This window comes from Takifugu flavidus, chromosome 10 (genome assembly GCF_003711565.1).
Source record: "Takifugu flavidus isolate HTHZ2018 chromosome 10, ASM371156v2, whole genome shotgun sequence".
In the NCBI taxonomy this organism is placed as follows: Eukaryota; Metazoa; Chordata; class Actinopteri; order Tetraodontiformes; family Tetraodontidae; genus Takifugu; species Takifugu flavidus.
Window position 1 is genome coordinate 15,141,440 of NC_079529.1, and position 138,910 is coordinate 15,280,349.

General features: G+C 40.1%; 12 protein-coding genes across 34 annotated transcripts; 4 read left to right on the forward strand and 8 right to left on the reverse strand.

Moving 5' to 3' along the window:
• Positions 1–2,125: 2,125 nt before the first annotated feature.
• Positions 2,126–6,073, forward strand: ethe1 (ETHE1 persulfide dioxygenase). 2 transcript variants are annotated; one of them, XM_057044835.1, is made up of 8 exons: positions 2,126–2,144; positions 2,298–2,518; positions 3,777–3,921; positions 4,443–4,591; positions 4,686–4,815; positions 4,944–5,033; positions 5,307–5,423; positions 5,543–6,073. In XM_057044835.1, the coding sequence occupies exons 2-8, from the start codon at positions 2,309–2,311 to the stop codon at positions 5,587–5,589; spliced, it is 888 nt and encodes a 295-aa protein (XP_056900815.1). In that variant the 5' UTR covers positions 2,126–2,144; positions 2,298–2,308; the 3' UTR covers positions 5,590–6,073. The 2 variants fall into 2 exon arrangements, with proteins under 2 accessions (XP_056900815.1, XP_056900814.1); XM_057044834.1 differs by lacking the exon at positions 2,126–2,144 and having other exon boundaries at positions 2,193–2,518.
• A 1,586-nt stretch (positions 6,074–7,659) lies between these two features.
• Positions 7,660–24,986, forward strand: phldb3 (pleckstrin homology-like domain, family B, member 3). Of its 3 annotated transcripts, none has more exons than XM_057044822.1 (16): positions 7,660–7,735; positions 7,808–7,871; positions 13,872–14,024; positions 14,143–14,253; positions 14,462–14,599; positions 15,732–15,860; positions 16,868–17,044; positions 18,266–18,376; positions 19,864–19,956; positions 20,104–20,185; positions 20,530–20,695; positions 21,885–21,966; positions 22,301–22,447; positions 22,814–23,024; positions 23,283–23,368; positions 24,364–24,986. In XM_057044822.1, exons 3-16 carry the CDS (start codon positions 13,881–13,883, stop codon positions 24,496–24,498), a joined length of 1,812 nt encoding a protein of 603 aa, XP_056900802.1. In that variant the 5' UTR covers positions 7,660–7,735; positions 7,808–7,871; positions 13,872–13,880; the 3' UTR covers positions 24,499–24,986. The 3 variants fall into 3 exon arrangements, with proteins under 3 accessions (XP_056900802.1, XP_056900800.1, XP_056900803.1); XM_057044820.1 differs by having other exon boundaries at positions 7,680–7,735; positions 7,811–7,871; XM_057044823.1 differs by lacking the exon at positions 7,660–7,735 and having other exon boundaries at positions 7,809–7,991.
• Positions 24,987–26,094: 1,108 nt separating this feature from the next.
• Positions 26,095–33,517, reverse strand: si:dkey-24p1.1 (uncharacterized protein LOC556718 homolog). Of its 4 annotated transcripts, none has more exons than XM_057044798.1 (17): positions 32,986–33,517; positions 32,553–32,624; positions 32,060–32,464; positions 31,168–31,437; positions 30,773–31,024; positions 30,334–30,597; positions 29,957–30,244; positions 29,000–29,281; positions 28,495–28,764; positions 28,090–28,359; positions 27,917–27,989; positions 27,785–27,830; positions 27,568–27,692; positions 27,386–27,443; positions 27,017–27,099; positions 26,876–26,960; positions 26,095–26,734 (listed from the first exon to the last, which is right to left on the reverse strand). In XM_057044798.1, the coding sequence occupies exons 2-17, from the start codon at positions 32,602–32,604 to the stop codon at positions 26,522–26,524; spliced, it is 3,036 nt and encodes a 1,011-aa protein (XP_056900778.1). In that variant the 5' UTR covers positions 32,605–32,624; positions 32,986–33,517; the 3' UTR covers positions 26,095–26,521. The 4 variants fall into 4 exon arrangements, with proteins under 4 accessions (XP_056900778.1, XP_056900779.1, XP_056900780.1 ...); XM_057044799.1 differs by having other exon boundaries at positions 32,553–32,648; XM_057044800.1 differs by lacking the exon at positions 32,986–33,517 and having other exon boundaries at positions 26,876–26,945; positions 32,553–32,862.
• Positions 33,518–34,506: 989 nt separating this feature from the next.
• On the reverse strand, positions 34,507–48,626 carry LOC130532475 (hemicentin-1-like). Its single transcript, XM_057045141.1, has 16 exons — positions 48,519–48,626; positions 47,680–47,779; positions 47,219–47,578; positions 46,534–46,854; positions 46,117–46,398; positions 44,248–44,350; positions 44,068–44,163; positions 41,957–41,970; positions 39,895–40,308; positions 39,185–39,496; positions 38,770–39,090; positions 37,906–37,931; positions 37,524–37,863; positions 37,325–37,433; positions 37,161–37,227; positions 34,507–36,559 (listed from the first exon to the last, which is right to left on the reverse strand). Exons 2-16 carry the CDS (start codon positions 47,720–47,722, stop codon positions 36,179–36,181), a joined length of 3,189 nt encoding a protein of 1,062 aa, XP_056901121.1. The 5' UTR covers positions 47,723–47,779; positions 48,519–48,626; the 3' UTR covers positions 34,507–36,178.
• Positions 48,627–49,257: 631 nt separating this feature from the next.
• Positions 49,258–71,613, reverse strand: LOC130532277 (myelin-associated glycoprotein-like). Of its 11 annotated transcripts, none has more exons than XM_057044804.1 (13): positions 71,414–71,613; positions 62,303–62,400; positions 59,952–60,051; positions 59,326–59,401; positions 58,307–58,675; positions 57,492–57,788; positions 56,223–56,480; positions 55,344–55,604; positions 52,728–53,033; positions 52,371–52,470; positions 51,704–51,800; positions 51,432–51,485; positions 49,258–51,155 (listed from the first exon to the last, which is right to left on the reverse strand). In XM_057044804.1, the coding sequence occupies exons 4-13, from the start codon at positions 59,369–59,371 to the stop codon at positions 50,997–50,999; spliced, it is 1,947 nt and encodes a 648-aa protein (XP_056900784.1). In that variant the 5' UTR covers positions 59,372–59,401; positions 59,952–60,051; positions 62,303–62,400; positions 71,414–71,613; the 3' UTR covers positions 49,258–50,996. The 11 variants fall into 11 exon arrangements, with proteins under 11 accessions (XP_056900784.1, XP_056900787.1, XP_056900790.1 ...); XM_057044807.1 differs by having other exon boundaries at positions 62,303–62,387; positions 71,414–71,540; XM_057044810.1 differs by lacking the exon at positions 71,414–71,613 and adding an exon at positions 66,020–66,178 and having other exon boundaries at positions 59,326–59,424; positions 62,303–62,387.
• A 175-nt stretch (positions 71,614–71,788) lies between these two features.
• Positions 71,789–79,687, reverse strand: lsr (lipolysis stimulated lipoprotein receptor). Of its 2 annotated transcripts, XM_057044818.1 has the most exons (11): positions 79,466–79,687; positions 78,534–78,863; positions 77,500–77,619; positions 77,163–77,219; positions 75,298–75,444; positions 74,903–75,100; positions 74,676–74,732; positions 74,051–74,167; positions 73,641–73,932; positions 72,706–73,162; positions 71,789–72,475 (listed from the first exon to the last, which is right to left on the reverse strand). In XM_057044818.1, exons 1-11 carry the CDS (start codon positions 79,503–79,505, stop codon positions 72,440–72,442), a joined length of 1,851 nt encoding a protein of 616 aa, XP_056900798.1. In that variant the 5' UTR covers positions 79,506–79,687; the 3' UTR covers positions 71,789–72,439. The 2 variants fall into 2 exon arrangements, with proteins under 2 accessions (XP_056900798.1, XP_056900799.1); XM_057044819.1 differs by lacking the exon at positions 77,163–77,219 and having other exon boundaries at positions 79,466–79,686.
• A 5,229-nt stretch (positions 79,688–84,916) lies between these two features.
• Positions 84,917–90,043, reverse strand: zmp:0000000881 (uncharacterized). The gene is made up of 5 exons (XM_057046228.1): positions 89,889–90,043; positions 88,537–88,701; positions 88,092–88,230; positions 87,507–87,614; positions 84,917–87,041 (listed from the first exon to the last, which is right to left on the reverse strand). The coding sequence occupies exons 2-5, from the start codon at positions 88,680–88,682 to the stop codon at positions 86,097–86,099; spliced, it is 1,338 nt and encodes a 445-aa protein (XP_056902208.1). The 5' UTR covers positions 88,683–88,701; positions 89,889–90,043; the 3' UTR covers positions 84,917–86,096.
• A 2,624-nt stretch (positions 90,044–92,667) lies between these two features.
• Positions 92,668–95,850, forward strand: dnajc28 (DnaJ (Hsp40) homolog, subfamily C, member 28). The gene is made up of 2 exons (XM_057045708.1): positions 92,668–92,804; positions 93,501–95,850. Exon 2 carries the CDS (start codon positions 93,512–93,514, stop codon positions 94,670–94,672), a length of 1,161 nt encoding a protein of 386 aa, XP_056901688.1. The 5' UTR covers positions 92,668–92,804; positions 93,501–93,511; the 3' UTR covers positions 94,673–95,850.
• Positions 95,705–100,024, reverse strand: si:ch211-225p5.8 (uncharacterized protein LOC555567 homolog). Its single transcript, XM_057045709.1, has 5 exons — positions 99,693–100,024; positions 97,280–97,452; positions 96,911–97,145; positions 96,663–96,822; positions 95,705–96,502 (listed from the first exon to the last, which is right to left on the reverse strand). The coding sequence occupies exons 1-5, from the start codon at positions 99,733–99,735 to the stop codon at positions 96,484–96,486; spliced, it is 630 nt and encodes a 209-aa protein (XP_056901689.1). The 5' UTR covers positions 99,736–100,024; the 3' UTR covers positions 95,705–96,483.
• Positions 100,025–102,183: 2,159 nt separating this feature from the next.
• gramd1a (GRAM domain containing 1A) lies at positions 102,184–123,656 on the forward strand. Of its 5 annotated transcripts, XR_008952300.1 has the most exons (21): positions 102,184–102,600; positions 104,205–105,104; positions 108,450–108,663; positions 110,031–110,051; positions 110,719–110,803; positions 110,908–111,011; positions 111,310–111,405; positions 111,699–111,779; positions 112,105–112,223; positions 113,039–113,345; positions 113,945–114,101; positions 114,446–114,592; positions 114,904–115,025; positions 115,592–115,734; positions 116,691–116,794; positions 117,059–117,268; positions 117,473–117,557; positions 118,721–118,828; positions 119,307–119,427; positions 119,532–123,144; positions 123,185–123,656. XR_008952300.1 is itself a non-coding variant. In XM_057044848.1 (20 exons), exons 2-20 carry the CDS (start codon positions 104,683–104,685, stop codon positions 119,631–119,633), a joined length of 2,748 nt encoding a protein of 915 aa, XP_056900828.1. In that variant the 5' UTR covers positions 102,184–102,600; positions 104,205–104,682; the 3' UTR covers positions 119,634–123,656. The 5 variants fall into 5 exon arrangements, 1 of the variants encoding a protein (XP_056900828.1); XM_057044848.1 differs by having other exon boundaries at positions 119,532–123,656; XR_008952301.1 differs by lacking the exon at positions 104,205–105,104 and having other exon boundaries at positions 102,192–102,600.
• On the reverse strand, positions 121,942–132,868 carry scn1ba (sodium channel, voltage-gated, type I, beta a). Its single transcript, XM_057044851.1, has 5 exons — positions 132,299–132,868; positions 128,261–128,427; positions 125,112–125,349; positions 124,882–125,023; positions 121,942–122,869 (listed from the first exon to the last, which is right to left on the reverse strand). The coding sequence occupies exons 1-5, from the start codon at positions 132,378–132,380 to the stop codon at positions 122,839–122,841; spliced, it is 660 nt and encodes a 219-aa protein (XP_056900831.1). The 5' UTR covers positions 132,381–132,868; the 3' UTR covers positions 121,942–122,838.
• A 712-nt stretch (positions 132,869–133,580) lies between these two features.
• LOC130532298 (uncharacterized) lies at positions 133,581–137,545 on the reverse strand. Of its 2 annotated transcripts, XM_057044849.1 has the most exons (4): positions 137,059–137,531; positions 136,312–136,653; positions 134,371–134,649; positions 133,581–134,024 (listed from the first exon to the last, which is right to left on the reverse strand). In XM_057044849.1, the coding sequence occupies exons 1-4, from the start codon at positions 137,105–137,107 to the stop codon at positions 133,876–133,878; spliced, it is 819 nt and encodes a 272-aa protein (XP_056900829.1). In that variant the 5' UTR covers positions 137,108–137,531; the 3' UTR covers positions 133,581–133,875. The 2 variants fall into 2 exon arrangements, with proteins under 2 accessions (XP_056900829.1, XP_056900830.1); XM_057044850.1 differs by lacking the exon at positions 136,312–136,653 and having other exon boundaries at positions 137,059–137,545.
• Positions 137,546–138,910: the final 1,365 nt, after the last annotated feature.

Genomic DNA, 138,910 nt, shown 5'->3' on the forward strand with positions numbered 1-138,910 from the left:
CTACAATGCTGCAGCACTGTCTACCAGGTGGAAGCAGCTGGATCTGTCTGTTAATGTGCTGCTGAGGGTCTCCTAGAGTATGCTTGTCTTTCTTCCTGCAGTGCTGGAAGTAGAGCTCCACTATGGATGTCGAGGTGGTAACCAGGTGGTGATGCAGCCAGTCAGAACACGTTTGACGAAGCATCTGTGGAAGCAGCAGAGTCTCTTGGAGTCCATGTTGACTCTCCATTTGTGGAAGAAAAAGATCCACAGTCTGGCTGTTTTATTGACTTCGGTGTAATTCCAGGTCAGGCCCTCAGCGATGTGGGCATTCAGGCACCTACAACTGCTAACTCTCTCCACTACTGTTGATTTCCATGGGGCCTCATCCTGCAGATTCTTCTGATGCTCACTTTTGGAGGAGCAGGCTGAGCACAGAGCTCTGAGGGACAGCAGTGTTGATAGCTAAACTGTGGAATGTGGTGTCTATCAGCACCACCTGGTGCCTTCCTCGCATATCAAAATATTTTTCACCTGCAGACCCAACTCTTGACAAGATGATTGACAAGATGAAGTCTAGCACCGCATTCTTACCAACAGCCAGAAGAGGGAACGCGTTCTCAAAAAGGTTGTTGACAAAGATGCACACTATACCTGAAAGGGGAAATGTTGAACTTCACTGCAAATGATGGGCAGCATGACATTATGCCTAAAATCTCCATACAGTCAACAGGTCACATTGAATTTAATGGCAAGTACAAAGAAAAGGCATATGTTCTCTTGTCTAGGCTCCAAAACATTGACTTCCTCACTGTATGTCAAGTTCTATCCAACCTTACAGGTATCACAGTGCAGCCACATGTTCCAGTCTTTGTGTACAAGGAGCTATGTGAGACAATCAAGGATGAATTCAATCGGTTGATCACAGCATCCTGTTATGGAGACTGGAACATGTGATTGGGATTACAGGGAGAGCATTAGACTGGTTTAGATTATATTTATCATATAGATGCCAGTTTCCTCACGTACATGATGTTTCCTCTTCATACAATAGGGTTAGTCATGAAGTTCCACAAGGTTCTGTACTTGTACCAATTGTTTTCACTTTGTAGTTGTATTAAAGAACTGTATTAAAACTCAGGACTTGTATTATTGTATTGTACTTGTAAAGTTTCAATGTCCTCAAATTTCCATCTCCTTAACCCAGACAAAACTAAGGTCATGGTGTTTGGTACCAAACTTGACAAAGTGACAAACTAATCTGTTCTCAGAATGCTGGTAAAATTGTGGTCCCCAGAATCTCTGAGTAGATTGGGTGGCCCAGCATTCATTGTAACCTTTCTGATTTGTTGGTTTGGTAACCTCCACACTTTAAACAAAAGCTGAGGGATGTGGTTAAACTTTGGCAAAAAAAAAACAATTTACGTTAACCAAAATGGTCTTGACTCCGTCTACAAGGCTAGAGCCACCCAGAGGGGAAGTGTCATTCTGGTAATCCCTCTCCAGCCTCTTCATGCAAAGTTTCAGATAATCCCTTCCTATAGAATCCAATGCTTGTCAACAGTGTCAAAATGCAGCCCCACCTGCTGACCCTGAAGGTTCCGTGAGTGTGTGTGCATGTATCTGTCTGTGCCTCCAGCTTTATGTGTAAAGCTGATTCGACTTCCAGTACAAATCAAACAATAAAGGCTTTTGCTTCCAGCTGTCAGATTCTCATTGATCTCCTTGATGTCATGTCTTTATTACTTCTAATGCTGTTTTATTTTTAATTTTACTTCTTTTTTTTTTACAGATTCTGTTAAGAAGATTTTCAATGTTATATGGCCCCAACAATATAATTATCAGTGATCAAAAATGCTTATTATCGCAATTGTCAAAAATCAAAATCAATTCTACACATTTAAGTTGCATGTAAGGGAACATTGACTAATACTTTTGATATTTCCATGACATGATGACCTCTACATGTCACCAGTCACGTAGTCCACTGCGCTGAGGACAACTCTTAAACGCTAAAAGGACAATAAACTGTTATTAAATTTGATGCCACTTCAGTGTGTGGCTGGTTCTGCAGGTCTTTATTGGCCTAATCTTTTTTGTTAGGAGATAACACAGATCATTGTAGGTAAATTCAAGCAGGTGTAAATCATAGGGAGCAATCTCAGGTAAATGATTCCATTATGTCGTTATACTGCATGAATTTTAACTTCAGGGAACAGCAACGTCAAGAAGCCAGTTGGGCGCAGGACTTCCGGGAACCTTCTTGACATTTCTCCCGTTTTTCGTTGATAATATCAGATCCCGCCTTTTGTCCTCAGAACGAGCTGCGATGTGCTCCCTGATGAGCAGAGTGAGACCGGTCCAACGGGCTCTGGCTGTCTCGCTTCAGCTCAGAAGAAACACCGAGAGCTCGAAATGCGCTCCAGCCGAGAACAGGTGGTCCTCTCCCGGTGTAAACGCTGGCGCTGACCCGCTTCGTACTACCCGCAGATTCTATTGTTCGAGAATGGCGTCCTCGAAAGGACTGTTCTTTAGACAAGTAGGTTTATGCATTTCTACAATGTTGTGGGTGTGTTTTTGTTATACGGTGAAAGAAAAGCAGCAACTTTTAGCCAGTTAGCTGGCAACGTTAGCAGGAAGTGTTACCCAGCGGCTGTTAGCTAAAGTGTTTTGGTCCCTCCATAGATATATACGTGCTGGTTCTGTTCCCCTGCAGGCTACTGTTGTCACTACTGTGTTACAATCTACATTCTCCTATTACACCTTACATATAACATTCTGCAGATAATGCTAACGTTTACCGAAGAGATGGATTTACTAAATGTGTGTTACACTAGCCGTCTCATTGACACTGTCCGCATTCCTCTCAGACTGTATAAAGTATGAACTTCGGATGTTTTTTTCCTTGATGCTGACTAAGTCCCTCCTAACATATATACCGGGTATACATATATACATTTCACATCCCCTTATTACTCACATTTGATTAATGAAAGGTGATATAGTGGGATATTTCCTTTTCCATGCTTAACTACAGAATCACCAGATTATTTAAGTGTGTCATTAAGTTCACTGACTGACCTCCGTAGTTGTCATGTTTACTTCACAATCCCATGAATGTAGCAAAAAAAGTCTGCCCGTGTGTGTTTCCTATAAATGTCAGCAACTTTGAAGGCTGGTACTCACCAACCTGATGGTGTGTGAGTTTACAACAATGTTGTGTGAATGCGCTATTTCAGTTTTATTCCACCCTGAACAGTTATTTGTCACACAGCACGACAGCAACATGGCCCTGTGGAGTGATGCTGTTTAAATTCCCAAAAATTGCCCGACACTTTTGCAGGTTACTTTTACATAAATATACAGTATAAGATATTGGTTTTTAGCTTCTGCAGTACTTCCCCATGTTCAGTTTGATATAGCCAGGAGAGCCAGCCCATTACGTAGTCTTTGTCAATGTTTGTTGTGCGATGTCGTACAACTGGCCTGAAATGATCCCGTTTTTTAGTTGAAGAGTAAACATTTACAACTCTCCCAGATTTGCCCTGCTCACCCGACACAGCAAAGGTAATATTTGTGGAGTTGATTAAATTAAGGAATGCTAGAATTATAAAAAAAAATAGTTCTACCAGAACAAAACAGTAGAACAACCAATTAAAAGAACACTGGACTGAAATTTGTTGTGCCAATTACAATAGTCTTTAGTAAAGGCTGTGTCATATCCTTATTCATAGTCAACATATTGACTCAGTAAATTATCTGGTGGTTCACCAATATTTACTATTGCCTGTGTTCAGTTGTTTGAGTCTGAAAGCAGCACCTACACCTACCTGCTGGCAGATGTAGAGACCAGAGAAGCTGTCCTGATCGATCCTGTGCTGGAGACCATTGACAGGGACCTGAAGCTCATACATGAACTGGGGCTCCATCTTAATGTTGCAGGTATTAAATGTTCCATATATGAATTAAAGTTTAGGTAGGGAACACGACAGAAACTAGCAAAATCTAGCTCGAGTACACATTCATTGCACATGATTCTGTGTGAGTATTAAATGTTTTCACAGCATAATAATTACAGCAGCAATTAAGTCTGAAACTCCATCCTAATTATAATAAACAGGAGCATAAAAATAACATGCCAAATAGAAGCAGTGCTAAACATTTGAAATAGTGAAGTTAAAAAGGAAAAAATAATCAACCCGGAACTTAAGATCCAGCAGCGAGCTACACAAGCATGCACACACAGTGTGTGTAGGTCCTAAAAACACACTGTCCGTTATTGTAAACATTAGTGATATATAACCGTGGTAATAAGGTGAGATGATTCTCTGATGACTTGTGTCCCACTTACCATTACTCTAGTAAAGATTCATAGCAAAAGCTGCTTTTTGCTTTTATGGCTATACTGATGAATTTTGGACAACATTATTTCAACCAGGCCTTTTTTGTTCTCCTTGTGACAGTCAACACCCACTGCCATGCTGACCACATCACCAGCACAGGGTTGATGAAGACAAAGCTGGTGGGGCTGAAGAGCGCCATCTCCAAATTCAGCGGGGCGACGGCAGATATCCTCCTGTCAGAGAATGACAAGATCACCTTTGGGAAACACGTAAGATGAACAGGTTCCTCATTTCATGTATACTGTTAGTCACAGTATACCACACATTTACAAAGTGAACAACTTAAAACGTTTCCCTCTGTAGTTTCTGACAGTGTTGGAAACACCGGGACACACTGATGGTTGTGTGTCGCTGGTGGTAGACGATCGGAGCATGGTTTTTACTGGGGATGCTTTGCTTATCAGAGGCTGTGGCCGGACGGATTTCCAGCAAGGTACATGGATGTCTTGTCACAGCTTCTTGCACACTGCCTGAAAAATATTGCAATGTTGCTGGATGACCACAAGGAGGCAGTACAGCATCTGAAGAGTCTAATGTCTGCTTAATGTTTCCATAATTCAGGTAGTCCGGAGAAGCTGTATGAGTCAATTCATCAGAAGATCTTCACTTTGCCTGACGAATGCCTCGTCTACCCAGCACATGACTACATAGGTCAAATTAAAATGCATACATTCTTGTGTTATTTCCCTAAAGTGGCACCAGCCTTTGAGTTGCGTCAGTCTTGTCTAGTATTTGCGAAAACACGTTGTATTTTTTTGAAGTTTCCCATTTTAGCAGACCACGACAAGATGTTGTTCCACATTTGCAATTGCATTTTAAGTAATTTCTTTATATTTTCCAAGTGTTTCTGCCAAGTAGTGTTATTTTCAGGGAGAACCTTGACACCACAGGTGACTTCTGGTGCTCTGTCTTTTTGTGCCTCAGGCCAGCTGATGTCAACAGTAGGTGAGGAGCGCAAGTTTAACCCCCGTCTGACCAAGAGCTTAGATGAGTTTGTGAACATCATGAACAACCTGAATCTTCCCAAGCCTAAAAAAATTGGTATTTAAAACATACATTTACACATGTACACAAGCACTTACGCTTTCAGTCTTCTAAGCAGTTACTCGCTGTTTCACATGGATCTTCTAAACCGGTTTTTCTTCTGTCCTTTTTTGTAGATATTTCAGTGCCTGCAAATTTGGTTTGTGGAGTCTACCACGTGTGACGGTCCTGAAGATGGAAGGACTTCAATGACAGACTGGCTGAATTGTTGCATTCTTCTTCTTTTGTGCTGTTAATCAATCACCGAAGGCCTTCATTGCATGTGGCAGTGATGTAAATAGATGCAATGAAAATTTGGGTGATTCAAAGCTAAATAAGCTCATTTAAATCCCAATTTATGGGCATAGTTATTAGCTTTAACAACAATCAGATACTGATTTATTGATGTTAATAGACAAATTGGGTTCTATTGTGTTGGAAAAACATTTTACATAATAATATATGGCTTTCTTTTGTATAATGAAACAAATGCTTTGAAAACAAACTTTTAAAAAGGATAATGCTTTTGTTGCACAAGTGAATTACTTAGAAATAAGCGCCTGCTTTTTATTTTTGATTGTGCAGTCCTACTGCTGCCATCGGAAGCTGTGCTTAAATACAGTAGGCCGGGAGTTACTTAATCTGATTAAAGTTCCAAAAGACCCTTATGTGTGTGTGTTGTGATTGTTTATGTGCTGCAGAGTCTTTCAACTGGGTGCAAAACATTGGATCAGAGTGTTCCATTCAAGGTTTGGTTTGTATTCATGAATGCTCGACTGAGAGTTCTATTCCAATGTCCTGACTTCTTTTGTTGAGGTTCCTCTCTTCGAAAAACACACTTTTCAAGCAGGAAGTTGAAACTCTGCAATTTGCATGATTGTCCACTGACCACATATTCATTTAAATCACTGTAAGATGCTAAAATAAACTCCCACAAATGTCCCTGTCTGGATTTCCATGCGTTGCATGTGCACTCTTTTTATAAGGTTTAACAGGTGGTTTGGTGGGGAGCATTTTAAATTTTCCTAAATTTTTATTGGGTCAATATGAGAATATTTTCATCTGCAGGTGTTAAAGAGGCAGATTTAGATCTGACCTGATGCCAGTTAACTGGTGATATGTCTGTGCCATCCCTACCTCTCGTCTGAAGGCAGCTGGGAAAGCCCCCTGACCTCAGAAAGTCTGGTTTGGTGTGGAATTGCCACAATAAATATATGAAAAAGGGCTTTTTTATGGTTGTAACATATGCATATTCATCAGCTGTATACTAGCTCAGCCTCACATATTCATGTGCATTTTTTAGAAGGAGGTGAGGTGTCTTTGCTGAGAGGCAAATGTGCCAGTTGTCCTTTCACCCAGTGTGTTCCATCCATCCATCTGCCTCACCACAACACTCATCACTGTAGCCCCATGAACATTTGTTCCACTGGCCACACATCAGTGGAAACACTCTACAACACTATCAGCTCTTCCATGGAGAGGTCAGCCGGGGTGAGAAAGTCCTTAGAGTGAATTCCTTAGATAAAGCCTATAGGGAATAAAACGTTGATCTGCGGTGCTTGGATTTAAAAGAAACTTTTTTGTCTGTCATTTTGCTTCATAAATGTCATCAATACTGTTCTACAGTTGTAGCAACTGCTAACACAACAGACAATGAGGTCTATAACAAATAGTTATCATTTGGGCCATTTTAAATGTTAAAGGCACAATACCTTGTCAATAATATAATAACATCCCCTTTGGAGAGAGGTGGGGTACTGGAGGGGGGGGTAATGTACAGACCGAGTGGACAAGTCACCAGCTTGAACTTGTAATACATTATGGAATTTTAATCACGGATATAAGTTTTCTGTATAGCCTTTGTTAATGATTTTAACTTGTTCTATAGCAGGCATGAAGAATGTAAGTCATGGGATCACAACAATTCACTGAGCCACCACTCTATCTCATATATACAGTAAAGTTTAACAGAGCAGCTTCGTTCTCACCTTTTTCATTTTTTTAAGTCAGCAACCCTGAACATTATAAAGTTTCTTTTTACTTTTAACGTTTCTTCTTTTCACCCTCACAATGAGCGCTGCACGAGCATGAAAACGTGCTGAATGTAAACAGATTGTGATGAACGATATGGTGCATGATATGGATGATGCTATGCTGCACCCGACAGGTCCAATCTAGTCTCCAGTTGCCACATGAACCTGGAGCTTTCGCGTTTTTCTACAGCGCAACACTTTGTAGACGCCCCCCATCCCTCGTGACGTCACTCTGCGGTCCCACCTGTTGACGCTGAGCGCGAGCTGTCAGCCTTCCTGCGCAGTACGCACGTGAAGGTAAATAACGTTCGGATATAGAAAGAAAGTTGCTTTTAAACGCTCGTATAAACATTCATTCTTTTCTTTTAGTAGAGTTTGTTGGTGCGCGGGTTTGACTGGGGTTTGAACGAGAGGACGTCGCCACGCTTTTCAGGTAAAACTTGCTCACCGCTTTAACGCGCTTCTCATTTATTGGCTCATTAGGTCGGAAGTTTACATTCAAAAAGCTCGATTTCCCAGGTCAGTGGGTAGATTCCTTCGATTAGACGCAAACGTAAGCATAACCTTTCAAAATTCATGTATTGTAAATTGTGGTTTAATCCTTTAACCTTTTTGTAACCCCTATTGCTCCCAGAAGAACAGGTAAAATCGCCCTGTCCCTTGACAACTATCCCAGTTTACGAAATGAGCCTTGTGTTTACTGTGACAAAGCTGTTACTTTTATCTGTCCATCAACAGGACAACCGGAGGACAGGACAGTACAGAGGAGACTGTCCTGGTTTGGGACGACTTCCTGTCTGACACAGTCAGATAGTTGCCTACTCTACAAGAACTGAGACATTATTGTCACATTATTGTTATAACCTTTGGACTCCCTTTGGGACTGCACATCTGTACCCAAACTCTCGTTATCCTATATTTTCATGAATGAATCACTATTTTTCTGTGTCCCAGTGCTTAAACAATTTACTCAGACCAAAGGAATTCCTGTCAGTGATGCCAGGAATTGAGACAGATTATTGAGAAAAGGGATTTTCACAGAGGGGGGAGTTGGGATGTTCTGACAACAGGCACCTTAAATGCTACTACTTGTTTTCTTTTTGTATTAATAAGTGACTCACTCAGGATGCAGCTATTTTTCCACACCCTGTCATTTCATAGTTAGAGCATTCGTTAAATGAATAAAATCGGATTGTTAACTTCATCTGAACCGACGACACTGTTTGGTCATCAACCTATATGTTAAGAAAGTAATGTATTTATGATTATTTTTACTTTAGTTTCCAATTATTGATAAATGTTTAAATTAGTTTAGCTGTTCTAGCATAGATTTAAACACAGGCTGCTATTGATCGCTGGGATGGTTGGACTTGACATTAATTATTGCAATGTTTGTTTTTTTAAAATGCTACTAGCTGATGGAGCCTATTTAAAAGAAAATTAGATTTTACAAAACTTCATAGTGGATTTCTTAGTGGTGCTAGCAGAGTCTATTTGAGTTGCTGGTTTAGGTTGCTGCAGTTGTGTCAGTGCCATTTTGTCTGGCAGGGTCGGTCACATTTCCGGACCAGCGACAGCCACAACTCCTGCCTCTTGCCTGTTCTTCAGGTTCTTTCTTCATACCTGGCAGCAAGCCAGCAGGAGTTCCAAACCGTTGTTCCATATTTGAGGCTTGTCATCCACCTAGGAGCTCAAATCACTCAATTAATGCCACTCCGCTCACGCTATTGGTCTAATTTACTGTACCCACATCAGTTTAAAGCAGGAATTTATAATGACATTTTATTTGTCATTGCTGTATTTATGGGAGTATGTCATTTGAAAATCTTGATAATGTCTTTTTGACCTCTGGAAAGTGTTCACATCCATGTTTGTGGCTAATCTGTGGTCTCTATGATTATTGTAATTTATTTCCTAGTAAACATTTCCATCAAGTGGGTTATTAATGTACAAAATCAGCCAAGGGTTTTCCAAAAAAATGAATCATTAATCATAAGTGACATATGGAGAAAGTATCAAAAATAGCCTACTGCAAGTTATTCTGCAAAAAGCGAACATATACAGCAAGTTCAACACAGAGCATGAGTAAGTTGTATATCAGTCAATACTCCTATCAGCTCTCACACTGGCCAGTGCTTGAATATAAACATCTGTAAGATAGGTGGATTTTGCAGTTTTGTGCATTCATACAGCAGTTATCATAAACTACCTAAAATTTAAAGCTCTTCAGGTAACTAAGGAGTCACCTACACAATTAGAAGTACACATGAACAAGCACTGTAACATTGTTGTTCAAATTAAAATGAAAATCACCCAGAGATAACTAAAAAAACCTTTCATTTATAGAAACAGACAGCAGATTTCATGTGAGGGTAATATTTTCAGGACACAGACATGAAACAATCAATTGGTGAACATAGACAGAGAAATGCAGAATATCAGAAAAACAGAATATCATAAGAAGGCTTACCAGTGCTGTGCAGATGTGTCTGACTTAGATGCTAATGTGGTGATGTCAGGCGTGAACACTGTTGACGCTGGGAAACACTGTTGTAAAGATGGGTCAATAACCTGAATGTGTACCGGTACATGTTCACACAAGACCAGGGATGAGGAAATGGTTTCATTAATTCTGGATTTTAGCTACTTTTATAGCAGTCTTCTTTCAGTACAACACGGTGCCTTTAACTGACTTCACAACTTTTTCGGCCACCAGAAATATTCATATATTTTATGAACTCACATGACTGTCAGGGAAATTTAAATAGTTATATTGTGTAGTTATGGATTTTGGACTGTCTGTACTATCGTTATTTCTATTTATGTACTTTTTTATCAGCTGAAATTTAATTTTTAAAAAAAGGTGAACTTCAATGGTTTATGTTTGTAGATTAGCATTTTGCTGCTTTCAGGGCTAACTTCACTTTTCTACATATCAACTGACAGTAACCCAGAAGGCAGTCATCTCATTATGTCACATTATTTTAAGACTCTGTGCGTACTAATTCAGATTTTAATTCATTTCTCACAGAGTGTGTTGTGTTTTCTTGTTTTGACAGGTATTTGCATTTATATCTAAGCTACATTTGTTTTCAAAATAGTACAGCAGGTTTTATTGATTAGCATTTCTGTCACCTGTGTTTTTAGATCAGGTCTGTTTGGATTGTTGTTAAAATTAGTGGTATAGTTGTTTGGACCAAGGTGGTTTACAGTACTACTTTGAATGTGGCTTCGTTCCAGTGTTCATGCGCAGCAGGTTTTACAGTAACCATTTGCAAGGGCAGATACTGACAAGCTGCAATCAGCACTCACACCCACGCAGAGAATAACGCTGTCAGGGCCCTTTTATTCTCTTGATTCCTGTTGGAATATTGCTGTTGTCAGTGAGTTGACTTTCTTTGTGGACAGACGATGCTCTGTCCGGCTCTTCTTTGTAGCCCCTCACCAATGAAGGGTCGAGGTCATCACAGAGTTATTGTGGTAACTGGACTTTCTGGGTTTGATACGCATTTATCAAACGTTGATTGGGCATTATTCACACCGAAGAAAGTCGTGTTTTCTGTGGCCCTTGGGAAGCAGCTCATGTTTAAAGAATGCTATTTACAGTGTATTACCCCTCAGTTGTTTACAGATCTAGTCAATACTTGAGTCTCCAGAGCTTATTCATTGTGTGCCTTTAGTAAGCAGTGTTGGGTTTGAGGCTTTATGCATTTTATTTATAAACCAATTTTAATGACTTTCCTTAAAGTGCTATCCTCAGCAACATTTATTATATTGTTATGCTCATATCCTTTGGCTTCAAAATCGACTCCATTTTAGAATGGGGTTTTGGCATTGGTTCTTCTGGAATGGGTATTACCATACAGCTCTTGTATGGTGTTGCCCCCCGGAGAGGATTAAGTACATTTTTAGACCTAGCTAAGGTTATCCTTTCCCACTGTTGAGATAAAATTAGATGTTTATGGCCATATAGGTGGCACGGTGGTGGTTAGCAAGAAGCTTCCCGGTTGGAATCCCTTTTGTTGCTGATTGGGAATGTTCTCCCCGTGGTTTCTCTCAGTGCTCTGACTTCCTCCTGCAGTCCAAGAACATGCATATGCATGAATGGTTCCACGTCTTTCTGGATTGACTCTGTGATCAATCAATCAATCAATCAATCAATCAATCAATCACCTGACACCGGCCCACCAGCGTCAGATCATTTCCTAGAGGAGAGGAGAGGAGAGGAGAGGAGAGGAGAGGAGAGGAGAGGAGAGGAGAGGAGAGGAAACGAAACCATGACCCAGTGGGGTGACAGAGGCCTGTCAGGTGATTATGTTTCTGGACCTCGGCAGCCTTGGCCTATAGCAGCATAACTAAGATGTTAACCTAATGATTAGACGTATGATAATTTGTCTGTCTAGGATAATAACTGCAACTACAGAATTAGTGATAATAACGATGAAGTCTGGGTGTACCCGGGGCCAGCTGGGATAGGCTCCAGCCACACCCAAGGACCCCACAGGCGTAAGCTGGTTAAACATGGATGGATGTATACAAATATTTACTGAATCCTGCAACTTGTCCATTTTCTAAGTCTTTAAAAAAGAATAATGTGCGTCTAAGGCTTGCGGGTAAACATGACCTCTACTAGCACAACACAGAATCAGTGATTTGACCGTCAGTGGTCAGGTCATAACCGGCTTCTGGAAGAGAAAATGTAAAGTATTCTTGAGATGTTAGTTTTGCCTTTACGACATGCTAACTGATGCATTGTGTCCATAATGCATGTCTGTTATAAGTTATGTTCATAAGTTTTACTGAACCTTCAACTTTCAAAGAGTAAATATCTAGATGTCTGCTTCATATAATTATCTATTGCACAAACCTGCCTTCCTGATGCTGAATTGTGTCTCTATCCAGAGGATTATCTCACTCTCCAGGGTCGCTGTCCTCCCTTAAATCAAGTCTCATTATTATTCTTTGATCTGGATGCCAAACTGAACCTTTCATTTTCCTACTCATAATATCTTGCTGTCTTATACTTTATTTATATAATTCTAATATGTTTTCATGATCTTTGAAAAACACACTTGTGGTTGTGGACCTTACTCTTAGGTATGCATTTCTGCGTGGGTGGGAGTGTTTTGGGGGAGTTCTGGTGGTGATAGCCTATCTGAATGGACTTTAGCTGCAGCTTAGATTGCAAATACTTGTTTGGATATTGCTAAGCCTAAGGGGTTGTCTATTTACATATAAGTTAACAGATTTTAGTGGAAATGATAGAAAATGATTCAGTTTTATGCATCTGATAAAAGCTATAGATGTAGCCATAAACCTTCTAATAGACCTTTTGGTTTTTGTTATTTAGAAAGATTCACCCAAATGTCAGCATGCAGTAAATTTGTATTTGTTGACTTGGAATCGTGTTGTTTTGTCCTTTATGTGATGCTACTGGTGTCAAACGTCACAGGCATTAATAACTGACTACTGTAAAATGCAGTAAGTTGTTTTGCTTCAAGGAAAAAAAGCTTCATCATTAAGAAAAAAACTGTTAACGTGTGGCAGAATTCCTGAAAGTTATTAATATTTCTTATCAGTCACATGTTACCATATCAAATAGCTGCCTGATTTGGTCATACATTTCAATTAGATAACTGATGACGAATAAATCACCAGAATAAGGACATTCTACAATCTACTGATGACTGGTTCAACCCCCACTTTCATCTCTGCCATCCTTACATTTATCTTTTTTACGCTGCCTTCACGGCGTCCCTACAGTCTAATGAGGTCTGAATAGAAGAAGAGAGGGCGGGTGTCTAGAGAAGGGAAGATTGGGGGGGAAAGCTTGAACAATGGGAATGAGAAACGCTTCCCATAGATTGGGTTTTGGTTTTGTCTGCATCTTTGTATATGCCTGTATTCCACAAAGTCGAGATCTTAGGAGTAAAGAGAATGAGATCTTATGGGCCTTTATAGCAGCATATTTGTTGGAGTGCAGTCTAAACACAAGCATATGTAAATATAGATTGTAACAGAGAACAAAAAAGACAGAATACAGTAGAAAGGCTTCAAAGCCCGTACCAACTCCTTTCAACCTCCATTTTTGTTGTCACTTCTGTATTTCATTAATTGTTCAATCAATTCTGCTTCACTTGAAAACCTTAAAAAAGAAAGGCTGTATGAACTTCTCACACGCGAGCAAGAGACCCTGAAACACAACCACAAACCATCAGCCACATCCTCAATTTGCCTTTTCTTTCACTATTATTCTCCTTCCCTTTCACTATTGTTTTTGAAAATCTTGCTTTCTGTTCTCTAGAAATCTGTGGGAACTTCTGTGGTGTGAAGTTGAGCACTGTTCAGCCACGTCACCTGATCCCAGATGAGATTTTTAATGACACAGCTGATTTCGTAACCTCAATGTTGGGAACTCTCTCCTCCGTCTCAGCTTTCATAAATGCCCCAACACAACATGGAAGGCGGTGGGAGCCATTGGCAGGAGATCATGCGATTCCCATGGATCCCCAGAGTGGCAGAAGGCCAAAGTCCCTCCTCCTCAGGGGCAGAGTCAGACACAGAGGGCAGCACAGAGAGTGAAAAAGTGAGCAGTGTTATCCCATGTGATTGTGACTCATGTAGCATTATATTAGAGTAGAGTTTTAAGTAAAAACATTTGACATTTGTGTGACCTGACTTGTTTGTGGTTCTCCCCCCATCAGTCTTGCATTAATAAGCATGTTCCAAGTGCAACGAGGAATATGACATCACCATCAATGCTCCAACAGAGAATCGCAGAGATTGACCAAAAGAAGGAAGAGCTCAAGATTGAGGTGAAAATTAGAAAAGCAAAAGTGAAAAAGAAACACGTGTTCGATCCGACCTTCATATAGCTTAGATGTCAGTGCCTTTATTTGCGGCCTCTAAAGTCTGCACGGTTTCTTTCTGAATACCACCAGTTATAGTGAAAGAATCCAAATTTGCCACTTGCTCACTGTCTGGTCAGTATGATTCAACTCAGCAGTGTCTTGGGTCTCTCAGCTGCAGCTGGAGATCGCTCTGCTGCAGGGTGAGTTGCAGACGGAGAAGAAGCAGCTGCTCAGACACACACAGAAGCTTCAGGCTTTACAGCAGGAGCCCAGAAAAACTGAGGAAAACAGACACAGCTCCAGACAAAAGGTAGCGTTTCCATTTTTTTATTGTTACATTCTACTTTTCATTTTTCTTAATTCTGTAAACTGCATTTTAAAACAAGTTTTAAATCAAAACCTGGACAAAGCTACAGTGGTCAGTGATTTTTGTGAAGTAGGATGTGCTCAGTATTTATTGAGATGCTATCAACAGCAGCATATTTCATGCTATCATAATGGTGAAAACGTAGACTTACATAGCTGCTTTAACATGCTTTGAGAATTAGCTCAAGTCTTCTGACACCAACAAACAACTCATACCATCAAAGACTGCTCTAGCTACCTTTTAACACTTGTAATGTACCGTACCCTTTGGAAATGGTCCATACTATGGTAAATGACTGGACATTGGTATGCTGAGCATGGAGCTGATAATTTGTTTCCTCTATGACCAGTCAACTTGTTAAAAGTTCCTTAATTACTTAGTTCATTTAGTTCATGGCCACTACAATGGCTATTCAAAATAATTGTTTTCCTGTTGAATGAAAGAATGGCCTCATTTTTAATTTTGAAAATCAACTGGGTTCACGTGGTTTCAGTTAAAAACAGAGTTGCCTATTCATTGAACCTAGAACTGCTTCTGGGACATGCTCAACATTCGTCAGCATGCTTCTCACGGAAATGCAAGGATTGTTATATTTGCAGTGAATAAACTCTGGCTATCATGGTGCAGCCGTGACGTATCCTGAGTTCCCCAGTACCCAAAAGTAATAAGCTTTGCTTGTCACCTCTAAAAGGAAACTACATATAATCCAACTGGTGTCCACTTGCTCTGTGTCTGTAATCATAACATCTAAGTTATTTTGCTTCTGTGGAGGCTAGAATCAGGCCTGACTAGCATATATCCTGCAATTGTAAGGCATGGTCTCTGCGGTACCCAGATCAGCCCAAAATAACAACATATGTTTTTAGTTAAAAAAAAGAATTGTATCTCTGTACATCCAGAATTCTGTGGTCTTTTAATGCAAACAAACATTTGACAAGTAACTTAACTCTTAAAAATATATTTTACAGATATTTAGCACTTTATCTTGTTTTCTTCATTTAAATTCAGTGGAGTTTGGATTTTCTCAGTACAGAGGTGACACCGATTTTGCTGCATTTAATGTCTCCTGTGGAAGGAAAGAGACAGTCTAGAGGAGGAAAGACGCAGGATGGAAATGTTGAAGTGGAGGTGCGAGGAGCAAGAAAAACTGATCCCCACTCAGCCAGAGAATCAGCGAGAACAGCTTAAGCAGCAGCTGCAAAAGGTGACAAAGAAATGTGCACACGACACCTTTTCATTTAAAAAATACAATCTATTCATTTTCAGACCACCCCTATTTATTTTTTATTTCCTTTTAGGTTGAGCAAATGAAAGTATTTATTGGTTAACAGACAGAAACAAATAGCTTTTGATAAGAACACTTATATACAAAACTGTTTAATCAGCAGAGAAACACTGTAAAGGAAGTCCTTATGAGCCAAATATATTGACCCAAACACGTGCATATTTTGGGCTGTCATCCAAGATTTAAGATTTTTGAACATTTGATTGTTCAACACCTGTTGAACACAACCTAGTGTGTCTGTGTCCCAGTGAGGAGATGTTTTTCTCTTGGGAATGCGAAAAAAACAAGTTTGAAAACAGAATTAAGTGAACCCTTTTTCGCATCAGGACAATGGTGCGTTGTTACCTTTGCTTTGGCCTGTCAGCTAAAGTTTGAATTATCCATTAGTAACAAGTCTGGCAGGAAATCCACCACAAAGGAAACGCCCCAAAACACTAAGGCAAGCTGAGGAATGCACAAGTTGAAAAAAAGCTGGGTATTTAAAAAATGAGACCAGTTTTACTTGCACTGTACCTGCTTATTACCTGAGCTTTATTTGGTTCATTTGTTTAAAGTTATAATTTTCGTATGTTAAAAGTGATTGATTCAAATGTTAAAAGATCTTATGTCATAATGAGACAGAATTTGTATGTTACAAATGAAAATAAAGACCTATTTTTTATGAGCAACATTGTATTCATGAAAAACACAACATACTTTACAGCCTACTGAAAGTCCTTATGATGCAGTATATCCTCATTAAACATATGGAGATAGATACTCTTTATTTTACCCCGTGCTGACAAGGAAAAAATACACCAGAAAACAAAGTACACCCGCATGATTCATTATTATTATTAATACTATGAATTATTATTTCAGAATTTTGAGCACAAAGTGAAACAGACAGTTTCTTATTGTAGGTAAGAGTTTTGTTACTATTGCAGGACAAGGAGGCAATGGAAACAGCGGTTCGGGCCTTCGAGGACTGGGAGTTCCGTGTTCTGGAGAAAGAGAGTGGCGTTGATGATGAAGAACAAAGCCCTCCTGACATGGAGCATAGCTCTGACGCGGAGACTGAGAAGGAACTCATATCTCAGCAGCTATTAGTTGCTGCTTCTCAGGTGAACAATAAACCTTACACACCTCAGTCTGTGTTGAAAGCTTTGTAAATGTGCATGGAGTCGGTGGGCACATATAAATATCAGCTGCTAAGGGCTGGAGTGGTAGAAGATGGCTAAATCAAGTTTATTTAGAGTCCAAGCCCCCACAGTCTGCCTGGGGGGGGGGGGCTTTAAAAGCCGCAGAGTTTTGACTCCCTCTGTTCTTAGACTCAAATATCAGTATATATTTTAAAATATAAAATGTCATTTCATTTGAAGGCACAGAACTGTTTCTTTTTCAGACCAAACTCTCTTGGTGTGAAAAATCTGTATTATTGTTGCCCTAATGCTGAAAAGCAATAACATAAACTGTAAATTATATCGTTAAAAGCTTCTCCTGGTTGCTTTTTACTCCAACCATTCTGCAATCTTCTTTTTTTTATTCCTTCTGTTAAAATGATGCCAATAATCACAGGCTGAGACATACACTCATGTCTGATTGTTATCACTAGTTGAAATCTGCCCCCCCCATAAAGCTGTAACTTTCAAAATCTTTTCCAGAATTCACATGACCATACAGTAAACTGCAGACAGATCAGAGGCCACTGAGAGAGAGAGAAAGAGGCTGAGAACAACATCAGACCTGTGATGAAAAGATAAACCACATGAATGCCTTTGAAATATATTAGAATATGAGTTTCAAAATAGCAATGTGCTCAGACCCCCCACTGAGTGCTTGCTTTCATTTCCTGCCTGAAATGTCTCAAAAATATCATGTAAATTGCTTAAATACCTTTTGAATTGCATTTAGGTTTTAATAATGATTGTGGTACGTTTTCAGTGATTTATTCCCCCTGAAGCTCTTGACGTTTATTACACCAGATGATGTAACAGCAAACTTTTGCAGCTGGAAATATTTAAACTTGTTTACACTCATGCACATAAATTTCCTGACAGAGAGACCATCTGGTCATTGTAATTCCACTACAACCTCGGAATATAGACAGCAGATAAATGGTGAAGACACTGAATTGTTAGTATTGGTACCAATGAAAAGCGCGTGACAGATTTGACCCAACTGCAGTGATGGTTTAAATGTTACTTAACGTTGACCACAACACTGTCACACAACAGTACTCATATATTTGTACTGGTTGAAGATTACGTTAACACAGATAAACTATAATGGCTGCGTCTGGTCTTCTGTGCACAATAAAGCCACATACTTGTCTGCATCTTCAGGAACGAGCTCGGCAGTTGGAGAATCAGCTAATGGAGATGGAGAGAGAGAAGGAAAGGGAGCTAAATTCTTTGAGGATAGAAAAGAGAAAGCTCATCCACACGAGCAAAATGGTAAGAGGGTTTTGCTGTTACTGTTGTCTTCTACTCTTCAGGGTGATCCCGTGCTGATAATACAGTTTTATTTTTTTTACTCTAACCATGTTGAATTTATTTATAATTCAAATTTATTGCCATATTGCCATTGTTCTGTGGTGTTATTTAATAACTGGCTATATCACATCTTTATATACGGCTAGTACATAGCTAACGACTATAGTGTGCTCTGTTTTTGTTATGTTATTCCCCAGAAAAGGTGTTTTAACACTCAGCGTCATGCACTTATATAGACACTGATTTGAAAGGACTTAAAGAATTTTCAGTAGTAACCCCCCTGTTATGGTTATTTTGGTTATTTTGGCCTGAACGTGAGACAGTGCTGAATCATTGACATCTTGTCACAGCGCCTCCAAGTGGCCGTGAAGGCTTTGTGCAGTCCAGAGGGTTTTAAAAAGAGAAATGCAGGACTCAATCATTGTACAGACGCAACGCATATTTATTTTGTGGAACACTATTTTATTATTATTATTAGTGTTTTGTTCCTAATAGGGCTGATGTCATCAGATATATCTGCTGCTTGCCAGAGGAATGTGCTAATATTTTGTTTGTTGTGAGTACATGTTGCGTGATTGGGTCACTCAATAATTACCCTACACGGTTGCTTCACAGCCAGTGGTTTGAGCTTTAATCATAGTTCTGGCAGCTCCAGCTGAAATGAGCTGAAAGAGTGAGAAATATTGGCTGAAGCTGGAGGGAGGAGAGGAGCAGATGGAGGGGAGGAGTAAACAATGCGAGGGAGGGTGCTGCGGTTGTGAATGTGTGTACATGTGAGTTAGATGGGGTTGAGGCAAGCCGGGAGAAGTTTCACATCTTTCTTTGCACCGATTGGTAAGATGAAAAAAATAAAATAAACCGTTTATTTGATATTGTACTGAAGGAGTGAATTTAGTGTTTTAATGTAAATCACTTGATTTTTTTGAAGTTTATCTGCTCTTGGATCAAGAGGGCTGAGCAAATTGAATGAGGGCACCAGGGAGTGGCACAGCAGTAACCAGACAACATGCCCAATTGTAAACTGATACCATATGACTGCAGGAAATGTTTATTTCTGCTTCTAAAGCCTCTCGGGAATAACTATTTATCTGAAGGGTTACCACCAGAATCTGTACCCAACTTGAGTACACATTGTCTTCACTGTGACAGGCATTCTTAATTGGTCACGTGGAAACACAGCCCAAAGGAAAAGTTGTCGTTTCTTTCTTTTTAATCCTCCCCACCATGTGGGTGACTGACTCGCTTGAGTTTAGGAAGGAGGGTGTGAAGGGCTGAGGAAGAGATAATAAGAAAATGCTAATTCTTTAAATCGCTATGAAGAAATAGTCTGGCAGAATGTGACATATCAAAGGAGGTCATTTTGGCTAGTGTTCGTTAATCACCCATTTACCAACGCAGAAGCTGTACAGCTTCTTCAAATGCGAGTGTGATATCCTGTCCTCCTGCAGGTACCTAAAGCCAAGAACCCATTCACTGCCATAACCGGGTCCACCCCCTGCATGATGTCACTGCCTCCCCCGTCTGTGCACAAGCCATCTGAGGTATGTTACCACGGAAACTTTTTGACTCATGTTTGTTGATGGTTAAGAAATTAAAGTCCAGTTACAGGCAAATACAGATTTTTAATCAAATTAGCCTGTAGGAATGGTTCAGAGCTAGATTTCTATTTCAACCATTTTCTTTGATAGGAACAATGCAAAAATGCTGTGAGCTTGCCCAGAAGACGGAGCTTGCATTCCAAGCTGAACGACAGGCCTCTGTCAGCACAGGGTGAGCCTTGAGGTGCCCTCTTCTTGCCTGCTTTCTATCACCCATCTGATTAAAGCTTGACATCAACAGTAAACAACACCTGAGTGCTCATGTTGTGTGTTTACTCAGTTCACTCCCTTCTAGTCAAATCAGAGGTGTGTCAGTGGGGCTGGCAGCTTGTGGTTTGTGACGGTACAACGCAGGGCCTACCTGAACAGACCGGATTAGCCAGACACGCACATAAACGCACACCTTTATGTGTGGCTGTCTACCCAGCAATGTCTTGTCTTGATCTGCACTCTTCCCTCACTTTTGTAGACTGTTTATTTTATTATGCTTGCTACAATGTCAGTGTCCTTTCTTAGGTTTAGTGAGGATACTTCCAGACAAACAGACACAAGAGGCCTTCACTTCCCCACGTCCGTCACACAGGCTCACAAACGGGCACAGAGGTGACCACGGGGCCCCCATCAGCAATGGCAGTAGCTCCTTTACGTCCTGTAATAGTGCGTCAAGCTCTCGTGCTCCCAGGTCAGTTAATTTACAGTTGAAGCTGATCACTTTTTGAACTTGCATTGATGATCATTACATGGTGGTTCAGAAGAGTCGAGGGAATTAGGGCAGATAAGATAGTTATTTTTATTATGATTCAAGTCTTGCCAAATTTATCTTGATACTATGGATCAAGATAAATCTGAACATACATTTCAAAATTATTTTTATTAAATTATTTCAAAAATTATCAGTAGGTGAACAACATCTAATGAAAGATTAAGACCTGGTATTCTCTTTCATCACTATTTTACAATAAATGCAGAACATTCCTTACAGCAATTGTTGGGAAGTGCAACACGTATGTGTAGGATAAGTAAAAAAAATCACAATCATTTCCCTTAAAAACAGAACTGAGCTGTTCCATCAATAAACTAAAGATTTCTCCAAACCACAAAATGCACTTCCTTCTTACTGAAATTAGCTTACTCACGGGTTCTAGCTGAGCATTAGACAAAGATTTGACAGAAACAAGCCAGGTTTTTACAAAGGGAGGCCGTCAGGAAGGTAACCCCATGTGAGCCCAGTCCTGCTCAAAAGTTAGTTTTTCTGTGAATCGCCAATGTGCATTTGGGATTCTAACAGATGCTGTATGAATAAAGTTGAATTAAATTAAAAATGTAATTATTTGAGAACTTTTTTCAAGATGTAAATGTCAAGGGGCAGCTCCAGATGCAACAAATGCATATCATCTTCTTACATTTGACACAAAGTGGCACCATCACAGGATAGATGATGTTAAGGGCTTCAATCCATAACGGAGCACGTCCTGGCTCTCCGTTAGGCACAGAAACACCCAGTCTTTGTTTCCACCATTCCTCTTCACTTAGCTCAGTCCCTAAATCTTTGTTCCAGAAACATGGTCACGTTCATCGTGCTAGCCTCCATCATCCTAGCTTCAGGTGGAGATGGACATAATCATAATTTGGACTCTGTTTGTAGTATAGTAGTGTTTAGTAGTCTCTGAGTGTGTCCACCGCCCTGATCAGTGCACTAACCATACCTCCCTCTGCTCTGTTCACTTTCTTTATATAACATCTGTTACAATTTTAAAAAAATGTCCCGAGGCACTTAGCAGTAAAAGCTACTATACATATATATTTACTAAGCTTGTCCAAGTTCAAGTGAATAATTCCGCCTCATTAAAGTTTTTAATTTCTCATAACAGTCCAAACTTGCTTGACCTAAAAGAGATCGAGAAGAAATTAAAGGAAGCCAAAGCAGAAAGAGAGAAGCTGCTAAAGGAGAGGGTGAGTCGGCTGCCTACTATGGGAAACTGAAGCTGGTTTCTCTATTCCATCAGGACACACTGCTTTAGACATGGCTGCCTCATCACTGACACCCACTCAGCTCCCACACGACGGTGTGAGAGTCCACGCGTGGAATGTGTCTTTGCAAAGTTGTTAAGTGCCAACATTAAGTGCAGCCAAATGATTCGGTTAACATTGACTACAAAACTCTTGTTCATTTGAAACGATTCTGCTCTCCAAATCTTTATTTTATTCATATAGAAATGCAACTGAAATGCATACAGATTCATCTGGTCATGATTCACCGTCCTCTGGTCTACATTTCTACACCCAGGAGGAGCAACGGTGCTTGATGCTGGAGGAGAAAAGGCAAAGGGAGCTGGAGTTCCACAGACCAGAACCAGTGGAGCCAGACTTGCGACAAAGACTAGAATGCAATTCAAATGAGCAGCCACAGACAGTTTTTCCTCCGAACTCATTGGTATGTGTGCAATAAAATGCAACATCAGACAGGGACCAAATCAAACAATGCCGCAGACATGTGAATATAGTTTAGTTGAAGCCTTGGGGTGAGAACCTCCATAAGAGCTGTAGCTCTTCATCTCTGGCAGGAGTGTGAAAACCTCCAAGCATCCACATCAGTTTTTCATTCATCGTCCTAATTTATCTGCTGAGGTAGCTGCAGTTAGCTGCTACATACGACTCAGCACCTGTAAAACAATGCTTGGTTTAAACACACGTGTTCCAGACGTTTTAAAGTTTGCAATACTTGATTTTCCTCAAGTACATCTAAAACCATATTAAATATGTTGACTCATGTACCATAACTAATTTCTAATGTCTTCAGCACCACAGTCTACCTCTCTTCCTCTCCCCTGCCTTTGACCTTCGGGCACACTTGGAGTCTCTGGGTCACGGAGTGTCCAACTGCACAGACTTGCGGCTGACCCCCCGGCGCTGCGCAGGATTCCTGACCAAACGGGGCGGCAGGGTGAAGACCTGGAAGAAGAGATGGTTCCTGTTTGACATGGACCATAGACGCCTGGCGTACTACACAGGTTAGAACACTGCGCAGATGTTTTCCAAAGAATCAAAACAGCTGCATTATATAATGTGGTATCAGTAACGCTTACAGCTGCTCTCTGCCAAGTCCCCAAAATTGGATTCAGAACTGTAACTAAACTGTAAAATCTAATTACAACAAGCTGATATTTAAATCACACTTCCATTAAAACTAAGCACATGTTGCGTATAAAATGAGTTGGGAGATAAAAAGATATATTTTGTTGCTTTATTTGATTCTCGCTTTCTTGTAGACTGTGATGAGAGGAAGCTCAAGGGAGTCATCTACTTCCAGGCCATAGAAGAAGTTTACTACGATCATCTACGAACAGCCACTTCTGTGAGTTGATCTCTGGTGCAGCATTTTCAAACAAACACGATACATTTAAAACTCCATTTTATGAGCGGACTTTGTCCTTGAAGAGCATAAGAGTATGTCATATGGGCTTGGAGTCCCTTTTATGAAACAAGGATAGCAACATTCCAAATGTTGGCACTTAACTGTGGACTAGAGTGAAAAAACAAAGTCTGATCATTTCAAGTTGAATCAAAGTGGAATCTTTCAGTTTTAAACGTTGCACAGAAAGTCATTTTAACCCTGATCCACCGGGAGTTGGATCATCACCCATTGTTCATGTTCCACACATTTGCAAACTGTTTGCAGCACTTGATGATGGAATCCGGAGTTAATTGTGTGATTTCTCACTCATGATTACCAACAGTGACTCAGCATGTCAATGAAAACCTGCTAATGATGAATGTTGACTAACTGATGAGCTGACATAACAGGCCAGTGTACAAAAGGTGTGTTATGAGATTGTAATTAAGCAAATATCATTAATGTCTTAACCTTAAAAGGTTAGGCTAAATTCCCCTATAGTTTACAGATTTACTCCTTCTTAACATGAAATAAAGTTAAAGTTGCTGATTCAAAAGTTAAACTACTGTATGTTGCTTAGATCTTTGTGTGTCATGTGACATTTGTGGCTTACAATTTATCCAGGATTGTAAATCCACTGCAGTTTATCAAAAAAAAGGCTGATGTACTTGTTGGTTTTCATGATCATTTTTAATGTCTTCTTTTTGTTCGTGTTAATGCTGTTCCCAGCCATTCTCCAGTTTCACGCTTGTGGGACGCTGGGCTGTCCACAGAGCTGCATCTGTTTTTATTAACTCAGCAACGCAACAATATCCTGCTCTTCTGCTTTTCATGACATGAATAATAAAAAACTGAAAGTTTTGGGTGCAGCTAAATCTGGCTTGTCCCAAGGTTTGACACACATTGTGTACTTGCATACGTGTCTTCACATCTCATTTTCATCTGTCTCCGCTCAGTCTCCACGACCCAGCTTGACGTTCTGTGTAAAGACCTATGACCGTCTCTTCTTTTTGGTGGCTTCCAATGCGGTGTCCATGCGGATTTGGATGGACGTCATCGTCACCGCAACGGACGAGCTCAGTCGTTATTGAGCTCCTTTTGGAACCTGGAGTGAGAGACTAGGTGGGTCCTGTGGACACAGACATACAGAGCTCCAACATCAGGAGGAAACTGTTACTGGATGGTGATGATCCAGTGGTGACAAAGTCACAGCAGCGCGCACACTGAGCGTCTGTTACTGGGATCTATTATTCACTGTCTCTGAGCACCTCCTCCTGGCCATAGTGTCGCATTACAAGCCTGGTTTACATCCCACTACATGACACTACAACACAACACAACACAATAGAGGAAGTGGATGCACCTGTTGTACAATCCAAGCCTGCAGTGAACATTTAACTGTTGAGGTCGCATTTATTTACAATGTCAAGTGATTCCATATCCTATGTGTGTCTTAATATATGTATAAATGATTTTTTTTCACAAATTAAGTTATTTGGAGCTCAATATGGGTTTATTTTGCAGATAAATGAAGACATATACTGTTATGAATGCACTATTAAATGTTTATTCATAAGAAGTTGTTTTAGTTGTTTTTTATTGAAAGGTGTATTTTACAAACACATATTGTATTTATTTGAATTGAAATGTGAATGAGGACAAACTCATCGGAGTGGGTTCAGGTAGTTTAACGCTCAGTAATTTAATTTGTGGTTTTTTTACTGGCTGATTTGGTTGGAGGACATGCCTGAATCATACCAAATCAGGGTCATTATGAATATTCTCCAATCACCCCATGAGTTGGTATTAACTCCATGTATTTAGAAATGTGGACATGCTAATGATTAGAAGAGACTGACTGATCTCACAAATGACCCGACTTTGATGTGAAAGGGCATTCACTGAGCTTGTGCCTACCTGAGAACATTTACCGGCCATAATCATCATATTTTCTCTGACATTATCTTATGTTTACTTCCATGAGGGCAACACCTCATGCTGTCCTGATCTCACACTGGTCTTGAGGTCACCTGAAGTCTAGATTCCACAGATACCAGTCTCATAGATCTCATGATGTGCTGTTGAACTATAAATCTCAGATTGGCAGATCCAAAGCCCATGTTCTCTAGAGCACAGTCAGAGCGGCTGTTGGGTCTTTGGTCACTTATTTTTCCAAAGAAGTGGTCTGTTCTAAAGCATTTAGCAGACTAACTCTGCACCATGCACAAAGGCAATAGAGATGTTCATTTATACAGCACAGAAAATGAATGCTGCACCTCTGAACTCCTTGAAGTGAATTGTTAAAACCAGATTTACCACAAAATGCAAGAGAATCTCACAAGACTCTTCTGTTCAAGGCAAATCCAAGAGCTGTGAAGTAGTTCCTGTACTGTAAAACTTCAGACCTTAACAAATGTAAGTCTATAATCAAAAGACAGCGCATCTTAGTTATTAGCTGTTAGAATTGCAAGCCAAATAAAAGCACTGATGAATACGTAGATTATACAGCCACAAATTGCCGCTGTAATGAATGTCAGCCCCCAAATGTGCCCTTTGAACAAGCTCGTTGTTCATGCGGTTGGTCAAATGATTCTACTATAGTCTCCTCATTTCTCTTACCACTATTTTAACTTTGATTTTTATTCAAGCTTTTTATGCCAGAGACAAAAAAAACAGATATACACAGCTACAATATAATAGTTTTTATAAAGGGAGAGATACACAACAAGAATTGCCATTTTTCTCACAGTTTTAAAATCCATAGATTGTTAACTATATGAACAAACACACTGATAAGTAGTTTAAACCTATTGCACCCTAAAACACACGTCTATGTAATACATTCAATTGAGGACAGTAAAATGTTAAAATTGTATAAGCGGGAATATTTAATTGCTTTAAATAGGGGTACAAGTGGAACCTTTTTGTTTAGCGATACCTGTGAATATAGGCCCACATATTTTTGGAAAAGAAAAAGTGACTGAAAGTCCTACCATCCTTCACTTAGCGACTAACAAATGTTACAATATTGTTTTTGATCTCTTTACACATGTTAATGAAAGTGTATATACAACAGAGCACTAAAGCCACCTTAAAAACACATCCATGGCTGACTCAGAATTGGACATCAGAATACTCGGTCTCCTCTCCGTCACATGTCCTGGACTTTACCAGAAGACCAGACTTTGGCAAAAAGTTCACCGTAGTGTAGGAGAGTTCCGTTTCATCTTCACTGGTTTCTGCTGAGTCATCATTCAGTTGGTTGGAAGGTTGGACAGCTTGTGCTACACTGAAGTTCTCATAGTCCTCCAGCTCTGATCCCACCGTCTAAAGTCAATGCAGAGAGTGCAGTTTTAGTTTAGGGTGTTATTCCTGTTCACCTATAGGAGTGTTTTTCCATCATAAGTACAAGCATGGTAGGTAAACGTCATATAGCTGAAATAAAAGAAACCTGACAAAGTGTCTTACCGTTTCAGGGGAATGTTTTTGAGACACTATTGCGTTTGCAACCACCCTCATCTCTTCTTTTGCCTTCGGCCTACAAGAAAATGGTCTGTGAATTTGTTAGTTAAAACCAGACCAGACACCTTAAATAAAAGAGAATCTCACTTGTTTCCATTTCCAAACTGCAAAGCTGCATAGTTTAAAGAGTCATCTTCCATCTGAGTGACCGGATTTTCTTCAGAGGACGTCTAAGAAGGGGCACAGAGGAGACAATTGTGGATTTGGAATCATGTCTTTCATTGGTATCAAATGCTCAGATCTGATGAGCCGGTGACCCATCCAGGGCTGAACCCTGCCTTATATGCAGCTAGGCTAGGCTCCCAGTAATCCCACAAGGGAAATGACAAAAAAAATCTAATCTGTACTCTTCTATATTTGAGCGGACGTGAGTGTTTCAAAGACAGCAAGGCTTCTGGTTTTTCTCAGTCCTGCTGTATTTTAATGATGAATTAATGAAGTTGCGGGGAAACTCACCATTGCTGCAGGATGTAGCTGCAGATGATAGTAAATGTTGTCAAAACTGGACATGGGCCTGTTCAACAGCAAAAGTTAACAGTAACAGTCATTCTGCTTCCCAATGAGGACACGTTGCAATATGAGCAGGAGCATAAACGTCTTGTGCTGAGCAGAGGCGATGCATGTATTTGTTGTCTTACGTGCTGTCTGCATGAGGCCGCCATCGCTGAGCCTCTGTTGTGCACGGCTGGTCTGGCAAAAGGTCATCTCTGCTCCTGGAGGGTGTTGCACTCACCGACTGGTTGTTCCTCCCTCTGCCATCGCTCTAAATTAATGTACACGTGCACATAGATAAAATATACAATTTGGCTCAGATCTGTTCAAGAAAAACAAACTCTTGCATTAACAGTTCATCACCGGACAAGCAAAACAGCTTTTATTCCATTGGAAATGATTCTTGTGCCTAAAAAAATGGGAAAAAAAGACAAAACCGATTACAGACGGAAGAAGTTTCAGCAGAATATTTTCAGAAAATATCTTATACCCTACCTGTGGGCAAAGAAAATGATAGCAAAAACAAGAAGAATGGCCAAAAAAATAATGAAGAACTTTATAAAGCCTCCTGTGTTGTAAAGAAAGAGAGAGTTTTAGTGTGGAAGAAAAGCTGGTGAACGGGCGTCATTGTTGCTCAGTGCAGGGCTGAAAAGGACCAAAAAACTCACCACCAGCAAACAGTGTGACAGGCTCCGACTCTCTTTCATTGATTTCATTCTTTGCAATGCAGTAATAGATGCCAGGTTGGTCTGAATAGACTGTGAACATCTCACGCTCAGACATTTTGGCATCCCTTCCTGGGTCCTTTCCTTTTTTGTACCATGAGAAGTGGTTAGCTGGAGGATAACACTGAGCACTGCAGATCAGGGTCACAAAGCTCTTCCCATCTTCATGCTCCATTTCTGGCAAGATCCTGATCTTTGTCTGCTTTGGAGCGTCTAAATAGGGGAGAGTTATTGTTATTGTCTTCTAGAGCAATTAAACCGTTTCCTTCATAAGGAGTTAAGACTTCATGAGGACTATTTAAGGATTTTTTTTGTAATACCATTTCTTGATTGTATCAGCCTACTCACACAGTACATGAACCACAGCTTGCTGAGAGTTTCCAGTTCCAATTGCATTTGTGGCTCTGCAGCTGTATTGTCCACTGTCAGAAGGACTGACTGACTCCAGGGTGAAGGTCTGGGTGTTCTGGAGGATTACAGGCTTTCCGTCAATCCACTTCATCCAGGTAAATGACGTCACTTCTGGGTAGGACTTAGCATTGCATTGCAAAGTCAGTGATGTGTTTTCCTTGATGTTGAGGCCGGATTCAGGTTGGACCATCACATTTTTGGGTGCATCTGTATTTTTCCACAAATGTGACAAAAACTGTCAATGATTCACCTCGGGTCATTTCATAGGCACAGTGAGCAGATGTCTGGGTAAATTAGCAGTCCTGTTCAGTACTGAAGTCTGAAAATCACCAGTAAATATACAAACAGATTGTAGAATGAAAAGAGAAAGATCTTGTTTTTGTTTTCTTTTCATGCTGTGGTGCTTATTTTTGAAAAATTATGATGTAACTGAATCACTTACATCTCACCAATAACTTGTTTTTCTTTGTCTGTGAACCTTCTGCGTTAGTTGCAGTGCAGTTGTAGAAACCCGCATGGGCTGCAGTTGCATTAACTGTATAGCTGAGTTGGTTGACGTGCTGCTGGCTTGGTAGCTGAATATACTCTGGTGAGGAGTTTGTTGCCAGCATCTTTGTCAGTGTGAGCTGTGCCAGGGGAAAGCTTTCTACAGTACAGTTAATGGTGACGAGCTCCCCCTCGGTGGCCACAGAGTTCATAACCAGCAGGAGGTTGGTGGGAGCATCTGCGAAGAAACAAGATTAAACAGGAAGAAACCTTGACTTCTGTTCATGACTGGCAGCCTACACTAATGGCTTATGGTAGCATTGCTAAGATAAGGCTAAGACAACGGTTGGATTGCTGTAGCCATCGAGTAAAGGACTACAACGGTTTTTCTAACAGGAGAGATAAGCTTAATCTGAAAAATCAAGAAGGATTTAGCCTTCTCTTAGCCTCTTCCAATCTCACTTAATACATGTGGTGCTCCCTGCCGCTGCCTCGACCAGGGTCGAGGTGTTGTGTGGTGTGGTGGTGGTGTTTACCTCTATTGTAATAAATGACGTTGACTGGATGAACAAATAATCGGAAAATAATAATAAATATGAAAGTAAATGCAATACAGTATATGTAAAGTATTATAATAAGGGGCGGTGAATGTTTGTGTTTCTATAAATTAGCCCATCTAGCACCAAAGACCATATTCTAAGTCATTTAAATCACATTTCTTGTTTATTCCCATGAGTGATTTGAATTTCAGCAGGTCAAGTCTTCATAGCTGATGCATAAAGTTGCAGCATTGTCATTGGTTAATCAGATTAGCTGCTCCAGATTAAATTATACCTAAATTGATGTTTCTGATGGAGACATGCATGAGTTATACATATCATGAAGCATTGTCCCCGATAGCTAAAGTACTTACAGTGAACAACAATGCACTTGGGCTTGCTCTTCTCCCCTGTACCGATGGCATTGGTTGCATTACATATATAACAGGCTTCATCAGATCTTTGGACTTCTTTCAAGGTTATGGTGCTCTTATGTGTTGACATCCATAATTGTGAGTCAACCTGGGTCTTGTTTTTGTAGCGGTACCAAGAGAATCTTTGTGGAAATGGTTCGGCAGCCGTTACACAAGATATATCTAAATCCTGGCCGACTTTCACATTATTATCTTTACTGAGGGAAATGTTCGTTCTCCTCGGGCTGTCTGAAAAATAATTAGATTGAATGATTACTATAGCCATAACAGCAGAGGCACATAAGCCTTATAATAGACAGGAGTTACATAAAACTTACATTGAACTTTAATTTGAACTGGGTTTGATGTTCCAGTCCCTATGCTGTTAGTAGCTGCACATGTGTAGGATCCACTGTCATCTGGCTCTAATGGTTTCACATAGTGTTTGGAGGGACCATCAGAAACTAATTTCTGATTTTTATACCAGGTGTAGCGCCCAGGCTCTGGGTTACTCTTCAGTAAAATGCAGGATAAAGACAAGGTCTTGCCCTCGTTAAGGACGATTTCACCCGAACTCTCCTTCAGTTCAACATATGGCTTATCTGAAAGAAAAATGTTTGATATTTAAGCTCATCAGTGTTATAATTTATCAAAAAAATCTCTGTGATGGATGTATTTCTTGCAAATTCATCTTCATTGTTGGTAACTTAAAAAGATATTTAATGTGACAAACTATTAAAAAAAGATTCCAAATTGTGAAATACTGAACGGACTTACATTGAACAGTTAAATCCATTTCATTGGATTTTTGTTCTCCGTGTGTGTTATTAGCTACACAATAGTAGTTTCCATTTTGTGAAGGTGCAACTGATGTGATGTTCCACTGTGCCAGCTTGGACACTTGAGATCCATTTTGAAACCACGTAAAGTTGGGGTAGGGTTGACCTCTGGCAGAGCAGGAAAAGGTCACAGGCTGGCCTTGCTTGACGAGCAAAGGGGTTACTTCAGCAATTACGTTTTTAGGCTCATCTGTCCAATAAAAAGAAAAAAAACCATCTGTCTTTGATTTTTTTTTTTAAAGTTCTTTGCACAGTCACCATCACCAAGAGGTACAAAAAGAACCATTAAGTGAAACCAGTACATCAATATCCGCTCTGTGTTTCTGAACTCACATTCAACCCGTAACGTCATATTTTGAATCAGATAAGGGTCTGTGATGAGTCGAACTTGACATGAAATCTCCATCCCATCATCCTCCCAGCTGGCTGTAAAATTGGCACCAACAAATGTTTTGTTGCATTCCTGATATTTGAAAGTCTTTTGTGGTACAGATGTAAGCATTAGCTCATGAGGACAGGAAGCCACGGTAGAGCATCTTAAGACCACATTATCAGAGTCTTTGACGACAGGGTGGTTCTCCAAAGTGACTGGACACCGATTCTCTGAAAATATAAAAAACCCCAGACAATTTAAAAAATAATAATAGAATATAATTAATTTTTACTGTAATACAATACTGCATTAATTAAATTAGCATTTAAAGTAATTTCCTTTTTAGCAATTATCAGACAGTTTTTACTCTTTTTTAAATAGTTTTTAAAAAACAAAAAGTATCAACATTATTCATAAATGCAATAACCAATTGAAATCAATTTGTTTAAGCAAACTACATCAAAATATAGAGGAACTACTTGACAAATCAGCCTAACCAGCATGTTTTTAGCAGGGAGACACGGCCCAGTGTTTGATTGTAAAGTTTTATTTTTATTTGTATACTTTATTATCTACGAGCTGGAATCTATCGCCATGAAGAAGGTTAGAATTTTATTTGGTTGCAAATCTGCTTTAAAGTGGAGACGACATGAATCATTTTTCACAACTTGCTTTTCACACGATATCTATTTAAGGATTGCCTCTAATCTCATCAATTTGTCAATCAAAAGCCATTCAAATGGAAATGTAAAGATTCCAAACGATAAATTAGTTGGTCAATTGGGAATTAGAGAACGACATTAAATCACTTCCTGTGTGTTGAGAACTTTAAGGTTTCTAATCATCACTGACCGATAATGGAGAGCCTCGCTGTTTTAGTAGTCCAGACAATATTGCCTTTACTTCTGAAACGGTATTCTCCATTGTCTCCTTTCTCCAGGTTGCAGATTAAAATGCTGCATCGTGGTGACGAGCTTGGCTTCGTCCAGGTGGTGGATGCAGAGCCAACGTATTTCACTCTTGTTGCAAAGGCTGGACTGACAGGATATAGTGAATTGTTGGAACTATAAATTATAGTGGAATTAAAATCCTTTTTTTCATCATCCCATATTGCGTCTTTCATCCAAAACCAGTTTGAATCTCTAATATCAACATATTCTGATACATGGCATTTGATTTCAGCACATGACCCCTCTGTAGCAGTCAAGGGATGGTCCTCTAGTTTGAAGTACTGGGGTGTGTAATAAGGAGAAACATCTGTTGGAGTAGAAAAGTCAGACTGCATATAAAATGTGTATAAATACAATTGAAAAAAATGTAGTGGTGTGATGGAAGACAATCCTACTTTTGGCCAGGCTTAGAAAGAGAAACCAAAACGTCTGAGCCTTCATCTTCATGCAGAATTAACGATAGACATCTAAAAGTATAAGAGAAGAAAGCACTGTACAAATTTTACAGGATTATAGGAGGTTTTTGTTTTGACATACTTTGCTATATTTTCATTTAAAGGCCAAATCAGTTTTCTTTCTAACGCTTTGTTTTCTGGTCTGAGAAATCTCTTTCTAATTTTTCTCTAATTTTACAAACAAATTTAGGATTTTAGGACCCCAATAAAAGAACACAAACAAAAGCCTTGATGAATCTGTGCAACTATAATTATTGCTTTAAAAAACACTTTAAACATTTTAAAGCTTGGGTTAATAGTTCTCTTTCTGATATATTTTTTCTTCTTTTTGTTCCCCCCAAAATATTTTACGCAAATAAATGCTTGTTCTCACCTCAGAGGAGCCACCCGTTAAAGTTTGGAGTACTTCTCGGAAAAAGGAAGTGTCCACAGTTAAATGATTTCAAACCATAAAGGTTTTGCATACCATCTCTAAAACTGCTCACCAACTGCTTTTTGCGGGTAAGCACCTTCCTTCTTCCTCTTTTTGATGCTTTGAGAAGTTAATGTCAATTCTCGGCCATTAGAAAAAGTGACTCTTGGTGCAGGTTTAAAGTGCATAGCAAATAAAAGTTTTTGAAGAACCCAAATAAATTGAACCAAAAGCAAAAAAATGAAGCATCAAATATTAAAGCTGAGTAAAATATACGATACACTTCTCAAGACCCACTATTTTCTCGGCATCTGTCAGCATTTCATCTGTAGTACTGTTAAAAGCACAGAACACAGCAGTGACGGGACGGGTGACCTGTCAGAACATTGCTGCCATTTTGATTAAATCGAAGTCCTTTTTCCTGTCACTAGACATGCATTACCAGCCCAATAGACCACTCCACTCTCAGAATGCTGGTCTCCTTGTGGTCCCCAGAGTCTCTAGAGGTAAACCTCTCCTCTCCTCTCCTCTCCTCTCCTCTCCTCTCTCTCCTCTCCTCTCCTCTCCTCTCCTCTCCTTTCCTCTCCTCTCCTCTCCTCTCCTCTCCTCTCCTCTCCTCTCCTCTCCTCTCCTCTCCTCTCCTCTCCTCTCCTCTCATAGGAAATGATCTGACGCTGGTGGGCCGGTGTCAGCGGCTCAAAAGGGCCGCCACTCATTCAGATCAGCTGGAGGTGTGGCAGGTGCCATGATGTCACCTCAAGAACTGAAAGAGAGGCTAACAGCATGTTATGTCCCCCTGATTTCATCTGACTAACACTTCATCACTCTCTTTATATATAGATAGTTACATGTAGACACCCACTGAGAGAGAGAACAAGTCACTGGAATGTTTTCAGGCTCCAGTCAACAGGTCCAAAAAAATTCCAGTCCTAATAGTTCTATAAATATTTTTTGATAATCAATTTGACTTCATTTACTCTTTGCCAGCTCATTCTGTTGCCTTCAGTACAACTCTGCTGTAATGTGACTGAGCACTCTAATCCTGCCTTTTCTTCACTGTAAAATTATATAGTGTTTACTCAATATTTATTCTTATTATTTTACTATTTATTATTTAAGTTTCAGGCAAGTTACAGCTGATTGAAGTTGTAAAGGAAATGGCAAACATTTCCTGACATCATGTTCAAAATTTCATATTCAAATTTACTGTACATTTTTTTTCGTTAAAAATGTGACTAAAACCTGATGAAGTTTGAAAATGGGGAACTAATGTCGGCTACTGTATGTTTAAGGTTTCAACATAGATTACTTTTAAAGAAAACTTTAAAAGAAAGCCGCTTTTAAATATCAGCAAAGGAAATTGACATCTTTTTCCATATTTATGTCTTTTTCATCTTTCAGAAGAATGAATGAACAAAATTGTTTGCAAATGACTTAAAATGATCTAAATAACCATGAAAGAAAAAGGTGATGCTCTCCGTCTTCCGGTAAAGTTATGTAAAGTGAATTTATTAGCGCACTCCATGTTCATCCAAGCAGCATTTTCATCCTTCTATCTTTTATACAACTATTTGCTTTACAAACAAAATGTGTTCAGAAATCTAACTTTACCTATATTTACAAGATTAAGAGTCACCCAAAAAAGATTTGCCTTCTTTCAAAGAAAGATATCAAGGGTATCATTTTTAATGTCACAATTTAGGAGTAGCCCGAAGGGGTAATGGCGAAACTTCCCTACATGAATAGAAGTCCAAAGTTAATGTGTATGGAAGCGTGAATTCAAAAGATATAAAGAATATATTATCATATATTTTCTACAGTCAGAGAAGGAATTATTAGTAGAAAAACAACTATATAATCAAGCACCTCCAGGTTAATTGCCATATTTTTGAACCAGTCCAATAAGACATCTCAAGAGTGCTTCTTATGCCTTCCAGTTGCATTTGGAAATGAAGAGTCATCTAGAGGTCATAACAACAGTAGGCCTCTTGTAGGGTGCTTAGCATGAGATAGATATTCACGTATCTGCACATAGCACTGCTATTCTGCTATTCTCATCCATAAGGTCCAAAACTCTACCATATCATTTCCAGAAATCCTTCCATTCACCATCCCACTCCGGTCCTCCAACAACTCCATTGGCTCCCTAATTAAATAACATATAAGATAAAAATCATGTTCCCCAACTCAGCATGTTTCCACTGCAGAAACTTGAGATTAATTTTACAGGGCCAGATCTTTGGTGTGTCTCCAACATTTACAGGAATTCTTGCAGAGTTTAATCAGGTCCCTGCTACAGGGTAGGTACTTAAACCATCCCTGACAAATTCCTGAGGGGGAATGAAGTTAAACCTAGAGCAGGATGTGACAAGGAACCTGGCAGAAGAGGAGTTTTAGCCTAGCAGACACAGCTACTCCTCCAGTATCACAACACCACATGTGCAGTTTTCTTAATGTTCATTAACACACTGCTGTGTACACAGGAACAAGAGATCAGAGTTTAAAAAAATATCGCTTGGGAAACACTGTAACCTCACACTTCACGGACTCAGCTACTTCCTCCCTGATGTTTTCTTTAGGTCGCTGAGGGCCAAGTGACAGGAACTGCTGCTGTGGAGGTCCTGCCGCCAGTATTTATCAGGAACCCCTGCAGTGGAAGCCTCCTCCAGGCCCTTCACTATCCCTCTGAACTACTGCTCTTCCTCTGCCTTCCAACTCACTCAACCCTCTGTCTACCTGCCCGTCATGGGGTCCATACCCTTCTGGCACACTCTGGAACTCCCTTCCACATATTCCTTTTGATCAACCAATTATTCCTTTTACCCAAGTGTTGTTTTTAAGCTATGCTGTTTTAAGTTGTGTTTTTTCTTCCTTCCTTTCTCATCCTTTTTTCTTTCTCTATTTTTACTGCCTGTTTTAACTATGTAGGTTTTTATCTGTGGTCTGTCTGAGAGCCAAACCAGGGAAGCAGCGGTAGAAAACCTATTTTCCTTAAAGGATGGTAGGAATCCATGCAAGGGTGCTAAGAGGCCAGTGTGGTCATAGATGGGGTTTTTTTGTACAAACAAGACACAACAATGAAGCTCAACAGAACCTGAAGGTCCATCAAATACATCAGTCCATCATCAGTTAATAGGAGGCGTCTTTGACGTCTTCATATGTCATTCATTATATCTTTTACATTTGAATACACCTCTGTGTTGTCACCTCTCTCTTCTTCTGAGAATGCTTGCTTTTTATTCTCTACCATCTCTTCCTTGTTGCCCTCTGTCATTTTACCTTCCACTTTGGCATTTTCTTTTCTTCCTTTTTCTTTTTTCATGATTTCTGAGTATTCTGTTTCCATGGACTGTTGTGTCTTGCTTCCATTCCTGGGAGTATTTCTTTTCAACACTGAGAAGTCAATGTTGGCGTACTCCACATCTGTTAGACCGGCATCAAGATCAACTTCATTTGCTTCTAGACCACCTCCTCCCTCTCCATCTGCCTTTTGGTAGCATGTGTGATTCTTTTCCTCTGGCAGACCAGCATATATCTGTTGAAAACAATGTTGGTGTCAATCATAAAACAGCTGCAATAAGGGACAAGAATATTTATGCTGACCAAATGTTTCTCAGTTTCATACATTTTTATATCTTAAATGGGGAAGAGAGAAATAGTTCCAATGAAACTGCATAAATTTAAAAGTGAAAACATCTACAAAAAACAGCCCATTTAGCAACTAAATGTAGTAGAAACCAAGTGACTATGTGATTATTTTTTAAACTCCTTTAAATTACAAAAAATAATAAATATCCTTTAAATAATATTTGTGTCAAGAATTTTGTCTGCTGCACAGCTCTGGCAGTCTCCTCTACCGGCCATCCGAAACATTGATTCTTTCACTGTCTTTAAATCCACCATCTGTTTCAATTGCCTCCTCTCTGTTACCACGCTTTCCCGGCACTTTGGTCACTTCTTACGCATCTTTCAGGGTTATGACTGCTGTTTGTTTTCACTTTGACATTACACATTTTTCTCCTTTTTCCACCCACACAGACAGACAGACAGACAGACAGACAGACAGACAGACAGACAGACAGACAGACAGACAGACACAGACAGACAGACAGACAGACAGACAGACAGACAGATACCAATGGATCCCCTTGACTGGCAACCATCTCCAGAGGTTCATTACGGTTGCCATAGTGTTTCAGATTCCTGAAGAAAATAAATACAGTTTACTGATAGACCTATTGCTTAAATTATCCATGAACAGATTTTCAGTGATCATTAAACTACATTATACGTACAGCACCTTGAGAATAAATAGCAAATGGCTGCTGAAAGAATCACTCCAATCAAAAAGGCAATGGTGACTTCTGGCCAGGAAATTCCTTTAGAAATTGGATCAATAATCACTGGGACTAAAGAAGAAATATATACATACGTATAGTTATGTTGCATATGAGTGTTTTGCAGCAGGTTTTGTTCTTCTTATATTCAGAAATATCCACCTTCCGGTGTTGTAATCTCTGTGGTTATGAGGGTTTCTTTAATTTCCCCATTGCTGTTGCTGCTGACGCACTCCACTGCAGGGTTGCTTTTGTCATTTGCAGATAGACTGAATGTGCTGTTGATGGTGTTTTTTGAGACTGTGGTGATCACAGTGTACTCAGTGTGGTTCCCTAAACGCCGCCATTTAATGGATGGTAAAGGGATCCCCTGACTGACGCACACACATGTCAAGACCTTTGAGCCCAGCTTGCACCCAGATGATTTTAAAATCCTCGGAAAGACTGGAACAATATAAAAGAAAGAGCAAAATTGTGAAGGAAATATGTTTTGATAGATGATCTATTGGAATGACTTGGAAAATCTACTTCATCAAAATCTATCATCAGACATTACAAGACTCCTCATATCTGTAAAGCAAGACGAAGATTCTATTAAGAATAGTGGAACATAATACACCACATAAATGCATATATTATAGCCTACGAATATAAAGGCAATTCCTACTGAAATGCAGCCGGCTCAGCTGAAACCACATATCATGACAAATTATTCATTTGATTGATATTGTTGTGGGTGCTGCTGACAGCATAAAGGGAGGAGTGATGGAAGAGGGGAGGGCAGAAAAAGGAGAGGAAAGAAAACATACATGTCATTGCCATTCAGCTTGAAAGTTCATGAATGAAAATGTACTGAAGCGTATAGTAAAATGTACTGTAAAATTTTCAAAACTAGGCAAAAAGCACTTTACCAAGCAGCTGAGTCCCTTAAGAATCCACAATATCCCCCAAATTTAAATATTTGTTCCTCAGCCCATTTTCAACATTTGCTGAAAGTCTCGCTAAAATGACTTTGTAACCATTGAGGTGGGCTGTCACCTAACCGTTTTGGTGGTGGTTACAATAGCACTATAAACACCAAACCACTGAAATTCAAGTAAAGATAAAAGTCCCCACATAGACTGTCTATGGTGTTATTAGCTCCTCAAAGGAGGTTATGTGACACCTGCTGTTTCTTTGGTTTTTAGTAACTCCAAAACAGATTTTGATTAAATGTCCCTCAAAGAAAGAGCCATAGAAGAGCCCATTAAAGTATTTGAGTAATGCTGTACTTGGGTGGTCTAGAAGGAGAATATTGTGAAAAGATATGCCTTCGTAAGTATTTCATTAACCACCACAATCATGTCTGAATCAAATACATGTGGAAGACCTAGGCTTAATTTTTTTTAAATAATTTAGATTTACTTACAAATCACTTTTATGTCAACTTTTTCCATCAGGGTCGTATTGAGATGCTTTGCTGTACAAATGTATTGGCCGGAATCTTCGGCTGTTACATTTGAAAGAGAAAAACTTGCCATCCCATCCCTTTGTTCCTGCTGGAAGCTCCTGCTGTTATTATCACTTCCATAGAAATCGCTGGAATTGATTTGCAAAAATGTCTCTGTTGTTTCTGGAGATTTTGTCCATGTGAGGACAGAGGGAGGGAAACTATCAAGACTACAAGTTAGATTCAGAGTCTCACCCTCCCTTATAATTAAAGCCCCCAATACTTCGATTTCTTTAACATCTGAAAAGTAGAATCACAGCATTACTCTCACTCGAGTTATAGAAATTAATTTACTTTTTGGCAGAAACCAAAAGCAAAGAGGAAAACTACTCACATGTCACATTCAGAGTAACAGTCTCAAGTGTTGTAATGTTGTTCCTGTAGCGAACTGCACAGGTGACATTGGCGTCATGAGATTCAGCCAATGAGTTGAAGGTCAAAGTTGAGCTCATTTTCCATGTGACCTCAGTCATCTTCTCAACAGATATGTTTCCTGTGAAGCGAAACTCCTCCTTTCCTCCTTCTGTCCACGTCCAGGTGATTTTAGGATCAGATCCGGAGCAGAGACCAGGAGCCGTGCAGGTCAGCGAGCCCTGTTGGCCCTCGGTCAGAGGAGGAACCATCACTGTGGGCTTCTGGCTCAGAGCTGATCAGAGAGAAAAACATGTGGAATCCAGAGTTTTAAGATAATGTTGGCATAATTTTAGATTACTTGGAAACATTTCCCAGAAGTGTTTTTAATTCTTAGTCGTTTCAGAAAGGACTGCAGCTCCTACTCGCAGCCCCTAGGGGTCAGCAACGCTCAAGCGGTTTTATGCAGGTAAGTTTTGAACATTTTAAATCTATTGCATCTGGATGAAGCCATATAGGATATGTTGCAATATATTAGGCACTTTAATACTTATTCTGTGAGAACTACAGACTTGGTGATGGTAAATCAACTTGACAGATTATGTAATTCTTGGAAAGAATAAAGAAAGATACAAACTAATGTGCCATTTAAATGTGAGAAGTGTTTTTGTGCTGCAGACATCAGACTCCTACCTTTAGCAGAAACAAATACCCTTACTGGAAACGTAAATCCTTCTTGATTCCCATAATAATTCACACCATTGAGTCTGAGCTGATAGGATCCAGAGTCTGACTCTGTCAAGTCATTGACAATGATGCTGCAGTTTTCGAGACGCAAATCAGGCTCAAGCAGCGACACTCGTTCTTTGAACCCATCTTGAACTTTTCGTCTGTTCAGATGGAATATGATATCTGATTCAGCACACTTTGATTTGGAGGCATCGCATTTGAACCAAACCATATTCTGGGGTGTGAAAGAAAACGGTGTGCTGAAAGAACATGGTATCACAACGCATAGTCCAGCCTCGGCTTTTATCTCCTCTTCAGGGAAAGAGACACAGAATCCAGACATACCGATACATCTTTCCCTCAACATCACTGATGAACCTGTCAAATTGAGACACCAGTGCAGAAGATACTTAAATTCTCATAAAATTTTTACATTTAAAATTCCCAAAAGTTACTTTAAATAAATGAAACACATTTAGGGTGGTTTATTACAAACATACAAAATAAAATGATTTCGACCTAAAACTTAGTATATGAGTACTTTATGTATGTGAGTACTTTAAACCATCTCAAAATTTTAAATGCGTTTTAAATGTCCTCAACAGCAATGCTTACCTTTGTCTGTGTTCACAAGGACAAGCAGAATGATCCAGGTGAGAACTGCCATTCTTTGACTTTATTTTTTCTCTTGTGTGGTTGCATTAAAATGTTCCAGTAGTTTAAGCATAAGAAACCCACAAAGCAAACCCAGAAACTAATAGTGCTCCAAAGAGGATGTTGCAGTCTCAGCTAAAGTTGCATAATCCGCAGTTCACTGCTGTGCTAACCATGCATGAGTACATTGTGCATGTGTGTGAGCGTGTGTGTGTGTGTGTCTACCTATGCCACAAGTCTCTGAAAATTCAGTGATATTTTATTTTGTTATGTTGTTACATTATATTATATAACATGTTGTTATATAACATACCATGTTATATTATGTTTTAGGGGGACCCTCCTGCCATCAGCATTGATGATGTTATTTCTTGTATGGTTTCTCTGCTCCCCCCAACCCCTCTGTATCCATCAACAGGTCTAGCAGTATGCTGGCCTGCCGACCTCCGACCCTGCTGACGCACTCTTATACCAGCAGCTTCTACTATTAATGTATCTCTATGATCTCTGCCTATTCTCTCCTCTACCTATCCTCCCCCCTCTCCTCTCTCTCTACCCAGCCAGCCATCAGCAGGAGGGTCCCCCTACATGAGCCTGGTCCTGCTCAAGATATCTTCCTGTTAAAGGGGAGTTTTTCCTTGCCACTGTTGTTTGTTGGGGGTCAGGCCCTGGGATTCTGGAAAGTGCCTAGAAACAATTTTGATTGTAACAGATGCTATATAAATAAAAATGTATTGATTGATTGTTATATTGTTATGTTAAGTTCTATAACTTTTTTACAGTCTAAAAGAATACACTGGAGTTATTCCTCTCACCAACTGTCTTCTAATGTTTCTGCTGAACATTTTGGTTTTGTGAAATAACAAAGTTTGAGGAAGTGCAACCGTTCTATCTTAAAATGGCCTCAAAGCCTTCAACAAAAAAAAAATCCCCATAGAAACTCACTTCCATAGGTAAAGAACAAGTAATTTTTATATATTGTTTTAAAGTGATACAATTTAGTTTAGGCACTTAAACAGGTAATAATAAGTGTGACATTTTCAGTTAGAATTTAATAACAGACATGAAAACGTTATTAGAAAGTAATACTTGATTTAATAAAGTTGACACACTCAAGGTGTGTTCCCTGAGTCAGCCATCTGTTTCACTTAGACTACCAGTTTGAGACTTTTGATTTTATTTTGAACAGAATAGTTAACATTAACTAGCCTTAACCTGCCCAATAATCATCGAAAATGACTTGTTTTTCGAGAGAGTTATAGCATTTATTATATAATCCTAGAATTAATAAGAAAATAAATAAATAAATGTGCAATTTACCAAGAGACCTGTATATAGATTCATCTAAACTAGACAGAGGACACACACTGACATTGCACAAAGCAGCTGAAATAGAACAAATGACGTGAGTTGTTTGATTATCTGATGATTATGTGTAGAAAGGTCACTGTGCTTAACACACATCAAAACTGTCACTCAACATTCTCAAATATACAACAAACATGATAATTCTAATTATCCACCTGAATAATAGCTGAAGGCTTGGTCTCCCATTCTACCATTAAAGAGTCTGGAACCTCCAGTAAACAGCTGTGGATGATACACCGTTATCAGCTCCTACAGATATGGAGTTTGGCCTGAGGACCTTGTGGGTCTGAAGAAGAATTTCAAAGTCTGGATTTTATAGACAATGAAGAGAAGACAGAGTCAGAACTCCTGTCAGAACTGGAGCTCATCATTTTCACACCATTTTCCCTTTTCACAGAATTGTCATAAAGCAAATAACAATAAATATATAACAAATTACAATAGCCCAACCTAGAAATAAATGTTTAAATTCATTTTTCAGCATTACTCATTGTAAATATGGTCCTAGGAACCTGTTGTATCTTTTCCTCTGGAGCTGTGCGGTAACGTATTGCATCACTTCCTGTCTTCCTGTCTGTCAAGAGTTCGTTGCTTGCACTGTGCACGAGGTGTTGTATTCACTTTACCTAAAATTGAACACTTGGGACATTCTAGTCACCTGATAACAGTGTGAAATCACCCATATTAAACAGACACAGGGCTCCGCCGATTATCATCGTTAGCATGGCCTCAGCATCTGTTTCACCCGGTGTCTTTGTCTGTTCAGCGTGTTAAATGTTTAGTTACTCCTCTGCCTCCTTTAGAGAAGGGACTAGGTGCAGAAAGTGTAGTTTATTTACGGCTATGGAGGCGAGACTAGGTGAGCTTGAGACGTGGTCCCGCAGCTTGGAGTTAGCTGGAGTTGCATCAGGTAGTCAGGAGAAGCTAGCTGCTGCGGAGCCGCCTAGCGTAGCTTCAGCTAGCTGTCCCCCGGCAGCAGCCGGCTAGCCAGAGCGAACCAAAGGCCCACGGTGCACCACCACCCGCTTCCCGTGGCTAACCGTTTTTCCCCACTCGGCGACACACCCGCTGAGAAACCGACCCGAAAGACTGGTTTAGATCATATTTATCTGATAGATACCAGTTTGCTCATGTCCATGGTGTTCCCTCCTCATACAGTAGGGTTAGCCACGGAGTTCCTCAAAGTTCTGTACTTGGACCAATCCTTTTCACCTTGTACATGCTTCCCTTAGGGAACATTATTCGGCAGCATGGGATAAATGTTCATTGTTATGCTGATGACACCCAGCTTTATTTATCCATGAAACCAGAGGAGACAGAGAAGTTAGTGAAGCTTCAGATCTGTCTTAAAGACCTAAAGTCCTGGATGTCTTAAAATTTTGTCCTCCTTAACTCAGGAAAAACTGAGGTCATGGTCCTGAACCTCTCAGGGATAGATTAGATCACATGATCACTCTAGATGGTATCTCATTAACATCTAGTCTCTCTGTGAGGAATCTAGGAGTAACTTTTGACCAAAATCTCTCCTTCAACTCACACATTAAATTAGTCTCTAGAAGTGCCTTTTTTCACTTGAGAAACATCACAAAGATCAGGAAGCTGCTGACGCGGCATGATGCTGAAAAGTTAGTCCATGCATTTGTTACTTCCAGGCTGGACTATTGTAATTCTTTATTATCAGGGTGTCCAAACAACTCTTTAAGCCTCCAGTTGATCCAAAATGCTGCAGCCAGAGTTCTGACAGGTATTGACAAAAGAGATCACATTACTCCTGTAATGGCGTCTCTTCATTGGCTGCCCGTTAAATTTAGAATAATTTTTAAAACCCTTCTTTTGACCTACAAGGTCCTCAGAGGCCTAGCTCCTAACTATATACAGTATATTTCCCAGCATCATCATTTCAGGGCTCTTCTTTACCCCTCCATTTTGGTTATATAAATAGTTGAAAAGAACTGATCCTAGAGTGACACATTTTTAAATTCAAGTTATTTGAAAGAAAACATCTTGTCAAGAAAAACGATATTTTATATATGGAAAATAATTCCCAAAATATGAACTCTTATATGTTCTCATCATTTAGACACTGAATTAAGGATTCAACAGATTAATCAGAGCTGGTGAATAACATCATATTCTGATGTTGGGTGTGTCTTCTGCAGAGACATGTATGTGCTGTTCTCATTCTTTGCTCTTGTCTTTTGTCCTGCTTTCCTGTAGGACAGCAGAGGGATGGTGAACTTCCAGCATTTACAGATTTCAAAAGCAAAAAAGAAACCCCCAAAGGTGCAAACTCACCACAGTCTCAGGATACAGATGACAGAGACAACACCGATGATAAGAGCCACAGCAGCGACAGACCAGGGGAGCACACTGTCAGAGTCACTACACTGCACAGCACCTGTCAAAGACGGCAACTAATTCACTATGTAATTCCTTTATCACATATAAATTCTAAATTCTTTATTTAGAGTTTGACATAGTGATTAATGATAATGTGTCTGCAGTGCCTGAGATACCGTATTTTCACGACTATAAGGCGCACTGTATTAAAAGGCGCAGTCTCAGTTATGGGTGTTATATCTGTATTTAAAACATACATAAGGCACACTGTATTTTTAGGCGCATGTTAAAACATACAGTAAAAATAACAACGGAAGTAAAACAGTGAATTTCGACACATTTATTGAACAAAATATTTATTCTTCCGCCACAAAACCATCAAAGTTTTCATCTTCTGTATATGAATTAAACAGCTGCGCTATTTTAATATCCAACATCCTGAATTCCTCTTCTTCATCATCTGAATCAGACTCATCGTCTGGTTCCGCTTCAGCGTTGATGCCAGCTTTTGTGAAAGCTCTTACAATACATGAAGACGGTATCATAGCCCATGCGTCTACAATCCACCCGCATATGGTGGCATAACTTGCCCGCCACTGCCTCATAGTCTTTGTGAAGGAGTGTTCACCTTCCGTCATCCAGCGCTCTGTCCGTCTCCATGGCAGCCGAGAACCACGGTGAACGACGACTTCTCGTGCCCTGTTGTGCGTATCACCACCATACCGGTCCCTTTTTCTCCACTTTTTGGGTCAAAGGGATGTCAAAAGTCAGAGGGATCTCATCCATGTAGGTGCGGAAGATGGCCACCCTTTCGTGGTAATCCGCCTCATAAAGCGAAAACACTAAGATTGCTCGATTGCCATTTTCAGCCGCATATTCAATGGCCTGCAGTTTAGAGTAAGCCTCATTCATACACGTTACGCTTGACCGGCGCCATTTTAGGGGATCCTTACACGTAGGTGTGCCGCTAATCGATTGGCGGAGCGTTTACCGTAGTGCACCCACCAAAGGCGCACAGCAGATTTTGGAACTCAGGCCACACACAAGGCGCACCATATTATAAGGCGCACCGTCGATTTTTGAGAAAATCTCAGTGTTTTAGGTGCGCCTTATTGTCGTGAAAATACGGTAATCAGAATGAGAATTATGATACAGTGGGACCTCTACTTACGAACGTCTCTACATGCGGAATTTTGAGGTTACGAAACGTCTTAACGGGAAAATATTTCCTCTTGTTACGAAAGAAATTTCAGGATATGAAAGGCAAAAATACGCTACCGCTGCTACTCGCAGCTCGCGGAGTTTAGCGAATGCAAACATGCTTGTAGCTGCTCTGCCATTGGCTATCGCCTAGCATTTTCCTGTCATCCCGTTGGCTAGGAGGGACGTCAATATGTAAAAGTTTGTGTGTATCCCAGCGTCACCTTCGTTTAACTTTTATTTGTTGTGGGTGTTCGTATGTTTGTGCATAAGATGGCGGTGTTATCACAAGTGTTAAGGTTTGTTGCTAGTCATGACGGCTAATGTAAGATTAGCCTGTAATGAAGTTCATTTTGTTCCTGGAGAAGCCTTGCATTGAATTCCTACATTTATTGTGCGGTAATCTAATTGTAACATGTATTTGTTACATTTTTATGATTTATAAAAAAAAATTATGTCCGAATTTTTGGGGGCGTGGAATGGATTAGGGCATTTACATGGAAAATGCGTCTCTACTTACATAATTTTCAGGTTACAAAACAACTTCCGGAACCAATTAATTTTGTAAGTAGAGGTCCCACTGTATATCAGCGAATACTGGTCATGTAGTTGTGTGTGATTCACCATTTTCCCTAGTAGACGTCCTAAGAACTTTGAGGTTGTGCTGCACCCTCCCAACACCATTGTTGCTGACACAGTGGACAGTGTGGTTGTAGTCTGTCACACTTAAACTGATGGTGCTGTTTACTGTGGAGTCTGATACAGTAGTAATTATAAAGTACTCAGTGTGATTTTTCAGTAAAGGCCATGAGATGGTGGGTAATGGGACCCCCTGACTTATGCATATGCAGGTCAAGATGTCTGACTGAATGCCGCATCCAGACGTATTGAGGATCTTTGGAGAAGCTTAAACAACAACAGAGCAACAATCTGACCATCATATGAATGCAACTCTTCTGAAAAGAAAGATAATTTCATACGCAATCTCGTTGACAGAGAACCTGAGAAAAGTGCCACTACTACAAGAGAGAATGTACTCACCATTGATGGTTAGAGTCACAGTCTCCTCTGTACTGATGTTGTTCTTGAAGCTGACCTTACATGTGACATTTGAAAGGTGTTGAGAGGCTGTAGCCTCAAACATCAAAGTTGAGGCGTGTGTGAATGTTCCACCAGTCATCTCGTCAGTAGTCACACCAGTGATATTTCCTATAAGGTGAGAATCCTCATTTCTTCTTCCTGTCCACTTCCAGGTGATTTCCGGATCAGATCCAGAGCAGCGACCAGGAGCCCTGCAGGTCAGTGTGGCCCTCTGTCCCTCCGTCAAAGGAGGAACCATCACCGTGGGCTTCTGGCTCAGGGCTGATCAGACAGCAGTACATTGCTGGGGTCAGTTAAACAATCCTTTTTCATGTGGTCTAAAATAATCTGCTCTTTCAAATAACCCATTCTGCCACCATGAATCTACAGTAAAAGAGAAATATTTCAATGATCAAAGTGAGCAGATGGAATGCTGCATCGGGTGAATGTCACAGTCAAATGTGTGCTGCTCAGGTTTGTATTTACTACTGCGTAGACACCGGCTGACACCAGAACAATGTAGCAGACACGGTGTTACGATCAGTTTTATTTTTGTAAGACATTAAAATGCAGATGTGTTGCCCTTGTTTATGTTTTTTTTGTATCACAACATCTGCTGTGCTGATTTTGCTGTTACTCTACGTACCTTTTACAGAAATAACCATTCTTAGAAGAGGTGAATTTGGTTTTCCTCCAAAGAATGAGAAATAGGATCCAGAGTCTGATTCAGTCAGGTCATTCATGATTATACTGCAGTTCCTCGAAATCGGATCATAGTCCATCAGTGCCTGTCGTTCATTAAACCCATGAATGAACGGCATGACTGCATTGTCACATTCTTGAGTCGATCCACATTTGAACCAAGATATTTTTTGTGGAAGACCAAAAGGAAAGCCTGAGAAAGAGCATGGAATCACAACACAGAGTCCCGCCTCCGCCGAGACCTCTTCTTCCACAGTGATACAAAGACTCTTTGCACACTGTGTTCTTATGCTAGCAGATGGATCTGTAAACAGGGGTAACATGTACACACTTCACCACAAAAAATAGCTAATCCTGACAAACGTGCTTGTGTTTACATCAAAAACCTGGCACAAATGTACATACCTCCCACAAGAACCATCAGCATTACCCAGAAAAGAACAAACATCCTGACTCTGTAATGATGATGACGAAACTCAGTTTCTTCACCAAGAAGTTAGTACTTCTGTGGATGTAAAACACACAACAAAAAATAGGTGCAAGATCTAACCACATTAGTACAGAGAATGCAGATTACAAGGATTTAAGATACATTTTCCTGTCCAGACAAAGTAAATATATATATTTAAAAAATAACACAAGAACTTCAAATTCAGCTGTTATACTTCAGATGTGGTCAAAGCTGGTGGGTAATGAGAATAATACTTATTTAGGTCATCATTAATGGTAAACACATGCTAGGTTGAGCAGCTAATTGGCAGCAGTAACTAATCTTTTTCATTAGCACAGTAAAAGTGTCTACAACATCACTGGTCTGAGGGTCAGAGGAAGGTGGTGAAGACAGAGGTGGGTCTGTGGTCTATGGGTGAATCAGGATGAATTGTAAGAATTAAAAAACATTTTGTCTGCATTTCACCCATTGTGCCTCAACAGCATGTGGTCATGGGGTGAAAGGGTTCAACTGTGCTCTAATCATGACTGTGTAAAATAGTTTTAAAATAGCTCATCTGGCGCTAGTAAACTGGTAACGTGTTTATTTTTCATATGGTTCCATTCTGGGGTTTTTTTTCTCACACAATGACTTTATATTGCAATTTCAAAGACTTCCTCATTGCTGATATTTCTCTAAGATTGCTGAGCAAATAAGCAATGAGACAGTTGGTTAGCAAAGCAAATAAAGGATTGAAAGTATAATCTTATAACAAAATGGCAAATGAAAAACCAAGAAGAGATGGATACTTTACCGTTTTTTCTGCCCAGTTCTTCTCTCTTGTGTCTTTGTGGCTCTGCCCTCACAGCTGATTTTTCTTCCCTCTCCTTTATGCCTGCTTCTGTTTTTGTTGTCAGCGTCCAAATTAACCCAGAAAGATCAATTTTGCTTTTAAAATCATCCACCCATTAACACTATTTACTAAATACCAGATAAATAAACAGCAAAACAGTACAATTTATAGACACCCTTTATAAGCACCCTGCTAATTAGCATTAGCATCATAGTGTGGAGTGTTTATGAAGCTATTGAAGGTTTACCTTGAAGACAGGAAAAACTTAATTGATTAATCAACATTTTGAAGCCTGTTTTTTGCTTTTCATTATTAATTTGTAGGTTGACCTTAGAACAGATAAAGTGGCATACAGGTTTGTGGTTTTAAAAACAAGTACACTAAGAGAAGCCAACAATGATGCAGAAATCTGCTGTCCTTGGTAATAATGCTAAACTACAGAGCTAAATAAATAAGAAATTGTCACTAATACACCAAGAAAAGAATATCCAAAATTAAGGTCCCTTAATGTGTTAATGTGTGACTGTTCACACATTAACACAAACAGCATTTTAGCAACCTATTAGTTTCCCAATTTGCACAGATCAGATCATGTGTTTTACAACACACGCACATGGTCTTTGAGTTCTAGAGGGTTAAAGAGTTGCTGCCACAGCTTTGAAGAAGAGCAGCTAATCTTTCAAAAAAGTCAACCAAAAAGTCAACACAGAAATGTGTTTTAATCCAAAATCTTTAAATACCAATGTTTACATCTGCATTGACTCTGGTTTAGGGTTTCATTTCCTCCTAAACCACAATACATGAGTTAGTTTTAAGGAAAAAAATCAATGCACATACCTCAGTTAGACAATGAATGTTTATCATGAAATTCATTATTAAAACATGTACAACATAAAATATACAAGAAATTGTAATTTTCTTTTATTACCACATAGAGAATGAAAGTGAATTAAAGTGAAAAGGACACATTGAAAAAGAGGGAAACCAATTAATAAACCTTTTATGGCTGTTTGGCTATCTGACCATACCATATGGCTTTGTTAATGCTGGGACAAAAGAGGAACTAACTGAAATGCTGGCATTCCCCATCATTCTGTTACACAGCCCAGCATGACAAAACAGTTGGGTAATGTCTTCCTGAAACACTCCTCCAAAAAAAACCTTGATTTCTTTATACTGAGGCTGACAAACATGCCTAAAATACACAGTAGAATCATGGACACCTCTAAATGTAAAGAAAAAATAAATCCAACTTAAAGCTTACCCATTTAACTTTTACAACTCACTAATTTGCAAGATTGAATCTCGCAAATTGCATTATTGTTCCCAATATAAAATAAATTCCATCGTCCTGGTCAGTGTATTGCTCTGAAATAAGCAGCATTTAGTTGAAATGCTGTGGATAATAACTTGACTTTGGTCACAAATAAGTTATTTTGCTAAACGGAGACATGTTAGCTGCCTTCAAAAACCTTCACCCTGGTTATATTAAGACAGTGTCAGTCACAAATATTTCACTCCTTTGTCCATCCAGACTCGATTATTTCTATCAACAGACTCAACAGGTGTGCACTGTGTTTACTTTACACACCACATCTCTTTCACTATCAAAATACATTTGTTAATACAATAATTGTTATTGTAATTAAGATTGTATTGATATAATACAGACTATTAGTGTGTTTTGACATTATATCACAGGCTCGTCTTTACATATCACAACCAACTGGACTGGTCAGCATCACTTTTCGTCATTCAAACATCTAACTGCTTCTCAGGTGAAACGACGCACACATTTCCCATAGACTCTTGTGTGATCTCAGCGCAATCTGACACAAACCACTCACATTTTTCACTTTTTAAATAAATAAGAGAGGAGTAATGATCAGTTCTGGGACTTGCTGTAGAAGATTAGGGTAGATTCTGCATCAGCCATGGAGCAGGACATTCTGGAACACATTTGACAGTTACTCACAGAAAAGCACATGTGACCATGCACTTTTAACCTTTGACCGAAGCAGGCTCCAGAGGGAGACATCACAGACAATCCTGTGGATTTAAGATGCTGAGATACATTTGTATCTCTGCTGCCGTTATCATTGTGGGGTGTAATTAAAACTCAAATGATACCGTCCTCGTGTGGTAAGAATTGATCCTGAATTTTCTTTTACATTGTCAAGTAGATCTTGCTGACCCAAAAAAGTAAGAATTTTTCCAAATGTTGGAAATCTTGTGAGGGGGCATTCTGTGGGAGCAGAGACAGTATCGAGTACTGGCAGAGTAGACATTGAGCGGTACATCATAGGTGATAAATCTGAGGCGATGGCGTTTGCAGAGTGAAATCCAGCAGAACATGACAGGTTATCACTACATGGATGTGGCAGGAGATGTGCGGCCACTGCATCTCGTGTAGTCGAGGGATCAGGGAAGGATAGCGATTCATTTGGCTTTGATTTCCCTATAGTTGCTGCCATCTTCCTTCTTCCCTGAGGCCCCTTTCTTGGACCTTCCCCCGATAAATTCAAGTGAAGCATAATTCAACTCCTGCCTCTCCATTCCTGCCATAGAGCCCACAGCTTGATAATCCCCGTCTTCTCCCTGCAAACAGAGGAACCAGGACACAAAATCAGAGGCATGATCCTCAAGTGAGTTTGTGTTTCACAAATTATAAGGATGCAGTACCAGATATGTTAGGGGTTACTGGTCGATGACTGATGAGAAGATTGAGATGTTTTCTGTTAGTTTGTTCTAGTAATAAAGCGGCCATGCAAAAGGCAGTTTCAGAAACAAAGATTTCCGGACACAAAAGTTGTGGCGCAAGAAGATGCATCTATCTTTCTTTTTTTTTTACTGGTGTTTATTTAGGAACCTTACCGTGGTCTCCTCTAGAATGGAGTTAAACTTTGAACCCAACAGCTCTGTCTTAAGCTGTGCAAGAGTTAGAGGAGAGAAAAACAGACAGAAAATGCAGAGAAGCAATGAAAGCAAGAGAAAACAGTGTTTGGAAAGGTCATGGTTATGACTATTGGACCTGTAGTGGGACAGATTGCTTCTGTGACCTCATTTCGAAATGAGTGGAGGTAGTTTACAACAACATCAAAAAAAAAAAAAGGAAACCTGGGAATGGTGACATCAGCATGTCTCACCACTTTCTTCCTGAGATTTTGTTTGTCCTTCTTGACTGCGCTGTAGTACAAAGCTGGGTTCTCCAGGACCACATCCTGCCTAGGGTTGCCATTCTCTCTGGGGGACGGAGTCACATGATCAAACTCTGCCTTGACTGCCACTAAGGCAGGATGACATGCCAAGCCTGGGCATCCATTTTAAAACTCTATGAGGTAATGCTGGCGGACACCTGTGACTGTGAGTGACATGGTTATTTTATGGGTTTAGATGCAGACCTAATGCTTATTTCAGGGATGGTCACCAGAGAAAGCTTGCAAATTTCAAGTTCTATGTATGCCATGAGCATAAACTAAATCAGCTTGGTTAGAGGGGTCACCGTGAACTAGGCTGTGTTTTAGGGTAGCAGCTCAAGGATGCAGAAGCAGGGTTACTGCAGGGAAATGCCTGTAAACTATGAGGTCAGTCCAGCCCTTTATTCTGCTCCACATGGGAGGAGATGTCAACCAGGAATTGCATTTTTAATAAAACTGCTACAGAAACAAGCATCCATATTAATCCTGCTTTTTGTTTTAGAATGGATGACAAGGCTTAAGTGTTTCCTTGGATTTTAAAAAAAAAGGCACAGCGGGGATAATGACGAAATCTGCCTTGCATTGGCCTCTCTGTTAGTTTGACATCGATACTCACTTTTTGTTGTTGTGACCAACGTATCTTACAGCTGCAATGATGAAGGCTATGACGGCCACTCCCCCAATGGTGCCCACTATAACCGCCATCATATACTTTTCTGAAATCAAAAACGCACCAATTCAGTAACAGACGGACAGACAAACAGACAAACAATGTCCCAAACAAATATAGACCGATGTCAAAGATGTTCAAAATCATTTATAATAGATTAGGAAAACAAACAAACAAAAAAGACTGTCAAATGGTGCTAAAAAGTTGTCCAAGATCCCACCTATATCAACATCTGGCTGAATAAAAGCATGGTTCAAATAAACTATTCTATATCTTGTGTACTATGCATCTGTGATGACTCACTCTCCTGCTGCAGCTCCAGTTGAACACTCTTCCTTCCATACATGTTGAAGACGCTGCAGTGGACATTGACAGCAGGACCATTGTCTGCCCGCTCGCCTTTCTCTCGCAGCTTGATCATACCAGTGGTGGTGTGGCCGTCAGTGTGTGAGAAGAAGTTGTACTGGCCGTCAGTTTCATTGACAGTAATGTTCAGGTCAGGCAGGTAGAACTCTATGGTCGGCTCTGGGTTTCCTGAGGCCATACAGACACACTGGACCCCTTCCCTCACCACGGTACACTTTGACTCATCCAGAAAGACAGGTGCATCTGTTTTTTTAAGCACAGAAAAAAAACACTCTCTCATTGAAGGCATTATATATATATGTGTGTGTGTGTGTTGTGTGTGTGTGTGTGTGTGTGTGTGTGTGTGTGTGTGTGTGTGTGTGTGGATGGATGGATGGATGGATGGATATATGTGTGTGTATGTGTGTGTGTTTATATATATGTTTATATCTATCTATCTATCTGCTTTGGAATACCTCTTCATCAACTGCAGACCCTTCTATTCTCCGCGTGAGTTCACTTCATTCATTCTGGCCTCTGTTTACATCTCGCCACCTGATCCCCACATACAGACAGAAACTTAAACTAACAAAGCCATCCGTGAGCACCACGAAGAGATGGACCAGTGAGGCTGTGGAGGAGCTGCGCACGTGCTTGGATACAACTGACTGGGACATGTTTAAAGGGGCCACACATGATCTGGATGAGTACACGGACACTGTGACCTCATATATCCATTTTTGTGAGGAGCGCATTCTACCAACGCGCACTAGGGTGAGTTATTCCAATGACAAGCCCTGGTTCACACCGAAACTCAGACAGATCAGGAAAGAAAAGGAAGCAGCGCTGAAAAGTGGAGACAGAGACTGATACAGAGAGGCCAAATACCGGTTTAGCAAGGAACTGAGGAGAGCTAAATCTGTGTATTCGGAGAAACTTCAGCAGCAGTTTACTGCTAACGACTCTGCTTCTGTGTGGAGAGGCCTGAGGCAGATCACCGACTACAGGCCTCAGGCTTCAAAGGGTCAGGACGACAAAGCCCTTTGTCAGAGCCTGTCCCTCCACTATGCCCGCTTTGACACCTCGTCAGCCATGCCCAACACCTCCCCTCCCCCCAGTGTCACTGCCCCCATGGACCTCACTCCATCAAAGGCAGTTCCCTCCTCCTCCCCCCCTCCACTCACCATCACTCACCATCAGTCCCCCCCCATCACTTACCACCAGTTCCCCCCTCCTCCCCCCCTCCATTCACCATCAGTGAACAGGATGTGCGAAGGCAGTTCGCCAGGTTGAACCCGCGCAAGGCCCCTGGCCCGGACGGCGTGTCTCCTTCCACCCTGAGGCACTGCGCAGAGGAGCTGACTCCTGTCTTCACAGACATCTTCAACTCCTCCCTGGAGTCGTGCCAGGTGCCAGCCTGCCTCAAAACCTCAACCATCGTCCCTGTCCCCAAGAAGCCACGGATCACTGGGCTTAACGACTACAGACCTGTGGCGCTCACCTCTGTAGTCATGAAGTCCTTAGAGTGCCTGATCCTGAGCCCCTTTGCCCCCCCTTGCCCTCATGGACTCCCCCATCACCATCGCGGACTCCTTCCGCTTCCTGGGCGCCACCATCACCCGGGACCTTAAGTGGGAGCCAACCATCAGCTCCCTCATCAAGAAGGCCCAGCAAAGGATGTTCTTCCTACAGCAGCTGAGGAAGCTCAAACTGCCTCCCAGGATGTTGGCGCAGTTTTATACGGCCATCACCTCCTCCATCCTCACCTCCTCCATCACTGTGTGGTATGGTGGTGCCACCGCCAGGGACAGACTAAGGCTGCAGCGCGTTGTGCGCGCTGCCAAGAAAGTGATCGGCTGCAGGCTTCCATCCATCCAGGACCTGTATATCTCCAGGACCCGGAGGCGTGCAGGTCGGATCACGGCCGACCCTTCCCACCCTGGTCACGGACTGTTTTCCCCCCTCCCCTCAGGCAGGAGACTACGGTCCATTCGGACCAAAACCTCCCGCTACATGAACAGCTTCTTCCCCTCTGCCATCAGGCTGCTGAACACCAAGTGACTTATCACTTAAGCACCATGTACAGCAGCCAGTCGGACTCACGAACAATACATCACATTACTCCTGCATTGACCTGCACTATTTCTTACTATTTATGTATATACTGTATATATGTCTTATTTTATTTTATTTATCTTATTCTAGTGTTGTCTTTTTTATGTTGAATGTCGCAGCGTCACACCAAGACAAATTCCTAGCTTGTGTAATACTGTGTATTACATGAACAATGGCAATAAATCTGATTCAATTCAATTCAATCAATCAATCAATCAATCAATCAATCAATCAATCAATCAATCAATCAATCAATCTATCTATCTATCTATCTATCTATCTATCTATCTATCTATCTATCTATCTATCTATCTATCTATCGATATAGATATATAGATATAGATATGTATATCTATATATATATATATATATATCTCCCTCGCCCTCCTGGGCAGTGCCGCCTTCAGATTCGGGTCCTCTATCATATACATTAACGGTTTTAGACAGTGAACCACTCACATTCAACAGTGATGTTAAAGGAACTGCTGGCTCTTCCATGCTCGTTCTCCGCCAGGCAGCGGTACTGTCCATCTCCCTGTGGTGTGATCTCCACAATCTCCAGCACTGACAGCTCATCAGCAGTGATGGTGCCCACTAGCTCCCCGTCCTTTAGCCAGGTGAGGGTGGGTGCCGGGCTTCCCTGGGTACTGCAGTGCAACGCTAGTGTGGTTCCCTCTTGGACAATCATAGATTCATTTACCACAGGTTCACGTGGTGGGTCTGCAACACAATTTCTTTGCTGTTTCATCATATTGAATATGTGTGCAGTGTTAGCTGTTCAAATAAGCTTAAACAGCAGGAACACACTAGAAATAAAAGGCCAGAATCTCAAAAAATGCTACCTTGAGTCGTAAATAGCTTTTGTAGAATTTCTTAATACATAAGCTCTTGTTTTGTTTATTCTTTACAGACATAATGGGAATAATTTGGGCTTTAAGAATTAAACTGTTACATGATATTTATTGTCTTGTCATGCTTTCCTATATGTTCAACAGCAACAAGTGACAACTCTAGACAATACCGGACTGTTACTTTTCATTGCTGTAAAGTTCAGCAGTGCAATATGATGGCGAATCCTATAGATTTAGAGCTAGAAAAGAAGCTTTCTTGTAAATACCAAAAAGACAACATTATTTATTGTTCTATTTTTTATTTTGAAAATGCTGAGCATATGTCTGAACAGCTAAACGGAAGATTCCAGTAAGGTATCTAGGGTATCTAAGAAGTTATCAGGACACTCTGAGAAAAGATTTTTAAAATCAATGTAAACTCTTAAATGTAATAGTACTATCTGATATCAGATATGTAAAGTTGTTTTAAAATTGGACTGTGACTTACACTTGACCGCCAGATACATGGAGGTGTTCATAATGCCGTAGCCATTGTCTCCGACGCAAGTATAGATTCCCTCCTTGGTAGGTGTCACATCATCCAGGGAGAGAGAAAGGTTGGATGCTGTATCCCACAGAAGCTCATTTTCACCAAACAACCAAGAGATCCTTGGTGGAGGGTTACTGTCCACCTCACAGTGGAGCATCACAGAACTGCCCTCCATCACCTCTGAGGACACGTTCACCCACACAGAGCGAGGAGCATCTGGAAAAAAGGTGTAATATGTAACATCCCTTGTGTGATGCGTGTTTAATTATACTATTAAATCCATAATCAGCCATAGCTGCATTCTGCTTTTTAAACTACAGGACTGGATATGTACATGTAGATCCAATCCAATTAAATCAAATCAAATTGATTTCAAGCCCAGAAATCACATAATTTGCCTCAGAGAGATTTACAATCTGCACAGTTCTGACATCCTCTGTCCTTAAACCCTCGACCCGGTCAGGAAAATCTTCAAAAACACATTTAGAGGAAACGATTTTTCTATTAGAAGTGATGGCTACTTAGCATTTTAACCGTGCTAGCCATCACTGGCTTTTGACCGTACTAGACACCAGCATGGTTCAGTCTAACTTAAATGCAGGGCCTTTCAATTTTTGTGTCCTGTTTCCAATAAGATTGAATTATTTCAATTACTGATTATTGCTTAGGCATGCAGGTAAGATAAACTTCCACTTGCAATTGTTTTTAAAAAGTGAACAATACCAGATTTCTATTGCCCTTTTTGGCTAAATTAAAGCATTCATGATTTATTTATTTTTGGGACCAATATGAAAAGAACTAGAAAACAAGACTTTATGCTGAACAGACCACAAAGTCAATCACATGCTGTTGTTGCAGAGAGTCCCTCATTTTAATTTCATTAATAATACATTGGGGAAAAAAGGTTTTGGAGTGTAGTGTTGCTTCAGTTTGTGCGTTCCTCTCTAAAAAAATAAATAAATTAGCTTCAACATCTATTGGAAGAAACAACGAGTCCCCTTTATTAAGGGGACTTGGGGCTAGGCTGAGAACCAGAGGGTTCCAGTTCACTTAGGGCCCTGCGATGAGCCTCCACCCATACGTAGCTGGATTTAGGCTCCAGCACCCTCCCCAGTCAAGAAAAATAAGAAAACATCCAATGAGACTAAAGCATAAGCTGAGTGAAAAAAGTACGAAAAAGCTTGATCATAATGAACTAAAGCTTACTGTAAGTTTTAATGAACTTACACTTGATGTCAAGTGAGATGAGCCGCTCATACACCAGAGTTGTGTTGGGATAATAGACCCTGCAACCCAAAAGCTGCCCATTGTGCATGGGTCTGGGTGTGAATCTGAGGGTACTGGAGAGTACCGCAGAGTTGTCATTGGCCAAGTATTCAGAGCTGAACTCTGGGTCAGGCAGGTAGTCAGTGTACATCCACTGGACCTGTGGGGTCATGCTGGGACAGTTGTCTGGAGCGGAGCACATCAACTCCAGCTCATTGTCACTGACGATATCCTCGGGGACGTCAATGTTGGGCTGATCTGGTGAACAGAACAGAACAGAAAAATAGAGTTTTATTGACTATATTATTTTACCTTGATCCCCCAGCTCAGTAATAAACAGAAAATTACAATAAAATGATTTATCATTATAATTATTTTGTATGGAGTGGCTCATTCAGCTTCTTTAAGGCAGCTGGGGCTAGTCCCCCATAATAACATGACAGCTGTTATTATTATTATATTATTATATTATTATTATTATCATTATTATTATTATTATTATTATCATTGTTATTATTATTATTATTATCATTGTTGTTGTTGTTAGCAAATACAGCACTAACACTGGGAAAAAGCTAGAAAGCGTCTGCCTGAAGCTACTGTATCTTCTAAATAAAACATTGCAAGTCACTTAGCAAATAGAAAGATTTATAGATATAGGTCAGATTTAGATCTCATAATAGTATACATATCTGATGTTTCAAGGTTATTCTAAAGATCATTGCAGCTGTTGTAATGCAGGTTTAAAGTTTAATGCATAGTGATGAGGGATTTACCCAGAACCTTCAGCTCAGAATAGTCAGGGAAGGTGTACATGTTCGCTCCGCCGAGGTCAGCACGAAAATAGTATTTCCCTGAGTGCTCTGCCCCGATGTTGTTGATGAGCAGGGTGCAGTTCCTCTGCTGCAGGTCACCCAACAGCTCTGTGCGGCCCTTGTAGCTCTCATGCACGACGTCCGTGCGTGTCTTGAAGACGACAGGAGGGAAAAGTTGGGGGTAGGGCTGTCCAAAGTACCAGATGCCATGAACGCCACGGTAGGGCCTGATACCAGATGGATAAATGAAAGTGCACGGGATGACCACACAGGAGTTTGTCATGGCAGAGATTTCTCGGGGTAACCAAACATTCCACTGGCAATTGACTTCTAAATAAAGATAAGAAGCAGAATGTGATTATAGACAAACAGTTGATGTAGGCATACATTCACCTTAACATTGTCTTATATTTAACAAATACAAATCTTATTGGATGTAGGGCGTGAAGAGCCTCTTGTTTGCGAGCCAAAAAATTATTGTAATTCCTGAAAACGTTTGCACAGATGGGCCTATTTTGGCACAGTTCTGGTGGCTGTGATGGATGCTAACACACAGAGAGGACATCAATGAAACATAGGTCCCGTTACGTAAACAATGATGCATAAAATGCCAACGCAGCGTGCTCTAATCTAAAAGTTTTGAAAAAGATGGCACACATTACATAGCATGCAATTTTAATACATTTCTAATCTATTACCATCTAATACAAGCCCCCTGACAGTCTATACTATTGATTGCTATAGACACTTGTATAATTGTTTTCCTTTTCTTATTATTAAAGCAATTTCACAGATATTAAAGTTACAACTTTATTATAACACTTTTGGGTTTTCATCTGTCAAAATGAGACCTTGTTACACAAATGTTGAGGCGTAAGTTAGAAGTTATTGCAGCTCCCATATGCAGCAGATATAGTAATATTTGATTATTTTCATTTTATTGATGAATACATGACACACGAAGTACAGGAATTAATTACCATTGATGATTAGCAGCAGTGGAAAAACGAGCTTCAAACACCACATGGTTTCCACCTAAGGTTGGACCATAGACCTCTGGAACACACAACGCGTTCTGTCTGTTAAAGCACATGCGTCATCAGGAGAGCAACAAGTTTGAAATGTCTTGTTTCCATCGGTGTTCCAGCATGACTCACGCTCTGCATTAGCACATACGAATCATGCACAGGATCAAAAGCACTTAGTGATTCGCTCATGAGCTGAGCACAAAAACGTATGAGAACCTTGGTTAATCTTCATGATTTAGCATTTTTTTCTGTGAACACATCACAAAGAAAATGCAGTGCAGAGATTCCAATGTGTTGATGTTATTTTCTGTCAGAAATTCCACATTTTCACAGATAAAATAATTTGGCTTCATATTTATAAAGGTGAAAAAGCAACTGCATCCAAGAATGAGTAAGTTATCCATCCTTTTCCCGTCATGGGAAATATTCGAGTTTTACAATACACTTTTACAATAACAAACTAACGTTCTACTTAAATCTCAACTGGGAATCATGTTCATACATTTGAAATAATAGAATTTTACACAGTGGTCATCAAAATGCTGTTAATATGTGTAATGTTTTATATAGAGGTTTACCTAGAAACACGGACAGGCACAGACTGAAGCTCAATGAGGCAGCTTCTCAGCAGCTCCACGGGACAGTCTCACACCCAGAAACCTTAACAGTTATCGTCTCCTTAAATGAAATGAAAAAACAGTGAAATCAGCTCCGCTAGTTGGTAGCATGCTGCCTCCCCATACCAACCACCATTAGTTGAACAGTCAACACCATATAATTTGTGTTTAACAAGAAATGAATATAGGCTTTAATTCAGAGTGTCGATTATTTGGTTTCACAGCATTTCCTACTCAGCTTTTATCCAATAAAGGTAGTATAAATGTAAAGGATCTCTTTTGTATGCTATGACCCCGAGGTGTCAGTAAGAACATGAAATTTTGCTTTCCCTTCTTGAACTTCCTCAACCCTCCTGCATTTATTTGAGGATTCTTCTGCTGCCACTTTGTGGTCATATGACCAGTGTTGCTCCCTCTCCACTAAAGAAAAATGAAAATGCACATACGTGCATAGGTTAGACCTCGGGGGTTATTATACAGTATGTAACGGAGGGTACGTTTTTGAAACGCACCAAAACAAGAGCAGTGTTTTTCCTTTTTGTTGAAAATGTAATCACAACCTAAATGAAATCTATAACTGTTAACATGATGATACATGTGTGGTGAATACAGTGTTAATAGATGCACCAGTAGAAGGAGAGAATTTAGCTTCATGTTGAAGCAGCCTGCCTGTGCAGATGGCCGGCGGATTGTGCTTTAGAGCTTGGGTGCTTGGATGTATCATGATTAATACATCCCAACATCCCCCAGAGATTCCATGACTAATATTAGTCTTGTTGAGGACAAGTAAACATTTGCAGGAGGCTGTTGAATTTATTGGGCAGCTCATCATGTAGCCCCACAACAGCAAAAATAATTTAAAACTACAGCTTCTATGTTTGTAGCTGAACTTTGATGAATTTCAGCTCAATTTGAACTTCTGCTTTCAGCTGTTCCTCTGAATGGTGTCACACTGAAACCAACTCTCTCCACCACATCCTCTTTTCAGGTGCTCACTAACTTCATGTCCTCTTTCACTCCATCTCTAAATCTCCTATTTTGGCTTGCTCCATTCTGACCTCCACTGTCTCCAAACCACACTGGACTCACCATCTTGTCTTACTTTTATTCCATTACATCATCTTCCCTATCACTTCCAGTATGCTAGAACCTTCCTATTTACCAATTTATCTACTCACACCCTCCATCGCTCCAGCCTGTGGACTGTGGCATATTTAAAAGCCACCACCTCCTCTGTCTCTGCTCCCTGTCAGCTCAGCTCTATACAGGGGCCTCTCGTACACGTACACATTATATCTTGCTAACTGCTTTGCTAACCTTCATTTCCTTCCTTTCCATGAAATACTTCTACCTCTCTACATTTTCATCCAAAACTGATTCTATGCAAACTTTCGTCCACCTGTTCCCCGCTCTCACCACAGATGACAGTGTCAGCTGCAAACTGATTCTATGCTCCACCTCCTGCCTCACCTCTCTGCCACTCCAGATATCCTCACGTAAACCCGAAGTTCCCCCTTGTTACCTCGGCTTTCTTGAGTTTTATAAAGGGTGACTGTAGCTTCCTCTGAGCTTCTCCATATTCTCCATCAACCACCTCAAAGCAAATGCTGCATCCTCAATGCAATAAAGTCACTGAAGTAATTTTTTTTTTTACTGTATTTACATTAATGCCATTTTTTCCCTTTAATATTTATGTGCTTTTCAAGCTATGTGTAGCTCAAAGCCATTGGGAGGAAAAAAATCATTACATTTTTATTAATGTGTGTCCTCTGTCTCTCTCTGTATGTGTGAGTATAGAGATAGCGTTGTTCCATCTTTAGACCTTTGTAAGGTCTGCAATGTTAAAAATAATATAGTGATCCAGATCCTTTTCAGAAAAAATAAAAACACTAAAAATATCACACTCCATACAGAGAAAATGTTGCACCTGTGAAATCATGTAGGAATAGAGGGGGGGAAACCAAGAGGACATCCCAAAATACAATATATAGGTAGATCAGCTCAGCATATTTGAAATTGTTTCAGAACATTAAAAAAAAGGAAATCTAAAAAGAATCATTCCAGACCTTTGAAGACATCTTGGCCCATAATACCTCCCTGTTGGCTGTGACAGTCCTAACTAACTCCAATATTGCGTCAAGCTACACCATCTGTACTGCAACAAAAGGCCAAGAGCTGGGTGAGCGTGTACATGCAGGAGGCTTCAGAGAGCAGCCACCACAATGGCCTCATTGATGGCTCAGACAAACGGCTGACACAGTGCACAACATTGCATACATGAGCACACTTTAGGAGATGCACACAACACTTGCCTCATACCAGCCTCAGCACCAGGCTCCTGATCAGGCTTCTTGTTGTTTCACTCCTTCAGATAATCGCCTCGCTCTGAATCCACGCCTGTGGGAAACAACTGAAAATTTAGATATAGATAAGTAAGGAGATGAGGGCAAGGAAAGATAGGGAGTCTGTATGAGCGCTGGTTTACATGTGCCGTGGGCAGTTTAGAAATATGCATACAGGCATTTCTGCAGCCGATTTTGGCCCACTCAAATTTCTTTTCTCCCGCTCCACCGGTTCCTCCAGTTGTCTTGACGTTATGATCAAACTGAATTCAGATCACAGCCACATATGACGACTAAGGAGAAACTTTTCATGATACTCCAGCGAGACACAATAGATATGGCCAATGATAATGTGGAAAGAATGCTGAGCCCAATTGTGTAAGATTGTTAGCTCAAAACACAGAGAACAGGGGCTATATACTAGTTAATAGTACTATAGCGATGTTAAGTAGGTTGGCATTGTAAAACTTATGCAAAACCTGCACTTAAATAAAAGTAGATATCATGTTTTAAAAGGATGTGATTAATAGAAATGAACTATGTCCGTAAGTCTGCATTAAATGCTGTCTATATTTAATTTTGCTCTCCTATTTAAAGGAGCAGAGAGAGGTGGGGGTACTATTAGATTGTATGTTATCATCAGAACATGTTGCACCTCCTGTATGGTTGCCTGAATAACATAAATAATCAATTATAAAGTAATTATGGGAACATTGTTTTTTGGAATTTTAGTCTTTTGGAGATGAGCTGAGAACTAGTTTATGCATTTATGATGGTTTCCTAAGTAGAAACTATAATATAGCAAACATCAGAGAGATTATTTAAGATAAGTATTTAGCTCTTTTCGACTTCAGAACTTGTTTGTTTTTTAATATAATAGATGCAGTGTGGCATAATTGTGCAACATTCTGGACATTTTTGTCTGCTTCTTCTGCTATTCCTTTGTGAAAATGAATTGTTCCCTTTTTGAATTTTAGAAATAGCAGGCACTAGTATTTCCAGTCAATATTTCCTTTTTGAACAGGCAGTGTCTAGTGCAAATTAATATTTTTACATGCCAAAGTGTAAGCAGATAAGAAAAATAGTTCTAGGAATTGTGTAGTAGTTCCTCTGGTGGTAGTGATTGGAATGTTTTTTTTTGTCTAAAATAGGAAATAGATTGTACTATTAGTCTTACCTGTATCTGCTCAAATACTTCAAAATGAAAGGAGCATAAAAACGGCCTCAGATGAAGGAATGTTTATAGATGCTAACAGTATTAATAAGCAGTAGAATTCACATGTGAGAATAAGAAAAAGGGCAACTTTTCCTTTTTTTCAGTGCACATTGTTCCATGAAGGGTGAGTCACTGTGTACAGAAGCTGTTTGGCCACCAGCCAAGTGATGGCATCAAGCGAGCTATGGATAACCTCATGGGAATCCCTTTTCAAACAGTCTGCAGAGGAGCTGAAGAAGAGAACGTTGCAGTGATGATGTAAAGAAATCAAGCAGTTTCCAGAGGAATTATTGTGGTGACTCTGCGTGCACACGCACACATACAGGCCACAGATATGCCAGCACACTAGTTAGTGTGGGTTGTGGAAATATGTGACCTTCCTCTGATGTAAGCTCAGCCTTCTCTGTGGCCCTGTTGTAGTTCCTGCATATGTAGAAGGTATGTTTAGCATGAAAGATCGAATTGTTGTGTTGTAAGTATTGGGTCAAATGACTGGAAAGGATCAAATATCTGCACCATCGTTAAGTACGGCTGAAGAACTACAACAAACAAAGTCACAACATATACCTCACCTAAAGTTTGAAGAGTTGTCCTCAACAAGGAACTCTGCACATTTGCCTCCATCAAGATCTTTAATGCTTCTGTGTTGCGGTGAATCTCAGTGAATCATGGTAGGAAACCAAAGCACAGCATCCCTAGCGAGCCATACCTCCTCTCAGGGATCACAGGACCCCCTGAACATTCACTATTGCTCAATCAGGCCACAACACCTTTTTATCCACATATCTCCAACACAACATTTCAGAGCGAATATGATCTGTACTAAAACATCACTGTATTTCACCAGAAGAATGAAAGTCCTGTTTGCAGAACACTGCCCATTGTCCAAAGGACAAATTGGAGATTTTTTTCCCATTTTTTTCCCAGAACAGGCCCACTCACAGCTTGCGCTTTCCTTGTTTGCCTATGACGTGCGTTAGTCCACCGCAAGCTAAGGCCCCCACTAATATACTCCAGAGGAGCAGATGGTCCTAAATCATGACTGTTCCCCACTCCCACACACACACACACACACGCACACACACACACACACACACACACACACACACACACACACACACACACACACACACACACACACACACACACACATAATGAGAAACATAAACACAGATCAGAGATATGCCAGTCCAGTCACACAGTCTGTCCATGGTTCTGTCAAGTACCGGCAGAGAATTTCATGCTGGACATTTTGATCATCAAAAAAAAAAAAAACAGGGCTGCTGATTTTCCTTTTCTGTGCTTTAGACAAAATGCAGTATATGAGCTTTTTTGGTTGTCCAATTTCTCAGCAAAACATTTGTCATAGGTCTTCATCCTATTAATAAAAACCAAATCTACCAATGTGGGACCAAAGATTGTTTTTTTTACCATTATTAATTTTAACAATCTTTTCTTAGTCATTTTGAACAATCATATTTGAGAAAAAATTGGAAAGATATCCTTAGCTTTAATTTCAATGAATATAAAGCAGTTAGTTTAAACACAAATCATCTAGTAGATGTGGAAGAATTCAGGTTGGAAGCATACTTCCACCGCATGCGTCTCTACCTGGAAAACAAGTTCTCTCTGGCCATCCCAGCACAGTGGGCAGATGGCAAACCACAGGCCTCCTCTCTCATTAGAGTGCTCACCCTTCCGCTAAAGGGTGCGACAAACAGAGCCGTCACCTGTTCAGTTCCACAGTAAAAACTAAAATATAAAGGAGTTTGCTCACATTGAAGGTTTCTTAAAAATGGCAGCAATTCTAAATCTGCCAAACTGGTATCACAATTCTGGATGTGGTAATACACATGGTAATTAAAGGACATATGACAGTTCTGTATCCAGGTCATAGTAACTCTCCAAAGGGGAGTCCAGTGGGTTTTCAAAAGTTCATCAGAGCCCCTTTTTAGAGCTCAAAGAATGAAAATGACAGAAAGCTGGGCTTTTAGCAATCCAGGACCCAACCTGGTCATACTTCTGTCATTCCAGGGACTCTTAGCAACATAATGCACTCCCAAGGCCTGGTCCTAACCTATCACAGCTAAATCCCTAAGCCCCCCCCTTACTAAAATCCTACCCATAACTTAAGGTCAATTATCAACCCTCAAATAGTCATTAGAAAATGCACAAAAATGTCCTCACTTTTCTAGATAAATGAAAGCTCTGGCACTTATTATGTTGCATGTCCATACAAACAAATAACAAAAACAAGCTAACATGATAGATAGATAGATAGATAGATAGATAGATAGATAGATAGATAGATAGATAGATAGATAGATAGATAGATAGATAGATAGATAGATAGATAGATAGATAGATAGATAGATAGATAGATAGATAGATAGATAGATGATAGATGATAGATAGATAGAAGATAGATAGATAGATAGATAGATAGATAGATAGATAGATAGATAGTTAACCTGTGTCCTTAGCAGTTTTGCCCTCTGACACTCGGATGTCACGGCAGCCCCGTTGCCAGCAGGACCTCTCGCACACTCTGTACCAAGCCCCAACGCTGCCCTGCGCACCAACAGCGGTGCTGCCACCATCACCCCTCCCACATCAAGCTATGTGTTTCTGTATTGTTCTGAGGCTCAACCATTCATAAATACAGAGATAGAAACAAAGAGAAACACTGTTCCCTGACAGCCCCGCCAAATATGGGTGAGGATTCAAGGACTTTCTGTGCAACAGCGTTTCTACTGGTATTTTGCAGTGTTACAGTAAAGCTCTCCCCATAAACACTTTTTAAGTTTCTTTTTTAAGACAGAAATTTGATTTGTTTAAATCAAGAAAAAAAAGGGTCATATAAATCAATCATTCAGAGGCCAAAAACACAATTTTGAGTTCCAAAAGTGTGTTGTTAATATTTTTCAACTTTATTTGCAAATTTGAAAAAGGTTTTACCATTCAGAAGGATAAATTAAACCTAGTCCTGTTAATCCCACAGCAGAGGAGATCTAAATGAAATTAATGACTCCCTGAGACATAAATAAGGCTATACTGAAGGTCCTGAATGGTTGCACCATATTCACGGATCTTGGACATGAACAGGGCTGGAATCAGAAAAGCATAAGAACTATTGGGAATCTACAACACTTAAGACATCTCGGAAATGGTTTAAACACAGACTTAAATGCAAAATAGATCAAAAAAATATTTTTAAAAATTCCAAGAATCTATGTCGCTTCACCAGTCTACTGAAATAACACTTGGACTTCAGTGGTGTTGGTGTTATTTACTGCACTGTTTATTAGAGGGGCTCAGGCAAATACTGAACAACAATAACAATATTGTCTTATAAATATTATTATAACTTATTAGGATTTGCTTTATAGGCTTCTTTCTATTGTACTATATGCGCTGGCATAAAGTGACATGTTTCAGACTGGATTTTTAAGAGGTGGTGCTATGAGCGTGTCATGAAACCCTAAGACATTTTAGCGCTTCCCCCTTGTCCTGATACAGAAGCCATTGTCTGCCAAGGCTTTGTGGGACAGAGCAGCTCAGGCCGAGCCTGACACCACACAACACTGGGAAGTCGATGTGCACAGATAATTGTCTATTACTCACAACAGTCCTCTTTTCTCTGCTCTCACTCATTCGTTTCTACCTCTCATGCAACCTTTTTCTTTCTGCTACCTCTCTCCTGGACAAGATTCATCTAGTCACACCCTGTGGCAGTGAGGTTTTCATGGGGATGAAATCCGCATTGGCCAACACTAACAGTTTCTCTTAACCATTGACGGCTCCACCGTCTCCCCTCTGAGTCCGGGTGTCATCTTTGACAGCATTCTAGCTTTTTAATCCCACATCAGTAACATTATTGTGTCAGTCTAGAGGAATACTTAAGTTTGTCTCCTCCACCCTTCCCTCGCTCCTCACACTGTAGCTGTCCTCAATTACAGCCTCGGCTGGATTAATGCGATGCCCTTTCCTTTGGTCTCAAACACAGCTCCCTCCATACGCTTCAAGTGGCTCAAAACGCAGCTGCCCATATAATCAGTAGAATCCCTCCCAGCATCCAGTAGCTTCAATGGCCCGCAGTATAATTCTGTAGTGAGTTCAAAATGTGTCTGTTAAACCTTTAAAATGTGTGTAGTTTTATGTAATGGCAGAATAAACTACACCGACACTTCTTTTTAATGAGTAGTATTAAAGGGATGGGTCCTTCTTCGCCTCAGTGGGCAGTGGTCTGTGGGTCCTTTGGTTTTTCTGGAGGGTACCAGGCCCCAGGGTCAAGGGGGTGTGTGCTCTAGGGCTTGTATGGACTCTTGCTCAAATGTACTAGTGTCTGGAGAGCCTGGTTTCCAGCAGGGTTGTAAGAGTGCTGTCCTTAATCATCTGCTGGTGCCTTTTACTGTGGGGCCCAGCCGGCAGGCCTTTGACGTCTCACGGTGGTCCAAAGGGTGGTTGGACTTTTGGTCCGTTCTGTACAAAGGAAAACATTGGGTACATCTGTGCCTGCTGCCTGGATTGGCATGGGGAGGTTTCAGCATCCCATTCTCAGTAAATGGTAAACAAAGCACACACACATACACACACACATTAGACATTGACATAAATCCTCCATATCTATATCTACAGAGGCAGACCTAATGTGGGATACACAGTGGCACCAGTATCACATTAATAAATGTTTGGTTTGAAAGTTGCTGTCTGATTTTGATTGTCTTATCATTCATGTTATGTGCTGTTGTATAAAGTTTACAGATCAGATAGTGGGTTTCCTGGTAGTCAGGTCCAACCTTCTTTAATATATATATATATATATATATATACTGTATATATACTGTATGTGTGTATGTACATACTGTATACTGTATATATATATATATATATATATATATGTTTCATGTGACTGGATAGGTCAGTGGTTTACGCCACTTCAAAACCCCACATCCTCACTGACTAAGAAGCGGCTCTTAGCTCAGTGTTCGACTATCCACAATAGGAAGCTGCTATCACAGAGATTGACAAGGCGCAGCGGTGTGCCTCACCCACGGTACAAATATGCTACGGCAAGGGGGAGACAGGACGCCAGGTCAGTGTGGGGGTGATTTCATTATCACCCCCCAATATCAAGATTGGGTACACAGCCCCAATGACAGACGGAATCAGGACAAGGGCAGCTGACCTGAGAGAGAGAATCATGAAGTCCTGAGGGAACTCAACTACCCCCCTGCCAAGGCTAACAGACAAAGTACCAGACGAATCTGTAATGGAGGACATGAACACGGCACTGTCAACCATCCCTACCACTACCATCACTGAGACCAATCAGCTGATGTATGCAGCGGCAACGGTAATCCTACAGATGCTTGGCTATAAGATGAAGAGCATGAATAGCCATAAGGAGCAAATGGCACCATGGAGGAGAAGGCTAGAGGCAAAAATCATGGCAACACGGAGAGAAGTCAGCCTCCTAACAGAGCTAAGTAGAGGCGTGAATCCCAGGACAGAGAGGCCCAAGAAGTACAACAAACTGTCCATACCTGAGGCACTGGAGACTGCTAAGCAAAGGCTCACACCCTGGCTACCTCAATGGCAGGGCAACAAGATGACAACAGACCCCCCAGGGCAGAGACGGAACAATACTGGAAGAGTATCTGGGAGAAAGAGGCAACGCATAACACTACTGCCCAATGGCTGCAAGACCTACAAGCTGAGCACAGCCAGAACAAGACCCAGTAGTCATCACCTTAGCAGACATCCAAACAAGAGTGTCCAAAATGAAGAGCTGGACGGCAACAGGGCCCGATAAGATCCACGCCTACTGGCTTAAGAAGCTGACTGCACTCCCTGAACGCCTGGCAGCACAGATGAACCAGCTGCTAACATCAGGGGACCACCCAGAGTGGCTAACCCAAGGCCGGACAGTCCTCATAATCATAAGACCCCCAGAAGGGCACAATACTGTCCAACTACCGGCCCATAACCTGCCTCAGCACCACATGGAAGCTCCTATCAGGCACCATAGCGGCTAAGATCAGCAGGCACATGGATCAATACATGAGCAGAGCACAGAAAGGCATAGGGAACAACACCAGAGGTGCCAAGCACCAGCTACTGGTCAACAGGGCAATCGCCCAGGACTGTAGGATGCGGCACACCAACCTGTGCACTGCCTGGATTGATTACAAGAAAGCCTATGACTCAATGTCGCACACATGGATACTGGAGTCCCTAAAGCTGTATAACATCAACAGGACACTAAGAGAGTTCATCCAGAACTCCATGAAGCTGTGGAACACGACTCTGGAGGCCAACTCATATATATATATATAATATATATATATATAGTGACAAATCTGACTTATGCTTCATCTCTACAGAGCAACCCTGCCAAACTGCTCTTATGTTGTACGTGAAAACTATTAAAGATAATCCCCATTCCCATAGATTTTCCTTTTATTTGGAGACTGAATGAAACATCACAGAGTCACTCCATTTCTGGAACCTGTCATATAGTACGGTGGTGCATGAAACAAAATTCCAATCATAATGAAGAAAGTAATGCTAGGTTTTAAAGTGGGGTGAGGTTAAGGTGGCAGAGTAGTGTGCTGCGCTCAGATGGAAATCAAAGCCCTCCCTGCACATTATATATATATATATATATATAGAAATGGAGTGACTCTGTGATGTTTCATTCAGTCTCCAAATAAAAGGAAAATCTAAAGTTTAAAAATCAGAATGGGGATTATCTTTAATAGTTTTCACGTACAACATAAGAGCAGTTTGGCAGGGTTGCTCTGTAGAGATGAAGCATAAGTCAGATTTGTCACTTGACATTTCACAGTCAGATTTTTCCCAGTACTTTGTGAGCCAGCATTAATAGATTCAACCATAGCAACTGATCTGATAAAGAATTTTCCAACTATTGTCAGAACTACCTGTCACATAGAAGATATTATGAACCGCTTCCTTCAAAGTCCAGACTTTGTGAACCAAAGAATATCAAAGCTAAACAGGTATCTGTCCCCTCCACTTCACCAGCGACCCCCAATCGTGCCCTCTCATTGGCTGGAACACTCTTTTATGGCCAATAGGAGGCCTTGGGACAAGCTTCATAGACAAGCTGTTTTGCTTTTTGTTTTTTTGTTGGGTTTTTTTTAGCAAAAAACGCAACCTTTTGGCATCACTTCTAAATTAAACTGGAGAGATGAGCTGTTCATTTTAAATAGGCATTGCATAAAATTTGCATAAAAACACCAATTATTAAAGTTTAAAATAGGCAAAAAAAAATAAATAGCAAGAATTTGCACCTTTCGTGAATATTCTGAAATGGAATCATGTATTAAAATGTTGGGAGTTCTTACAATATTGTATACCACTGCAGGCTGCAGAGGTGTGTGTGTGTGCGCGCGTGTGCATGTATGTGGTACAGGTACAGGTACAGGACATCTAGTGCACACAAAATTGTTCTGTCACTTCATTCTTCACAAAATAATTTTTTTTATTGAGTGGAAATAAAAAAAAAACACAAGAGAAAATTTTTATTTCCGAAGTTCTCACTCACCTCAGTTTTGACTTTACTGTCCATATCTCATAGCTAAAGAAAATGTCAGAAATTATGACCTATTTAAATATACATCACCAAATGTTATTCTATAACCTTTTGCCAGATTTTAAATTTTTGATCGAGACACTCCCTGTTTAGCATTATCACACAACAGATAAATATAGCATAAAGCATATTAAAGCTATTTTATAAGAGCTGTCATGTTCAGATTATAAAAATAGCCATGAAATTAAAACTCACATCATCTTAAGTCAAAATAATAAAAGGAATAACAGATTAGGGGTTTTGTTACCTTGTCAGCTAGTCTGAGACCAGAAGCTGCTCACTCTTCTTCTCTTTCACCATTTGCTTTCTCTCATCCATCCTGCTCCTCTCTGTCAGCAGGCTGGAGCTGTGGCATGCTGAACCACTGAAGGGAGGGTGTGTGTGTGAGTGTGTGAGTGTGTGGGGAGGGGGGGGTGGGGGTGCCTCTAGTTTACATCCACAGTTAAAAGTGATGGACACGTTATTAAATGTATTACATTTTAAACTATAGGAAAAAGAAAACGAGAATAAGCTAACACTGCTGATTATGTGCCCAGTCAAGGCAAACTGTAAGCATGTCCCCGAGTCATAGAACATCAAGGTGGCGACATCCAGTGGTGGAAAAAAAACATGGAAAACCAACTGGGTTGACAATACTTTTAATTTTAAAATTCGATTCCAATACAGCAAACATACATTTGGATATTCATTTCAGAACATTGAGTTTACCATCTGGCAGTAGGACAATATACTGCAGCTTTAACTGAAGTTTTAAGTAAAAAAAAGAAGGAATAAACTAAACTTTAACTAAATTTGTATTATTTGTTCAGCATGCTTCTACAATTCAAAAACACTTTTTACATAAAATAAAAACAATTTTACACTTAAAAAGTAAGAAGCAATAAAAAAAATACACAGATCCCCTAAAATTTACATTGGTACTGGTAACTACTAGAAACTACATGTTAAAAAAGTTAATAAAGCTGAAATCAATTAAGTTGCCTAATGCAGATGTAAATGTTGACAACAAAGTATTTAAAAAGATGACTTTAGCATCCATAAGTAAAATTATTTACAATATAAGGCACTTTTGGCAGCCATAATGTTTTATACACAAAGAAAAAGCAAATAATTCTTCCCTGAACATTTAAGTCAGCAATAATAACATCCCTTTAACTCATGCAACATTAAAATCATCACAACTAATTAGAAAAATGACATATATATATATAGTGTGAAAACTGAAGCTTTTACAGATGATTGAATAACTGGACTGTCTGAATGACGGCCAGTTTTACACCACCAAGCTCTCCCGACTCACAGCACCATTCTGTAAAAAAGTTGGAAAAATTGAAGAATTAAACCACAAGACTGTATAACAACATTAAATCACATGGAGTGGTTTACTAGCTTCTTAAATTCCCCATTTACTTAAATTTATTTGTTGCTTCTTCTTTTTTTTTTTAAACCAACTAACAGAAAAATGTCCCATTGACTCATTATGTGGGCGGACAGCTGATCCCATCCTAATCCTCATACATCAGCGGTTCCTGGACTCACCTTACGAAGGTTGGTTTTCTTGGCAGATGACACGCTTTCATCTTCACTGTACGGTGGAGGAAGTGGAGGTGGATAGTCATCACGGCGTGCAGGTAACCCAGATGGCGGGTTGTGTGGAAGTGGTGGAGCCCTACCCCGGTCAGAGCGGTCACTCTCACTATCCAGCCGATCTCTGCTGCGCGTGCGCTGCTGCTCACTAATCTTCTTCTTCTCCAAAGCTTCTCGCAGGAAGCTGTCATCATATTCATCCCGCCCTTTCCTGGCACCGTGGTCATAGCGACGGTCCCGCTCCAGATCCATCAGATCATCCCGACTTCGGCTCCGTCTCCCAGGGAGACCACCGTGTGCACCTCTATCCCCTCTCCGACGATCATCAGGAGAGTAGTCTCGATAGCGGCGGTCATCAACGTCACGGCTGTAGCCACTGCGGGCACTACTACTCCAGCCATCATCCGACCTAAAAAACAAACATTAAATTAAATCACACGTGGTGGAGAAACATTAATCTATCTCTGGAGCTTGAACTTTTTTTAAGATTAATTGGTTCAAGGCTAGTGGATATCCAGATAGAGTGGCCAACATTCGCTAATAAAGCAAAAGGCCTTTTCACGACTGTGATAAGAGTCCACTGCTATAATACGAGTGGAAATTATGTGATAATTTTAGACAACTCCAATTGAAAAGATGACAAATGTTGCATTTTGTAATGCCAAACAGCAGCTCTATTGTTTGTTTGATGAATAACTATAGTTCATTTTTGCCATTTAGCATAAATATTCTAATTGCATTATCTTACACAATGTCAAAACTGTGGCCAAATCAAATTGAAACAATGTCATAATATTGGTGCCAATAAGCGAAAACACCAATGTCTTTTATTGTTAATTAGTTTTCTTTCTTTGTCTTTGTTACCTTTTGCTAATTGTAAGACTCACCCTCGCCTGCTTCTGTAGTCATCTTGGCTTCGTTGTGGAAGGAAGTTATCACGGCCGTTGCGTCGTCCGATGTCATCGAGGTTGTCCATGGAGCGGGCACGTGCACGCTCCCCCATGTAGCCGACCTCGCGACGTGGATTATAATGGCGGCCTTGCTGGGAAACACTACTGATGGTGCTCATGGCTTCATCCTGGTCGTAAACTGTTGCCAGAGGTGGGGGCTGGGAACGACCCCCACGGTTTCGAGGCTCTAAACTATCATGCAGAGAACTGACTTCGCTCATATTATCCACTGTAGGAATAAAAAAGATGAAAGTATTGTAAGGACAACAGAATTTGAGCTACACTGGCAGGGGAGCAGTTGAATGTAGCAGCGACTAAAATGAGCAGAAAGTACTGGATTCACTCACAGCGGTTGTAGTTTGCAGGTCTGGATGGATCCAAATTAGAGAGCTCTTGCTCCATGTAATATATCGCTCGGGTGGCATTGCCTTGTGGGTCCACCTGGATGCGATAACCACTTCGAGCTAGTGGGAAAAGAGAAATGAAAGTTTACCTTATACACTAAAATTACACAAAGATGCAGAAATGGAAACAAACTCACTGCTGCCACTAATATATTGATACCAGAACATATAAATGAATCATAAATAATGGAAATACATGTCCTCAATAGTTCAGAAGAAAAAGTACACAAGGAGGAATAATTGCAGTTTTAAAATCTTAATATTTATGACACATACTTAAGTCTTTATTAACATCTCTTCTACTGTCGTAATAAAATACCCATTGCTAGAATATACAACAGCTACATAGGCAAAGTATGTGTGTGTAATTCATTGATCATTATAAACTCTGAGTTATATGTAGAATATGGAACAGTACAATAATTTATATACAACTATTGACATTCTTCATGTCTTTTGCTTTTTAAACAAGTAAATATTGTAATGCAACAGCCAGTCAATGATAATCACTTAAATCAGATATGCAATCATATTCAATATGTATAATCAAAACAAGCTGTTTACTCACTTTGGTCTCCTCCACCTTCTCGGTCATGTAGCAAAGGCACTTGGGAACCCTGACCCACTACACAGGTACACAAGATGAAACAAAGACTTACAAAAACTCAGGATTACATAAGAGATGGGAGGTTTTGCCATTCTGAAATGATTCACTTGACTGAGTAAGAACAACAGACAAGCCCCAGCAGCTCCCCGTTAATCAAGACAACCATCGCAAAGAAGAGAATAACTTACCAGAGCTGGCTCCGTCATATTCTCGGCCATAACCGTTCGGTGGCTGAGTGGCTCCAGTTCCGTTTGGTAAAGGGAATAGCGGTATTCCCTGGGGGTTCATCCCTCCATATGCTGGCTGAGAATACATGCTTGGAGCATAGAGAGTGGGGGCATATTGGCTGGCAACACCTTTTTTCACAGCTTTTCCTGCCTCGTATACTGCAAAACAGTGGAATACCTTTGGTTATACAGCGTAGATCTTTTGATTTTCTACCATTGAAAAATAACTCAAGCACAACTCAACCACAAAAAAGAACAAGCCGTGCTTCCTTTAAGGATGGTTCAGGCTAGAAAGGGGTGGCCCAGGGACCAGTTCTGGACTGTGTACAATACCAAAAGTGCAATTTAGTACTTACATGCACGCGGGCAGCAACAGCGTTCAGGACAGCAGGGGCAGCTAACATAGCAGCAGCAGGTGTGCGGACAGCACTGGCACCAGCATATCCCAATCAGGAGTAGCAACAACAGGAAGCCCAAAACCACCAATAAAACCAATAACCAGTCTGTGAGGAAATATTAAGAGATTTTATTTTGGGCTACCTTTATGATATCATTCTCTTGTGCATTCAGAGATGAAGAGTCTCATGTAATTATACATCATCTGTACATTGACATTCAAAGATAGGGGGTCAATTCTGAGCCATTGCAGCTTTGGCGCTACTGTGGGCCAAGTTAAGAAAACCAGCAGAGAATCTGAGAATGGAAACAAACTCAACAGAAAAAGAGCTGTTGTAGCTGGGGATCAACTATTTCCACTATTTTGGAAGGAGGCAGAGCCGCCATATTGGTTATTCATCACTCTAAATTTGCGAGTAGAGGGAATTCCAATTTTGACAACATCAGAAACTTTGAAATTGCTTTTATTCATTTTTTAACAAGGCTAAACAATTTTATAGATTCAGGTTTTCTATTTTAAGCCTGGAAATTTACATGACACCGAAAAAATGAAATAGTGTGTCAGTCCCACTAAAACTGCACTTCAAAAGTCCATGATAGCACTACTGAAATCTAGCACACTCAATTACCGTGAAGTAAAGTCGATTTACGCATTCACAAGTGTGACTGAAGTGGGCTGAGATTATACTGTGAATGCACTATAGCTCTGAAGTCAAGTAGCCTGTATAAAGGTAAACAGAGGAGGCTTAACAGCTATTTACAATCTTCTCCAATGTCCTGCTGTATGTTGCTAACTCGCTAGCTGACGATCACTGTGTTGATATTGTAGATCAACTGGCACAAGCACAATACTCACAATATGAAAGGATGGTCGTCACATCTATCATAGTGGGGTGATGTGATTTCAACAGTAAGTCAATTACACAATTACAGACTTTTTCATATTACAACTGTCTGTGCATGTGAACAGTGCATCTGAAACATATTTCTTTCATGATAGTAGTTCACGAGGAAAGGTCTTACAGGGTTTAAAAAATGTCAGAGGCACAATTTTTTACAATCTTGAGGCAGCTTAGGTGTCAAAGATGAAATCCAGTTCTACTGCTTAGTTAAACCAGTAAAAAACACATTTCTATAATAATTTTAGCAATGGAAAATGTTAGCAATGTAAATGACTGAAACTAAAAAATATAGGAAAGTTAAGAGCATGGTTGAGTCACATAGGTACGAAAACAACTGTATTTATTCTTTTTTACAACGACCAGGTTCCGATTTTTGAAAAACTTTATATATTCATCTCTTTATTTTCAGATTTTTTTCTTATTCATCACATTGAATAGTGTGTAAAAACGCCCATGCAATTACATTTAATTTCCATATTCTCACAAACATACGCTGCTAATGTACTTTTTAAAGGTCGTGTTTAAATGGTAAAATTGATTTCTCTTTCTGTGAGTTCAACTGCTGAAAATCAACCAGTAAACCAGTAAAACCAAATAAAACACTAAACTGGAAGACTTTGATGAACTACGTTGTGTCCTTTTGTAATAGATACAAAACAGGACATCGCGAGGTAAATGTTGACTCATTAAAGCAGGAGACATGTTAGCCTCATCCCTCAGTATTGGTCAGAGATATTACTGTAACTGCACACTATAATCTTGTATATAATATAATCTTTTTAAACTTTTACAGTAATATAAATATGCCCAACCTGGCTCATATTAAGTACAGTTTTTGGTTTGTTTATAACGGGTTATCTCCTTCATGGCTACCCCATAGACTTGGACTATCTGACTGGACTACAGGGAGGGGCTTGTACTACCTTCCATAACCAGTAAGTCAATGCCAGGCAGCAGGTCAGTAGAATTAGACTTTCTCTCTGTGAAAGAAAGAGAAGGCCACAATTACTTAAAATTGGTGTTGGCCAAAGTCTACCGCCAACAACCTGTGAGTCTACGAATAACTGCCACTCTCTACTGAAGGTCCACCTCCCAAGACACTAGTTCAACTAGTTTATTCAGAATATTTCTGCTGTATCCTTTTCAAAAATCCCATTTTGTGTACACTGTGACCTGCATATATGGGAGAATAAAAAAGGAAAAAGGAAATAGCAAAGAAAAAAAAGAAGCAGTGTATATGTGACCACGCGTGTACTTTACCTAGAACAATCAGCTCTGTGTAGTCCTCATTATTTCCTGTCAGGTCCTGGCCAGAAACAACATTGCACACATACACGCCACTGTCACCCCATGCTGTCTGAGCAATATTCAGGTCTGCATCTGACAAACAAGATTTGGGGATTTAGTTACATATAACAATTAAACGAGTATTTATGGCATTGCTTCTCAACAGGGAGGACAGCTCATTCAATTGGTGGCTGTGGGCAACACAAAAATAATCATAAAGCGTAGATTATTCATGGATTTTGACAACCAATCCAAATAGAGTCTCGTTAATAAAGCAAATTCCCATTCCTAAACAGTCCAATAAACTGACATTAGGAAGAGTTGAAAAAAATTGTCCACAAATAATCTGGAGCAAAATGTTGAGGATTCAATAAATTGCCCATTTAAATGTAAAAAAAAACAATTTATATGATGCTGATCAAATTGTTTCCATAAAACAAGAATGCACTTTAAAAAAAAAATGTTCCAGATGTGAATAATTACACAATCTGACCACCATCTATCCAGAGTAACAAGGTGTCCTAGAGCATCGTCAACACAAGCCTAAGCTATAGTCCTGTAAATAAATAAAGCATTGGTATTCAACAAGTTTGAATTTGTTAAACCAGTAGACACTAATACCCCAGCTCGATTCACAAACTTTAAATGTATATACCGGTATTTAACATTTTTAATACAATTTCATAATCAATTAAATATAACGGATGTACAATATTTGGTATAAAATTTGCCTTTCAATAAAAATGTTTTAAAAAGCAAACACTGAAAATAATCCAATATATTAAATGTCCAAAGAAAACTTTAAAAATGTATTTTTTTTTTTTTATTTTTTTTTTAAAAGGTCAGATATTTTTGAAAGTAGTTCCATCTGTCATTAACGTTTAAATCGTGCAAATTGATTAACCAAAACCACAAGTGATGCAACCATTGTTGCTTTTGTGCCGATGATCTAGTGATGTCATGTCTACCATTTGAAAAAGATTAGCTAGAAAGTCTGATCCACTTACTGTTTATTATGCTGATCTTGCGGCCCTGGTAATATGAGCTCAGGGTGATAGCGCTGCCTTGTTTGGATGCCACCGTGCGTACTGTCCTCTGACTGTCAGCACACTCGATGTTGGGGTCATAATTTGGGTTGTTCTGAGAGAGAATGTTTTCAGCACTGCTTGGATTCAGAGCAGCCTGGATTGGGTCTCTGCAGTATGATTTATACCTCCAAGTGACAATAGGAGGCTGAGAAGATGATGTCTGGTAATTGCATTGGAGGATGACGGGCTGGAAAAGGATGACGATGTACCTCTTGGTGGGACACTGGACTGGAATAGCCATGACAGACTCTGATATGAGAATAAAAAAAAAGAACCATGTGACTTAGATTGTCCTAAGCCTGAAAAAGTCTAGGAAGAAATTAATGTAAGTATTATAATGCCAATTTTAATTGTTGTCAGAGGGATGATCCAAATTCTTTTAAAAAGTACGCTATTTCCATCCATTATCTTGACTGGACACTTGGCTTTATAATGGCTTTACTATTTACCTTGTAACAAATTGTGACAATTTTCATTTCAGCTTCAGTTCGATCTATTAATATAAATAATGTTTTTCCCCCTATCTAATGGTTTGTTTGGTTTTTATTTGTTTGTTTTTGTTTAACTGAAGCTCAATGACCTGAACTATTCAATAACGTTTTAAGAGAAAACAACAATATGTAGATTTGGAAGCTTGTTTATCATTAAGAGTTTCGAAATAAAAGTTAAAGCCAGCCTTATTAATACGCAGTTATAAACTTAAACATAGAAGCTTTAACAATGTAACAAGTATGGTATTTATTTTTTTTTAAAAGAATTTGAAAATAATCAGTTACATTCGTCAGAGAGCAAGTTTCACGGACGCATTTGCGGAAGAGGGCCCGCCCTGCCAGGGAAAAAAGGGATCTTACCTGTTGCAATTAAAACAGCGACTACTGTAGTCCAAAACATGGTTAATGTTTGTGTTCTCGCGGCCTTATGCGATTTATATTATTGTTATTTTATTCAAAATACACAAAATCTTCCAGACCACGTATCTTACACAGTAGAGTTTAACCTATCATCCGCCATTTTGCGTGGGGTGGGAAGCTGTTGTCGAGCAGAACACCTGAACACAGCACGCGAGCCGAGCAACAGCAGGTGAGCCCTGCGCATCAGGAATGGAATCTCGGGGGTCAATGAAGTCTTTGTTGTTTTCATGTAAGGATTTATTTTGCTATTTTGCTTTAGTTTACGGAATGAAAACTGATTTTAAAAAATATATGTATATATATGTGGTATGATCTTATGGCACGTTTTGGTTTTTTTTGTTCGATATGGTTGAAAGTTGGTCTGGAAGTTTAACTTCCCCGCGAGTTGGTACGATCCAGATGGACTCCCGGTGATGACGCTGACAGTGCTTTTGGTAAATCATTACCGGTAATTAAACATCCAGTTAGTTTATAACCCAGTGGCCTAGTTTCAACTCTTGAATTATTTTTTCAAAATGATTTTAGAGCTAATTATTTCAATTTGAAACGCAGTTTATTGATCCACCCACCAAGTTCTTGCATTTGTGGAAAAACTGAAGTTGGAGACATTGTACTCATTTTTTTCTAAGTTTATTTGATTAGTTAGTAAACCTAGAAAAAATTTTAACAATTTTTCACCCAGCATCTGTCATTTTTATCAACATATATAGGGTGAATAAACATTTGCATGCACCTTTGCATATCCTCTTTTTGACCCCTAAAATATGTTTGGGCAGACATTTTATAGAGTCTCCGGCATGTTTAGATTTAATGTGATCCCCCCGGTTATCCTACACATATAGGACAAAAAACCAATCAGACTCACATTCTCTCCCCATGTCAATTTAGAGTCACTAATTGTCCTATCCCAAATGCTTCCTCCTATAGGAGGATGATGAGTATCTGGGGAGAATCTAAGCAGATACAGGGAACGCATGAAATCTCCACACAGAAAAGTCGCAGGGCAATTCTATCATGGGCCATCAGGCTGTGCTAACCACTGCACTACCGTGGAAGGACAGCATCAAAAGTCCATTAGACTAAGAGACTATATGGTGTCCATGCCTACAGGGATAAGACCTGCTACAATATGTAGCAATTAACCAGTTTACCATATGTAGCAACACACTGTGAAAACAGTTTAAAACTCTGGAAAAGTCTGTGAAGATTTCTTGATCCATCACTCAAAGCTGTATGGATGAGTGGCATAGTTGAATAAAGCTCATGTGTAATGTCACCTTTGTGCAAAGGTCAGTTGAGAGTCAATTGGTTCTTTAGAGTGATGAGACAAAAAGTGCGCTTTTTGGCCATGAGACTACGCAATAATTTTGGTGCACATGCTCATAGAGATGGGTCTCAGCAGCAGGCCCTGGAAGTTAGAAGAGAGTAACATGAATGCAGAAATATATCACCATCCTTTAACCTGGAGCAAAATCTGACTCAATCTGCAAGAGAGACCCCTAGCATCCATCAAAAGCTGCACAGAAATGAATAACTGTGACCAGATGTGCTAGCCTCACTGGGTCATATAATAATAATAATAAAGACACTCTATTTATACAGAACCTCTCAAACAAAGTTATAATGTGATTAACAATTATCAACACAGTCAAATACAGGGACAGTAAAATATAATCAACAATAAAAGTGAAAATATTCAAGAGAATGTGTGACAGTAAAAGTGAATTTAAAGACAACTCAAGAGATATTGTTGGATTGCAATACCTGTCGTGTGTCACTGCCAATCCGCGTGTTCTTTAAATGAAGACTTCAAGTAAACAGATGCCAATTTCAAAATGTATTTACAATAAAATTATTTCAAGATACAAATATTACAGAGCTCTGGGCCAGTTCATAACCCTACAAACAACAATTGTCAGGGCATGAAGTCTGACCGCCTAACTATCCCTTGGCCCAGTCTTTTATAGAACAATATATGTAAATTATTGATGCTAATTCAGTCCAATCCAGTCCTTCTTCTTGGATGACCTCATCTTCTTCTTCCCGCCTCATTTGGTGTTGGTGCAGTCCTTCTTCTCCATTTTCTTCCCAGATAGCCAGGTCAGAGGTCATTCCTGCCGAGGAACTTATCCACACCAGTAAACTATTCTGTCACGTTTTACGATGGGGGTCTACCACTTTCCGTCTGACCGTCTCCAACTGTCTAAGCAGTATTCATGTCAAGGAAGGGTCAACTGACTGCTTATCTTTATTCCACTTACTAAACCTTCTACTATTCCTAACTTCTAAAGTGCTTATAACAGAAAACAGAAACATATGGTACAGCACATGATAATAAAATAAAGACAATTCTCTTAAATATAAATGTGACATTTATATAATAAAAATGAAATAATGTTTTGGGATGATTTGCCCCAGAGGTGGCATGTTGGTAGAATGGCGGTGGGGGATAAGGTGTCACCAATGGTTACAGACAAGGACGTATTTGACAGAACAAATACAATTCAAGAATTCCAATATTCCAAATCCTGTTCTATTTGATTTTATCTTATTTTTCTCTGAGTGCTCTTGTTGCACTGTAAATTTCCCCGTGTGGGACAATAAAGGATCTGAATCTGAATCTGAATCTGAATCTGAATCTGAATCTGAATCTGAAAGGAACCAGCACAGAGCCCCATCAGTCAGTATGATTACACCTCACTTGAAAAAAACAAATTATTGCCTCCGTCTGACTAACTGGACAACTGAAGTGCAAGTAAATGGTGTTAGCATACAGCCTTCGTGTCTGCCTCTCGAAATCAACATGACCAAGAGGGAGAGCATGTATCTTACCTGCGTAATAGTGAGATAAACAAAGCTGTATGATCACTCATGTTCCTGTCGTTTGAAATGTCGGTCTGCCCCCTGGCTCCCTTTTTTTTATTATGTGTCAATAAAATAACTGGAAAGGGGTCCATATAAACCCATTGGGAATAACCCATAACGCCACCTTGTTTGGGAGCAGAAGCTATTGTCAGTTGTTCGTTTTACTCCATTGCATATAAACTGAGACAACAAATTCTGACAAGGTGCTCACTTTTGAGCGTGGCTCCTTTAGGCTGAGCATTTACTAATTAACATGAAGATGCATGTTTGCAATTTGTTTTTTTTATAATGGCCAAATTAAACACACGCTTGTTAAAAGTTACCCATGTGAGAGGGAATCTGGGAGTTTTGCATTACTAGGTGTTTCAATAGGGAGAGGAAGCCATTTGTTTTGCTGTGGAAATCTATTATTTCTGTATACATCTTCATTTGATTGGGGTGAATGTAACTAAATAGGCTGTGAGGCTACAGGCTACACGCATCATACACTCATCCTCACATGTTCACTTCTGTTTGCTAAAGTTAACTATATTAAATTTGGATTTATCATGTATAATGGATTCAATCAGTGTATGCTGATAAGCTGTTGTGGTCACCACATTTCAGTAACTATTATTTTTTGTATGACATACCTGGGCTTGATTGTTGTCAGTTACCAAATCCATCTTGGCCATTCATAAAGTGGGATAGTTGGTAGCTAATGCTAATTCTGATTTTAATCAAAAATGCATTTTCTCCCACTGTTTTCATAGTACACTTTAAGGAAATGCTAAAGGGGTCTATATGTAAGAAGCATATTTTTAAGACAGTGATTCTTTAACCTTACAGGGCTTAACCACAACAAAAAAGATGAATTAAAGTAGAAGTTACCGTTGCATATTATCTCTGAGTTTTAGTACACTGAAATGCTTGTTTGTTTTGGCAGTATAAAATGTATTATATAGCTGTTCTTTTGCGCTGTGTTCAACCAAAACGTGCCTCATGAGATCTGTGTTCCTCCTATTCAGCATTGAAGACAGACGTCTCTGCCATATTTTGGAAGACTGTCACAGCTGCGGGCAATCATGCCCTTGAGCCGCTTTGTGCCGCACACCTGTTGTGCATCAGGACTCTAATGAACGCTCATCTTAAACCCCGGAGGCACACCTGCTCTCTGCCAGATCGTTATTCATTCCCGATGACTTTCCAGCGCATTCCTGTTTGCCTGCCTGCCCGGTTCCGACCTTGCCTGTTCCTGACCATTATGTTTAGCCTGCTCCCCGGTAAACTCTGTCTGCCTTCTGCCCGATCTCGGCCCTGCCTGTCCCCGACTATTCTGTTCTGCTCGCTCCCCGGTGAATCCTGTCTGTTGTCTGTTTCTGACAATAAAGTGGTGTTCAGCCAATCCCGTGTGTCGCATTTGGGTTCTTATCTGGTGCCTGACAGAAGACATTTAATTTCCTGTCCGCTACATGTAAAGAGCCTGTCCAGGTACGGGAGGCTGATTCCATCGCTACTTTTATGATTAAGCTTAAAACCTACCTCTTTGAAAAAGCTTATTGTTACTAATTCTGGAGTTCCAGTTACTATTATAGACAGACAAATTATCATACTTAGGGAGTCGTCTAATCATTAGGCTAACATCTAAGCTATGCTGTTACAGGCCAAGGCCGCCGGGTCCGGAAACATGATCACCTGACAGGCCTCTGTCACCCCACTGGGTCATGGTTTCCTCTCCTCTCCTCTACTTTCCTCCTCATCAAGCAGACTAGTTATGCTGATTCTTGTGTAGTTTTGCTGCTCCCCCCGTATTCATTTACAGGTATCGCCGCCTTCGGAGCTGCATGATGACCTGCTGACCCGCTGTATAAATAGTGTATTTTTGTATGTGTTTCTGTGCTCTGTGCCCGTACTCTCCTCTCCTCTCCTCTCCTCTCCTCTCCTCTCCCCTTCTCTTCTTTTCTCTCCCTCTCCTCTCCCTCCCCTCTCCCTCTCCCTCTCCTCTCTCCTCTCTCTCTACTCAGCCGGCCATCAGCAGTAGGGTCCCCCTACATGAGCCTGGTCCTGCTCAAGGCTTCTTCCTATTAAAGGGGAGTTTTTCCTTGCCACTGTTGCTTGTCTGGGGTTAGGTCCTGGGATTCTGGAAAGCACCTTGAAACAATTTTGATTGTAAAAGACAGTATATAAATAAAGATTGATTTGATTTGATTTTGAAGACTTGTACCAATTGTGTGTTAATTTGTTATTTCTCCTACATTGGTTGACGTAATCTCTTTTTTTTTTTTTTTTTTACAAATTCACATTAAGGTTACATGTAGGAGTTATTTGTCAGCTGCACAATGTAAACATAGCACATAAAGAATTTTCTACCTGCAGCCAACAGCAAATTAAAACCAGTATATGGTTATATATATTTACACACACACACCACACCACACACACACAACACACACACACACACACAACACACACACACACACTAGTATATATATATCACAAGAAAGGAATGTATTTATATATATATATACACACTGGAATTTAAGTGTGACTTAAAGACTTTATGGGTAATATTTACATTTTACATTTTTTTACATTTTACAATTTTGGCAACAAACTTTTTCAAAATAAATAAAAAGCTGAACCGTCTGGAAGAAAGAATGTTCACATTCCAAGTTAAATGCTAAAAAAATATTTGTAAAGAAATGGAAATGCTTGTTTCTTGGCAACTGTGAAGGCCCAGGATGCTCAGTCACATTTCCACTGTGGTTGCAGTTGCCATTCTGAAGAATGTGTATTGATCCTGAGCAGATCCTGACTTTTGACCTCTGAGGATCTTAGCTTTGGAGATCTTATCTTCTTTTTCAGCCATCCTCGCACCATCTCAACATGTTCCATTTGTGTTCTGTCACCTATGTTTTTCTGTGCTCGTAATTTAATGTCTTGTTATCCCCCAAGAAGACTTGCTGTGAAGGAGTACAGGGGTCCAGAGGCTCCTGGGTTCTCAGACTGGACTCTATACCATTTGGTTGGTTATATTGTGTCATGAGGTCACAAGAAAGGAATGTGTTTACTTGACCATATATAAGGGTCTACTGAACAAAGCACTTCAGAGATCTTCACCATCGGGACCACAAAATCCTCCCTCGGTCAAGCTGCAGTGTCCGACTGATACTTGACTGTTCTCTCCAATAAACATCTCTTAAAACCAAGTCGGTGTCTACGAAGATTCCTTTTACATCAGTACCTCTCGACCACCACCAGAAGAAATTTACCACACCATCATTTTTAAAGTCTTTTTGTAGGACTTGGGAGTTGTCTTTGGTCTAGCAATGGGGACGCCGAGCGCTCTTGGTGTGGTTGGTCTCTTCCCCATTTCAGGTCTCAGTGTGGGTCTGTGTGCGCATGGGCATGTGAAAGGGACCACTTATGTATTTCTGTGTGGGAGAGGGAGGGTCGGATGTTTTCTTTGTTGGTTTTGTTCATTGTGAGCACTTTGTGCCGGTCAAATTTAGCCATAATGGCATATAAATAAAGTATGATTTGAATGGTGTAACTTTAAAAGATACATTTTCTACCAGTTCCACTGCTGATGCCGTCATGACAATTGTTTTTTGGACTTTGGTGTGCTGAGCGAATGACTTGAGCTAAGCCTCCACTCCTGTTTTGCTGCTTCATTTATGTGTCCGCAAAACAGGAACTTTGTAAAGTGGAATTCAGGATTTAGCTTTCACTTGCTATTAAACTTGACATCGTCGTATTTGACTATCTTTCCATCGAGAGTCACCACCTCCTTCTGTTCCCATGACTCAACTGTCCCGTTTTTCTCCTCGAAGCGCCGCACCACTATTCTCCCGGTTGTGGGGAGGTCACAGGGTAGGTTTTTAGCAGCTTCTTCATACAGCATGATTTTGGAGAAGTCTTGAGCGAGGTCTTGTCCACCTTTTGGGCCTGGCGGCCATAACGCCTTTGTGTCTGGTTTACCTGAGTGATCCAAATTAAGTGGCGATGGAGACCTCCTAAGTGGTGATGGATCCTTCAATAATGGTGATATGGCCCTGTTCTTTGGTAATTGGTCCCTGTTAAATGGTGATCTGGCCCTTCCCATTGGTGAATGATCCCTCTTAAAAGGCAATGCAGCCCTGTTCATTGGTGATAGGTCCCTCTTCCATGGTAATTGTGGCCTATTCACTGGTGATAGGTCCCTGTTGAAAGGAGATATACCTCTGTTTGCTGGTGATGGAGACTGATTTCTGGCATTAATCTTAGGTGAAGTTGGTTTAAGGTGATCCATTTGAATGGGAGTATTAATGACAATGCCGGCACCTCCAGCCCTTCGTATGTCACTCATGACCCCGACCATGGAGGCCCTTAGAGATGGATCTGTCTCCACCATCCTGGACACTGCATTACAGTACGGCTGACTTTTCAAGGTTTCCTTAATTTTGGCAGGACAGACGGTGGGTGTGTACAGTCGAATCCGTGCACAGAGCTCAGCGATGATCTTCCCCATGGCCCAAACATCTGAGCGCTGATCCCTCTGACTCTGCCTGTTCAACACCTCAGGCGCAGAATAGGCCTCATTTCCCATGTCAATAGCAGAGTTAAGACCACGTCGGAAGAACTTTGCTAGTCCCAGGTCAATGATCACTGCTCTATTTGTAGCATGCTCCACCTGGACAACAGATGATAAAGTTTAAAAGCTGGATCATGCTCACGTTAATATCATTCATAATTTGAAAGCAATGCTGTATGGATTTATTCAGTAACATGATACAATTCAATAACTACAAACTAAGGATAAAACAGGTTACTGTGCATAGACAGAAGTGGTTCATTAAATGAGGAAAAACAGGTGTTTTGGTTGTGCACCAACATTCAGTTAGCGCACCATTCACCAGTCTAAGTTGCATTTGTGAATACAAAGAAATGTGATGAAAAGTTTCATTTACAGTTTGTTAATGACATCACTTTTAAGGAGATGGTGGAAAAACTTTTTACATTTGTAATTGTGATGTTACATAATTTTACAATGGAACAAGGAATGGAAATATAATCTGTTTTATCACTAAATGTGACCTCATCATTTTAATTTATATGAGGTCTACAAAAGCTCATAGAACATAAACGTTTTACTCGCCATGATGTTTTCAGGTTTGAGGTCTTGATGGACTATATCTTTGGAGTGGAGATGAAGCAATCCTTCACACATGCCGATGATAATGGTGCTTTTAACAGCTGGACTCAGCTGTAGAGAGAAAGAACTTCTTATTCAACAGCATCCAATTAGCAACAAATCTTTTTCTGAAGATTTTTGTTATTATTATATTGCGCCTGTTCCATTTTATCCATAATTACTAATGATTACAAATGAGTTATGTTTTTCTGAAAATATTTTTTTTTTCATTAAAGAAAAAAACACATTGGGATGCCCAAACAAAAACAAACAAAAAACACCAACTAGATTTTTGTCTTTTAAACCTTTTGTTCATATCATTTTATGTACCGGTACTTTAAAAAAAAAAAATTCAAACTACAAAAATACTCTGCTAGACAGTTATTGATTTTGAACCGCTACTGACTAAGTTATGATTTTACTCGACTTTAAAAGATATCCCAGATATCTAGTGTTATAGGTGACTTTTTTTTTCATATTTTGGGTTACACAATTGTCTTTTTTATTGTCTTTGTTATTACCCTGAATAGTGTGTTATGAAGGCTTTACCTGTATTTTTGACTTAGATGCATTAAAGATGGTGGTCTCCAAGTCCTCTCCGAAGATAAACTCTAAAGGAATTATCCATTTACCATCCGTGAGAGTTATGTTGCCCAGAAGCTTTACTATGTTGGGATGATTTGCCTTGCTGGAGAAAATAAATAAATAAATAAAATTAAACAGTTCAGCAGAGAAATGCTTCCCACTCCAAACCCAGTCAATACACAGAGTGCATTTTCACTTGGTGTAAACCAACCAGTAAAAATTAATAGAACTTGCATATTTCCTGTGATCAAAAAATTAGCAACCTGGTTTATTTTCAAATTCATTAACATCCATTTAATCGTGCCCTTGCTTGGTAATTGGTTCTTTCCAGAAACAAAATGTAATAAAATGAACCTGGTAGAAGCATTTGCCTTCCAGATACTTTCCAGAAGTCAAGTTTTTTACTCACTTGTAGACATCACACTCTCTTTCCAAGTCTTTCTTATTGATCAGATGGTGTGGGACCTTTTTAATTGCAGCCCAGGTATCATTGTATTTCTCCTTGTACACTTTCCCAAAGCAGCCCTGTGCGAGCGTGCTGGTGGAATATGCCATTTAGGTCCTGTTGTGACAGCTGTAGACAAAAATTGATAAAATTGCATTTATTTCTTCTTTAAGACTGTAAATTATGATGACTTTAAGAATTTACTGCTGCTGTTCTATCGATTTATATAAATTTTTATGTAGTTTGAAAAAAGCGTGTGTATTAATGTTTATTGATACTGAATAGTGAATTAATTTAGTATGACAATTCTCATTTTACAATTAAAATAGTCACTATAATTCATTCAAGTATGAGATTTGGTGACATTTCTGGCAAAACTTTGCAAATAGCAGTCAATCAACTACAATTTAGGTTTATTGGAATTTTTATAACTACATTTACCGTACTTAATTTTTATAAGGTGGGATTATTTTGGCTCTCAACATATTCCTTTTTGTATTCTGATTCATATACAGCCTAAATTGATTAATACAGTTTTGATAAGAATAAAGTATTTATCATTGTAAGAATCATTTAATGAGAAGAGCTAAAAAAGGTTTTATATCAACTGTGTATCATTAGAGTCCCCAAAATGGCAGCCAAAGCTGTCAATTTCCATATTTTTTCTAAAGACAGAAAAAATATGTCAGAACTGTGTTATCACAGGAAAAACTGCTCAAATCCCAGAAATCTGATTGGGTTTGTTTTGTAGCTTGTAATAATGAAGAATATAGGAGGATATCATGATACCCAAAAGCCTAAAATATATACAGACACTTGACTGTTGTAAAAAAAAACAACTTCTATGAGTTGAATTGGAAGAACCGTGTAAAGACCACAGAGAATCTGTGACCCACTTTACACTGAATTTAAACTGTTTGATGTACAACTGGACTGTACAAAGCGGACAAACTGGTAAATCCACAGGAGGACATGAACATTTGCTTTTCTGAGTTACCTAGAGCACTACTTTAATCATGTGCTGTAACAGGAAAACAGTGTAATTTGGATATTAAATTGAAGCTTTATCTCTAATATTATAAAGTATATATATTATATATATATATATATAATTATATATATATATATACTTTATAATATACTTTGTAGTGAATATGCCCTGCATTTTACAAAAATAAAACCTAATTAAGTTTTTCAAAATGTGTTAATCAAAAATCTCATAGCGAGGTGTAAAGAAGGTGAAATGAAACCCAAACTTATTACAAATCTTCTTAAAAGCTATTGAAGAAAAACATTGGTATGGTAAAGCTCCCTACCTTTCTGTTGAGAAAACAGGTCTGCTTTGTCAGGTCTTGACTGGAGTTGAGATGCTTCTACCTCTTTATAGCTGGTCCACGCCTACGTGCGTGCGGCTCATTGCCCTGAGTAAACCAGGCAAGCCTGGGTGCTGCACTGGAATTACAAATTCTCTGGAGTGCAAAAAACGGTTGTGCGAAAATTCCACAGAAATTTTATCCACGTGCCTCTGTTCTGGCCCATCTCTACCATCGTGCCCAACCGCTGCTCATTGCCCTCTGTCTTGAGCATGAACCTGCGTGTGTGTGCGTGTCCAGCTTGTGGCCTTCATTTGTAGTCCAACAACCCACCTTACCTACCGATACACACACAGAAATCAAGCCTGGCACCCATCAGCAGTGTCTGCCACTGCTAATCAAAACAGAACCCATCAATTTCTAGATATAGAAATAATATAGATTATAACCACTTAATGATGATGGATATTGTTGTGTGTGCTTTTTTAAAATCAGAAAACTTTAATTTTTGTCAGTATAATTCAAGCAACTGGACATCAGTTACCATCAATAGCAGGACCCACAATACTGTTAGTTAGTGTTAGTGTTAGTTAGTTAAAATCAATCTGTTTAACAGAATACCACAATTTAAAGTGTCTGTAATGATATATTTGATTTGCTTAAATAAGTCAATTCATCTTTATTTGTATAGCGTCTGTTAAACTAAAAGTTGTCTTCAGGCGCTTTACAGAAACCCAGGACCTAACCCCCAATAAGCAACAGCAGCGAGGAAAACCTACATTGTAACAGGAAGAAACCTTGAGCAGGACGAGGCTTGTATAGTGAATGTGGCTGTAAAGCGCCTCGTAGGTCAGGAGAAGTACTATAAAAACTCTTCTTGATTTAATGGCAGCCAATGAAAAGAAGCCATCATTGTCAAGACTCATTTTGGATCAGCTGGAGGCTTCTCATTGAATTATTTCTATAATAATGAACAACAAAAATCCAAAATGCTTGGACTGGATTTTCAGTATCATGTTGGGTCAATATGTTCCTAATATTTGCAATTTTCCACACATGAAAAGAGACATTTTTAATTTAATGTGATATAAAAGTTATAATCAAAGGTTCCAACAACATTCCTCATGACGTGATCTTCTCCATCCCTGGACCAAACATAATGACTTAAATTTTAAATTTTGTCTGGATTGTCTGAATGTATGTTCTTGAGACAAGCCTGGAGTTTCACTAACTGCTCTGTCTACTCTGGTTTCATGCATACATAGAGCTGAGTGTCATCACCACTCACCATAATGTATTTCTGTATGTATTCTCTATGATCTATGCCTATTCTCTCCTCTCCTCTCCTCTCCTCCTCTCCTCTCCTCTCCTCTCCTCTCCTCTCCTCTCCTCTCCTCTCCTGTCCTCTCCTCTCCTCTCCTCTCCTCCTCTCCTCTCCTCTCCTCTCCTCTCTCTCCTCTCCTCTCCTCTCTCCTCTCCTCCTCTCCTCTCTCCTCTCCTCTCTCTTTACCCAGCCGGCCATCAGCAGGAGGGTCCCCCAGCATGAGCCTGGTCCTGCTCAAGGTTTCTTCCTGTTAAAGGGGAGTTTTTCCTTGCCACTGTTGCTTGTCTGGGGTCAGGCCCTGGGATTCTGGAAAGCGCCTTGAAACAATTGTGATTGTAAAAGACGTTATATAAATAAAGATTGATTGAAGATTGATTGATTGACTGATTGACTGCAGCAATGAAAATGTATTGCATGCTGCTGTATAATTTTTCAGGAAGAACTGTAAAAAGGAGTGGCCCAAATAGTACACACCTAAGCAAAGCATTGCTCAAGAACAAGGTTTCAGATCAAATGGAACTGGTTTCTACCTGCTGCAGGCAGCAAGCTGCCAGTAATTATAAGGTCAACAATTCCTGTTATCTCTCCTGAAACCACAAAAGGGAGGGATTTAAATGTTTTGCTGCTTTATGGTCGGAAATAATATACCACATGTAGCCTTGTGACATGACCCTTCTCTTAGAAAGCTGTAATCTCTCACTGGCTGGTTTCCTGAACAGCCAGCACGTCATTTATATAGATGTACATTTCTATAGATTTACAGAAGGGCTCGGCTCATGGTTAACTCACAAGTTATGGGATTGCTACACACTAGATAGCTCATTTGTATTTAGGTCAAATCTATAGTATTTGTTTATACTTGGGTACCCTCATATTTCTGCTGTCAAACTTTTGACATACTATGAAGTAATGCTGCCTTTTTGACTTTGTCTTTTGATACACTGAAAGACATATAGGAAGCTGGGTGGAGTTATGAGATTTGTTTTGATATGATAAGGCAGAGACATTAAGGGAGTTGTAACAGGTAAGGCAAGGCAGCTTTATTTGTATAGCACATTTCATGCACTGGGCAATTCAATGTCCTGTGCATAGAAACATTAACACTTTCAAAAGAAAAAACATTAAAAAACACAACAAAAAAACTTGATTATTAAAACAATTGTGATTTAAGATATACGATGTCCAGCTTTAAAGAAAACTTTATTTTAAAATAATTAAAAGAACAATTCATTATTAATGTATTGTTATTGTTATCATCACCACTATTTTATCATTACTATTGTTTTTCATCTTTGACAGTTTCTGCACATCAGATCAACTACTCTTGACTATTTTCACTTGTTTACACCTTCTCCACTCTTCTTTAACTTCACTGGGTCCTGACACCGGAAGCATGAAAGCGCCTCAATGACGTTTTCCACATTATTTTGTTCCGGATATTTGAGAATTCAAGCGACATACCATCAGCAGATGGTAGGGGGTGCTACAAACTACAACACGGCTCGATGTTGTGTTCAGGAAGAAGAAGACGAAGAAGGACAGCAGCAGCAGCAGCAGCAACAACAAATGGTAGAATGCAGATTTAACCTTGCAAGGTGAATTTTGAGGGATTTTTGTGGTCCTTTTTATTATGTAAACGCTAATTACTTACAATTTAACTTAGTGTTTGTTTACATTTTTATTAATCCTAGCTCAAATTTGTACGAAAGTGTTATGCAGGCCGTGGTTGCGGAAAAATGTCATTTTATAGATTACTGTATACACGTGTGTCTGTGAAAGCAAACCTAAACTTTATACACTTTCACACCAGTGTGCATCATACAGCATGATACAAAGCACATTATTACGAGCTTTGCACTAATAATTCATTTTATACAGGTTACTCACTTTGTTATTGGCATAAGAATGGCATAAGATTTTGAACATTTCTTTAATCCATTTTGTTAATGTGATTCCATGTTCTGGTCAAATTAATTAATTCACCAAAATGAATTGTTGACTGCAAAAGCAATATATACTTTTTATATACCGGCATATAAGCAATAAATATTTGATATACACTTAATTTTTTAAGTCTGGAATGCAGGAACATCCTACACCTTTGACACTTAAGCAGGAAAATAGCAAGGGATTCTTAATAGTTTAGTTTCCCACTTAATTAAAAAAAAAAATTGGGGAAAGATCATATGTCTTCAAATCGCTGCCCGTAAATCTAATCAGTCGCGATTCATTTGAAAAATTTCCATGATATTTTTTTTATGTGTTTGTGATTTCTCTTTTTTTATCTGTAGAATTGCTGGAAATGAGTTGCCTTTCCCACTGGCTAGTTCCCCGAGGCAGCATTTTCCACAACCAATTTCTGCTGGTCTTGTCTACACAGTCCTGCAGGGTCAGAATTTTCAGCTCCAGGACTCAGATTAAGCAAAGCCTGCGTGAAAGCTACAGACTTCTGCAACTGCCTCCTGAGGGAAACAGTAGTCTTGCACAGGTGAAAGAGGCTTATTTGCAACTAGCCAAACTTTACCATCCAGACTCCGGAGCTCCAACTGCGAATGCTGAGCTGTTTGCTAAGGTTGAGGAGGCCTATCGAACTGTGCTGGCACATCAGCGCAAGTCCAAGCAACCGCATCAGGAGAAGACCATAGAAGAAGAGGAGAAAAGACAGGCAGCCCTTGCACACAGACACTATCTTAATTATGAGGGTGTGGGTTCAGGCACGCCTTTCCAGCGTGAGAGTCAGTATCGGCAGATTCGCGTAGACAGAGCAGCTGAGAAAGTCTTAAATTACCGGCAAAGAGAGCACGAGAGAGCAGCTGCTGCAGAGGGAGAGCTGGTGGAACGCGATGTACGTCAGCGTAGCCACAAAATCAAGATCACGCAGGCAGTGGAACGACTTGTGGAGGACCTAATTCAGGAATCCATGGCCAGGGGAGATTTCAGAAACCTAAGTGGAGCCGGAAAGCCACTCACCAAGTTCGAGCACAATCCATATGCTGATCCCATGATGCACAACCTCAACCGTATCCTCGTAGACAATGGTTACCAGCCACCCTGGGTGGTCACGCAACGTGACATCCGAGAAACCATAGGTCATATCAGAAAAAGATTACTGGTGGGCAGGATCAGGCTTGGTAACCCCATGACCCCCAAAGAGCAAAGCCAATGGGAGGAGCTTTGTGCATCTGTACAGGAGGACTTAGTAAAACTAAATAAGACGGTGGACAATTACAACCTTATTGTGCCCATGCTCACCATGCAAATGGTTCACTTCAGTTTGTCCCGAGAGCTTGACCGTGCTGTGAAAGGGGCCCATCAATACAAAATGGACCAATGGAGAGAAAAAGAGAAGGACAGAGAGAGGCAGAAGGAAGAGAAAAAAAGCGCAAACTCAGCACAAAATCATAAAAATAGCAAACACACCCTTATGTATTGGATAAAAAATGTGTTTAAATTAAAACATTAAAGTCATAATCATTCCTCTTATCCCTTATGATTTTTATGTTCCTCTAAATTGTAGGCCGTAAGGCTGTGATACAGTAACTAATCTACACAGGCCAAGCAACAGGGATTAACAAGTTAAATCAACCTACATAACTGAAAAATCAGAAGGGCATGTTGACCGTCATTGTTTTAAATTATATTGGCTTGATACACTGAAGCATTTTATTTATTAATTACTCCTATTCAAAGTTAAGGTAAATGGAAAAAAGATTTCATATTTCAGGGCGTGGTGAAAGTAGGGTAGGTCAATCCAGGCTCGTAGCTAAAGTAGGATTGTAGATGATGACAGGCTCCTTTCTCCTGGCTCCATTACCTGGTGTCCCCTGGTACAGAGCCTGAGCGACACCCATGGAGGGGGTCGTAACCTTGGCCCAGTCATGTGCAATATACTGATGGTAGAGATCGTTCGAGCCTTCCAGTTTCTTGGAGCGGATGAAGCGGAGCATGATACCAAATGTGAAAAAGCTGAACATGCCGACCACCAAAATGATGTAAATCACACCTTCAGACTGAGTGTGTGCCCCTTGTGTGGCGAGGTTGGTTGTATTCTGAGGGGCCAGAGGAGACAAAAAACTTGTGCTGTTGAGAAAATGTTGTAGGAAGGAGAGTAAGAGAGGCTGTACATCTGTAGAGTTGATTTGGGGCATAGCTGACCTCTGCTGGATATTCATGAAACTGCATCGGAAGGAAGCATATACAAAGAACTCTTATATATGTGTATACGTATAAACCGCATGTGTGTGTAGACAAATATGTATATATATACACACACACACACACACATATATATAACTTTCAGGTAAACATGAAAGACATAAGAGGGGCCTACCGTTCATTGAGATGGCAACAGTTCTGCTGTGGTGGGCTTCAGTAGCTGTTGATCATGTGTGTCCAGCAGAGTAAGGAGAAGCCCCAGGTCCTGTCAAGTCCCATGTGAACTACACTATGAATAGAGGTGCAGGTTCTCCAGAGTGAGATATAACGTAGTTTCCAGTAGGTTTGTCAACACATTTAATGAAACCAGAAGGTTACAAGGCAAGGTCATTTTTTATGAGTCAGTGTTATGTCTGCTGTAGGGAATTATATAGTGTCAGATGTGCAAGTGACATTAAAATAAGAAATAAAAATTCTATGAAAGCATCATTGTCCAAAGAATTTTACAAATGTAATTGAAATAGAATTTTCAGCTGTTTCATCGTTTTCATGACAATGTTAAGAGTGTTTTTCTTTTCCTGCAAGATTCAGGAGAACAATGACTCTTTTTAAACTAAAGATAATGAGGCCGTTCTCCTCAAGTTGGGCTGAGTTACAGTCACCTCCAAATGTCCTTTATTGTTTGGTCTTGCCTGTGTTTATAAAGATCCATTAAACCACTAGGAAATATAGTTTAGATATGTTTGTGGAATTTATACTTAAAACACAGGTTAAATTGTATTTTTATAAAAAACTAGTTTTTATATCATTTCAGCAGACAAAACATTTCTGACAGTAATTTCTGTATACAAGATGTAATTTATCAATGATAAATAGCACCAGATATCCAGACTGTTAGTGTAGTTAATGTGTAAAAAATTACACAAAAGAAGATGGGAAAAACTTGTGTAAATGAAAGTAAAACATACAGTTTTAAACATGACTTGAAAGATAACGTGTGTGTGTGTGTGTGTGTGTGTGTGTGTGTGTTAGAAGAATATATACAGGACTTGCGTTGAATTTTTTTTCATCTTTGGACTTCATGCGTGGTGGAAAAACAAACATGAACATGATCTTGGTTCAGTTGTCTTCTAAAACCCTGAAGACAACGAGCAGAGTTAAAGCAACAGAAAATCCAATAAAAATGTACTTCTGTATATGTACATAGGATTTTTTTTTTTATTCCTCTGTTAATACACTAAAAAATCTCAGAACTTAAAGGGTCATTATGGTCTGTTTCTATTGGACATGCCACTCACTCTGCCTGAAGCTTGAGAGCTTTGTGTGCCTCCTGATCTTCATACTCCTTAGACGTTTTCTTGTAGCAGTGAACCAGAATCGCAACAAGCCACAGCTGCAGAGTCACAATCAGCACATACATCATAATCTCTGAGACCACTGTTGTGAGCTCTGGGTGGGCTGTAGGGAAAGAAACACTGTAGCAACATTTTCAAAATCCCCTCTGGATCCAGCATGTGCTGCTTTTAGTATAGATATCCACACTGACCTTCAGCCACCACATTGAGTTCCACCTGCTTCTCCACAGTGACGTGTTCATCATCCCGAGGTAGGTGAAGGGTGCGCTGGATGGTGCAGCGGTACGTCCCTATATCATTGTATGTGATATTGTGGATGTAAATGGATGCTGTCTGCACATCGCGGTCTGGTGTGCCATGCCACTCCAGACGGTTACTGAAGTTTTTGTGGAGGATCTCAGCACTGGGATGGTCATAGTGGAAAATCTGAGATGATAAAAGAAATGAACCATAAATGTTTTTGGCAATTAAAGGAGGACATGAATGACTATCAAGAATTAGAATTTGGCAGAAGCGCTGATGCCCTTTCATAGCAAAAGAAATTACTTTGAAGCACTCACATGCATAAAATCCTCTTCTCCCAGCGGTCTAAAATGCCAGTCTACTGTGGCCTGAGCAGACACCTCTTCTCTACGTTTGCAGGAGATGCAACCCAGCCGGAATCCTTCTCCCACCACAGCTTCAGTCAGGGAGTCCACCTCCGCGCAGCCACCTTGGCACTGAGATACTGAATCTGGGGAAAGCAATATGAGATGAGATGGGAAAAATAGTGGAATTTCTCCTATAGTGTGATTTCTCCTATAATTCAATTCAATTTTATTTAGATGGCACTGAGAGAAACTTTCAGTGAGTCCTTTTTCTGCCCAAACTGGTGGCAGTGTAATGAGGACAATTCTGGGAATGGAGCAGCTCCTGTCAGCTCCTGAGTTTGATGTCTAAGGACCTTGTTGAACTAGTCTTGAGAAATATATTGAAATTTGCTAGAGGCTTCTCAGAGAATTATTCAGATGTCTGGACAGCAATAGTCCAGCCAAAAAGTAATTAATTTACATGCTGACTTAATGTGTTGTTAATCTGGAGTTTTTATATGCAAGTTAAAAGACAGTCTGGTCAGTGATTACTTCAAGATTCTTCACAGACTAGAGGTTAAAGGGATTCAATCCAGAGAATTGATGTGTTTAGATAAACTATTCCTGAGGTGTTTAGGACCAAACACTGACTTCAGTTTTATCTGAATTCAGAAGGACATTTGAGGTCATCCAAGACTTGACGTCTTTAAGACAAGCCTGGCGTTTCACTGATTGCTCCTCTTTCATCTGAGTTTCATTAGCAAAGCAATGAATTCCATGCTAGAGAATAATACACCGACTGGTCAAAAGAGCTTCCTATTGGATAATTACTGCATGGGCAATTATCTTGCAGCTGGCATCAGGCTGTTTAACCCCAATTGATGCAACAAGCACCTTCTCATTTTTCAACCTGAAAGACAACATCCTGTGGTCATCAAGGTCTTGGTGAAAAATGAATGCAACACAGGACGGATATAAATCCTGTGACACCTCAGAAGCTGAAACAGTACCACGGTGAATGTGTGCAATAATCAAAGCTAAAGGTGGTCAAACGAAATATTTCAATATACAGTTTCAGACAGTTTTTTTTTGTCGGTGGCAACTTTTTTTGGATGGCAATGTATTTCCAAATGGAAGCATGTACAAAGTGACAGTGTTTGGTCCAGTATAGCACCTTCTGGGACTCCAAGGGATCCAGCTCCCTGTCCAGGTGCAGGAGGCTGACTCCATATCTACTTTTAAGATTAGACTTAAACCCTTCTTCTTTGAGAATGCCGATAGTTAGTAATTTGGCAGCTACAGTCATTAGTGTGAATACAAAAAGGCAGCACTGAAGACAAGCAGAAACAGTATAGAAACCAGTCCACTGTCTTAAACAACTAGACGATCATATGTAACTTAAACAGATGCTGTTTCAATACCATGATTCAGTCTAAAACCTGACAGAAACATTTCACTCCTCAGGACAGGTAATTGTGCCACCACCACCTTTTCAAGAATTTTTAAATTTAACCTCCACTACTGTCCTAAAGATCGATGTAGACTTGTAATGTGCTGGCTGTGGATCAAGTGAAGGTTCTTTTAGGAATGATCTGTTTACTGTAACCTTGCAGACCAGAGTTACACAACCTTTTGCTAAAGAAAAAACGAATCTGCCAACAGAACTGCCACTCAAGGGGAAGATGTCCTTGTAAGTAAGGATGTGTGTTGGGATGTGGTCTGTAATACGTTTCATTTTATTGGAGTAGAAGCTTATAAAATCACCATTACTAAGAGTAGACCATATATATGGGGACCATATATAGTCAGCATGGCAACAGTGCTGAAAATAGATCCGATATTGTTCTTATTTCTCTAATTGGAGAAGAAAAATACACATCACAGAGTGTATTCTTATAAGGTATGAGACTATACCTTCAGGCTAGATGGTAGCCTTCTATTTTGAACTAATACCACTATCCTACCAACCCTTGTGCCTTTTGTGTTCGTGACTTGACATCTTCTTCCTCAGCGAAAATCAAGGGTGGTAAGTAATAAGGCAACGAGAGGGTCAACCTCAGCTGGTTTTAAGTGACTGCTGCCTGTACAGACACATCACTGTCCATGGGTTAACAGATGAATCGCTTATTTAAACTTAGCAGGCTCTGATGGGACACCGACAAATTTTGTCTGAAATAATGTGATAAATGCACTCTTAAGATTTTCCTTGTTTCAGGTCCTCACAATATTTGCTTTATCTGTTTTGAGCACCAAGTCAGACCAAATCATTATGATTTTTTAAAAAATAGGCCAATAAACCAAATATAGATTCACAGACCCGTCAATCAAGCTTGATATTAAAGTGAAAGTACAGTACTTTCAATCGATAGGCAAACATAAGTTACATGAAAGGTTTAAAACTTACCAAACAGTCTCAAGATAACCAAAAGAGTTAGGAGGATTGTCATTCCTGCTGATTAAAATATAGCCAGTCCCAGGACACCTAAATATTTCACTTCAATAGAAAAAGCCTGCCGTGGCTATTCTTTAAAGTGTCCCTTTACCCCTAATACTCCTACCATTTAAAAAAAAAAAAACATGCCTGGAAGACCCCCGACCCCAAAAAACTCTATCTCTTTCTTTGCCGTACTTTAAAATCTCCCTTGCAGTCCTGTGAGACTTAAAGCCAGCTACTATATTTAGAGCTTGTGAATCTAGAGAGCTGGATGTTGTTGAAGCCAGCGGGAAACTTGAGCTAATGAGACACAATCAAGACCTTAAATTGCCCCAAGCAAAGCTTGATGTCATATAGTGTTGCTATAACTTAATACACATATTTAAATAATATTTCTGGGGTTTGTGTAGTGGTGCATTATTATATATATATGTAAAAGCAGCTTTATTTATATTCATCCTTTATTATCTAAAGGGGATAGCAAGTCTGGCATGCAAAACCATTTCTGGTGTGTTTTGTTAGGCAAAGCATTTCATGCAAACACATGCATAGACCCGCATGCAAGCTTGTTTGTTTCAGTGCAAACTATGCTTTGGGGGGATATTTTCTGATAATCCTTACAATTTAAAAGACAGCTATGGAGTGTTGAATGTGGCAAAAGTTTGATCTTTAATTCAAGGTGACTTCAGTACAGATGAAAACAAGTCTTGATCCTTCATCCAATGAAGCATTCGGCAAACAGTCACTGGTTTTCTCTCAAAATAAGCGCAGTGAAGTCAAGGTTGAATGAACAGACAGATATTGAAAGCTATAGTTTGCATGTTGATGACAGCAACATATGTCAATGAGTTGTTCCGTCCAATGCTGTATATATATTACCAATGGCTAGTTGTGGATAAATTCATCCTTCTTTAAAAATGAACCAAAAGCTATATTTAAGTCAGCTCAAGGTGTAAGAATCATGGATGGACTTTGTGAATCCAAATGCCACCAGATTACTCACTGAAGCTAAAAACTGCACAATAACTTATAATTTATGTGTTATTCTCATTAAGTTAGCACTTTTTTATGTGGTATTGACAAGGATTCCTTGTTTCTAAAGGCAAAAAAAGATTTTTTTTTAAAAATTGTAAAAAAAAAATGACATTGCTTGCTTAAGACAGGGTCAGAGAGAAGCCTTGGGACAAGTGTATCAGAAAGGGGTAACTTCAAGGAAATGTTGACATATGATAAACCTGTGTGTTCATTTTGTATCAGGCTGTACCTTTCTTGCCCTGCACATGCATGCACAGTACAAGCGACACTCCTCTTTTGTCACTATGATGTTTTTTTTATTTTTATTTTTAGTACAGATCATGTTTCCAGTCTTAATTTCACCTTGTTGAGATGGACAGACACAGTTTGCTACAACTCGGGGCAGGGTCTTGTTCTGCTGGCAAATACAAACTGGATCTTGGGTTCTGATTGGACATGGAATAAGGGAAGGATGTGATACGGAGAAGGAAAAGACAGAAGACAGACAGCATTGGATCCAATTCAACTTCTGGAGACTTCAGAATTGCTCAATTAGTCTGATGCTTTTCAAATTGAAAGGAGCAATTGCTGAAGATTGCAATTCATTAAATTAAAAGGTAAAAGCACTGTTTCTGTATATTCATATATCTTATTATGAGGGCATCTCATTATTTTTACGATGAGCTGTATTGTATGGACCTTTATCTAAATTGGTAACTAGAAAATAAGCTAGTGAGTAATCTTACCCTGTTTGTTTGTTATTTATCTATCCCTTCACAAGGTGACCTGTGCGTGGCTCACACTGTCCTGTATGGTAGGTGGCATCAGACCATGTGTAACTATGGTTCTGCAGCAAGGAATTGGTAAGATGCTTTTTAAAATAAATAAGACGCAAGGGGTCGCAATGATTCCACACTAGTCGGTGTTGAAAAAGGTTTCTCTTTAAATTTACTCTGAAACTGTGCCAAATCTGCAGACTTTCTTTGGGCTTCCGTTCATTACATACCGAGGCGATTTTATTGTAGGATATACGTAGTTTAAATGTGGAAATATAAAGGTTTGCTTTATTTCACTTTGAAATAAATCGCCCAGAGGTTAAAGAAAAACAAACAAAAAACAGATACATCCCGGGATGTATGAGGAATGCAGGATTATAAACTACAGTAGGTGCAACTGCAGTTTATTTCATTTTCCTCTGCCATATCCTCCGAACAGTTATTTTCCGGACTGTACCATAAAGTTTTTAAAAGGGGTGCTCAACATATTTCTTCGGGCAGCTTTTATAACATACGAAAAATAATGTGATTTGCAATTTATAAAATTTAACTAGCTACAGTAAAATTAATGTATACACGTCTGTGTTGCTAGATGCAGAGAAAATATCATTATCATTCCGAAATCTTCTGTAACTATACCACCCTAACTTTGGACTTCCTCGCCCGACTGCCTGACTTCATCATGTTTCCCTTTTCGACCAAAAAAAAGTGTTGAAGTGTGAACCAAACACTTTAGCATAAAGCTAACATTCGTGATCAGGTTAAAGAATGTGGCGACATTTGGCCGACCTGCACATTTAGGAAGAATGGAACACGAACTTTTCCCTCTGAGAATCAAAGACCACTAGCCAGATAGTTACCCTTGTCAGCTTTTTGGAGTTAGGGAGGTAACTTCGTGAGAGAAACCTGTTTTGCTAGATAAAGGCTAACTGACTGCTGTCACAGGCAGATCCGATTTTTTCGCCACTAAGAATGTTGATGTGTTCCTGTGAAAAGGTGGATTTTAACCTCACATCTCCCACCATCGCCCGGCTTGTTTTCGAGGCCGAGCAAGATAACAGAAACGGGGGGAACTCGTCCAATGGGAGGTAGGTGCCCCATCTTTGGTCAAGTTTTGTGATCTTGTCACCCAGCTCACGTCTGCTATATGATGGCGATACGCGTGATTTATCCGCAAATGTACCTAGAAGCCAACTTAAGTACGCTTCGTCCATGTTTTTGTTAAATAAGGTCTTCCTTAAGGTGCTTCCTAAACTGGAGTTTCTACTTGATGTGTTAAAAGTGGCCCATTTGCGGATCACAGATAAAGTTTTTCTCTTTTCTCCAAAACGTTTCGAAAGGTCAAACCAATGTAGGGCGTATGGGGACAAGAGTCTTTGCCAATATTGTTCTTGTTCAAACCGATTTCGGCACAAAAATGTCAATGGTGCTTACACCTTTAGGGAGCCGAGTAGTTGTGATCAATGTCTTAAACATATTCTTTTCACAAGCGGTACGATATTGCTCTACATAAGGGTAATACTTTTCTTTTTTCTTGAAAAGGCAAAGCAATAAGATGGATTTTCAATGAATGAACTTTACATTCAAACTCTACATTCAGATATGACCATAGCCTTGTCAGTACTGTTGGCATCAGACAGGATTTCCATTTGGTTAAAATGTTCCTTTTATTATTTGTGACTACAAAGTCAGAGAAATGGCCACATTTCAAAAAGTAAATGTGATTTTATTATGGTGGGTTTTTTTTGGGGGGGGGGGGTTGTTCTTTTTATATCTTCCAATATAACTGTCAACCAGCTTGTGTGCCTGGCATGTTTACATCGTTACAGAATTTGAACACATTAGAAAGGTATTTTGTTGTAACATTTGTATTGTTACTCAAAATCTAAAAGGAGCCCCAAAATTAATGAAACATGGGTTTGGTAGAGTATTTATTTGTTGCGCCAATGCTCCATGGTTTAAAGTGTTGGAAAGCCTGATTTTACCCTTTTTTCAAGTGGTTCTACATTAGTAAGGAGCAATAATTTGTGGGATGCGCAGCAAAGCTGAGTATGTGCCCATGAAATATTCACCAAATCTCCTCTGTCAGAACGAAACGGCTAATCCTAGTGTTGCTGTGGACCCCAGGTACGGCACCTGTAACCCCCCCCCCCTTCCCCCCCTTCCCCCATTCCCCCCTCTGAATCGGCTCGGGCAGGACTCTTTGTGACTGAATGACCAACACAACCACTTTAGCTTACTTGGGATGAATGCTTGATGTCATCCTACAACAGTGGCTAGCCTGGTGGTGTTTGTTCCCAATTTAGCCATTCAAACAAGAGTCAATGACAGAGTGAGCTATTTAGCATTTTTTCATGGTTGCTACCCACAAATGATATTCCTGCCAAATGTGGCCCCACAAAGGAGTAAAATGGAGAAGTAAAATGTGTCTTGATGCTGTCAACGGGGCGCAGCTATATTTTTGTTCATTTATTTAAAGCTATCTTAAAATAAATTAACTGTAAACTGCAAATATTGTCAGTGAATAATAATCACTGTTAGAGTATATTCTCATGGCCACAGAGCTAAGTCTGTAGTCATAATTTTAGATTTTCAGTGATTTGTTCTTAATAAAAAGTAAATAAAACGTTTTAACAATGACTAGTAGGAAGAAATTTGAATGCAAAGTTTCTGCTCTTTTCTTATTCCACAGGCAGCTACTTTCAGACACAGATATGTCCTTGTCTGAGGCATCATTCATTGTAAAGACGACCCTCATAATACAAGTGATCTCATCAAACCTGCCACTACCAGCAGAATGGAACTATGCTGAAGAAAAACGTGTGAAAGAACAGTGTCAGAAGTTTAGAGAAGAAATCCTGAAAATCGATAGGACTTTTTTTTTTTTACGGAGAGCTGGAAAATGATTGCACGAGGAACATAAATCCCTCTAACTTTATGACTCACTCATGATTTTAAATTGTAAAGGAACACCCACACCACTGTAACTTTTAGGAGAAATTCCTTTAATCAACAAGACAATCAAATCTTACAAGAATTCTAAATTCTGAAAGAGTCACTGTCTTCAAAGACAAAGACACTGTCTTCAAAGACTGTCTTCAAAGAAGCAACTCGCTCTTATCGTGCTCTGTAATTCACTATTTAAACCCTGGAAAGGTGAAATTGTGGCTATGTTCACTCCTGTGGAAGGACCTGGTATTACTCCTGCTCAGCCTATCTGTGTGCCAACACTGACTTTCTTACCACCATCCTCAGAGACAGAGTCCTGGTCCGGCTCGTCGAGCCCCAAATTGTCCCGTTCCATCCACCGTAGCAGGAGCCGGACCAAAAAACAAAATGAGAAAGAGCAGGGCTACCCTCCTCCGCAACAATGGGTTAAAAAGGCACAAATTGTAATGGGGGCATCGAGCCCTTTGCTCTCCCAGTCCATGGCCTGTGACATGGAGGGTCAAGAGCAAGGTCAGGACAGCTTTTCACAGGACCTGCTCCTGCCACCCTCTCACTCCTGGTCCCGTAGTCCTTCACCTCGCAGAGGGTCCCGTTGGTCCCTCAGGAGCCTGCTCAGCAGAGATTCTGACTGGGAGAGCTGCAGGTTAGTGAGCTGGGTTAATTCCCACGTTAAAAATGTAGTTCATTATATCAGTTGGTGAGCACATCGTAATAAAGTGCTTTTTAACATTTAATTACATCATGACCAATATTATTTCACTCAACTGAATTAATTAAAGACCTTTCACACTGTTTACACCTTATCATTACACATATTTTGTAAGATCTCAAATAATCTTTTTTTGCCACATTAATATAACTTGGCAATACTAATGCGGCCTATGTAATTGTCAACAGTGAACAACATAAGACCTTTCTGGCCACAAATTAAGAGACAGACCTCCTTGATTCATGATATTACCCCCATTTATCACTCCTCTGAAGCATGACATCACCTCCAGCCAATTGAGGAGTGCACTTAGTCTGATGATGTGATGTGAGTCCAATCAGGACATTCTGAGCCTCACTGCAGTGGGGACAAGAGGGTGTGATTCTGCCTTTACTACATAACTATTGTATCCCTGTGGTCTTTGATAATTTACCCTAATAATCTCAAATATTTTGAACTTTTTATGTAAATTTGGCATTTTACAGTGTTATGTCAGTGATGAACTGCTCTCGGGCATAGTTTAAATCCGGTTTTTCCTCTTCATTCTTCCGTTTGTCTCTGTAAAAGGTACTTTTGTTTAGTAAGTCTGTTCAGTGAAAGACCACAAAGTTTATTTACCCCAAAATGTCATATTTCATACAATAAGCACTGTATTTGTATTTTTTTTAAAAATGTTTCACTCATTTATTAACTGATATTTATTTTTGTTGCTTGAGAAAAAAGTTGCTTAAAGGATTCCAGGCACTCATTTTACAGTATGGTTTTTGTGTGTAATAAGATAAGATAAAATTTTATTGATCCCACATTGGGGAAATTCACATGTTACAGACGTAGCCAGTGGTGTACAACACTAAAAGAAAAACTATTATGTTATGTACATTATGTACATTATATACAGTCATATACATATGTTGATTAATGAAACTTGTTGCCCATTTAATTCAGTTTTTGAGTATCTTGGAGGGAATAATGTCTTGTCAAAGGCTACTATTTTCTACCATTGCAGAACCAATGGTAGGAGATTAATGACACATGAATATTACAGTTGTTTTGGTGTCAAATGCCATTTTTCTTGACTCTTTCTCAGGTTTCATCTCAGGCCATGAAACACAAATACACTCGAGCAATTGGTGAACCTCAGGAAAGCAGATTACAGCAAGTGAAAGAGAATAGTGAAGAAATGGGTCTAGCTCAGCCCAGACTGGATTATGATGTTGGTTTAATCCAGAGGGATGGGCAGAGATTGTAGGATAAGCTCTGGGCGATGGTCAATTGGATGCACTGCAGGCAGCAATGCTCATATAATACATTACAACTCTTGCATTTTAGGTAAACCTGATACTGTAAAACGATCAATCATTTTATTCTACACGTTCACATTGCTTGTTTCAAGATGTGATTTTCTAAATGGGTTCCCAGTCCACCCAATAAGAACGTATTGGTACTTTTGGCACATGGCATTTGACATATAGGACAACAGTTTAAATTATAGACAACATCGTATGCGCCTGTCATCGAAACATTTGGTTTGAGGCTGGTTTTAATAATGTCTGGTTCAAGACACCGAGTTGTAACCAATGTCAGTGTCACCCGACTGTAAAAAGGAAAAGGCCCTGGCTGTGGTTCCGCCTCCCCCCGTCACCACCCCCGTCACCACCCCCACTTCTGCTTGCAAAGGGGATTACGGATAAACACTCTAGGCCGTGACCGAGTCCTGCTAGCGGGATATGCTGCGCTGCAGCGGTCCGTCCGCTAACTTGGCTGGTTAACTAGCTATGCGCTCCCGGGACACTGACCTCGATGGGAAAACAATCACCGACCGATGGCGGCGAGTGTCCTCCTCAGGGCTCAGCCAAGACGGCAAACTAAGTGCCCGGCACTTGATGGCGCCTGGCTTTAGCCTCGCAGGAACACCGGTTCCATATTGATGCTACAGCGGACAGCAACGCGCTTGCGGGTTTTTTTGAATATCTGGATCTCAAAGACCTCATGACATGTTCGAGTAAGTGACTTTCCGAAGGTCCCATCCCGGGAGTAGCATAGCCAACCCGCCTTTAATGGTTACATGATGGCTCGTTGGATTGTGGTCCGACGAGGCACGGCTGGCTCGCCACATCAATGGAGCGGGCGCCGCGCTTTATCTGAACAATAGTCAAACAAACACAGACTGAGATTGGGTCATTTATCAGATGGTTAGCCATGTGTTGGTTTTGTGCCTGCTGGTGATCTCTGTCGACAGCGCCGTGTGACCGGAGCCACCCTAACCCCTCCATCCAGCCTCCATCCCTGTACGCCCTCGCGTTACTCGGCTTTAACGAGCCGTGTAACTACGACGGTATCCCCCTTTAATACTGCTAAACGAGCTGTGGGGAATTAGATGTTTTGATTAGCCGCTGTGCTGACTGCAGATTCCCCAAGTTTGGTTGGATAGCAGAGATTTGTGCTAGCCACGAATGGGGTTGTAAACACATGTTGACACAGACTCATAATTCAGCGACCTGGTCGCGCTGGCAGGCTGAATGCAGTTGCTGTTTGTCCCGTTTCCCTTCAATTAAATATTGTAGAAATCCTTCCCTATCACCGTGGTTCTCAATGACTGCATTAAATCCTTTCTGTGTCTAGCATCTATCTGACCTTCACCTACACACACACACAGCGGGCAAGAGCGTCACCTTTTGGTAGTTTGGGACCAAATTAAATGGTCCTAGTTGGGAACTGGGCAAAAATGTATTTGTGTATGTTTAGGACACTCAGTCAAACAATTGTAAATGAAAAGACTGCTATTTTTCGTGTTTGATTGATGGTGATAGTGTGAATAGTGATAACATTTGTTGGTAATGATGGGTAATGTATCCAGTTCCCCTAGGCTGTATTCCTGCTCCTTGGCATAATCTCCTCTCCAGCCTTCATACTTACTACTCAAATTTGCTGATGACAAACTGGTTTATTTGTCCAATCTTATTTTTAGGTTACCTCTGCATGCTTGATGTTATAATTTTTTTATTTATTTTAATTCCCAAACATTTGATTTCAGTACCCATTTTGGTCATGGCTGTATTTATATAACCCCCTTTGAGCCATTTTGGACCACTCAAAGTGCTTGGCATCCAAAGACACTGCAACAGAAGCTGTTTTGGGTTAGGTGTCAGAAACTTAAACATAGCATGCAGTGCTCTGGGCCTGGGATCAAACCAACAACTTTGGTATCACTGGAGTGACCACTCTGCATGATTCAAAATAAAAATGTTGTTCTGACATATTTATTTTGTTGACCTCCAGCACAGCCAGTAACTCACCGCGCAGTACCCCCGGGAGCTCTCCCTCCCTGCGTCGCAGGGTCCTTGGGGGAAGCAGGGCCAGTGAGAGCGAGGTAGCGGGAGAGAAGAGCAGTGGAGGAGGTTGTTCGGATAGTCCTCTTCCCTCTATACCCTCTGCCTCATCCCTTTCATCTGCTTACCCACTTGCTGCTCGCCACTTCACCCGCAATGCCAAGGTAACTGTTGAAGAGTAACTAAACCTCAAGGTTTTAGCTGACATGCATTCAAGAAAATGCCTGATTATGCCTGACACGCCCAGCCACTCTCCAACAGCCCCCCTACCCCATCACTACCACTACAACCGTCACACACACAAAGTAATTGCAGAAAACACACAATGGCACATGCTAGCTAATATGCTGAGGATGAGCGACTGTCAGCTGGAAACCAAAGCAACCAGAAAAAAAAAACTACATTGCTGACCTGTTGTGGCCACTAGCTACATTCTAAAGCTAACCTGCTAACTAGTGAATAACAACTACAACATGGAAAACTACACAAGATAGCTGTCTACAATTAAGCATTGCCTATTTTGTGCTAATGATATTACCGTACATATTTACCTTATTTTATTCACAATTTTCTCAATCTGTCCTACTCATTACTTCGTAGAGTCGCCAGGTGTTAGTTTATATGGGAGGGGCAGGTTGAACCGTAATGGTTTGTGAGGAACACTGCCTCCAAACGCTCCTCCACCTCAGTGTCAGCCAATAGTAAAATGTGACTTTTAGCAGGTCTCTACCCATAGAAGGCAGTCACTTACATTTTTTACAACGAAATACACCGAATTGATATATGTACTTAAAATTTCAAGATATTGATGGCACCTCAATAGGTTCAGTTTTCGGGTGTAGTTACTCTTTAAATGTGTTATGTTTGCCAGTTATTCCGGAACATTCTACTGACACAACAGCAGTATATGTTGTGATGGAAAGAAGTTGGTTCTGGGCTTTAGTAATCAGTTTTGAAATTTTCAAGGCTATGTTGTAAGTCAATTTAAAACATTTCTCTTCAGTTCTAAATGAATTCAAGCTAGATACTTTCCTAGTTGTGCTGGACTTTCAGTTTCATTATTACACCACTATAATTGTGTGAAGTGGCTAAATAGAAGCTTGTTAATCTAAACCAGGGGCTGTACCCTACATTTATTGGAATAAATATATTTCATAGACACTTTCCCCTGAACCCTCAGCAACTCCAACAGTAAGTTGTGTTTTAATGTTTAAAGCTGCTCTTGCAGTGGTGATGAAATGACAATTATAAAAGGTAACCTGCTGATGAGGGTGTCTGATGACCTCTGATGGCTGTGTAAAATAATATCTACACTTTTAATGAATGTTGTCAGGATGTGGTTGACCTGATCCTGCCTTAGTGTTTCAGGGTTCTTTATGTGAAAGAGGGAAAGGAATATTTCACTGCTGTTGAAAACTAGTTGGGCCGAGAGATTTTTAAAAATCCACCAAAACATTTTTTTTCTTGCAACATTCTGTGGAAATGTTTGAGCAACATCCTCTGTCGAATAACCTTTTTTTTGTCTTTACAGAAAATGCAGAGTTGGTACAATGTAAGTAAACATGAACAATGTGTCATTAAGCATTTTCACCCGAGGAGCTTTATTTTAATAATGTTTGTTTTTTCCTCCCATATGGGTGGAACTTGCTCCTTTAAGTAGCATGTATTTAAGCAGGAATGCTGTGTTTCAATCCCCTTTAAAAGGCCCTAAGATAAAATAGGAGGACTTTCCCCTGGGTCTGGCCAGCACAGACAATCTCACTGACTGTAAAAACTGCTGTCAGCAAATGTAGGAGCGGTGTCATTAGTTGAGAATAGCAGCTAACTGGAATTTTGAAAATGCCTGTTGGCTGGGGAGACAACATGGTAGGGATGCACTGTTACTAGGCTTTAACATTTTTATAGAGCGTTTTGTGTAAATGACTGCAGTATAATAAGGCTGGTAAGTGTTTAATGTTCCATCGTTGATATAAAAGGCCGTCATGTTTCTGCATTAAATAGTAATGTTGCTCCTTTCCTTTGAAATGCCACCATGTCATTCTAACTTTGCTCCAGGTATTACTTTTGCAAGATTGTTACGCTTATGACAGCTCTTCTTATACCGTATTTCTTCATTCCTTTGGTAAAATTATTGTTAATTGGAGATGTCAACTTTTAATGTTTTAATGTAATTTATTTTTTCACAGAACAGCATTTTGTCTTATCCGCTTTACCCTCAGGTACTCAGCCCTACCTACAAACAGCGGAACGAGGAATTTCGTAGACTCTTTAAGAAACTTCCTGACACAGAACGACTTATAGTGGGTGAGTTAAGTATATTTAAATTTATGATGGCTTAAATATGTTTGTTGAAATCCCGAATCACACACTATACACCTAAATGAAATATTTTCCGCTTGAATTTTCAGACTACTCCTGTGCCCTGCAGAAAGACATCCTTCTTCAGGGCCGGATTTATCTGTCAGAGAATTGGCTTTGTTTCTACAGTAATATATTCCGCTGGGAAACCACTGTAAGTTTCACATTCTCTGTCTACATAATCACCTTTTCATGCTCAGACCCTTGCTAATTGTTAACTGGTTTGTCTTGCCTGTGACTTGTATATTGCATTAATATAAATGTGTGAATATAATCAATATGCATGTCTCAGAAAATGTCACAATTATCAGAGTTATATGTGACATGCTTGAACCCACTGAATAGCATTACTGTGTATCCAAAATGTAAAATATTCCATTTAATACACTATATACAGTGTGTTATTGAAAACTAAGGACTTATTTAGTATTAACTGTACCCTGTCTTTTAAGATTACCATCCTGCTGAAAGATGTAACCTCAATGACTAAGGAGAAGACAGCCAAGCTCATCCCCAATGCCATACAGATCAGCACAGACAATGAGAAGGTCTGCATGGTTCCTGCTTTAGCATCAGTGCATGTCCCACTTATTGGATTAAGTATAATAAACAGTTGTGGTTAATACTAACAATTCTTATTATTCGTATCAACTTTGATTGGTATTATAGTTGTAATGGTTGTTGTTATTACTGGGTGGGTGAGTGGTGGATTGTGGTGAGAGGTGGGGGACATCTAGACTAGAGGAATCGCTAGCTCATTATCAGTAGTTTTAGCTTCTGTAACAGTGACTATGTGTTTTTGAAACTCACGCTTTTTTTTTATTTTTCTTTACCTGCTCAGCATTTTTTCACATCGTTTGGAGCAAGAGATCGCAGCTTCATGATGATCTTCCGTTTGTGGCAAAATGCACTCTTGGACAAGGTACAGACTCATACACTGACTGTTGCCAGTCAAGCTGTCAAGATCTGGCAGAACCAGAAATGTTCATTTTAGTTATTTTTTTAAAGTTATTTGTCAGCGTGATAATAATAAACTCTGTAAATGTCATTTTCAGCTAAATGAGCAGTATGATTTCTCTTATACAGTTTATCTGGGTACAGTGAATCTGTTGTAGTGCTAATGCTGATTTTGTGTGTCTGTGTGTGTGTATATGTGTGTGTATGTGTGTATATATACCACCTGTATATGTATTTGCATTTATTATACTTATACTTATTCATAGTTTTGCATTGATTGTTCTTTTCAGTCATTGTCCCCCAAAGAGCTCTGGCACATTGTACACCAGTGTTATGGCACTGAGCTGGGGCTGACTAGTGAAGATGATGACTATGTCTCTCCTACTGCTGAACACATGAACGGCTTACTGTGAGTACTCATTTAATATAAATAATAATAATAATATATGATCGGGTTCATGCTATTTGAGCAGGTTATAGACCTAATGTACTTTTGCTTGTACGGTATTATAAAAACCGTATCAGTCTAAAAGTAAGGGTGTAATTGGTAGGATTGTTTTTTGCCATTTTCAAAATGTATCTTATTTGAAACATAAACTTTATGTATATCACAACCAAATCTTGTGTGTGACAGTTAAACTTATTTCCAAACATTTTCTGAGACACTTAAAACAGGAAATATATCATAATGGTAGCCTCTGGACACCTGGACTGGATCTTGTTTTTGGTTGATTTTGGTGTTTTGACAAAGCTGAATATCTTTTCAGGTATTTCCAGATGACCTTTTTATTTGCTCCTGACTGGACTATACATTTTATCCTTAAATAACATTCTTTTGAAGTGAACTCCAATGGATCTAAGTGACTTTTTCAAATTGTTCAAATCAATAGATGAGTGGTTCTGGTAAATAATGAGCATGTTATACTTTATGTCACACGTTTAACTTGACTAAAAATGCTAGCAATTACGGCAATAAAATTAATTAAAGTTCATTTTTGAACCTACAGTTTTCCAGGATAGCACAATTACAATCTCAATAACTACAGACACTCATTCATAACATCAGAGAAAAATAAGTTTAATGGATTTAATGGATTATTGTAAATATTGTGTCTGAAAATATACATGATGTACAGTATTTCAACTTTCATAATCATGTGAACACACGAAATCCTATCCATTGCTTCTATCTATTCCATTTATTTTTACTTCTTTTTTCTGAAGGCCAGGTGACGAGTCGGTGTCTGTTACAGACCTCTTGGACTTCAGTGCAGTTTCAGTGTCCTCCACAGGCAGCTCTCTCCCGGCCCTTGTGCCCTGCAGCCCACCTACCCTTCCTTTAACTGCCAGCCTCGGAGGCTCCTCTCCACCGCCCTCCGCCTCCTCTTTGCCCTTAGAGGTGCCTTCCTCATCTGGTTGCAGACTCATCTCTGACCCTGTTGAACCTAGTTTGACCAGCACCTACAGTTCACTATCTTCCACAAGCGTTCTTGCCTCTTCCTCTGCTCCAGCCTCTGCTACTGCCTCCTTTGTGAGTAATCATTTTTATTTGCTCAGTCGGGCTCAGTCCTGAAACCTCAGGCTCACAGACCAACAGTACTGTGTGTTATTCATGTTTAAATGATCTGGGACAAATCCTGCAACTAAAGATTAAGACAACTGAAGCCTCAAACTTCAACACTTTTCTAGCCTTTTGTAATCTATTCCAACCAGCTTATATAAGGCAAGTAATACTGATTATGCAACACATGTACAGACATGAGACATTTTCTTCATTTTGATGTTTAAGCAGTTTTAATAGTTAGAATTTGTCTCTCATTGTAATGAAGTGTTTTCTGTTTTTGTATTATGTGTCCTTAGGCTAAAGACCTGTAAAAACCCAATAAAAAAAAAAAAAAATAGAAAAAAGCTGCCTGTAATCTTAGAACGGTAAGCATAAAATTGAATAAAGCAGAGAATGTTGACTCAATCAGATTTAGTAGTTATATTGGTGTCTGTTGAGGACACATCAGCACTGTGTCATTTCGCTGAAGCCTCTTTCCTCTCAAGTCATATGACAGTGAGGTGATATCCCTACAACCCTCGAGCCGTTTGTCATCTGCATTGCTCTTTTTTCTCTTGCTTTATCAGAATCTGGAAGAGGGTTACAGCCTGTCCGAGTCAGCCAATCAAACAATGCCATCTCCACCCCCCAGTCTTGGAAACCTCTCCACATTGGACATCACCAACGATGATGATCTACCCACAGACCCCAGCAACTCCTCAGACACGCAGGAAGAGAGTGGATGTAAGCAGACTCTCACCATGTTTCCTTGCTCCATTACTTACTCATTTGCACTTACAACAAATAGAAATCAAAGTTTGTAAGGCAAGGTCTTAGAGTATTAGGGCTCCCATGAGGGAAAAAAATAAAACGAGGTAGATTTATTTTTTTTCATTATACCATTTGAGGAAAAAAGCTAGAAAAAAGCTACACCAGAAAAAGATTTTTTTTTAATATTGCACAGAAATGTGTGTGTATATTATATTGTTTTAATTGTTTAGTTATTTTGCTTGAATTGTTTGTGCAGAATATGGAATGAGAGAATTTCTGAAAGCAAATAAACGGATTTTTGGTTTACTAAATTCTAGGTGAAGTCGAGTCCTTTTGTTTGGACCTGAGTGGTCGACTGCACATCAACACTGCTGTTCGCATGAGTGTGGACAAACTGCATGACCTTCTCTTCTCTGTTGACACACACTTCATCCAGCATCTCTTCTCCCAGCGACATTTCACCGGTCAGTGGAGTTTATTCTGTCTTGCTCTTTTCTTTTGCTGGTATTTTATACCCGCTAAATTCACTGTGTGCTTTGAATAGTTTTGTATAGTATTTGACCGGTGGGTACCCTAGTTGGAGGCCCAGTAAGCTTGGGAACATTGTTGAAGTTTAATTGGGGCATTTCCTTTTCTTTTATTTAATGGGCTATGGACCACCCCCCCTCCCCTTTCTTTCTCTCCTTTCTCTCTCATTCTCAGCTGTCCCTTCTCTCTCTTTAAAGCTTTTCTCGTGTTTTCTCCTGATTTGCATCTGTTCTCATTTTACTTTCAGACCTGTCTGTGGGTGAATGGCAACAGGATAGTAGCAGTGGAAATACTACCCGTGTTCTAAGCTACACCATCGCCCTCAACAATCCCCTTGGCCCTAAGACTGCCTCTGTGGTGGAGACGCAGGTGCTGACTCTGATTTTATTTACTTAATTCAGTCTTTTTGCATGTGGGTTTTGTGGATATTCAGAGGCAGGTTTGTGCTTTTAGTGTCCATCTTTTCAGTCCAAAGTAGTCTGGTGATTTCAATAAGAAAAAAAACAGATCTTGATGTGGACTCAAAATGAATTTTCTTAATATAGTTAATCGCATCTTTTCTGGTATTTTTGTGGCGAGTAAAAAAGGTTGTGTAGGTTGTGTGTTTTTGCGACCACGAGGTCACTATACAGTAAGACTCTTGTTGTGGTGGTTTCCCGTTTGTGTGCCTCATGTAAAATGGAGCGTGAAGATTACCTTTATTCTGTAAACAATTTTTTAACATACACTTCAGAGAAAAGTGTAAAAACATGCCTAATATCTCACCTCCAGCCATGTGAGACCCAATATTGTGGAGTGGAGATCCATATGGTGATCCATGTTCCACTGAAGCAACAATTATTGAACCCCTGAGTGTAAAATATGTTTGCGAACATGGAATTCACAGATATTCAGGAAAAGAGACGACTTGATGGAAATTTTCTTCCTGATTACAGATGCTACACAAGAGCAGTGCCAGGGGCGAGTGCTACGTGGTGGACTCTGAAGTCATCACTTCAGGAATCCCATATCAGGACTACTTCTTCACTGTCCACAGATACTGCCTCACCTCTATCAACAAGCACAAGAGCCGCCTCAGGTAGGCGGCTCTTGTGCCGCAACATTTTCAAATATTAGTTTTAAACACAGTTCTTCTGTCGGTATTTGAGGTTCAATTTGGGTTTGTAACAAAAGCATATTGAACAAAGAATCAAGAGAAGAAACCTATTTCATTCAAGTAAAGGCTCATCTCCCTGCTCTTCCACAATAAATACAACACTACTGAATTTGTTCATTTGGAGCATTTCCTCATTCATTTCTCATCAATAATATTGATCAGTTTTTAAAAAAAGGTTCACCGGTGTGTCACTATTAATCATCATATAGAAGGTCTTTATTATAACATGGCTTAAATTAAATTTGATATCTATAATACATCTATATAAAATATATAGATAAAAAGAACTATAAAATTAATATTTCAATTACCATCAAGGTAAAATGTGTCAAGTGAGAAAGCTACCAAGATTATAAAACAGATTGCGCAGACTAGTATCCAATCCACTAATCAGCAGTAACACAACTATCATTCTCATTCTGTTGTGGTCCAGAACCTGAGCCACCTGAAGCATGGCTGTTGAGCCGTGTTCAGACGCACCTCCAAAAGCCACTTCCTACACAATTTTCAATCCTGTAGAGATATTTCATCAAATAAACAAGCAAATGACTTAGAATGTATAATTAGATATTGGGAAAATTGATCAAAGTGATGTCACAAGTCAACATTTTCCTAATATTGCAATTCTGCCATTTAAATTTGGCACATTGATACTCTACAGCTGAATCAATTGTCTTTTCCTGGATTAAAGCAGTAGACAGCCATATATTTTAGAAATTACAGGCGCTTAGGTCACCCACTTCAATGCTTGCTTTTGTCATATGGAATATATATTTCTGTATTATTACACTAATGATGTTGATTACAGTGGATATTCATTTTTGGGTAAAGGTGGTGGTTTTCATTTAGATTTTCAAAATGTTCCTTTTCTTTTCCAGAGTTTCCTCAGATATTTGCTACAGGAAGCAGCCGTGGAGCCTTGTGAAAGCATTGATAGAAAAAAATACCTGGAGCGGGATCGAGGAGTACTACAGACATATGGGTGAGCCATGTGCTTGGCCTGTGTGGAACTCTGAATACGTATGCATGGATGGTGGAAACCAAGTTCATGTTTTCCACAGACTCTGTGTACTCAAAACAGAGAGTTATGTGTTGTGTTTAGTTCTGTTGGAGATGATGTGGCCTTTCCTTCTACATGTTCTCTGAATGACTGACTTTATAGTTTAAGAGTGTGCCTCCGGACTGCATTTGAGCGTGGCCTACGGCGCCATGGTAGGCTGGCTGACCCCATCTGTCATCCTTACAGAGAATGAACTGCTGCAAAATGAAGTCTTGACGGTCACCACAGGCGAAGCCGCGGTCTCGGGCTCAAAGTCACCACCCTCCCTGCGTCGTCGCAAACGTACCTGTTCTCGCCGACAGGGCGAGAAGGAGAAAGAGAGAGAGGTGGGAGGCATGGGCAGTGGAGAGCGAGCAGACAGGGGAGTCAGAGAGCAGAGGGACAGGAGAGAAGCCAGTAAGTCAGCCTGGAAACAGCTTTGTTGTTATGTTTATACTGCTTCCCTGTATATATACCAAGTACTTAGCCTTATTTTGTCATTTAAAATAATTATTATTTATTATCTGTAATTATTAATCACCTGGAATGAATTTAATTTAAGTCCTTTAATTGAGTCCTTTAGGTGGCTGTAAGAGGAACCAACTGTGTTTTTCTTCCCAGGTGAGACCTACCTGAAACTTGGGGAGCGTTCCCGCGGCGGCGGACAGAACAACATATCTACCATCCTCCTCATAGTCAGCTTCATGTAGGTAGAGTTGAAGTGTGTCTGTGTTTAGTGCAGTGTGGCTTTAAGCTGCTGCAGAGCCACTCTATCCCTTCTCCCTAAAGGCATTTTGGATTCAATTAGGTCTAGTGTTGTGCAATTTATTGTTCAGTGATCAGATGATTCTCTCATGATTGCATGGTGTCTCACACACAGAAAGCTATATAGAACAGAAATAGGGCTAGAAAGGGGATTATGCAACTTACAACTGACTGTATTTATATTAAAACTAATGTTAAATAAATGCTTGTGTTCCTGCATGCGACTCACACATCTCAAGTTGAACATTATAGTAAGCCCTGGATGATTGGGATAGATTTTGTAACCTAATTCAACTTTTAATCACCATTTTGCTTTCTTTGGTATATTTCATCTGGATGTTCCTTTGGTTCAGATACACTTCATGGTGATTTTCTACACAAACCAGCCATACGGTGCTTGTCTTGCCTGTATATTTATCTTTTTTCCCCCTTTCCTTTCTGCACTACTCTTGTGATTAGGATCTGCATCAGGTTGGTATGAGAACTTTCATTTATATGGCTGAATGATTTATCTTTTGAAAGTGAGGAAAATCCACCTTTTGGTACTTTAAAAATCTTTTCCTTTAAGTTCTATTTCAAATTTGCAAACTGGAACAATCGCATGTATTTTACAGGCATTTCCAGAATGTCATATCCCTTTAAATATCTTCCACACTTGTACTTTATCTTCACATGTTCATTATTACAACTGTAAAAATCAGATATAAATTGTAATAGCATATGTATTCAACCTGGAAATATCACCTCCCATTTTCTGTAAGAGACATGAAGAAAGAATGTAAAAGCTGAAATCACCAAATCAAAGTATTTCAGTCATCCCGCTGTGGTTTTTGTCAAGAAACTGGCCTTTATGCAACTTGACGCATCCTGTTAGTTAAGTAACAGCAATGAAAATCTAATGAAATATCCTGGCCATGGGTGTAAAATGTAAAAGTTGCTTGTACCACAATCATTTGTGTCAGGGTGGAGTTTTTACTGTTTTTAACTTGCATTGTTCTTTTTTAAGTGAAAATGCATTCTAAGAATTGTTCTGTAATTGTATTGTACCGTATGTGTCCAGTGTGTAGTTTACACTCTTTTTTTTTTTTCTTCTATGCTTACTAGCCTGGTGGTGCTGGTTGCACTTAACATGCTGCTGTTCTACAAGCTGTATACTCTGGAAAGAGCAGCCCATACACTGGAAACCTGGCACTCCTTCTCTGTTGCTGACAGGTAAACCCGTCTATGTGCTGCACCTCTGGTTACATGTAGAAACTGATTTTTGTGCTTAATAACTGCATTTATCAAATAAATAAGTGACGCCTATGGAAAGTTTCACACAAATCTAAAATAGTTCCCACTAGTTTCCTTCATTTTATATTGCCTTCTTATCATGTAATATTATCTTACTCTTTGGAGGGGATGCTGGTAGCTGGAGAGGTGCCAGGACACCTTAAGAGCACTGCCTAAATGCCCATGAGCAAGGCATCAAAACCCCAAATGCTTTCATAGGCCCCTGTGATGAGCTGCAACTTAAAGACAGGCTTTTTCTGACTTTAAATAATTAAGGAGCCTCACACACACACACACACACACACACACACAAAGGAAATTGTGTTTAAGAGCCCTGCCGATCATTGGTGTTCAGATACAGATGATGTTTTCTCCCTGTTCCTCCTTCAACCAACATCTCCTCTTTTTTTCCTGTCAGTCCTTTGCCTCAAACAGCTGCGGAGTGGGCTCAGATTCTGCAGCTTCAGAGGCAGTTTCATCAGGCTCAGCTCAGCAAATGGCAGCAGATACTGCAGTCCTCTGTAACACTCCTTGACCAGGTGGGTGTTTATTTTCAATGGCCACGCTACCAGTCCCTGTTCACACATGCCTGCTAATGTAATGGCTTATTGTCTTCTCATATCCCTCATTCTTTACATATCAGATGAAGCAGTCTTTAGAGAAGCTCCACAGTGGTATCGGGGTCCCCGAGTTACAGCACGATGCTCCTGATGAGCCCCCTGCAGAGACCCAAGCCGAGGATTGAGTGTCTTCTGGTCAGCTCTCACCTCCGCTGTTTCCAAGCTGGTCAACTTAGACAAACACCAGCTTTGCTCCTTTTTTCTCCTTTGCAACTGACACAGACTGGGGGGAATTCTAAGTTGTGGATTTGAAGGACCACAGCAATAATGAATCTAAAGTTGGACCTCAGCTATTGTATAGGTACTGTGTAAGGACAGTCCACTGGTGGGCCTTTTCTTCACTGTTGAAAATCAACCTCATGTCACACTCATGGCCAACATTACATTGGTAAATTTAAAGGGATCAAGCGTTTGTGTCAAATGTTTCACGAGAAGGCTTGCTGTTAGCAACAGCTGGCAAATATAAGCTTCCAAAATGGCCAGAGGTAGGACCCTTTTTGTCAGGACTTTCCAGGAGCTGAGCTCTTGAAAGGCCTGTCAGTCCTGGAGAAGAAACACTTCAGTATTAGCCCCCTGAGCTTCATCCTGGTTTTTAAATGTCAGCTAAACCCTCGAGGTGAAGCCCAAAAACCTCCTCACTCCTCCCACCCTAATGTAGGTTTTATCGTTTCCACCGTCGGCGTGTGGAGTTCTGTGTGAAGACAGTCAGCGCTTAACGTCTACAGGCTGTTACAGTATTATCACAATCGGCTCCGGCTGGAGCCATATCCTGCTCTGAAGAAGTCCGTTGGTTGAATGCTCTGATTTACTGTTGCAGTCTGGACCAGGTGGGACTTGGAAAAAGGGTTATTGTCAGAGCAGCAATTGCACCATAGTGACTCTAGTTCTATTCTGAATGTTGTAGTATATAAGATGTAGTATATAAGAATAGAGGCAGTGGAAAAAAGATCGACTGATGTGTGCGTGTGAGCTTAGATTTTTCATATGTAAAATTTCCATATTTTGGAAGCTACTGTTTTCATATGTTCATGTCAGACAGAAGCAGACCAGAACATCTGTCTCGATTAGGTTAGATCCACATTTAGAACAAAAGAACCTAAAACTGGGCTGTGTTTCAAATGAAGAAGAGCATCTAGAAGTTTGTAGGCCCAGCAGAAGAAGAAAAGGGAAAAATCTTTTTGGTGTACCCACTTGTATTTGCTTTTTATTGTCCATGATTTTGCTGTCTGTCAATTTTCAGGCCACAGTCCACTTCATGCTGGTCCTGTGGTGTCAGCACATGTCATCTGCGTGTTCCCCTCTTTTCATCTATATCATTCAACTACACTCGCACTTTTAGCTTTTTCTTTCTTTCCTGTTCTTCACCCTCTCTCCCTCCCTCCCTCTCTCTATCTCTCTGCCCCCCTCATTATTGGAAGCATGTGGGCCATGCTGTGCATGACCATACACAAATTGAAGATGCAATTTGATATTTATTTAGGAAATGTGACTTATAAAGAAAGACATTGTTGATGAGCGGGGGAGGTGAGAATGTACTGTACAGGTGTGATTGTACACCATGTCATAAAGAGTACTGGGATGAAAGGACTCATTTCTAAGTCTGTTTTTTGTTGTTTGTCGTTTCTTGAGTTATCAATCATTTCATTGCAGATTGCTATAGAATCCTGGTTTTCTTTGTGAATTTTCTTTGTCATTTTAATCCATCTTTATTTATTTAGCAGTCAAAATTGTCTCTAAATGCCTTTCAGAAATACAGAGCCTGATTCCCAAAAAAAATCAACAGTGACGAGGAAAGCCAGTCCCCCCTCGGGCAGGACCAGGCTCATATGGGGGATCCTCCTCATGGATCAAAGGGAGAAGGGTTTCACAGCAGAGGGGTCGGATTGCTAAAGGCTCATCCACCCATTCTGCTTTTAAAGTTCCTGTAGTAAATCAGCACTGAAAATGGAGGGTGATGGTGATGATAATGTTGCTGGTGATAGGATGCCATCAGCTCCTTCTGATATGATGAGTGTGACCTCTTGGAAACTCTTAGGTCAGGAGGAGTCTATTCTCTAGTTACTGGGCAGCCAATGAGGAGGAGGCAGCACGGGAATAACATCTCTTGCTAATTCATGTCACAACTCCATGTCACAGTGTTTTTGATCAGCTCGAGGCTTCTTAAGGGATTGTTTAGGCCGCCTGATGATAATGATTTACAGTCATCCAGCCTGGACAGTTAATTATGAGTTAATAAGCTCATAATCTTTGCAATTTTAGAAATATTAAACAACACTCATGTAGACTATTATTGGATGGATCCTGGCCAAAGTTTATGCCAAGATTTCTTCAATGTGAGGCTAAACAAATTTACCTTTAAGACAAGCCTGAAATGCAGAAGATTAAAATTTAAATACATCTGAAATAATTCAGACAAAATAAAAAATAGAAACCAAAGCTTTATTTTTCTTTATTTGCACAAACATTGCATCATGGAACAAGCAGCTTTTATCCCATTGATATCGCAGTTGAAAGCCATGATTAGAAAAAGTTGGTCTCTGTGCAAGATTCAGAGGTGTTATAACAACGGTGTTATAACACACCGTGTCAGTCAGCTCCTGTTGCTTGAATGGGCTTTTCAGCTTTAATTGAAATGTAAACCACAGGAAGCTCTTAGCAAGACTCAACTAGTTAGCAGGCAGTTGTACTTTATCGATCGGATTTTACTTCCCTTATCTGCAATATCTCCAAATGTTTTCGGCATCCTGCTTTATGACTGATAAATAACTAACGGAGAAATGTGCAGAATAGCTGTAAAACAAACAAAGCATTAAATGGCAGTAGCTGCGTCACTAACCTCCAGACACCAAAAAGTGGCTGTTAGGACTGATCAAATGCTTCTGTATTTACCCTCCGTTCTAGTTTTTCCCCTCTGGTAGAACTGGTTTCCACTTTTACTTTTGTTACAAAGGAAGAAATACTAATTGGATGTTAACATTTGCTCTGTGTGTGTGTGTGTGTCCTTTTTCACCAACTTAAAGAATAAAAGGAAGGGTGGTGACCTTGAACTGAGATATGATCAAATATTGCTAAAATTACTTGTGATCTTGGGAAAAGACTTAACTGGCAACAACACCACTGGTCCAGTCTGGATGCAAACATATAAATAAATACACTCAGGTGTTTTTTTTTTTCTACTTACGGTAACTGTAAAGCATCATTGAGAACATGACCTGCTGAAACCTTTGTGTGTCTCAGAATAGAAACATACAGTAGAAACTGAGGGAAAGCCTGGAAAGTCAGTATTTTCTGGGTCCATCTTCAGGAGGGACCAGCTGAAGGCTGCATCCTTCATGGAAGCCAGCTGGAGCTCCTCCTACATCTGAAGATAACCAAAAACAGGACACTGAATCTCATGTTCTGTACAAAACTCATGTTTTTATAGATTTTAAGATTTAATGTCCCATGACAATTGTTGATGCTAAAGATTTTACCAATTCTTTTTTCTGACATCCTTTAAATGTGTCATTAATCTTCCAATGTTAGTGCAGTTATGATACATTTAAAACGTATTAAAGAAGTATTGCGATCCGATTTATAAAACACTTAAAGCCAGTCAAAAACACAGCAAACCCAAGCAACAGATCCACTATGTAGGTGAATAAGTAGACAGCCATAGAAAACACAGGTAGAAAAGTAGTATTCAGAACCTTTTTGAAGACTTCCTCCTTTCTCACATGATGTCTGGATTTTCCCTTAGAAAGATTGGATTTATTGGTATAGTATCCAAAAGTAAAGTTTTTTTTAATCACTACTTTTGTAGCATAGGTGTATATTTTTTGCTTGGCCAGAGATTGTAATTGTGTTTCCTAAGAAAGTAGTGGAAATGTGTAGAATATACCTTTGAATGCATTTTATTGAATGGAAAATCAACAGTATACTGAACAAATGAATGAAACTATTAAATGAATTTTAAAAAATCCACTGGCCAAAATATACGTGATAAACTTTATCACACGTAGGACAGCTTGGAAATGTGTGTGCGTGGACTGCAAATACATATAGAGCAACTGCAGTTTTAAATGCCCACTTCAAAATGACCCCCAGACAATCTTTGTGTCCTGGTGGTGTGATGATTGGATGAAAATAAAAACTAAGACAATGTTTAATGTGGTTTGTTTGCCAGTTAACTTAATATAACTTACATATTATAGTGACACCTTGTGGTAAAGAGTAAATTAATGTGGGTGTACCAAATAGTAAAATGACCTGTAAAGTGTATATAATATACAGTATATATATATACACACACACACCAGAGGCCTGGGAGTCTGAGGGATCTGCGCAGGATTTTAGCTGTTCCTAGGACTGTGCTCTTCTGGACAGAAATCTCTGATGTGGTTCCTGGTATCTGTTGGAACCATCTACTCAGGTTGGGTGTTACTGCCCCTAGTGTCCCAATCACTACTGGGACCACTGTTGCCTTCATGCCCCACATTCTCTCTATCTCCTCCTTCAGCCCTTGGTACTTCTCCAGCTTCTCGTGTTCCTTCTTCCTGATGTTGCTATCACTTGGGATTGCTACATCTATCAGCACCACTGTCTTCTGGTGTTTATCTATCACCACTACGTCAGGCTGATTGGCCACCACCATCTACTATATGTAGCAGTAGCAGCAGCAGTTGTTGTTGTAGCAGTAGCAGCATCGGCAGCAGTAGTAGTAGTAGCAGTAGCAGCATCTGCAGTAGAAGTAGCTGCAGTAATAGTTGTAGTGGTAGTAGTTGTTGTAGTAGTTGCAGTATCAGCAGTAGTAGTAGCAGTAATAAGCAGCAACTGCAGTAGTAGCAGTAGCAGCAGCTCCAGTACTAGCAGTAGTAGTAGCAGTAGCAGCATCAGCAGTAGTAGCAGCAGAAGTAGTAGTAGTACTACTAGTAGTAGTTGTAGCAGAAGCAGCAGCTGTAGTAGTAGAAGTGGTAGTAGCATCTGTAGTAATAGTAGTAGTAGAAGTAGTAGTAGTATTGTTGTTATATTGTTGACACCTCAAATTTGCATTGCAGAAATGTGGAGGTTATGGGGTTATGTTGCTATGACAACAGACAAGTGTAAAGAACTCCTGTAAGTGATTGTGTTAAAGAGGACACGTACCGGCGCTATTCTGCCACCTGTACACCTACACAATTATCTTTGGTTTCCAAAGCTATAGCTAAATACTCCTCCCTATAGGAAAAGGTGACAAGATTTCAGCTCATGGAGGGGGAAGAAAGAGGAAAAAAAGGTTATTTTGCAAGCCGAAAGAGAAGAGCTGCTGGTGGCTGGTGGCCCGGGACAGTTGCCCAGCCCTGCAGGACTGGCCACATGTGAGAGCGTGTGTGAGCCTGTGTGAGCAGCTCTTACGGGCTCTCTCTTATCGCTTCCTCTCCTGCTGCCGAAATCTTCCTGTAGCAGTAAATCATCTCAACCACCAGCCACAACTGCAGCCCGATGATGGACACATACATCATCAGCTCGGACAAGATGGAGGCCAGTCCCCTTTTCCCTGGGGACACAGAGACAAATACAATTATTCAATTCTGATTCAAATGACATAATTTGGACACTGATTAAAGGTTCCCTTCTGATCTTACTTTGTGGCACCACATTTAAAATGAAGGATTTGTTGATGCTGGTTTCAAACTTGTAGTTGGGATACACAAGGGTGCGTTTGAACATGCACATGTAGGTCCCTGTGTCGTTGAAGGTCACTGTGTTAATGTAGATGGATCCATCTTGCAAATCCTTGGTGTTGTTACTGCCGTTCCATCCCAAGCGGCCATAGAAACGTGCATCAATGGTTTCTTCTGCTGCGTCTTTGTATCTGTAGAACTGAGGAGAATCACTTGTTTGACAACAATCAAGGTTACAAAGTGGAATCATAAAAAGAGTTTCTGCAGGAATTTTGTAGAAAAATGTGTCAGCTTGGCTGTAGAGCGTACTACAATTACAGCTTGCGACCTTAATTGGACATGGAGAGCTTGTATTTTGCGTTTTTTACAGGTTTATCTCAACTTGTCTCATGTTCATGTTATCCATCCATCCATCCATCCATCCATCCATCCATCCTCTACCGCTTATCCGGGGTCGGGTCACGGGGGCAACAGCCTAAGAAGAGAAGCCCAGACTTCCCTCTCCCCAGCTACCTCCTCCAGCTCATCCGGAGGGATCCCCAGGCGTTCCCATGCCAGTCGAGAGACATAGTCTCTCCAATGTGTCCTGGGTCTTCCCGGGGGTCTCCTACAGGAGGGACATGCCCTAAACACCTCACCAGGGAGGCGTCCAAGGGGCATCCTAACTAGATGCCCAAGCCACCTCATCTGGCTCTTCTCAACGCGGAGGAGCAGCGGCTCTACTCTGAGCTCCTCCCGGATGACAGAGCTTCTCACCCTGTCTCTAAGGGAGAGCCCAGCCACCCTACGGAGGAAGCTCATTTCGGCCGCTTGTACCCGTGATCTTGTTCTTTCGGTCATTACCCAAAGCTCATGACCATAGGTGAGGGTAGGCACGAAGATCGACTGGTAAATCAAGAGCTTCGCTCAGCTCTCTCTTCACCACTATGGACCGGTGCAGAGTCCGCATTACTGCGGATGCCGCACCGATCCGCCTGTCGACCTCCTGCTCCATTCTTCCCTCACTCGTGAACAAGACCCCGAGGTACTTGAACTCCTCCACTTGGGGCAGGATCTCCACTTTGACCCGGAGAAGGCACTCCACCTTTTTCCGGTTGAGAACCATGGCCTCGGATTTGGAGGTGCTGATTTTCATCCCAGCCGCTTCACATGCGGCGGCAAACCAATCCAGTGATAGTTGGAGGTCACGGGCCGATGACGCCAACAGGACCACATCATCTGCAAAAAGCAGAGACCCGATCCTGAGGTCACCAAACCGGACCCCCTCAACACCATGACTGCACCTAGAAATTCTCTCCATAAAAATTATGAACAGAATCGGTGACAAAGGGCAGCCCTGGCGGAGACCAACCTTCACCTGAAACAAATTCGACTTACTGCCAGCAATGCGGACCGTATCAGCGGGCCCGACACCCCATACTCTCGGAGGACCCCCCACAGGACCCCCCGGGGGACACGGTCGAATGCCTTCTCCAAGTCCGCAAAACACATGTGGACTGGTTGGGCAAACTCCCATGCACCCTCGAGGACCCTGCTGAAGGTGCAGAGCTAGTCCACTGTACCACGCCCAGGACGAAAACCACATTGCTCCTCCTGAATCCGAGGTTCGACTATCTGGCGGACCCTCCTCTCCAGTACCCCTGAATAGACCTTACCAGGGAGGCTGAGGAGTGTGATCCCCCTATAGTTGGAACACACCCTCCGGTCCCCCTTCTTAAAAAGAGGGACTACCAACCCGGTCATTAGTCAACCGAAAAGGCATTACTAAATATTCAAAGTGTCCAAGGGGTGTATTGAAAGACATCTTCCTCTCATCCCCCTGCCAGACCCGGATGGGATGATACTATCACCAAGCTTGACCTAAGAAATGACTATCATGATAGTCATTTCTTAGCTCTCCATTGCCTCCTGTTTGGGTCTGGAGAGGTGGTATAAACGGCCAGACGGAAGCAGCGCCCCAAGAAGGAGATCAATGCAACAGTCATAGGGTCTATGCGGGGGTAATGAGAGCACGCTCCTTACTGAAGGACTGCAAGGTCGTGATATAACTCTTGCACTGAAGACAGGTCAGGTAGCTCGGAAGAAGGAACTCTGCATACAGGTAGGGAGGAATGAGCAGACTGAAGACAAGAGTAGCAGGAAGCGCTCCAGCCCGTGAGCACACCTGACAACCAGTTAAATTGAGGGTTGTGGCGCCTTAACCACGAGGACCCGAGGACAGCGGGGAGGGAATGACAAACAACTGCAAAAACTGACTGGCTCCACTGTGGAAACATTGGACTGCCTCACCACCGTCTATGAAGTATCCATCAGCACCTGAATCCACCAAAACACTCAAAGTGAGAGTCTCATGTTGCCATGAGAGTGTACTGGACAGACTTAATCTGGACACCTTGGAGCAGAAAGAGTGACAGATTGCCAGTGCCCCTGCTTGCACTGAGGAGCTTAACCCCTTTGGCCGGGTGGGACAAGAGGCAATGAAGTGACTCGCCACCCTGAACAGGGGGGTCAAACACGCGTCGCAGATGCAGTTGAAGATGGATGTTCAGCTTTTTAGACATCCTTGATGAAATAACATTAGTGTTGTATCTGTGTGGTTTAAACTGAAGTTACAACCATACTGCTGCACTTCCTGGTGAAAAGGGGCATCTTTTATCTAATGGGTTTCCTCCACTAAGTACATGCTAAAAGCCATCCTTGAGACAGCTGAGGTTTAAAAACAAGCTGTTATAAATTATGCACAACTGGGCTGGTTCACTCTCATGACATATGCAACAGTCTGTTCCCAGTGATGGATGCAAACAATATTGTGATGGATGCATTCAGAGAATTCTATTGATTATATATTTGTTTAAATCATAAATAAAAAATCATTTGAATGTAATCAGAACCTTTCTTATATTGCTGGCTGCTTTACTTTGAAATCTGAAAAAGAAAAACACCACAGAATTCCATTTAATAAAATGTATAACATTATGTACATATTTTTTTTAGTCACAGATTTGTTAACATTTACCAGGTAGACATTAAAAAGAGGTCAGTATTTTAGAAAATCTCTGACTAGGACATTGAAATGGAGGTGTTGTGTTGTGGGTTCAAAGTTAACTCACATGAGAGAAGTTTGCATCCTCTGCAGCTTTGAAGTACCAGCTGACAGAAGCCATTGCCCGTACTTCACCCCTCATCTTGCAGGAGATGCAACCCAGTTTGAAGCCTTGATTGACGACAGCCTCAGTGTCCGAGTCCAGTTCCACACAGGCTCCACAGCACAGAGAAGCTGCAGAGCACAAAGGATGAAGAACAGGTGGTGATGAAAATGATGCTCGGTCCTTCTGATGGCAGCAAGATTCCTACCAGGAAGCAACTACAGGCAAACTGACAGAAGGTGCTGTGATAAATGCAAGTTACCAAATCATTTTGCATGCTTTCCCCCAAAGAGTATTTGCCTGCATTTCTTCTTTCTTTTTTTATTTAACGAATGTGCTTTTTTTTTTGTTTTACTTTGTTTTTTTATTTCCACTCAACAATTTGAATTTATTTTTTGTATGTAGATGATTTTCATCAGCAGGACTGAGGGCAAATAAAAAGACTGAAGTGAGCAGCAATTTTCTTTCCTGACTGCTGTATTATTTTCGGGGTCACTAGAGGGTGCTGGCACTGGTCCACCCCTGAATCAGTTGCCAGCTCATCACTGGCACCTATGTTAGCATTTGGGGGTTTCAGCACCTTGCTCAAGGGTACCTTTGCAGTGCTCATAGACCCCTCTGTATCTCAGCCATTTTCTTACATTCTGTTAAATGTCAACTATGTATGCATATACCAATATATATATGCACATACAAAAAAAACAGTATATACATTTGTGTGCATGTATGTATGTATGTATGTATGTATGTGTGTGTGTGTGTGTGTGTGTGTGTGTGTGTGTGTGTGTTTTCACTAACTTAAAGGATAAAAGGAAGTGTGGTTACCTTGAACTGAGATATGATCAAATATTGCTAAAATTACTTGTGATCTTGGGAAAAGACTTAACTGGCAACAACACCACTGGTCCAGTCTGGATGCAAACATTATGTGTGTGTGTGTGTGTGTGTGTGTGTGTGTGTGTGTGTGTGTGTGTGTGTGTGTGTGTTCTTCTATAGGTGATAGATGAAAAGGACACAAAGAAGATGCAATACCAATGCTACCATGCCACAGGATCAGATGAAAGAGAAGAAAGAAAGAAAAAGTTAGCACAAGTTTTAGATGTAATGGCCATTTTTACTAAACTATGAGAAAGCGGTAGTTGTAACTCTGGCTGCATAGAGAAAAAAGGAAATAAGGGAAAGGACAGCTTCAGAAGTTGAAATTTATATGAGAATATTATCGTTGTACCCCAAGCACAGGGGAAACTGTGCAATGCAACCTCAAAATGTCTCGGCAAGGATTTAACTTCTGATTTCTGATTTCCAAATTACGCCAGGACAGCGTCTTTCAATGACAAAACCAGTGTCATATTTATTAAAAATCATAGATTCAAAGTTAGCATGTATGATATAGAGGATCACATTTAATAATATAAAAAAGGATCTGACTGGGTCTTTAGTAAGCTTTCATTCCATGTCAATCACAATACACACTTTTGATTCAGGATCAGGTGTTCTCATTCAGAAGAGCGATGGTAGGAGAAAACAAAATATAATTTTTTCCCTCATATTTTTCTGTTGAAATCTGACATTCCTATCTAATACACGTGACTTGTTTATCACATGGTGCTCTGAGCTGTACCAGCTGTCAGGAATACAGCTGATCCTCGGTTGAGGTCAGTGAAAGTCATTCATCCATCGAAAATCACAACAAACCAATCATTTTTGTACAGCAATAGCATGACTACATTGTCTTAAATATTAATAAGCAATGATGTTAACATTTTAGTCTAGTACTGTGTAAAACGTTAAGACATAAGCACAAATTATGGCAGGCAGACAGCAAATTTAGAGTCCGCAGAGGGAATACGTACTCTGGAACACATAAACACATTTTATGTCAGAGAAGAGTCAAATAGGAAGATATTTGAAGTCTTATTTGTATGACAGAAAGTCCAAAAAAGATATGACACCATCAGGAACACTGTATGAGACAGTCTGATGATACAAAGAGCTTCTGCCAGGTGAGCAGAGCTGCTCTTGACTGTCTGAGGCTGGCAGTAAGCTAATAAGACAGTGAGAAGGCACAGTAACAAAAACAGAAGGTAACATCAGTTCAGCATCCCTCAGCAACAGTAGCACGATTGAGCTTCAAAAAGGCTAATCCATTGCATAATCTCAGGACTGAAAGTCAGGATTATGCAGCAGATGTTCCAGAAATTGCAGATTAGGAAGCACATTAATCACTAATATCAGTTGTTCCAATGCTCTGCGAGCTGGCAAAAATGAGATGGTCCACTGAAGAACACCTAAACTTAATGAAAACTAAAGGAACCACTAAATAAAAATCAAGGAGTAGTCAAAAGGACAACGTCTGTTTTCCTAGATGTCACAAACAACTTCACTGGAGATATGAGAAAGTAGGGGCGTTGCCGAAGACCTATTACCGATGGCACATGCCAACTGGAACAAATAAATCATTGCTGTGAATATAAAAAAAAATAAATAAAGAGGATTTTTTTTTGCATGTTTTCTCAACAGCTGGCCCACTGTTTAAAATCATTAAGCCCCAACATTCTGCTATGTTTTATGTTTTATATATGTTTTATGGTAGATGAATTATAGTAGCTGGACGGTTTGAGTTTCATGAAGTTGAGTTTCAGGTCAAATCCAATGTCCTATTACATTTTCTTTTTTGGTGGAAATGTTCTAATATAGGTTTCTTGTTTGTGCAGATGTGGACTGGTGGAATGGGTCTAAATACACGTGGATTTGGTTTTGGAGTGCTGTTTTCACCAAGAATCATCCTTCCTGGAGATGTGCAGGTTAAATAACCACATGCTGCAAGAAAGCGTGTATGAACTCAAAACCCTTATAGCTGAAGGAAACATGACCCTCACTATGGGGTGCTGGGAGCTCAGTCTGTTGAGGACTGGGCTGCAGTGTGGCCAAAACATGGAAGGTGTTCTGGTAGTAGGGGAAGTTGCCAAAACACCCTTGGAGCACTGCTGAGGTGTTCTTGAAACTCACAATTGCTCACAGAGGGTCCTGTGATGAACTGGCAACTCATCCAGGGGTGGACCGTGCCTTTGCCCATATGTGCACCCTCCCCGTGACTTCTAAAGGGATAAAGCATTCAAGAAGATGAGATGAGATGAACCTCACTGTGTAATTGCATATAATTTTAATCTCTTCTAATCTTACATAATGCTATTTTCTCCAAAAGTCTAATCGGATCAAATATTGATATTGAAGTATGACATTAAGATGGTAGATGTTGGACATGGCTGTGCGTGTAGATTGTGCTGTGATGTGTCAACAGACGGTATGTCACGAGCGATAGAGTATGCAGCTAAGCCTGTATTTTAAAGCTAGAATTTATTAAATGGAAGCAGGATTTATAAGTTGTAAACCTAATCTGTCCTTTAAGATAAATGCCAAAAGCATAGGACGGCTTTAGCAATCTTAAAAAATAACTCTTTTGGAATACTTGCCAGGCACAACAATTTGATACATTTATTTCATTAAGGTTATCCAATAATCTATAAAGTTATTTGAGAATCATTCTATTAATGAAGAGTTTTAGGATCAATAGAAAATATATTCAGCCTCTCCAAATTCATTTTCTAAAACTTGTTTTATCACATTATTAACACATCAAAGAACATGTAAGGAGGGTTAAGCACTGATGTCAATGTCAATGCTTCCAAAAGGCGTAATTTCATTTTTATGAAAATTGTCTTTTTGCGGTCCTGCACAAGGATCGATAAACACACACACACACACACACACACACACACACACACACACACACACACACACACACACACTCACACACACACACACACACACACACACACAGAAAGCCACCCCAACATTGCTGACATAAAAAGGTGGTGATAAAATAAGTGCCAGTGAGAAATCATCAAGCAGCTCAGTCAGTGAACATGAGGTGGTAATTGAAAATGCCAACACATTGCTGTCACATTGTAACTATGGGCGATCTGAGTAATGCCAACTTACCTTGAAGTGCCAGTAGAACCGGAAGTAGCAACAGCAGAACTAGTATCCTGACTGAAGAAAGAACATCGGTTGTAGCTGTCATGGTTTCTCAACCACGGTGTGCACACACTTGAGAATGGAAACGAGAAGATCTTCTCTGAATGATTCAGAGGTCCAGGCTCTCTCTCACTGTAAGCGTGTTAGGTTACCAGTGGGTGGAATCTTTTCGAGTTTCAGATTTCAACCTCTCCTCTCTCCAAAAGTGGTTTTGTTCAACTATTTATACTTCTTGGTACACCCATCAGCTTGGCCAGTTCAGTGATGTGTGTATGTCTGCTTTTAATGGGAACTAATTAACAGTGCTTCATAACAATTGTCAGTGTTTCTAAATTTGCAGTGAAGTATTTCTTCTTCTATTGGGTTTGGCTAAAAATTAGAAACTTCAGTGCTTCTTATCAGAGCTATTGCAGTTTCACATCTGCAGATAAAGCATGGTCTACGTCACAATCGGGTTGTTACTAATATACTCAAGTGACGCATCCAGCCTCTTGAACCACATGGCTTTCTTAGTTGCAAGGTGCTCACAGGCTCTGGGTAGTTTTGAAAGGTCAACAGCAGATGAACCCAGGAAGGCATATTTCCAAAGCTGCCTTCTGCATTGTGGAGAAGCAGGAGCACCGTCATTCAGCATTCCAGCCCTATGAGTTTGAGGCACAAGAAAATTGCAACTCCAGAACAACCTCTTCAGTTTCTTCTGCTGATAGAAACAGATTCATTACGTTTGTCCTCATTGACAAACTCCTGATGGAGGTTGGGTGGCTTTGGCCACACAATGACCTGAGCTTCTTCCGTATCAGGTGCAGAAAAGAGAACTGGAAAACTTCTTAAATTCCTCTTTGTCTTTGCTTTCAAGGACAGAAATGTCTGACCATCATGTAAATCCCTCTGATGCTGGGAGAGGACAAGGAAGGCAGATTCTGGAAATGACATGGTGTGACACAGCAAGGATGCTGTGTTAATCGGCCTTTGGGGTAGCTGAGGGAGGGAGGGGCGTAATGCACTGCAGCAGCTCAGATTAGATTCTGTTCTCTCAGATTGCACCATGGGTGTGTTTATTTTATATATATTTATTATTTCATTTGTAATATTAATTCATTTTTTAAATATTTTTCATATTACTTTTATAGATCCTCTTTAAATATATATGGTCGTTATGGTAACAAAAGAAGCATCATTCATTCTTTTCACTCTCTGTTATTATTACTTTCACAGCTACTAGAGGGGAGAAATGAGCAAATCTCCATTGCATGTGGTTTAAAATATTTTACTTGAGAAAAGGACATTTCTTAAGAAGAGGAAACAAAACCTAAAGCAAACATCCTGTAAGAATGAGAGCATAATGTAACCAATCACAGAACAGTAACATATAAAGTTAAAGATTTATGTCTTTATGTGACCCCGTATGTGAATTTATGGTGCAGTGGGACTTAATATCAGCTATTTTGAAGCAATATTGAAATATTTGCAAATGGTCATAGATTATAAAAAAAAAGAGATTAAAAATTCAGTGTTTTATGAAAATTCCAAGGACTTGGAATTCAGATACCAGGGTACTCTTGGTCAGGTTGATGGACTCCTCTCCTGCATGTCAGCAGAGCAGCTGTGATGACAGACAGGGTGACACAATGTGTTGTAAGGAATCCCCCATAGTATAGCCATGGCTCGGGAAAAATTTCCACATCCTGCTCTAAAAAACAGAAATGCACAGATGTGAAGTTATACAGTTACAGAAGAGAACAACTCAGGACACAACTATTCAAAAATAATATCCGGATGTATTTATATAGGATAAAAACATTCTATCGCAGACCAGGGTCTGTTTGGAAGGGCTGACAACAAAATTATGTCAAAGAGCTCTACCAACATACAAAAAACTTCCCATTAACAGAAACATTTCCTAAATTCAACTAAATTATTAAAACAATGTTGTTAGCAGTAAATTTCCTCATTGTTCTGAACAATCTACAGCATTTCCCATTAATCCATTATTTTTTGTAAAGGCCAACATTGCATGTGAAAATTGAAAATATTACCATGCATAATGTAGTCAGAAACCATCTTTGTTAGCAGGGTTTTGTTGAAGTGTAGCTGACACTCATATTTTCCTCCATGTGTCAGTGAAATGGTCACAGATAGCAAGACGTGGAGCTGAGGAGCCAGATTACAGCCCCGCTCCCAACATTCAGGCTTGCCGCTACAGATTTTGTGGCCATTATAAAGAATGGACAAAACAAATCCTGGATCTGCAGAAACATTAACTTGACAGCTGAGCAGAGACCTGTTGTGAGTGACCACGTCAAAAATCACAGTGTCTGAAAAGAGATGTAAAATAGTGTTCAATACACATATTTGTGATATGGGACAAGGATTTAAGAAAACGTTTCTACTTTGGAAGCTAATCTAAAAAATACTAATAAAGTTTTACAATCATTCAGAGCCAACAGTACATGACATGACTTTCATAAAGCAAATTAACTGTACCTAGTTAATTTAGTTAATTGCAGAAGCCTTTTGGATAAGTGGTAGTTTTCCAAAAACTAAAGGCCCACTTTAATTTTTAAGCCTTTTTTATCTTCCAGAAAAACATTTTTAAACTCATGTTGTTGAATCTGCTGGTTTTTGATGCTTCTAATATTTGGTTTCATGTTCCATATCTCATTCTATGTGCCTCCTAGGTGTACAAGTTACAATTGTAGGAGATCAGCAAATATATATGGGGTACTGGGGGGTTGTGGCTAAAATATCCCTTGTTAACTACCGGTAATAGGGGAGGCCATGAAAAGGTCACATAACCTGACCCATGTTTGAGGGCCAACAACTCCATATATTGCCATACATTCACCTAGAAACATTATTCAAACTTTAAAATATATAAGGGTCTGAATACATCTTGTGAAAGTACTCGGAGTAATAAGTCTAAAGAAGCCCCCACAAGGGGCCCTGGAATTTCTTGCCCAACCCTCATTTATTATTGTGTCAATGGCTGACGTGATTGTGGACCACGTGACCTAGAATGTAGCAGGCTGAAAACATTTGAAAGCCTGACAAACAAATCATCATAACTCTGCCTCAGAAGGTCCCACAAACAAAAAAACATACTATTTTAACTCACAAATGTCAATTTTACAACATTAAATCAATTAGCACTTTGTAAAACGGGCTGCTGCGCCGACAGGTCCACTCACCTCTGCCATTAACTCCCATATTAAATGCAGCGAGGGAAATTGTTCATAACTGAGAAAAACCTTTATGTTGAACCTGTTGTATCTCCTACACCATTTAAGCTAATTTAATGACATTTCATGACATATTTAAAGGTCTTCTGCTTCTAAAGAGCCCAACTTCAATAAAATCAGTTGTTAAGTGCTCCAAATCGGTGTTTAAAAACACAGGTGCGTATACAAATCGTATCAGCAGGGATATTAACCTGTCTTATTCTTTCATCAAGCTTTAATACAAAATTTACTGTCATCATTTTACTAAATGTATTCTTTAAATTCCTCTGGCCAGTTGCAATATTTGCATTTGAAAAAGCTGTCATAAAAAAACTTCTTAGGGTAAGATAAGGTAGATTTTATTCCAATGCACTACATCATGGACCTCCTTTTAATGAAGGGAGTGTAAGTAACTGTTGCCACATTATGCTTGACATTGTGAGAAATGATAAAAGATTTTTTTCCTCTGCACATTTCTTGAGAAGTTTGCTAGTGATTCTTCTGTGACTATTGTTGAGTAATATAACGAAGAAAAAAATAGCAACACATCATTTCCCTTTTCCAGCTGTAATGGATTGCTATATGGTTAGGTTCTCTAGCACTATATATATGTGTGTGTCTATATATAGACACACACACACACACACACACACACACCTACACACATACACACACACACACACACACACACACACACACATTCTTCTTCAGCTTTTTTTTATTTAAAAAAACATACAACAACCATTCTTTTTTTTTTACCATGAATGATGAGTCTTGTTTCATTTCCTTTAGTCCTGTATGGAGTTTTGGTCTCAGCGGTGAGGACAGACAATTTGCACAGATAGTTTCCACTGTCCACCCACTGGACATTCTTAAGAATTATGGATTTGTTTAGAGATTGCTTATTTTCATCCACACGATCAACACGTTGCTTAAATTTTTCAGAGGGGGGCCACAATTTGGTTCTGTCCGGATACTCCCAATACAGAACTGGTGGGCTCAGAGTGTCATCACTGGAAATATGGCATGGCATTATAACATCATTACCCAAGACTGTGATAACAAAAGGAGGCTGATGGACTGTGATTAATGTAGAAACCCCTAAAGTGACAGAAACACAATAAATTAGAAGAGGCACCATCCTTTCTATCAAAAAAAGAAACACCTTATAACATAATCTTTTACTTATGATAAAACTTTGGCCTTTTTTATTATATTAAATATTGATCTGAATCCAATTATAAAAGAATAATTATACATTGCACAGGATAATTCTAAAACATTACAAACGCATAAATAAATTTATTACATAAATAAATTGAATGTCAAAAAATGTCAATTAAATGTGATCAATTAAAAAAGAGTTCAGCCTATTATTATTATATTATTATTATTATTATTATATTATTATATTGTTAACAACAACAACAACAACAATAATAATAATAATAATAATAATAATATAATAATAATAATAATAATAATAATAATAAATGTATTTAATACCTGGGATTAGGAGGTAAAGAAACATCCTTTGCATCCATCCGCAATCCATCAATATTGAAAAATCTGTGTTGCTTAATGAAAAATTTGTCTCCACAAACAATCTTAAAAATGGCCCTGTGCCTCCAAAGATAAAGCAGGTAAAAAGTAGTTGTGGGGTATTACCATTTCCTTTTTTAACCTAAATTTAGTTTTCAATTGGACAATTCTTACTATATTGACAGACAGATCAGATATGAGCAAAGTTTGTTAATGCTCCTGAATATACCTGCAACAAACACTCTGCAACAAAATAGAAACCACATTTTAAAAACAATGAGTTAAAGCTATAAGTGTAATACAGCACCAGACCTTTTACTCTCACCTCCTACCCACTTCCTCTTTCTTCTTTTTCTCACTTAGAATATCTCTCTCTATTTCTCAGAAAAGAGGTCACAGGTCTGAAAATCAAACAGGATATTATCTGAAAAGTTGCTTTTTATATACAAAACTGTAATGTTTTTATTATTTGATAAGGTTTCATAAGAAATATAACTTAAAAGCACAGACTCAAACATTAAATAAAACTTTCTGTTTTGTTTTTACATACACGTAATTAGAAAATATAACTTGGTCGTTTTTTGGGGTATTTCCAATTTCACTGACGCCAGACCTGCAATGCAATCTGAAGAATCAAAGTGTTCCTTCATCAAACTTGTGCAATGCAAACTGGACAATGAGGCTGAGAGCCAGAATCAGCCATCATCACAAAAGAAACATGCTTTGAGGCGTTTTGGCAACAGTGCTAAATTTCAGCAAAATGAAAAAAGAAAACCTCTCAACAAATAGCCTAAACATAATTTATAAGTGATACACAGTGATCTGGGTTGATCTCATGAATGTGTCATTCCACCTACTCTAGAGACCTTATATAATGATCCAGAAGTGCTCTGCACTGTAAAACGGGAGGCAATTTCTGGCTTCTCCTTTGCTTTCCTCACCTCAGAGACCAGGTGCAGGTCAGTAAATGACTTACTATTATTATCCCACCATTCAATTCACCACTTATGTGGTGCAGGTGCTTTTTGCCCTGGTGAATTGTGGCAGATTAGCAGCAATAACCTAGCTGGCAGCACATATGCTCTATGGCAGTGATAATGTCAGGGTTTCGGGGTTGTGTCAGTCGTTGTGCTGCAGGGGGTGGTGTGGGGCACAATTGGTGACAGCTGGCACTGCTGGCAGGAGCACCTGTAGGCAATTTACATCGGGCTGCCTATTTAAGCAGGTTGCGCCTGCCTATCAGTGCCAGGGTGCGTGCGTGCCTGCCTTGTCAGTGTGTCTGTTGGTCTCCCTCGTCGTGTGCTCCTGCTCTGTGTGTCCTGGAGGGCCGCTCCAGCTTCGGGTCTCCTGGAGGGCCGCTCCAGCTTCGTGTCTCCTGGAGGGCCGCTCCAGCTTCGTGTCTCCTGGAGGGCCGCCCCTGTTCCCTGCGCCCGGGAGGGCTGCCCCTGTTCCCTGCGCCCGGGAGGGCCGCCCCTGTTCCCTGCGCCCTGGAGGGCTGCCCCGGCTTCGTGTCTCCTGGAGGGCCGCTCCGGCTTCGTGTCTCCTGGAGGGCCGTTCCTGTTCCCTGCGGCCTGGAGGGCCGTCCCTGTTCCCTGCGCCCTGGAGGGCCGTCCCTGTTCCCTGGGCCTTCCGCAGCCCTGGAGGGCTGCCCTCGTGTCCCTCGTGTGCTCCGCAGCCCTGGAGGGCTGCCCTCGTGTTCCTCGTGTGCTCCGTGTTCCTCGTGTTCTTTGTGTGCCCCCTCCCCCCTGTTAATAAAGCCTGTTTGACCATTTTACCACTGTGTCCTGGCCTGCGTTCGGGTCCTGATCACCCCCGC

What these genes read in the sequence shown, in the direction of transcription:
- LOC130532475 (XM_057045141.1), bottom strand. Translation starts at nt 47,722, where the DNA reads ATGTTTGTTCTTTTCTGGGTAATGCTGATGGTTCTTGTGGGAG. An exon ending in GCTGATGGTTCTTGTGGGAG is followed by an intron (nt 47,579 to 47,679) that starts GTATGTACATTT and finishes CCCTGTTTACAG; the next exon opens with ATCCATCTGCTAGCATAAGA. An exon ending in AGAGATTACAACACCGGAAG is followed by an intron (nt 37,434 to 37,523) that starts GTGGATATTTCT and finishes TTTCTTCTTTAG; the next exon opens with TCCCAGTGATTATTGATCCA.
- dnajc28 (XM_057045708.1), top strand. Translation starts at nt 93,512, where the DNA reads ATGAGTTGCCTTTCCCACTGGCTAGTTCCCCGAGGCAGCATTTTCCAC.
- si:ch211-225p5.8 (XM_057045709.1), bottom strand. Translation starts at nt 99,735, where the DNA reads ATGACAATCCTCCTAACTCTTTTGGTTATCTTGAGACTGTTTG. An exon ending in GAGAAGAGGATTTTATGCAT is followed by an intron (nt 97,146 to 97,279) that starts GTGAGTGCTTCA and finishes TTATCATCTCAG; the next exon opens with ATTTTCCACTATGACCATCC. An exon ending in ACTCAATGTGGTGGCTGAAG is followed by an intron (nt 96,823 to 96,910) that starts GTCAGTGTGGAT and finishes CTTTCCCTACAG; the next exon opens with CCCACCCAGAGCTCACAACA.
- scn1ba (XM_057044851.1), bottom strand. Translation starts at nt 132,380, where the DNA reads ATGACAGCTACAACCGATGTTCTTTCTTCAGTCAGGATACTAGTTCTG. An exon ending in AGGATGCAAACTTCTCTCAT is followed by an intron (nt 125,350 to 128,260) that starts GTGAGTTAACTT and finishes GATTCTCCTCAG; the next exon opens with TTCTACAGATACAAAGACGC. An exon ending in GAAGCGATAAGAGAGAGCCC is followed by an intron (nt 122,870 to 124,881) that starts GTAAGAGCTGCT and finishes GGTTATCTTCAG; the next exon opens with ATGTAGGAGGAGCTCCAGCT.
- lsr (XM_057044818.1), bottom strand. Translation starts at nt 79,505, where the DNA reads ATGTTTTGGACTACAGTAGTCGCTGTTTTAATTGCAACAG. An exon ending in AGAAGGTGGAGGAGACCAAA is followed by an intron (nt 74,168 to 74,675) that starts GTGAGTAAACAG and finishes TTTTCCCACTAG; the next exon opens with CTCGAAGTGGTTATCGCATC. An exon ending in ACCTGCAAACTACAACCGCT is followed by an intron (nt 73,933 to 74,050) that starts GTGAGTGAATCC and finishes TTATTCCTACAG; the next exon opens with TGGATAATATGAGCGAAGTC.
- zmp:0000000881 (XM_057046228.1), bottom strand. Translation starts at nt 88,682, where the DNA reads ATGGCATATTCCACCAGCACGCTCGCACAGGGCTGCTTTGGGAAAGTG. An exon ending in CATCTAAGTCAAAAATACAG is followed by an intron (nt 87,615 to 88,091) that starts GTAAAGCCTTCA and finishes TTCTCTCTACAG; the next exon opens with CTGAGTCCAGCTGTTAAAAG. An exon ending in TCAAACCTGAAAACATCATG is followed by an intron (nt 87,042 to 87,506) that starts GCGAGTAAAACG and finishes TCTGTTGTCCAG; the next exon opens with GTGGAGCATGCTACAAATAG.
- phldb3 (XM_057044822.1), top strand. Translation starts at nt 13,881, where the DNA reads ATGCCCCAACACAACATGGAAGGCGGTGGGAGCCATTGGCAGGAGATC. An exon ending in TCATCCACACGAGCAAAATG is followed by an intron (nt 18,377 to 19,863) that starts GTAAGAGGGTTT and finishes GTCCTCCTGCAG; the next exon opens with GTACCTAAAGCCAAGAACCC. An exon ending in TCAAGCTCTCGTGCTCCCAG is followed by an intron (nt 20,696 to 21,884) that starts GTCAGTTAATTT and finishes TTCTCATAACAG; the next exon opens with TCCAAACTTGCTTGACCTAA.
- LOC130532277 (XM_057044804.1), bottom strand. Translation starts at nt 59,371, where the DNA reads ATGTGGTGTTTGAAGCTCGTTTTTCCACTGCTGCTAATCATCAATG. An exon ending in GTTGGTCACAACAACAAAAA is followed by an intron (nt 51,801 to 52,370) that starts GTGAGTATCGAT and finishes TCCGTCCCCCAG; the next exon opens with AGAGAATGGCAACCCTAGGC. An exon ending in CCATTCTAGAGGAGACCACG is followed by an intron (nt 51,156 to 51,431) that starts GTAAGGTTCCTA and finishes CTCTGTTTGCAG; the next exon opens with GGAGAAGACGGGGATTATCA.
- ethe1 (XM_057044835.1), top strand. Translation starts at nt 2,309, where the DNA reads ATGTGCTCCCTGATGAGCAGAGTGAGACCGGTCCAACGGGCTCTGGCT. An exon ending in GCTCCATCTTAATGTTGCAG is followed by an intron (nt 3,922 to 4,442) that starts GTATTAAATGTT and finishes TCCTTGTGACAG; the next exon opens with TCAACACCCACTGCCATGCT. An exon ending in CCGGACGGATTTCCAGCAAG is followed by an intron (nt 4,816 to 4,943) that starts GTACATGGATGT and finishes TCCATAATTCAG; the next exon opens with GTAGTCCGGAGAAGCTGTAT.
- si:dkey-24p1.1 (XM_057044798.1), bottom strand. Translation starts at nt 32,604, where the DNA reads ATGAAGATGAAGGCTCAGACGTTTTGGTTTCTCTTTCTAAGCCTGGCC. An exon ending in AAAGCTGTTTTGCTTGTCCG is followed by an intron (nt 27,693 to 27,784) that starts GTGATGAACTGT and finishes ACATTAATTTAG; the next exon opens with AGCGATGGCAGAGGGAGGAA. An exon ending in CGGCCTCATGCAGACAGCAC is followed by an intron (nt 27,444 to 27,567) that starts GTAAGACAACAA and finishes GCTGTTGAACAG; the next exon opens with GCCCATGTCCAGTTTTGACA.
- LOC130532298 (XM_057044849.1), bottom strand. Translation starts at nt 137,107, where the DNA reads ATGGATTGCGGATGGATGCAAAGGATGTTTCTTTACCTCCTAATCCCA. An exon ending in TCTTTACCTCCTAATCCCAG is followed by an intron (nt 136,654 to 137,058) that starts GTATTAAATACA and finishes CTGTCACTTTAG; the next exon opens with GGGTTTCTACATTAATCACA. An exon ending in TTCTGACTACATTATGCATG is followed by an intron (nt 134,025 to 134,370) that starts GTAATATTTTCA and finishes TCTGTTTTTTAG; the next exon opens with AGCAGGATGTGGAAATTTTT.
- gramd1a (XM_057044848.1), top strand. Translation starts at nt 104,683, where the DNA reads ATGTTCACTCCTGTGGAAGGACCTGGTATTACTCCTGCTCAGCCTATC. An exon ending in GAGGGACAGGAGAGAAGCCA is followed by an intron (nt 117,269 to 117,472) that starts GTAAGTCAGCCT and finishes TTTTCTTCCCAG; the next exon opens with GTGAGACCTACCTGAAACTT. An exon ending in CTGTAACACTCCTTGACCAG is followed by an intron (nt 119,428 to 119,531) that starts GTGGGTGTTTAT and finishes TTTACATATCAG; the next exon opens with ATGAAGCAGTCTTTAGAGAA.